Raw genomic sequence first — 144,179 nt, forward strand, 5'->3', positions numbered from 1 at the left:
CAGATTTCTCTGCAAGACCGAGCCCCTCGCGGTATATTACCCAGATTCAGGCTGTCACTCTTCACGGGGTTCATGGCTCCCTGCCTTTTCTCTCGTGGCCTCTCTCCCCTCGATGATGGAGCAGATAAGCATGTTGCATGCCGAATCACTGAGCTATGACAAAAAAAAAAAAGCCTTTCTGCTCAATAAGACAGATGTAAATAATTGTTGAAAGCAATATAGGGCCCTGCGTCGTGGAGTCCGCTTGATGTTTTGTTTGGCTGCGAGTGAGGTGGCTCAGTTTCGTTCAGGTCCTGAATTGCCTTTTCAAATGTTTAGTTGAGACTCTGCACAAATGAAAAACTGCACAGACTGAGGCAAAAATACATAACTTACCACCCGAATGATTTGGGAAGGGGTGTAATCTGAGCATGAAGGTGGCTATTTTTAAAAACTGCCAACGCATACATGCATCTAAATGAAAGGAGGGGAAAAAGAGAAACAAAGCACATTTAAATAAATACTTTTTTTATTCTGTTATTGGCTTTTTACAGGTACAAAGCATACAGCATGTTATAGTTTTATCAAAAGTGGAAAATACTGATGTTACATTTGTAACAAATGTAAAAAATAAGTCTTCAATCTTACTTTCCCCGAAAGTAAGAACATACATTTCAGCATATGAAAATATTCATAAAAACACAGCTTAAGTAATTTAAGTTAATAAACAGTACAAAAATGTAGAAACCATACATGTCAAAATAATGAACAGAGACGCCAACATCAAGACAAATGACTCCATGATTGCTCATGAATTTAAAAAAAAAATGTACACAAGTTCATAGTGTTTTAGTTGGGGTCATGTTTACAGGATTCATACATCATCATCATCATCGTTGCCTGAAAACACTTGGCTTGTCTGACAATGTGGTTTTGTGACTAACGACACCCTCACCATCATCCCTCCTGAAAAATCTCCTCTCTTCCTGAACTTGGGCCCAAAAACCAGAATAGTTCTGTCCCGTACTGAAATCCTCAAATGTCTGTAAGGCAGGGGGCTTGATTAAATCTCACTTTTGGAGCGTTTAGCCAGTCGTCTCTAAGAAAACACACCAGGGCAGGCAGATGGACAGACAGAGGGATCATAACATCGGTGGGGTCTGCAATACCGTGTGAGCAAAGCAATGTTCATACTTTTACACTGAGGGCTGTGTCCCGTCACCTACAGGTGCAGTTGGATCAAACACACATGCTTCCTTTTAAGTAAATTAGAAAAATGACCCTAAAAAGACAGAAACTGGGAGATTTCTCTTCCTGTGAGTTTTTAAATTATCTACCCTCTTATCTCTCCGCTGCGAATGTGACAGAAGGTTCTGGAAAGGAGAAGCAGTATTGGTAATAAAGAACAGAAGTGTTTAATCAAGATAATGTGAATGGAGTTTTGCAGTCACCAAATTGAATTCAGACATGGACTTCTTTCTTCAGTGTCAGTGGATATGTTGTAATGAGGCCTCAGAGAGATGAATGCACGAATGTACAGTCTGAACCTAGAAAAGACTGGTAAACCATTCCAAGGTGGCTCATGATGAAATCTGTTCTTTTACAGGTGCCATTTTTCTGCCTTACTGCATTAAAAGTCGTCTTATTATTTTGAGTTATGCAAAAAACATGAAGTCCAATGTTCTCTGGAAATGTACAGTCTTCTTCTTCTTTTTTTTTAAATTGGAGAACGACACCATATTGTACAACATTGTAATAAATAGTCTCATACATATTGCTCAGCTTCTCCTTCATTAAGAATGGTCACTGAGCCATCTCCACTGTTCATTTCAATGTCTTTTGCTGCCGCATTCTCGGGAAGCAAGGCTAAGTCCTTGAACACATCTACATAATGCCCAAAGCCAGGGCCCCAGTTCAACAGATTGTCCCAGTTGAAGCCACCGGCTTGCTGACCCAGTTTGTGGGGTAGGGTGTAGTGCTGGTCAGTAGAGGGCATCTGGGCAACGCCAGGCCCTCCTTCTGCCCTCCGACTCGAGTAACGCCTCTGTTTAAGCCTCCCGCCGTAGTCCTCGTCGTCAGCGTCTGACTCGTTGACTTGCGAGAGCTTGGGGACCCGGGAGCTGTAGGACACAGGCTTCTCCCGGTCATACTCCATCTCTGAGCAGGTGAAGGAGTCATGTGAGTCACTTTCTGAAGAGGACTCTGGGGCAGGAATGCCATCAGCGGGGTTACGAACCCTTGACAGCGGCCTGCGGCAGTCCTCCTCTGAACTGGAGCGCCCGTGGTCAGCGCTACAGATGCTGGGGTTGCGTGGACGTGGAGTGTTAAGCCGCTCCACTTCCTCGATGGACAGCCCCACAGGAGGCCCCGTCTCCAACGGGATCTGCTCGATCGGCTGCTTCAGCCGACTGCCGGGCCTCGAGGTGTGGCCGTGGCCGGCCATGGTTTGTGGACTCTTGCTGCGCCTCCCCAACCGGGTGGCGTAGTTGAACATGGGTGGCGGTTGGCACATATCATTGTGCAGATCCAGCGGGCTGCCCTCACGACGAGCCAGGTTGAGTTCTCTGGTGGGAGTGTTTCGGTAGAAGGAGGAGGGCTTTGTGAACGGGGCTGGAGAGTGTCTGGAGAGAGGGTTTGGAGTAGGACAGGCTGAGTGGGAATGGCTGAGGGGGGTGGATCTCAGTGCTTGGGTGTACTGAGGCTGGTAGGTGTAGCTTGTTGCTCCGAGAGGTAAGGGAGATTGCCTGGCGAAGCCCAGCGGGCTGTGTCTCTGGATGGAAAACTTGGGCGTGTGACTGCGAAACTGCTTGTAGTGTTGGATGATGTCAGCATCCGAAGGAGCAATACTGCTGGCATTGTCTATATCATAATGTTCGATATCTGCCTCTGGGGCATTGCAGGGGGCACAAGGAGCACTGGGGACCGTCTCGTTGTTGTGAGGAATGTCTGTTTCATCATAGATCAGGTAAGGGTTTTCCCTCTCAATGATGTCTGGTTTGGGGTTCCCTTCCGGTTGCTTCCGTACAGTCATGTCATCTCCATATGGTGGGATGTTATCTGGGTCGTCGAATGCTACATTCTCGCTACCCTTCTTCTTTTTCTTCTTCTTCTTCTCCTTGGGTTTCTTTTCCTTGGGTTCCTTTGGCACTTTGGTCTTGTTGCGGTCCTTGCAATGGTTGCACAGGATCAGGCTGAGCACCACCAAGGCAAGGACAGTGGCACAGCTGCCAACAATAGCTGGCACCGCCCAGATGGGAAGGACCATTGTCTCTGATGTGGGACTGGGGCTGCAGACAAATCCACCATTATTCGCCGTGTTGCACACGGTACCCTGAGGGCACTCGACTCCCAGACAGGCCACCAGGGTCTCACAAGTCTTGCCTGTGTAGAGCTCGGAGCATACACAAGTGAAACCAGAGTGGGGGTCCGGCACGCAGCTGCCTTGGTTCTGGCAGGGATTAGAGGCACAGTCGCCAGGCGGGACACACTGGTATGTGTACCACTGGTTGACGCACATGAGGCCATCCCAGCATGGATTGCTCTCACACAGGTCGGGACCTCTGCAGCCTATTTTGACGGATGAACTGGTCTTGGTTAAAGTGACGAGGCTGTGCTCTCCCATAAATGGCAGGTTCTCTCTGTTGTACTTCACGTAGGCCAAGCAGCCGTCAAAACCTGTGGACAAAAAGAAGAAAAGAAAGAGCTCAGATAACAAGAAACAGCCAACAGCAGCTAACAGGGACATTACAGTGGCCTGAAGGGGAATTGCTTCTGACTGCCACCAGACCGAATGCTTTTTTTCAAAACGTCTGCTGAAGCTGGATTGCTTCCTCATAAATACCAGGAACTGGCAACTATAATAAGAGCTGAAGGAATTTTGTTTAGATGGGTAATTGGTTCAAGCTTAGGATAAAAAGATTTTCATCATGGAAAGCACCTCCTCCAATGAAAAAATAGAAAAATCATATTCTAAAAACTGGCAGAATAAATCACTGGTCAATTTAAGAGAAGAAATATGAAATATTTTCTAACAGAAAATCCATCGTCAGAGGCATTAAAGCTTCAAGACATCCATCTGGGTTGGATGAACGTCTCTGTGTCTAATTTAATCTCTTGCTTTGTGTGTTGCCTAACAGTGCTGCCTCACCGGTGCAATTACATTTTTATTGAATTTATCCCAGTGCAGATTAAATCCATTTGTGTCTTTTCATTAGGCCTCAGAAAGCGAGTACACAGCGCTACACAAATGCTCAGATACACACTGAGTTAGGGGGTGGGTTCACAAACAGTCTGCCACAGATCTGCGTGCTGAGGATATGTTTGTTTTGAAATATGCCCCAGTCTTTGTGTAAAAGAGGTTGACAAATCATCCAAATTGCTCATTTTTACCATATTAGTCCATAGTATTAGGTTAGTTTTTCCCTCCCCTGAAACCCTGAAATTTACTGTGCTGCATTACCTCCTCCTGGAAACCCTCTCTTTCACCTTTTCCAAACTGTTCTTAACTCATGCTCGAGGACATCTGATCTGTGATTTAAATCTAAACTAAGAAAAGAGTCCATGAGGCTTCACAGACAGACGCTCCAAGGCGAAGTCAGATTAAATTATAATTAGTTATTTTGTCCATAAATGATACTCTGATAAAGAAACATTTATTTAACTACCGTAAATTCATAACTTTAAATCTTCGCAGTGTCAAATAGAAATAGATTTCAGGCCAGTTACTCAGAGTCTTGTTGGATCGCCACCAAATATGGTCAGCAATTGAAAGAGCAGACTATTAATTCATATGCAGGAGAAAAAAAAATGAGTACTGAATTCATAAAGATTCACGAGCTCACGTGTGCTGTTGCATACTTGTGCTATATGTCCATGCACACACCTTTAGTCTGCAGAAAAGCTTTCCATAACATGTAAAAACACTGCTAGATGTGTAACTTACGCTGGGTAAAGAGTGAATGAGTTTTTCAAAATCATTAACATGTGTGTGAAACTATTGTTAATTGTATCCCACTTGGACTGTCATGTATCTAAAATTTGATTTTCTTGACTAAATGTGATGAGTTTTTTTTAGAAAAGCCTTTTTAATGAGAAGGAGGAGGAGGAGGAAGAGGAGGAAGAGGAGGCACAGGAGCTGTTCTGACTAAATGCGATTTCTTTAGACACACCAACAGTCTTGTGTCAGGATCTGTAGTGGAATTAAGGAAGGGCAAACTCCCCTCTCTAACTTTTCCCATTCAAATTTGTCCTGTAATTTGGGGGTTCAACTCTGCAACACTACAGTCACAGTACATTAAAGTGAGCTCTTAGCAGCCAGTAACAAGCAAATCTGGCAAACGGATGGTGTGTTTCACCGTCCCACTCTGCCACCAGTTCTGCAGCGTCAAGTCATAGCAACAGTGTGTAGTGTAGTTTTCTGACAGTGGCAGCAGTATGTGTTGTTTAACTAGTGATTATAGGCAGCAAACCCTGTATACTGATAAATAAAACTTATATGGAAGAAAACTTATTGTATGTCTTCCATTTTTAACCTTTAACTATTTATTCTATATAGATTATATATATGTTACATATAGCCTCTCTACTTCTTAGTCCACTAACTTTGGCTAGTTAAGCTATATTGATTGTTCCAACATGTAGAGAGCAAAAGATACTATGTGTGAGTGACTACTGTTAACCAAAACCTTCTGTTACAAGGAACAACATGCTTTCTCTCGATCAGCTTCTGGCAATCATCTTGGTCCTTTTCAAACCCTGGAATTCTGAAGTTATTTTAGGTGTCTGGTCGCAGACAGGGTATGTCATTGTGAAGAAAAGGTTTTATTTTGCATGGAGCTTTTTTCCAAAAGTTTCAGTTTTCCTGCCAATTCCAACTAAATTCTGGAATTAAATAGTGGAAAATCACAGCAACAGTTGTTTTGAGGCACTTTATATTGTAAGGTAAAGACCCCACAAGAATAGAGAGAAAGCCCCTTGGCGACAGTGGGAAGGAAAAACTCCCTTTTATGAGGAAAAAACCTCAGACAAAACCAAGCTCAGGGGTGGGTGGCCATCTGCTGAGACTTGGTTGTGGGTGAGGGGAGGGAGACAGGACAAAAAGCATACTGTGGAAAAGGGCCAGAGATGAATAATAACTAATGATTAAATGCAAAGTGGCATAAGTAAGTGAAGAAGAAATACTCAGTGCATCATGGGAAGCCCCCAGCATCCTAAGTCTATTGCAGCATAACTAAGGAACTAAGGAAGGCCTCTTCCAGCCTTAACTATAAGCTTTACCAAAAGGAAAATGTTTTAAGCTTAATCTTAATCTTAGAGAGTGTCTGTCTCCCAATTCCAAACTGAAAGCTGGTAAAGATTAGATGCAGGAAAATGTACACCCCAAATGCCGATATGTCCACATGTCCATCATTTTTACTCTTCCCCCCAATCAATGACAGGTAACAGCTACACTGTCCAGGCTTACCTGCTCCAGTTTTCTGCTGAGCTGGCCCCGGCCCAATCCCACCAAGCGAAAAGGTTAAAACGCTGAGACCTCCAAAATCCTGTGTGGGATGTTGGATGACCCTAGGTTGGCCGTTGTCCACCTGGAGCACAGTGGCTGAGCCGTTCTTGACCAGCTGTAGCGTGTGCCACTGGCCGTCTGAAACCACTGCGTCTACCACGGTGCGCTCCACCTTCCCCGCAACGCCGGCGTCTGAGATGTAGTGGATGTTGCCGTTCCTCAGCTGAGAGAAGCAAATTTTAGATTTTAGTTATTCGCTCACAGCTCAGAGTGATCAGAGTAAACTGGATCTAGCTGGCTTTGGTAAAAACATGCATATAAACAGTATATAAAAGACATTAACAATCATGTGAATCTGCAAACTGCCATTATTTCTGATGTCAAGCATAAAATAAAAATAGTCTTTGAAGAAAGTCGAGATAAACAGTGGTTAAAACTGCAGTTTTTTAGATTAATGCAATAAGTTATCGTGTCAGTATCAATCATGACCGATGAGAGGAAGTCTTGTCTCAGTCCCCACAAAACTACCACAGCAGTGCTTTCAGACTATGGTCGGAGATCGAAAACAAAAATGCAGCTGGATGCTCATACTATAAATCTTTCTCCCACTGGGACACACTGCAGTCAATCATGTTCTCACAACTTGTGTGTGTAGCTACAGTCACTCAGCCAGAAGATGATCAGAAGCTCAAGCACGACAAATTTAGGGAAAGCGCATATATTCCAACGGCCACAAGAGAAGGCTCTTTACTGAAGAGGGACGACGATTGTGCTTTAAAAAGAAATTAATCAAGCTCGCTTTGGCACGCACAGCAAATTTGTGGCTTACACTGTGTATGGTAATCGCATGTGTTCTCCCGACTTCGATGGAAAAGTAATCCTACCCACCTCCCCCAAAATCAGCAGTGATAAGTCGCTTCCGGAAGAATTGATGTAAAAAGGGAAAAGTGGAAGTCTCCCCAGCCAAAGAATACTAAGAGCTCTCAAGCTGGAAAACCAATCAAGGAGTTTATCTATTAAACATCTTGTTTTTCATTTCTCAGTTTATATAGTTCTCTCTCAACATATGTACACCCACAGTATGTATTCCCCCACTGCTCTTTTGTTTTTAGGTTTCAAAGCACTTATAATACTTTTCTGGACTATTTAGGAAGCCGCAGTGGTGATTTGATGAGCACCAGAAGCCGTTCAGTGGCGGAAAACAAAATCATAAGAGACAAAGCCCGATGCTGAAGTGGGAACGGGTTGATGGTGCTGAGACTGCAGGGTGTCTACATGGAAACTGAAGAGGATGAATGAACGCTCAGGCCTCTTTGGGCAGCTGCCCAGGGTCAGGCAAAGGGAGGAGGGTGTACTGAACAGGACGAGAAGAGAGAAAAGACAGACTGGAGTAAAAGAAAGTGGGCGAGAAAGACGGGGTAGATTTCCTAGAATGAAAGTGGAACGTAGCACACACAGAAATATATATTACCTAGACATGTTTAGGGTACAAATGTTCAAGGTGTCTTAACAGTGTATCAGGAGCTGTGGCGTAAATACTGTTAGTGATGCAAGATACTGCCTGGTCTACAGCTCTGTCATACCAAAAGAAGCTGGTACGTAGGTGCTTAAAATATCATCTACATAGTAACTTCATAGATAATCTATGAAACATCAAAGACAGAAGCTTCATTTTACTAGACCTGAGTTGATCTGGGGCTTTAAAATTTAGTGAATAGCCTCCCTTTTCTAAGCATAGCTACTTATTTACTGTTCACAAGCATGATTTGGAAAGCTTTTATTGTGAAATTTACTCTTCATTGCCAACTCATTAAACTCACACACAAGGCAACCTTCCTCACCTTAACAGTAGTGTAGTTGCTGCTCTCTTGCACATGCAGCAGAGTGCCGGTCTTGCTGCGTGTCCTGAACTTGACCTTCAAGTTGCTGGGACCCATGGGGTCAGAGGTCGTTCCCTGCAGAGACCGTCTCAGCAAGATGTCACGTTTTGGGCCCTGCTTCAGGGTGTAGTCCAGGCGGCCAGTGCCATCCAGAGACAGAGCGGTGTCGGCTGTCATGTCTGTGTGAGAAAGACAGAAAATATCTTGTGACTTCACACGAGTTTCGCAGGCGGCTTTTAAACTTCCATTTCCACTCTGCTCCTGGCGGACGGTCAGGTGCAAATGATTTTCCTAATCCGACTGCCATAACCACAAATCGGTCCTTCCATTCTTACCAGCGATTACTGATATCTTCCCATAACATCATCGAGTCAGTTTTCAGAACAGCCCGTGTATCGCTGAGCAAGATAATGATTTCTAATAGAGATTAAGTAGGAAAATAACTGAAATGAAAACTGCAAGCCATCTCATTATTACTTAGTGGGATGGCACGTGAATTTTGTGTGCATGTTAACTATAAACCTGAGGCATTGCTAATTGCATCATTTCATTTCAAGAAGCAACAAGCCTTTTGGCATATTTCATTATTACTATAATGAAAATGAGCCCTCTTGCTAATACACTATTAAAAGATTAGTATGTTATCCAGGATAAATAGCCATATGAATGTTAATAAAATACTGATGTGATTATTTCATGAAAGCAGTGTATTTATGAGGATATTTGTATATTTTGGAAAAAGGAAAAAAGGCTCAAAAGTCACTTTTAAGTTTTCTATTTAAAATGTGCTTAGAAATAAGAGCACAGATGAAAATGAAACAGAATTTTAACAAATTATAAGATTTATCAACAGTCACTGAGACTCAGAAAAATTGGTGTTGGTGAGTTTTCTTACTGTCAGAGACTGACTGCAAGTAGTTGCAGTGACCAGTTCCTGCCGAGAGATTGAGCCTGCAACACATTCAACCTCTGCACGAGCACGGCTGGACAGGTGTGGGAGGCAACCTGTGTCTAGACAACTGTAGTCTGACTTGAACTACATTCCATCTGAGACAACTGCCGTCTAATTTACTGATCCAGACAGATTCCCAACATGTTGCAATCAGTCTCAGTCAGTCTGTGCTAATGGGTGCAACTTCTCTGCAATGGGTCTCTTTGCAACAGGGGACTCAACTCGGCTGGTTGTATTCTGGTTCTATTCCCAAATAAGAGCAATGTTGCTGAGCACCTATGTCATTTTGTAGCAAAGTCACCGTTCTGCAGTAACTATCACTATTTGTAAGATTTTGACCCTGAATGTAAGCAGTTATTGTGAAAGTAGATGGGATTTTTCTTGCTAATTTATCACAGTTAATTGACATATTATCTCCAAAAAATTTCCACAAAGTTGCAAAATTGCATGTTCAATGCACCAAATCACAATAATTTTGGTTGTGCCGCAAACTCCAACCACTGTTTTCTCTAATAGGACTGTAGCACAAGTCTGTCGTGCCACTTATTATCTGAGGATGAATGTTTCTGTCCCACATTCACAGGGTTCAAAAATGTAAATCTTTACACAATCTGTTCTTTAAATTAAATTAACCAGGGCCCTAGAGTCTACATGACATATTTTATTCATGGCATTTCTTGTTGTTGTTTATTTTTTTTCTTTTCTCTTTCCAGCAAACAATACATATGGCACTAAGAAAGCCTGCTCTGCTCCATGTGTGCTAGAAGAAAATGTCTCTCATCCTTTTTTTCGTGCCAGTAAGCAAACCAGCAGATTTCCCACAAAATCAAACCTGATGGCAAACAGGGAAAAGCTCGCAGTAATGATCTTGTTTGTTTCCAGTAACAATATCAAAGTCTTTGAAAAAAATCTGGTAATAATTACCGGTAACACCGCAAAACACAATGTTGCACCTTACACAGTAGCTATAAGTTTCTGTCAGTTCTCATGTGTCTCAAAGGGTTTTCTGCATTTTTTTAGGTCTCTGATGCAAGTCGAATTTATCTCCTATAAAGTACACAAATGCTTTGAAATGAAGCTCAGAACCCACCGATGTGGTCTATATTAAGCTACATGGTGCAGTATGATGACTCAGGAGGGATAATTCATAAATAATCATGGCAGAATATTCCTAAGTAAGTGCAAACTCAGCAAAAAGAGAGACTTCAAAGACATATACTTACATTTCTCACAGAATTTGCCAGTGAAGCCATCCACACACTGGCATTGTTGCCAAGACCAGTGGTCCACACAGGTGCCCCCATGTCTGCAGGAGCTGGTGGTGCAGGCTCCTTCCAGTCTCGGACATCTATGGACACAATAACACACAAACTGACAATCAGACAGTGAATTTGACAAGTCAGCCACACAGGCGGGGGGTCCGCGGAAAAAGGAAACTCCAAAAACAGGAGCAGATGAGCTGTGATTTCTCTTCCCGTGCGGCAATACAAAAAACCCCATAAAGAACCTCAGAGAATTAGCATATTAAAAGATCTGTCCTTGCTTCGCTATTCACGAGGAAGACAGTGAGGAAAAAAATTCTCTGGAATTCTGCAATTGGTTTCCCCCGTCAAAAATCTTCCATTTGTACTTCAAAAAAAAAAAGAAGACATCTTTTTAAAAACTCCCGAGAGGGTTTGAAAGTGTGAACAGATGTCCCACAGCGAGAGTCAAGGAGGTTAGAGAAGACGGACAGATGGGAAGAAGAAAAAGGAGATGGAGAGAGGCTGGGAGCGGGAGTAAAGGGGGAGAGGTTGGGATGCGGACCTGTCAAGGATGCCATGCGATGCCAGCGCCTGACTGGGCTCCAGCGGGCGGCCGTTGACGGCAAACTCCATGATGCAGCCGACAAAGTCGTGGGTGGCGACCTGACCGCGCCGATGAAGGATGGGTTCTATTGACCTGACGCCTCCCACAGAGAGCCTGTTGGGCTGCACATCGAGGATCCTACAAACACGCACACAGATAGATGAACAGGAGTGCACAAAGACTTAAAATGGATCACGACAGAAAGGAACATATGAGCAGAAACCCAAACGCTAAAAAATGCATTCAAGTATTCAAAGCACACACACACACAGACACGCACATTTTCACAAGCTTACACAGAAAAACAACGTGGGTCAGCGAGTTTCACAACAATATGGTCCCAAGACCCTTGCAAAATAAACCTTTGCTGATCTCTGTGGCCTTTCCTCATCTGCCAAATCTGTCTCTCACGCATACACACATATAAAATACGCACACACACACACAGCGAAAAACACACAGGAAAACATGCACAGTCTCAAGTTTTCGCCCCACAGGGCCTGGCTCTGTGCAGCAGCACTGGTCATCCAGTAATTTAATGACGGTTTACATCATATATCACATATTTGCAACAGATGACTTCATTCTGACTTTGAGTTATTTGTGTAGAAATATGTAAGAGAAAGGCATTTTAAGCAATTTGCATACAACGGAAGACTTAGACAGTAACACAGGAGTAAAGGTCACAATGCTTTGTCTACAGCATTAAGGAATTTTCACTATAATAAAAAGAATTAAAGGTCAACACTTTAACCAGAATAGCCATAAAAATTTAGAAAAAAATATAGAAATATTTGTTTGAACAAAAGTAAAGTTTCATTCTTTGCTCTCTACTTTAGAGATTAGCACTTAATAGAACTGGAAGCATCACTGTGAAACTAAAGGTTGAACCTCTGCAATTCATCTCTAAAGTACTGCTTAAAGAAAAACAGTTAAGGCAAGACAAAAATATAAATTGCTGCTTACTGTTATGAAGCTTCCTAACAAAGTTCACTTTGTTCTTATGAATCATCTTGTGGGTCCTTTAACTCACAAAATGTCTAAATTAAGCAAAGGGAAATAAACCATGCTAAGTTTATCCTGAGAAATGGCAGCTGAAACGTAAGCTGTTTTCTCATTTTCAGATGTAAACTTTGACAAGTGTATTGAGAATGTCAGAGGAATACAGTCGAGACCTTGGATGTTGCGTTAGATGTCTTCTCAGTCCTCGAAATACACAGTTTGGTTTACACGAGTGCCTGAGTAGAGCCTCAAGGACACACTTGGACATTAAATGGAATTTGTACTAAGGAGGTGGCAGAGTAATGAGTCTTCTAAGGTAACCTCTAGAAAAGTTGAAAAGTTCAAGGATACAGAACATCTGTGCAAGCTGCTGCACATACAGCAACATTTTAAAGCCATAAAATGTTGGAAAACACGGATCGTCATCCATTGACGAGAAGGACAATATGTGGTTAATTAAACCTCTTGATTATGTAGTGTTGATTCACTGCAGAGCGCAACGCAACAGCTGTAAAATATTAGACAAGTATGCTCACACCAGGTATACAAAACCTTTTGGTTATGTATGACTTTCCATTATTTTTACAGTTGTGAAAAATTATTCATCAAGTTTTCCAGTCCTCAGAAGTGAAACTGTCAACAGCGCTTTCCCATTCACAGTTTCTACGGATCATAGAAACAGCTGTTCAGCGTACTGGGCAATACATGCATATATGTGTTTTTGTGTGTGTGTGCTGCTTTCTTACCAGTCAGTGTGCACTGCCACGTTGCTCACAGCACAGTAGCCTGGTTCCTGGTCATCACCACACAGGTCCACGGTCAGGGATGCAGCCTGCATGATGACAAGAACACACATACTGCTGTCACGTGTGATTCTCTTTAAGAGAAACAGCTGTGAAGCTACACTGACTCACACAATTATTGTTCAGGGAGGAAATTACATTTAAGTAAAAAAATGTTTCTGGAAGAGTGTGGTTGACATAAACACCAACAACATGTGTCACTCACTGTTATTTGTGGTGGGGGTGGGCCATAAAACACTCAGTCAATATCAGTCTATCAGTCACTTTTTCTTTGTTAAGAGTGTTTTTCCAGAATGGCGAAACCCCCCCCCCACACCCCCCCGCTTTTCATTTGGGGCTTAAACACAGGATGCATTTCAAATTGTTTTTTAGCAAATGTATCTATACTCCTTTTGTTAGTGGTCAGTTTAAAGACAGTCCCATGTAAAAAAGGGACACATGCTAAAAATATGCTCAAAATAGGGCACCAGTGCTAAACCATTTTCTTTGCAGGTTAAATAAAATATTTGAGTAACTAAACTAATTTTATGTTATTAATGGAGCAATTCAATATATTTTGGACTATATCTTCATTAAAATAAAACAAAACAAAAGTCTACAACCTGTGGAAAATTGAGCTAAATTCTTGCCTTCAGCATCCAACAACCACCGACAAGTGGTCAAGGAATACTCATATTCACCTCATAACCAGTGGTTGCCAGGTGGTTGCAGACCAGTCTTTAGGCTTCTGTCACTTGATCCTAAATTGTCGCCATGACTGGCTTCACGTGTCAGCACGACCTCTATAGCCGTAAGCTGTTTAGCTTAGCACAAAACCTGGTACAGACTTATTCTGTCAGAGGGTTATAATATCCAGCTAGCATCATCTTTGAAGTTCAGTACTCAAAAGATTTTCCATTTTGTGCTAAGCTAAGCTGTGTGCTGGTAAAATCATATCCAACTTATATATGAAAGCGGTATTAATTTTCTCTCTGTTATACCAGATGGTGAATAAGTATTTCCAAAAATGTTAAGCTTTTTCTTTCTTCTAAAGATGGCAACAGCTGTTTAATTAAACCCCATATTGTGACAGTGAACGACAGAGGGACAGAGCAACCTGATGGGTGCTATATGCTTATTGTTCAAAGTTTATTGTCACAAGAGAACAAAATCCTCAAACCAATTGTATTTCCTTCCCGATTCCCTGCCTGAAGTATTTAAAGGCAAATTTCTAAACCCTAAAACCCATCAGAATGTGTGAATATAAATAAATATTTTCTCAAGCACCGTTGGCATATCTTTTACTCATGAGTTCTGGCACCATAAGCTGAGGGTTACTTCACTCAGATGAGTTACAGTATATGTTCCTGAACATTTGTGTTCCTAAGTCTTGTTCAGTGGTTAATGTGAGCTTTGTTCACCACAAGCCATACAGTCACATTATTTTTCTTTATTTCATGAGTGTTCGATGGGAGAGGGGCACAGAAATGCCATACATTACAGCAAGCGTTTCCCATTTCCCGTTAATGGGACAAAAGCTTTTGGCCAGATGTGGATTATTCTCTTTTCTCCCTCTGTGCTCAGAGAAGAAACGACCCTGCTAGAAAAAAAAATAAAAATGGGCTGGTGAGGAAACTGCCCCGGAAAAGTGTGTGAACGTGTTGAAAAACCAGGGCAATCAAGCTCCACCTCTCGTGGAGCTTAAGTAAATACGGACCACACTGGCTTGCATCTCTGACACAAATCATCCACAACCCACCGGGCACACACACACACACACACAGAGTTCATTTAGTACACTCGTGTCACACCCGAGTCAGACACACGAACACACATAATCAAATGAGAAAAAACTACAGAGACAAGAACGAGTCGAAGAACAACAGAACGCATTTGTGACTCCGAGGCGCCATAAAGAACATCAGAACCACATAAACATTTTATTAATGTTTTTCCTGTGATCAAAGGCACTGCAGTCATGCTTCTGCATTCACTGTCAACTGTCACAAGCTGTGCAGGAGGAATAATTTCTCAAAAGAAACCTTCGAAATGAAGAGCAAATGCATCCCCCAAAAAATGAGGAGTGTATTTTTCAGCTTGGCTAGCACTGGAGGAAATTTGAAGAAAGCACCACAGGAGATCATTGTTTTCCCCATGACTAATACAATGGGGTGGGGGGTGGGGGGGGGTGGGACCACAACCTTACTCTCTGTTGTGGTACATGAGCTGAGTAACATTTGTTTTGTGCTTGTTTCTAGGACAAATAACTCACCTAATCCAAAACTTAATGATTTGCTGCTGGTGTTAATCAGCGGCAGTCCTAAACTGTCAAACTGAATTTGAAACATCATTGTCAGAAGATTTGAGTTTGTTCTCACACAATATCACTGTAATTGGTATTAATGTATAATTTAATCTAAATAATGCTTATTATTCTTCTACTCACCACCAAAATGTGATCTAAGAGTACAGAAACACTGCATCTTTGACAAGAATGACTCATCCGAGGTTTTTCCTTTTTTGTATTCTCAAATCTCCATGGAGATTTCTGTTTATAGTTTCAACCACTACTCCTCTTTTTTTCATGCCCTCAAAGATTACTACAAACTCTGCAAAATGAAATTGATCAGCTTTTCAGACTGCAGAGCAGATGGTCCGGCACGGCAACACGAGGACAAGTATGTTGTAGTTGGAGCTGCCAGGCAGGAGGAAGGCAGAAAGACCACAGAGACGTTTAATGGATGTAGAGAAGGAGGACGTGCACAAGGCTGTTGTGACACAAAGATATGCCAGGGATAGGGTGAGATGGAGGCAAATCACCCACTGTGGCAACGCCTAAAGGGAGCAGCCGAAAGAAGTAGTTGTTCTCAAAAACAGCTTTAATCCAGTTGGCCTTCATTAGGTTAAAAAAATAAGCTAAATCTGACACGGATATGGTTCTGTTTGGGAGCTAATGAGTAACAGTTGAGAAATTTCACATTTTACATTAGAAATGACTTTTTCTTTGTTTATGGCACTTGGACCAATAGCTGCAGTGTTAACCACGAATACAGAAGCAAAGAGAAACATGTCAAACTTTATGAAATGCACTTTGATGTTGCATTCAAATGCTTTTGCTAAATACAGTTAATGGTACTGTAGATTATATATTAAAGGACGCGACATTAAGATAAACTCACTTGGAACAAGGCAATATGGCTGTTTGAATTTTGACACCGATGCTTTGGATGCTTTAAAGCTGGAAACAGTTACATCCTTCCTTAAACTCTCCACTGAACCTTTAACTATTAACATTTTCCATTACTGTGGTTTAAAACTGACGTCTTCGTACACTGTAACTCGTTGGACTGAGACAATTTGCCTAACATTTATGGTATTTGACAATTAAAACTAATTCCTGCAGAGATGACAGTAACTGAGATGGTTGCAGTATCTGTGAACTCTCTGCTCCCTCTGATTACTTGGAGCCTTCACGGTGAAGCAGTGCATGACCGTGTCCGTGGTTTGCGTCTGCTTTCGGGATTGGCTCAGAATTTAGGTGCAGGAACGCAGAACAGACCTCAAGCCTGGCCACCGAAATGACCCGTAGCACCTTTTGCAAACACGGTGATCAGGTTCACTTTACACCGCTCAAGGGAGCTGGCACTTCAGGCGTGACACACTCACATTTCTCTCTCATTCTTCAACAGCCCCAACACGACCACCTTCGCATAATATTCACCGGGTACCATTTGCAGACAGAATCACAGCTTTCAACGTGTGCTGTATTCCTTTACACCCGTCACTCTGCACCATCTCAAAACTGACAATTTAACGATTTTACCAGCTTCCTATGAAACTCCCAGTGCACGGTGGGAAATGACAGATTTGAAGTCCAGCAGGAGAGCTACATTATAGAAGGCTTGACAGGGCCTAGCTGGATTTTTTTTCCTCCTCCTGCCTTGCCACTGCATTGCTGGCAGGGAGAAGCCTCTCATTCAGAGCACAGGAGACAGGATTTCAACCTTCATGGCCATTTTGGATCCTGGTATTGTAAATCACAACTAGCAATAAAATATAATTACAAACCATGAAAACCATAAGCTGAGCTACCCGTGGTTTGGGGAAGTTTAATTATCATCTGATGGTGCAAAAAAGAATATAAGGCCAAATTTGGAGTCAGCTTCAGCTATAAAAGCTCAGGACATAAATGCTATTGAATGTGCAGTCCCTTTGCAACTATGCAGCATTTTCTGATTTTCCTAAATGTTTTTGCTGCTAGACCCATAAAAACTAATATGCCACTTAAAGCAAGAGCGAATGATGAGAAACATTTAGAGTATGAGATATTTTCTATCGTAAAAAAAAAAGGAATTCTTACCATCCCAGCTCTCCTGGCAATGACTGTGTGGAACTGCCCATCCGAAACTTTTATCATGGTCATCAATTTATAAGTTCCACTTCCCAAGTTAAAAGAGAAGCGCATCTGTCCCTCGAAGATCTCCAAAGCCAGGAACTCCGCCTTGTCTCCGGTCTGGTTATCGTGGTTGTATAAAAGCAGCGCGTTGCTCTTCAGGGTAGCAAACTTGATATATATGTAGTTATTGTTGGGATCCAGAGACGGAAACTCCATGTAGGAGAGCTCCTCAAAGCCATAGCTGTTCAACTCGCAGTGCTTGCCGAAAACCCCTGAGGAAAAAAACAGACCGAAAGTGGAATCATGGAGGAAGCCAATGAATGATTCACAGTGCTGCTGTGATAAAAATATCTACAGATAAAACAGAATCTTTATCAAGCAGCATTATCTGCTTTGTATATAGAAGTAACAAAGCAGATATCGTAGCTGTGCGATCACAGTCTTGCAAAAGACTCTTCAAAAAGTTGAAAACTTTTTTTTTCTTGCATCAACTGGAGACTACTACTGAGGACAGCAATACAACACATGAAAAATGGAGACAAAAAATGAAATGACAGTTTCCACATTTGTTTAAGAAATCAAAGGTTAAGAATGAAATAGCTGCTGGGAGAGTGCACATCTGAATTTGTCCATCTTGCTTTTCAATTTAGCAGGACTCTGTAATACCCTGAAAGTTTCCTACTATTACTTACCAAATGAACAATGACAGTAATATCCATCCACTCGATTCTGACAGGACCCGCCATTAAAACACGGGTTACACTCACAGTGATTGATGATGGAATCACACGTTTTGCCTGGGTTCACAGAACAACACAAATTAAAATGGATGGGGTGGCAGACAACACAGGAAAACCCCAAAGGGAACACAGTTCACTTTCCCCACAGGCCAAGTCATGCACGCCTTTCATCGCCTCACAGCTGAGAAATCCACTGCAAAAAAAGATCCATTTAACTACGTACTACACCTTTAAATCTCATTCAAGCTCAAACAACAATACGATAAAAATGAAAACTGTAAGTTCACCTGTTTCAGTGCAGTTTCACAAAGCTATTTTGGAAATAGCATTGCTTGCCCAAGATGATATCATTTGACCAAAAACAACATCTTGAAACTTTTATAGGAAAAAAACGAAATGATCTCATTCAACTGGCAGATTCCTCTCACTAGGAATAATCAGATTTTCAAACTCATTGCAAATTATGTTTGGACGAGGCTGTTTTTTTTTGGTTTTGGTTTTGTTTTGTTTGTGTGGGATTTTTTTTGCAGGGCAGAAAGGCAAATAGTTGGAATGTACACAAATGGCCACCATACATACAAGAAAACATATAAATGAAGTTTAAACATCACGATAAGGAATGCGACACTGATAATACAAATAATACACTGGCTCTGAGAGAACAAACGGTTCATGAGTGGTTAAATAGAAAAAGGTTGACAATGAACTTTTGAAAATGCATTTTATGCTGTAAATCTTGAGACAAGTTGCTTAATGGAGACAGATTCTGCTGCCAAACACCAGTTGTGGAAACAGGAAGTTGAGAGTTCACCAGGAGGGCATGCAAACTACTGTAAGTCAATAGGTGCCTTTCTGCAGGAGGGTCATTTATCTTGATGAAACCTAAAGAATTGTGCTCATTTTTTATCATCATAATAAAAAAGGACAGTAATGACTTGACTTGAGGCAAATTGCCTGCTACAGCCCACTTTGAAAATGCCTTTCAGATGCTACAGTCAGAGGCTGAACAACATACAGGTCCAAATGACCTTGAATGTAATTCCACTTAAAATCCACTCCCTTTTTATCAAGGGTAATAATGAAGCATATTCATTACATTTCCAAATTAAAAGGCCTGATTGGATCTGTTATAAAGCTGCTCATTTGTCATGCAGCTCAAACCCCTGCCAAATGAGAAATCCTTGATTAAGAAATCCCTGTGTATACAGTTGGATCAGAAATGTATCTGTGTGTGGCCAGAGTTGCATGCACATGAACACACACAATGAAATGCGATAGTGGTGAACTGCGTGTGGAGCCTAGACTCAAGTCCTGACTACGGTCAGCTTCGCATCATCCTCTTTATTAAAGCAAACATGGCGGGCTGATATGCATCACAGCTGATACCCCCCGCCCCCCAAACAGCAATCCAAAAATCAAACTGTTTTTGGCAGTGATGCTTGTATGCTATGGCTACAACACCTCCTGGAAACATTCAGAAGCAAATATTTTCATTGGACCTAAAGTCATCTGTGTGACTCCAGTATTGTGGGAGTTTTAATGCGCGCATGTGTGCGTGTCCCCATGTGCTTTTTTCCAAGCCTAACACGAGTGGCTTTAAGTTCAGACATAAAATGTGACTCCTGCGTGTGTAGTACCTGCAAAGCCGGATTTACAGAGACAGTTGAAACCGCCTGGGAAATTCTGGCACAGCGCCCCGTTCTTGCAGGGATTGGAAAGGCATTCATTGACATCCCTCTCACAGGCCTTGCCGGTGAAACCTTCTGGACAGGTGCAGGAGAAATCCCCCACCAGATTATGGCAGGTGCCGCCATTGTGGCAGGGCGATGGCTGGCACTCATCGATGTCCGTCTCACACAGAGCTCCTGTGTATCCTGGCCTGCAGCTGCAGGCGTAGGGCTGCAGGGGGTGGTTGGAAACAAGGATCACTGGGACGCTTTCTTCTGTCTTAATATCAGGCCCGACACTGAGACGCCTCTTGCAGCTGCCTCCATTCTGGCACGGGTTGCGTGTGCAAGGATCATGGTCCACCGCATCTATTTGCACCCCGCTCTGTCTATATAAAATGTCTTTGATACTCTGGAAGAATGTGGCCACGCCACTCGGGTTGACATATTGTCCGTGGCCACGTTTCACAGCTGCCATCACGAAAGTCTGATTGTTGAGCTCAAACGCTCCATAAATCAGCACCCCTGTGCCTAGTCCTGCTAGCTGAGAGTTGGCAATGCGTAGGAAGCTGAGGTAGTGGTTGGTGAGGAAGCTTTTGACTCCGTCAGAGTGGAGTCGGATGAGTATGCTGTTATCCACTGTAGCATTGTTGAAGCCCACGAAGAGGACTTTGGCTGTGTTACTAACTGAACCGTGGACACCGTCGCTGCTGCGGATGGTTAGGTCAAACGTTCCATCTGTTGAGCGAGCTTTAGAGTTGAGGTTGCACGTTCCAGTTGGGATACTAAACAGACCTGAAGATGGAGGTATAAGGGAACAGTGGAACCTGTCCTGAATATCCGGGTCTTGGGGTCTAACGTCTCCCAAAGAACCACCAGGAAACATGTTTCCAAAGTAGTGGACCAAGATTTCCATGGACCTGGGCTCTGAAGGGTTGTCATTCTGATCATTTATTTTCACGTGAACTGTTCCCGTGGAGGACATTTGCGGCACGCCAGAATCCTTGATCACAACAGAGAGGTAGAAATCACTAATCTGCTCTCTGTCAATCTCCCGACTTGTGGTTAAGACTCCAGCTGGACTGAGACTGAAGTAGCTTTTGGCAGAGCCAGAATTGAGGAGGCTATATAGAAAGGGGCCTTGGTTGGGTGGTAGATCTGGGTCAGAGGCTGTCAGTGTTGTGACTGCAGTGCCAGCTCTCTGGTTCTCCATGACCTCAGCGTAGGTTTTAGTTAAAGTCGGGCCGTTATCATTGATATCTTCAAGATTCACAATCACCGTGGTGCTTCCGGTTGCGGGAGGTGTGCCAGTATCCACAGCGAGAATCGTCAGATTATACACAGGAATTGTCTCTCTGTCTAGCTCTGCAGCCACAGACACTTGGCCAGTTTTTGCGTTGATTGTAAAAATATTTTTATCAGACTCAGGAGCTATGGAGTAGGAAAATCTGCTCCAGCTTGGGACAGAGTCCGAGTCTTCAGCACTCACAAAAGTCACCAGACCACCGGGTGAGAGACCTTCACTGACCTGGACATCATAAAGTTCATTAGTAAAAACAGGCGGATCGTTTGCATCAAGAATAGTGATATTCACAAACACCTCATCAATATCTGCCCCACGGATGCTTCCTGCGTTCTTGGCTAACACTTTCAGTGAAACCTTCTCCTCTTTCTCACGATCCAGAGTACCTGTGACATAAATCTGGCCCGTCCTCTTGTTGATGCCAAAGCCCTTCTTTCTGCTCCTACCAAAAATGAGGTAGTAAACTACTCCATCTTCTCCTTGGTCTCGATCACTGGCAAATACTTCCCCTACCACTGTTCCTTTTGGAGCAGCTTCTGAGATTTCAAAGTAGTACTGTTTGGAGACAAAGCGCGGCACGTATTCGTTGGCTCCCTTTAGCTGAATGTTGACGTTGGCGAAGCTGCAGCGCTCTTCGTCTGGGACATTGAAGGCCTTGACTGTTAAATGGTAGACCTGCTTAGCCTCATAATCCAAGAAGCCCTGGGTGGTGATGATGCCCGTGTTCGGGTCAATAACAAAGAGGTCACTGTCTGACGATTGAATCACATAAGCCATGACCGCGTTAGCTCCCGAATCAAGGTCTGTACCATTCAGTTTGATCACGGTGGTGCCACTGGGAACGTTCTCCTGCACAATGGGGAAGTACTCATCAGGATCAAACACAGGAGGGTTGTCGTTCACATCAGTCACGTGTACTGTGACTGAGACGTAGCTTGTTTTTGCAATCCAACCACCATCAGTGGCTGAAACCCTAAGCTCGTGCTGTTGCTTTTCTTCAAAGTCCAGAGGGTGAGCTAAGGATAACACTCCAGTTCTACTGTTAAGTGCAAACAGACCCTTGTCGTTGCCTGAAGTAATATTGTACGTGATAAGGCCATTCATCTCTTTGTCTTTGTCTCTTGCAGACAGGGTCCTTATTGCTGTTCCCACAGCAAGGCTTTCAGGTACAGTAGCTGAGATTTGGCTTTGCGAGAACTCGGGTGTGTGGTGGTTTTCCTCCGTAACTGCTATACTCACTGTCGTCTGTGCAGACAACGGAGGATTTCCTTTGTCGCTTGCAGTGATTTTAATCTGGAAAATTTTATTCATATCTGATGTTAGCGAAGAGGCAACAGTAATCCATCCACTTGTTTTATCTAGTTTGAATTTACTAGAGCTATTTCCACCTGTCATTAGGTACTCTACCTCGGAATTAAGGCCAAAATCTTTCTTGTCCTGAGCTACAACCCTGACCAGTCGGGTGCCAACTTTTACACTTTTAGTGACAGGTGTAAAGTAGCTGGGGGAATTAAACTCAGGGGGATTATCATTGCTGTCTACAATGTTCACAATAACTGTTGTCTCACTCATCAAAGGCTTGAGTGCTCGGTCCGAGGCTGTCACAATGAAGCTGTGGCGGTTTATATTTATACTGCTAGCACCTGTTGAGTTCTGATATTTTAACTGCTGCTTTACAAATATCTCTCCAGTGCTGGCATTAATTCTAAAATACTCTGACTGGGATCGGATGAAATAGAAAATTTTGCCATTGAAATCCTCGTCGGGATCAGTGGCGGACACCCGTGTGACCAGAGAGCCCACCTCTGTGAGCTCAGGATAGTCCAGATAGTAAGACGGTCGACTAAATCTGGGGGCATTATCATTAATATCAGTTATGAATACGGTGACATCTGTGCTTACTGTCCAGCCGCTGTCATGGGCAGACACTTTGACAATGTAGTGATTAGTGTCTTCTCTATTGAGTGGCCTGCTAATTGTTATGTCTCCTGTGTTTGGATTAATATTGAATGGAAGGCTGGTATCTGTAATTGAATATCGGCTAATGGCATTTGAACCGGCATCCTCGTCAGTGGTGGTGACTCTGGTGACAGTGTAACCCACAGGGGCATTTTCAGCCACTGTAGCACTGAAGATCTTGGAAAACCTGGGGGCATTGTCATTCACATCCAGTACGTTGATTAGTACTTTGACTATTGTGTTTTTGGGTGGCAAACCGCGGTCAGTGGCTTTGACTTTCAAAGTGTACAGAGCCACCTTCTCCCGGTCCAGTGGCCTGGTGGTTCGTATTTCACCGGTGGCTCGATTGATGCTGAAACTGTTCTCTTTGTTGCCCTCAATGATGGCATATTCCAGCTGTCCATTTGGCCCACTGTCCAGATCAACGGCAGAGACCATAAGCACCCCTTTGGGTGGAAGATTCTCCAGTATCTCAGCATGGAAGGGATCCTTATCAAATACAGGGTGATTGTCATTCACATCCAGCACAGCTATTTCCAATTTCTCATAAGAGGAGTAAGGTGGGAAGCCCTGATCTCTGGCCTCAATCCAGAGGACATACTTCTGTATGTTTTCATAATCCAGTGGATGTCTGATAGACAACTTGCCTGACAGCTGGTCGATATGAAAAGCATTATCCAGGTTCCCACTGGCAATGTAATATGACAGCGGCCCGCCTCTCATAGAAGACCCGGTCACAGTTGTAACAATGTGGTTGCTTGGCTGGCTTTCAGGGAATGTGAACGCACGCTCCCTCAACTTAATGACAGGGAAGTTTCCTCCAGTAACAAAGCGAACAGTCACGGTAGTCGTATCTGTTTTGGGATTAGCTCCGCCGTCTTTTACTCGAACTGTAAGTGTAACTTCTGAATTTCCAGTTAGCCTCTCATTGGCAGTGATGGCACCTCTGACTGGGTCGATCTTGAATTTCTCAGCATTGCGGCCCATCAGGGAGTAGTGTAGCTGGGCGTTTGAACCAGAGTCCTCATCAGTGACAGTAACGGCAAAGACCAAGGACCCTGAAGACATAAATGTGAATGAATGAGTCTTTGGCACAGTGATTTAGCAGACTAATTACTTATGTAGACATTAAAAAATAGAGTTTATTTTAGCATTTTCTGACATAGTTAAAATATTAAGCTATGCCTAATAACACAGTACAATGACAGAGCGAAAAGGTGCACACCACAACTTTTATTTAGCACCTTTTAATGCATGTGCTCACCTGCTGCAGTAGATGCGGGGATGTGGGTGACATAGGGGTGGTGGTGAAAACGTGGGGGGTTGTCATTAATGTCGGCCACTGTCACGGACACAGTAGCAGAGCTGGACAAGCCCTCGGGCTGGCCTCCATCTGTTGCCACTACCAGCAGCTGGTAATTGGCCCTGTCTTCTCGGTCCAGCAGGGAGCTGGTGATAATCTGTCCTGTAGCTGGGTTGATGGAGAACTGACCGTGTCCTCCGGTCAGGCTGTAGCTGTAGGATAAACACAGAAGGACATGTTTTAGTGAAAAACAAAAACAAAGACTGCATACCAATTTTAATGATGATAATGATGCTGTATCAGGAATTTTTGCAGTCATCTTTAATACAAATCAATATTATTCATTTGGTGTTATTGAATATCTTTTATTATTCTTTATTGAAACAGCAATTTTGAATTCATCCACACATAATTTCCTGGGCATTATTAAAGTATTCTGATTCTAACATCAAATACTTGCATATATATAGACTGTAGTTATGTAGTCTGCTACTCTGCACTGACTGAAGCACCTTGTTCAGTGCGACAAAGTTGCCTATAGAGGGCACTGTTTCAAGGTTCACATTAGCACAGTGAGGGGGGAACATGGTCAGAGATGGTCCCCACACTACACTGCGGTCACATCAAATCAGTGACATATTTAACTAAAGTGTCCATTTGCTTTAATGCTCTGTGGGGTCTAGGCTGCATTCTCCAGAATCATGCATTTGATTTATCTTCTTCATTGTTATATTTATTATTGTGTAATCCAAAAATGACAAGAATTTTAATAGTTATAAAAATACATGGTATAGAAAGCAAACAAAACATACATAATATCAAGTCAACACTCAGGGGGCTAAAATCTTTTGCTTTCAAACAAATATCAGGTTTCCCCCTGTATCTCCCGAGTCTCCAGCAGGACCCAGACATAAATGTAAGCTGACACATACATGTACACACCAGTGCATATTTTGAAAAGGTTTCTTGAAAAAGCATCCCCCTCCAGAGATGGGATGACAAATTGCAGAACAATGTGTGAATGCAGTGCTGGTGCAAAGCTTATTTGGACATTGAAAACAATGTAAACTGTCCACAGATGCTTGTGGTCAGAACATAGTCCAGAGACAAGTCCAAGCTCGGGACTTACATTTAACGGGCTGTGAAAATCAAAACTAATAACTATTTGTAACCAGTTCTGGGCCCCGAACCCCTGATGGGTACATCTCGTTCTGTCATAGACAATTAACATCCTCATTACTATGTTTTGGGAAACTGGAGCACGCTGCGGTACCCCCAAATGTGTACTCAGTGGGGCTGCCGAAGAAAGAGAGGGGGCTGGACTTGAGTCAGTGTCCGGCCTGAGAGAGACTGGCCAGAAACTCTTACAAGCTTCCCCCTGGAGGGGCTTGTGAGTGTGAAAAAGCTTGAAAATCGCACCCCAAAACAATGACTTTGGGTTTTGACTATGACGCTACACTCCGTGACTAAATTTCTATCATCCATTGCAACATTGGTCTGGAATTTTACAGAGCTGGAAGTGAGTTAAAGAGTTTTACTGTATGGCCCCAAAAGGGTATTTTCACACCAGGGTGTAAAATCAGAGCATGAAATCAAACTGAAGCTGGCCTGACTGTGGAACTCAGTAGTTCCTGGGACCATATAGAGTGACATCTTATAAGAAGTGGCTTCAGTGATGTGTGGACACTAATGTTTTTATTTTACTCTATTTGATATTTCATGTTCTTTAGAAAAAGATCTTTGGGAAAACTCGGATTTTCCAAGTCAGTTCAGGGAATTTCAAACTTCAACTATCTGAATATGTTTGAGTGGTTTCATTTTATGAATCCTGTTCAAAAGAGCCATTTCCCACTTTGAATGATCAGAATATCTACAGCATACCAGGGGTCCCACTGACTGCAATAAGTTGGAGTCTGGTTGGAATAAACAACTGAAAATGAAAAAGAATACCTTATAACACCATTAACTCCCACGTCTGCATCAGAGCTGTTGACCAAAAGCACATCTGTCCCAGTTGGGGCATCCTCCATGATGGTGGTGTGAAAGATAGAAGAAGTGAAAACGGGGACATTATCGTTAACGTCATCCACCATAACCGTTACCGTCCCTGTCCCACTCAGTGATGGAGTGCCTGGAGATGGAAGAAAGAAAAAAAGTAACATGAGTGACAGTAGCAATTTACTTCTCCTTGAGTGATCACCTTAAAGAGAAGTGAAGGAGAAACTGACTCACTTGTTGGGACAGAAACAACTCATTAACCTTTCAGCAAACCGAATATGGAGATTATTCCAAGTGACAGAATTACAAACTCTGTTTTTGTGGGGACACGTGAGTGCCATTAAGTCCCCTTCTGACTTTGGACACATGATTTATTGTACACGACTTGTCATTTGCAGCAAGATCCACACTGAAGCAATTCACATTCCTGCAAAGGCTCGACCACACTGTTCCTGCTGCATTTAATTCAAGAAAATGTCTTTAGTCGTGGGTATGCACTTTCCACGGGTTGTACTGTCACATCAACGCACATCAGCGAAAAACACATCAAAAGGGCTCAATGTCTCTGAAACCAAATCTTTCAGGCGTCCTTCCTGGGGTCTTGGACGCTCACCGATTTAATCTCCACAGAGAGGTATCTATTTTAAGGTGCGCGGCACTGTGCGAGATATTAGAGCGAGAAGAAGTGCTATTTTCAGCAAAAATCCGACCGTTTTTTTTTCCCAGAGCAGGTGACGAAACACGGTTTGCTGCGACCCGGGGGGATGGATTTAAATCAATAGCAGATGAAAACGAGCCGCAATGCAGAAAAACCTGAACAGAAAAAAGACATTCAGGCATCTGCCTTGCTTGAGCTGCCCTTTATAATCCATCCCTAAAAGGCACAGCGAACTGGCTAATCTATATTCCAAACATAAGCGCGAGTTTTCAGGCTTGTTACTGAAAGTCACAATATGGGATCTGGAGACATCCTTAAAAGCTTGATGCTATTTTGAGTTCTTAATGATTTCCATATGGTTTACAGTATGAATAATACAAGGACAGAGAGCACCTGAGGACTGAAAAAAGCTGAGATGTGAAAGCCGTAGGAGCTATTTTTCCCACCTCTTACATGTAGTTGTTCCCTCCTGAAGCTCTCTTCAGGAATCTGTGTGAATATGTCAACTATAATACAACCAAATAAAAACATACACGATCCCGATCTTGTGTCTCATGTCCCTGTGTACTCAGCTGCTCAAAACATCAGATGCTTGAACTTGTGTACCGTGGAGGCCTGGATTAATAAGAGATAATAAAAAACATTTGGATGGTGGCCACCAAGATTCTCTCTTAATGCTCTTAAATAAAGAATCAGAGAAAAGTGGGTGCCGAGGGGTGGAGGGTCAGAAAGAAAGCTAGAGGGATTCTATGGCTTTATTGCGCAGCCAGCATGGATTAGTTATAAATATGAGGAAATCAGGCCAACATGCTGTTATATTTTGCACCAGTTCTTCTCATTTGGAAGTCAGATGAAACATCTTTGCTGCTGCAGTCTCCCGAGATTATACACGAGTGCTGTTGACACAATGATGTTTTTCAGTCATATTTATACGCCACTAAAAGGTTGTGTCAGAGGTTTATTCCTGTTAAAAGGGAGCTTTTCCCTTCCCACTGTCACCAAAGCGATTGCTCACAGGGTGTCATCTGATTGCTGGGGTTTCTCTGTTTTCTCTGTATTATTGTGGGTTTTTTAGTTTACAATATGAAGAGCCTTGAGGCAATTGTTGCTATATAAATAAAACTGAATATCAATTGCTACTACCTTATCAGTATTAAAAGCAATATAATTTAGAGACCTGTGTATTACATGCAAATCGGAGCTCCCTGCAAACTATGCTCAAACTACTTAAGAGTGTGTGTGTGTTTGTGTGTTTGAGCACAAAGAAAATCCTCCACAGGCTCTACAGCTGGGAATTGCTGACACTGAGTTCTGGGTCCTTGCGGGCAGAGAGCACAAAAGAGATCTTTCCCTGTGAACATCAACAAATTTGAACATTACTGTGGGGCTTGGATACCGCAGCCACTTCTTTCAGGAGGGCTGGGGATTCCTCAAAAAACGAGATTTGTGATAGTTTACCGTAACATCACTTCACTGCCTGGCTTTATGATAATAAACAGACATTTGGCCTGAGGCTTGTAATGCACCCAGGTTTTCTGGTCAGAACAGAAGTGGCTAACATTGGCATTCAGAATAAACAGAGCTGAATTCCAGAAGCAAAATAAATGACACAAAAAGAGGTGACAGTAAACACATTTCATCCCAAAAGAGACCCAGAAACCATACAACACTAATCTTTAGTGACTCATTACCAAAGCGAATCACTGAAGAGTCCTCTGCTGCTCTAGCTATACTGACTCCCGTGTTTATACCCATACATAGGCAATGTTGAATTTTGTATTTCCACCTTTACAAATATTTGTGATTATGAAAAATCCGCTTATAAACAACATTCTCTGCAGCTAGTTACACGGGACATCTGACCACAAATTTGGTGCCAAATACAAAGAATTAACAGTGGCGGAAACATAATCTGAGCATAAAATGTAAACCAATCCCCTCTATATAGCTTCATCGCAGACTTATTATGTAATAACCACAACATGTGTCAGCAAGATTATTTAATTAACATCATGCTTTACTGTAGCTTTCTAATCCGCCTATACTTGGACCCGAGGTATCGTTTGTCTCAGCAAGTTTCATTTGACATGAATCATCATTCAGGAGGTTGTTATAGCAATAGATTAGAGCAGCTTTCGCTCCTCCTCAGGTGATCCTCTTAATTGAGGAGCGATCCAAGTCAGCAAGGCGTCTGTATCACTTTAAATTAACCAGCAAGGAGCCGCAGGTGGTAAGTAAAGTGTGTTTGACAGTCAGCAACTCGCTAAGACTGCTGTTGATCAAAGATGTTCTGTACAGGCTGGAGCTGCTGATGGCTGATAAGAGGCTCTGAGAGCTAAGTGGCTTTGTCTACCAGATCCATTAGCTCACACCAAGAGACTTGAGTCAATGCAGGAATGATTTGTTTTTGAATATCAAGCGCGCTGCAGTATTTTTCTGAACTTAACTGATACCGACCGAGCGCAGCAGTCGCATTTCAATAGCATTGTTCCCCTCACTAAGAGAGGAAGCCAGCCAAGCTAAAACGCTAGCGCCGACTGTGTGCATCTATGTGTATGTGGAGCACACCACCCTCCTTTTAGGCATTTCATTTTTGCACAGGATGTGATGTCACAACCTGTTTACTGCCTGTGAACGGTCAGCCTTCTCTGTTGGGGCCTTCAAAGACTCTGTCACCCAACACATCAAGGACTCTGGGGCCCAGGGCACTGTTGCACCAGCTAATCCTTAGCAAGCACAGAACAGAGACACCCCACCCCCTCTAACGCTCCTCTGTCCAAAGCTGAACCTGCGTTGACCCAGCAGATGATAGGCATGGGCTCAAATTGAGGATTTTTCACATCTTTCTTGGTGTATCACTTCTCACAGCATCATGCAACTCCATGCAGTTTCTGAACGTGCCTTCTTGGCCTCATGGGGCTAACTGATATCACATAACCCCCTGGCAGCTGTTACCCCCTCCAAGCCTCCTGTTCGATGTGTAAATAGTTCAGATCTATCTTGTTACATTGCGTGGGATGACAGATTTAGTAAAGGAACACTATATCTTGGCAGGTATGCAAATGTATGTAGATGACAGTTGTTTCAAATAGTTATGGCTGGTGTGAGACATTGTTGAGATTCATATGACGGCAGACTAAATAACAGGGTCAGCGCTGCAGTCGAGTAAGTCATCATCTGTTTCCGATTCTTAAATTTCCTCTGCATCCTGTACCTGTAATAGTAAGAAATCAATCCCAGAGCATTTTTTTTAAACGTACAAAATAATCTCCGTCCAGTTCTTCTTTCTGTGGAGGGAGTGACTCAACAGGAGAGGAATGCTCTCCAAGAGTGCTGAGAAATGCCAGCATCTCCTCCAAACAGTCTTCGCTGGAATCTGGCAAAGCACAGGGAAGAGTGTCAGGGTCAATGATTTAGATTACTGCAGACAAGGCGGGTGTCACCTCGTGCACGGCAGGGATATGGTGAGGAAATTTGCCTGGATCTGGCAGAGCACAATTTGGCCCACCGCTGGACGACAAATGACATCATTTTACCATGGAAAGAGAACTGGTGGAAACTTGCAGCAGGAAGTCAGCTGCCTACCAGTGGCAGCCATGCACTGCGGTTAGACAAATATTTTTTCCATTGGCAAGTCCTGTCCCCAGACCCTTTCTTTTATGTGAGCAGTAGTTCTTAAGGTAAATTTTAAACTTTTATAGGGCTGCATTAACCACAGACATTAAAGACATTGTAAAGGTAATCTAATGCTATTAGCCTCCATGAAACAAAAACTATTCAAGACAATATTCAACAACATATGTACCAGCATATTTAGCATATTCAAGTTGATATTAGGAAAGCGTGATCAGTTTTGTTTGCATTCATAGCACCAGTATGCCTTAAGAGCCATAAGACAGATAAGGTAATCAAGGCACTACCTTACCTCTTGCCGATGTTTGTGCCATGAACGTAATCCTATTTCAGGGGTTAATCTCAAGTCATTTAGGAAAGCAAACCTGCCCCCCCCCCCCCCGCCACTCATCTTCCAGACTACATAAGACAATAGACGCCCAGGCTGAGATCTTCCTCCACCTCTCCTGTATCTCCCCCCCCCCGACACTACACTTCTGGTGAGTAAAACCTCGCATTATTACGCACTGTCTCATTAAAGTCTCATTCAAATGTCAAAGAAAATTGCTTTCAAAGCTACTGCCACTAGTATTATTTATTGTTGCACAGAAGGAATCGAGGTTTGAGCCGAGAGGAGTGTGCTGCCTCAATCAGTAAAGAAAATAGTGAACTCTCTGGCACCATGTTTCCATGAGGTGTTTTTGTACCAGAGCCACTAAGTTCTGATGTGATAACTCTGCCTTCTGTTCAAGGGTTTTCTCCAATGCAAAACATCAGACCGATGGTGTTCAGATAAAAGGTTTTTATCCGTGAGCAGCCATTACACTACAGCAGCGGTCCCCAACCTTTTTTGCGCCACGGACCGGTTTATCCCCGACAATATTTTCATGGACCGGCCTTTAAGGTGTCGCGGATAAATACAACAAAATAAAACTAGTACCGGTACTGAAAAAAAGAAGATTTATTCATAACACACGTGAAAAGACCCAGGAAAACAGAGTAAACGATAAAAACGATAACAAAATAACGCTGAAAACCGATAAAAACCCTGAAAACCAAACATTTCACACCTGAACCTCAACTCTCGTGGCCCGGTACCAAACGACTCACGGACCGGTCCGAGGCCCGGGGGTTGGGGACCGCTGCACTACAGGATAAAGGAAAAAGACACAGGCGTCAGTGCACACAAAGGGGCGCTCAAAGTGCTCGAGCCGATTCCTCCTTGCTTTAATTGAATCTAGATGCACCATTACCATTTAATTAAATGCAGCGCATCCCCTTCAGATCTAGGAATGACACAGCTGGATCAGTGACAACTAAAACAGAGTCCTCTGTTTGATATTTCACAATAACCCTAAAAGAACTTAAAGTGTTTGTTAAACTGGCAATGGGACTGACACTTAAACCTTCCCACTAATATTTCACTGCTGCATCTGAGATCACATCTAAGAGCTTTCTTTCAGTTCGAATCACAACTGGGGGAAACTGGAAAAGCCTAGAATAACCCCAAGGAAGGAGTGTCCAAAATAACAAGCTTTCTGACTAAAGTAGACCAACTGACCATCTGTTGTAGCCTCCACCATCGAAGAGATCCACAGAGAGGTTTCCCCATAAGCCTCTCAAGTCAGAAAGCATTGTCTAGCAAAAACATATGGCAGGGTCTAAGCACCTTATTAGTGTACATTACCGCTGGACAAATCACATTAACCTTTAAGAAGGTGCTGTGGCCATACTTTCTGAACTAGAGGGGGTACAAATACACGTGTTAATGATGATTAAGCTACGTGTTTTCTGACCGCCGCAGCTGCTATGAGGGTGCACGGCGCTGTGAGAGCCTCACGGGGGGTTTTGAAGGAGACAGCAGCGCTCACCTCCTGGGAAAAGCTGCGAGTCACCCCGAGTTGCTCAGCTTAAGCCGTGCTAAGAAGAAGGTTTGAGTGTCTGTGCTGGCACAAGAGATAATCTCTTCCTTTAATATATGACTGCCTGATGTTTTATCGAAAAAAGAAATGAGGAAGGACAAAGCTGGGATGTCCAAACAGCCAGGTTCATTAAAGTGGGAAGTTGAGGACAGGTTGACTTTGGGAAGACGAATGAATGTGTAAATTTATGAGACAGCCCATCTGTAGCCTGAAGCTTAAGGCTAAACGGTTAATTACGGTTTATGGACTGCGGCTAGATTGTGCTCTTAAGGGACAGCGTAAATAAAACACATCATTACTCAGGGGGGGTGAGAATTGGCTGCCAACAAGCCAAAATTGACATTTTTCTGCCTCTGAGAACCTGTTGCTTTGCGACAAAGCTTCTTTTAATGCAACCCTGTCCGGCACCCATGAAAGACCTCGTGGAGCCGAGAGCAGGGTGCAAGCTGTCCCACTGCACAGTTTGCCAAACATAACAGAGTAAACAGAGGTTTTCTCACAGTTAACAAGCAACAGAGTGAAAGGGATATCTCAGCAGAACACTCAAAGCTGCTACCCAGCATAAAGGGAGCTAGAATATTCCTAATAATATGGCAATGTCAGTGGCATCCATCAAATTAAACCTAGAATCTTATACAGCTCCCTGGTTATTTATGGAGTGCTGCGTCTGAATGCTTTTGCATAATTTCTTCCACATATGTTACAGATACGGGTTGGCGGTTTGCAAGCATGCAAAAAAAAAAAAAAAAAAACCCTATCGACAGACACAGAGCTGAGCTTTTTTTCATAGTTTAGGGCCCGTGGTGAAATTTAATGAAGTGATTTGCCTTTTGTGTTTTTATTACTGTGGTGCTTTTATTTGCTGTGTTGAAGAATATTTGGAAATCCCAATCTAGCACTGGGTCTGTGCACCATTCAGTGACTGCTTTCCATTTTATGGTGACACAGCAATACCAGCAGATCATAACATAGTGTGAGAGGTGGAAAACTTATACTGCCAGAATAACTTGCTCATAACACAACTCTATAATGTTCATACATGGGCCACATAAAGCTGAAATATGACTTTGGAAAAGTGTTTAAGAGCGAAAGCATGCACTTATATTCACATACATATTACACAGATTTTCAGTAAGCAAAAAAAAAAGTGCTTTAGCAATGGCCACATATAGTTCTGATGGGTTTATTTTTGTGAGAAAGTGATGTGGTAGCCAGGCTCCTCGGTGAATAAACATCATTAAAAAGTGGATCTTGCCAGGCCGAAGCACCAATCATTCAGCCCACACCACCTTTTTAATACACGCCTTCTCCCTCCTCCACAACTTACCAAAGCTATTTACACAAACATTCAGATCCTGCAAATGTTAGTGTGTACCAGAGAGTGGAAAAGAGAAAACAGGCGATAGGAAAAAACTCTGCAAGACCACATTGTTACTGCAGAGTTTTTTAAGAGCTGATCCAGAATGTTACTGCTCTGTTAAAGTTCATTTGAGGAACCTGATATTTTATTTGGCCAAGTCCTTTGTTGCCACTAGACTGCAGACTGGGTGAAACCATCAGAAATGGACCCTATTAAAGATTTTTTATGGCAAGTGTTGGACAGTGATCTAGCGATGTCTCGGCCACGTTTTAACGCCACGTTATCAGCGTACGCGCAGGACTTTGTTTGCTCCGTCCATGTTTGCCTAATATGACAAAGACTGATGGATATATGCTGGCATTAAATTTTCTCTGTTGTTTTTTGCTCAAAACCTGACGACAGGCTGGAGATTGACAGATCATTATTCAACCAAACAAGTCCAGGGGAAAGAAAACTCAAGAATACGGAAGGGTTTACACGCCAGATTCATGGGAGCCATTTAAGAGCATAAAGGATTCTGCTTTTAAATAGGCATGGTCATTAAAATTCTTTATCTGCTAAGCGGTCGTTTAGCCCCCCAAAACTCTCCCCTCACCCACCAGCCAAAAGACCATATACAAACAGCGCGGCACTATGGAGCGATGTGCTGGAAGGGATGTGAAAGACATGGGATTTCTATGCGCTCGTATCCGCCATAATAGGCATGGGCCAAGGGATTTACTGTGCCTTCTCTTTAATAAATGTGGTCAAACGCTCTGCATGTCAATGCGCCCCGAGGATGCTCTCACCACCACACGCAGACTTGCACAAACTCGAAGGCAACACACAAATGCACAAAAAAACATATGTATGAACAAATAATCATTGCGTGTCTACTAATCTGCAGACACAAGCATAAGTACGCAACAAATCAGTTAATCGCTAATGTAAATCAAATTAGGTCAGTTTTTATAACTTTTATTAGTTGAAAGGGTTTCCAAAAACATTGAAAAAGAGGAAGTTCAAGTGGGAATACCTACTTTTAAAAAGATCCAAGAGATTAACAAAGCAAGGCAGACAGCAAGAAACTCCTGTATGAAAAAAGAAGCTTCTGGCTATATTACTGTCTCAAAAATTCATGGATTCAGGAAAAACAATATAAGAAAATAGATTATATTAATCAAAAGCATTAGGGTTAACTTTAAAGCTGATCAGATCACCTCAAACCCGACAAACTGCCGTGTGCATGAAAATATGTTCTCCACAACCACAGATGCCTACTTAAAGCCATAACAGCAACATTGTTTTGCAAAAGCATTTGCGACTCTGTGGGAGATCTCACTGTTGTGCATTCTTCCGAGCAGGCAAAACTTGTACATTACTAAGCAGTGGCTTGAAAATCTGACTTGCCTGCAGCTGATCCCAGATGTTGGCTGAGTAAAAACAACAGTCCGGGTCTGCGTACTCCAAACCCCAAATATCTTCATGTATCTGCACAACTAGTAAACTCAAAAATGCAGAAACAAAACAAATTCCCATAAACAAGGAAGGGAGACTTAAAAAAAGGAGAAGAAATATTCTGTGTCAGATTTCCTCTCTACATGATGCCTTGTAAAACACCTTTACGCAGCTTGTATGGATGCCACAAGTTGTGGGGGCTGAGCACAGACTTTCAAATAATTGCAGAAGTTTACCAAATTGTGTTCTTCTCACGAGCCAGAACACATTATGAGAAGCACCCAGTGGGCGCCTTTGTTTCCAACCATTTCATGACAGATTTCGCCGTTAGCACAACAGAGGGAGAATACAGGAGTTCTCTTAACGAGTTCACATGAAAAGGGACCACTAAAGCAAAAATGCACAGGGACACAGCTCTAGAAATAAGTGTGGAAAAAGACTAGGATCTATAGAATGTATAAAGAAAAAAGCTGAGTTAGAAAGAAAGAAGAAGTTTGGGATGTAGCAGTTTCTCTTAGTCATAATCAAGTTTTTAGGGCACAATGGCTGCAGGGAGATTTTCCCTTGGATTTTACATAACAACCATGACACCAGTTTTTCAGCAAACAGACAGTCGAGACGTTTTCTGAAAGAATAGGACGCCTTTGCATAAGAAATCCTCTGGATTCATTTTTCTCTATGTTCTTTATGTTACGACAGACAAAAGCGGGCTTTAACATGTAAAGATGAATGCGTGCGGTTGCAAATGGGTCACGTTAGATGGCAGACTTGGAGACATGTCTGCCCCATCCACCTTCAAACATTTCCTGACAGATAGCGCCTGGGAGAAACATTTCCCTCCACTGACTGAGGCCTCAAAAATGTGAGAAAATGCTGCTGGGTAATTTGGACTGTACTATGATTATGGTGTTTTTGATATTTAGATATTCTACCCCAAATCCCTCTTTCTGCCTTGGCATTGTACTGAGATGTCCTGTCAAAATATTTTGGAATTGTTGTCAGGGTTTTAAATATGGACGCAGCGTGAAGGGTACAAATGAGATCAAATCTTAATTAGCATGTTCGCTTTGTTAAGCAACTTTCTCCATGTGGCACAGATCTCACAACAGCTTACTTTGACAAAACAAAAAAAAAACAAACAAACAAAAAAAGATGTTTGAGCAGGGACTTGATTTTACTTGATTTATAGACAATTTTATAATAAATATTCTAATATTCCAATGATTAAATGATGAGGTAATGAATATACCGCTTAAGTGTTTTTCAAAACAAGATACTCCAGGCAACACCGAGCCAATTCTCACCAAAGTCTCTGCATAAAGTCAAAAATACACAGCATTATGAACGGTCACATGGTCAATCCAGGAATGAAACGGAACCACCCTGAGACCATGACGGCCGCACCAGAGGAGCTCAGGGAAACATATATTTAACTGGGATACCATGTGATTTGGCTGCAACGGGGATATGCATGTACTCCTTTAACTGCACATTAACTGGCCTCTATGCAATAACAAGTTAACCTTTTATCTGGCTATAACAAGCTCTACCGCGGTATCCAAATAAACAGAGGATGCTATTCAATTGAACCCGCTGAAAAGACTTCTGTGGATTAGGTCAAAAAAAAAAAAAAACACCCACTAGTTTGCAAGCTAAAAACTCCAGATTGTTTGGGTTATTGTGCCACACAAAAAGACCTCGGAGCAGACTATGAAATCAAAATGCTGTTTGTTGACATTGCTGTTACTTCATGACAATATTCTTTTTCAGCTGTGTTTTGCAGGCTGATTACAAAATATTGCCTGTGCTTTGCTTAAATTCAACAATGTCCATATAGGGACATATGCAATACTTAGAGCTCACTAGATAAACCAGATCATGGATGATAACTTGAACACGTTACACGTGGAATGAGTTCAGATGTAAACAATTGATTCTGGAATACTGAAACATAAGGCGGCTGAGCCTGCATAAAATAATCTTTTGCTTAAAAAGCGCCAAACATTTCAAGATGCTATCGGCTGCCTTCGCAGCTCGAAACCTTTAATGCAGTCATACCTGAGTCGGTGGCTGTGATCAGAAGGATGTATTTCTCTTGCACTTCCCGGTCAAGCGTCTCGGTCAGGCTCAGCTGACCGCTGGAGGACAGGGTGAACGCGCCTTCATCGTTCCCGCCGCTGAGCATGTAGCTTAGCTGACCATTTGCACCTTGGTCATCGTCTCTAGCAATAACCTGGAAATCATGAAAAAATATGTTTATTTACAACAAACAGAAAAAAATGTTAAAAAAAATACAAAAAGCAAAAGGTGAAAAGTACAAAATGGATCATTCTAAAGTAATTTAAGTTTGTGTTCGTTTTTTTATACAAATTCCAGCCATAATTCCAATTACGGTGAGAAATCGCATGATGCTTTTTACTACATTTATTTTTTAGATTTGATTTGCTGTTACTACTATCATGAGAACATTAGATAAAATTGAACTAAGTAAGAACTGAGACAAAACAGACATGAAATTGATAGGGTGGGTTGTGAAGTAGCTTTCAGAGACAGTGGTCTGTGGGCAGGCTGAAACATCTTAAATGTAGGATTTATATAAGATATGTAAACGTGAGGTGCAGAAGGGGAAAAAGATGAGCCATATGCTAACAGATTAGTCAGTATATGGCAGTCAATGAATTTAAAATAAGTCTGTAATTGCATTTGGATCATTAAACTTACTCTATTAGTAATGATGCAACACACAGAGAGCCTCATTAGTCAGTATTTTGAACTAAACTTTACTAATAATACTCTTTTACTTCAGTAAACACACTTTTTTTATTTTGTAACATTTTTATTTTAATTTGATATTTCTTCTTTTATGTAAGAAAAGATTGTAATTATTGTTAATTTTTCATTATGTGTTTATTATGTGTTTTATTATGTGTTAACTTTTCAATTTTGCAGCTTTATGAGACGAGTTCATTTTAACCACATAATTAAATCTATTAAATAACTTCTTATTCCAGGCTTTGGGCACATTATCAGAATGCAAATGAAAGAAAAATACAACTGTAAAATATAAATACTTAAAGTAAAACAGTGTCCCTTTTAAAAGAAGATACAACACCTTCTATGAACGAAAAGCAATAAAACATGTTGACTGAGATTTATATGCAGCTAAAATAACTGAATGAGGTTAGTGATGAATAATTCCTCTCAACCTATATGTCTTGTACAGGATAATGGTAAAAGTTATCTATTTCTGTAAGTTCTGTAAAATTAGGTTCAGGTACAGGTTTTGTGTGTGCGCACTTCCATCAGTGAAGATAAAAGTTTCTTGGTCTGTATAAATAATCTTGACATTTCAGTGTGTTGAGCAAATAGACCAGTTTACATGGTTTACAAGATCTTATATTTTTAAAATAAAAAAAAAAAAAGCTGTTAACAAACTTCAATTTTCCTTTTTTTCTAATCCCAGGGAGCTTGATTTACAAAGCTGCATCAATTCAACCCTGTCTGCAAGTAACCCAGCATAACCACGGACCTCACTGAATCTCACAGTTGAGGCTTAATTACCTTCACGGTGTTCAGCGGCACCATGAAGGTAATTGCTGAGGGAAGGAAGATCATTACTTATTCACTTTGTCGAATCAGACTTTCAAAGGGAATCCACCAAGAAGAAAACCAGAGTCACACACTGTGGGCTGCTGTGGGAATTGCAGACAGACATCTATTTAATGGTTTCTAAAGTATAAAACTATTTGCCAATCGTACTTTGCTGCAACTACTCACTGGTGTGCCCAGATGCATTGTGGGCTTTCCTGTGCATGTATCAGTTAGGTATAGCTACATTTTGTGGGTAAACCCACTGCGCCTGGGCCCATAACTGTATCCTCATTTCCTCACTGGGTACACGAGTGAAAGTGCAATTTACTCTGTCACCGGAAATCTGCGTTTCCAGTCCATTTTTTATGTATGGCTCATTTAGTCATCAGGGTGGTTAGAATGTTAATCGTCTCGTCATGCAATTTAGCTGAGTTTCATATTTCGCTGAAATCCTATAAAGCCCTAATTGAGCAGAACAAATGATAGTTGTATATCATTTCTTTATCATTTCACCCAAGTATTTGCTGCAGCATTTAGCAAAATAAGATCACCAAACTTAGTGGTTTAGTGCCCTAATAGCACTCACACACCTGCACTTATTAAGTTAGTTTAACTACTACAAATTTGGTTGAGGCATTAAGCTTGTTAGAACCTTTTTTCACCCTGGAAGACCTTTCTGTGAATTTCACTTAATGTCTTGGCATATGAAAATAAATAAAGCCCAAAAACTAACCTGAAGAATGTTTTTCGGTAGGTTCTCAAGGTTCTCTTGAACATTGACAGTGTAAGGAGAGAGCTCAAAAACAGGTGAGCAGTCATTAACATCCAGTAAAACAATGTTGACTGTTGCTCGGTCCACCCTGGGGCTGCTGCTACGGTCTGCAGCTTGGACCACCAATGAATAGGATGAACGCGCCTCTCGGTCCAGCTGTTTGGCCACTGAGATCACCCCCGTGACAGAATCGATCCGGAAATCAGAGTTGGTGTTTCCCCCAGAGATAGAGAAACGGATCTGCCCATTGGTGCCTTCGTCAGCATCGCTAGCAAACACCTGGATGACATCGGTCCCCGTCAAGATGTTCTCCTCGATCTCGATGTCATAGATATTCTGCGAGAAGCTCGGGGTATTGTCGTTGACGTCCAAAACCACCATAGTCACATCCATTGTCGAAGAGAGAGGCGGTTCGCCCTTATCTGTAGCTACGACTGTGAGCGTGTAGTTGGAAAGCTCCTCTCTATCAAGTTCCCCAATCAACCGGACATCTCCGTCTATTGTACCAATGCTGAACTTGTTACCGAACGGGCCTCTGAGGGAGTACTCCACGTAGCTGTTGGGCCCACTGTCAGCATCTGTGGCTTGGGTCGTGAACACGACTGTGTCCACTGGAGTGTTCTCCTGGATGTAAGTCATCTTCTGAGAAGTGAAGGTCGGTGGGCAGTCATTGACATCCAGAAGAATGATCGACACTTGGGCAGTGCTGGTGAAGCGGGTAATGGGAGGTGGGGCTAGGTCATTTACTGTGACTACCAGGTTATAGAAAGACTGGGTTTCCCTGTCCAAAGACTTCTTAGTTTGGAGGACCCCATCTTTGGTGATGACAAAGTGGCCCTGGGGATCCCCAGATGCGATTTTGTAGAGGAGCTGTGCATTCTGGCCTGAAAAACATGGCAAGATGCAGGTCTTTAGAAGATAAAAACAATATCAGGAAGGTGAAAGTTAGATTAATCTGTTAGATTTTCTGCACCAAACCAATATGATAACTGAAAATACCTAAATATCATCTTCCATGCAGTTACTTCTTTCAAATTAAAAGACCTCATTTTACACTCTGGTTTTTTAAATTGAGTTTAAATGAAATTATTTGATGTGGCCTTGAACAGAAAGGACAGCATGATGGAGGTCAAATACTGATAACTCTGACTGACATCCATTGTTCTAGATATAACTGTTAGATATTCTCCATGTTTTTGAATTAGGCACTTATATATATTATCAACTTCCATTTCCACAAATTGTGCATGTGCAACAGCTCTGTGCTACTCTTATCATCCGAGTAGACAATCTATTCATGTAAAATGACAGATTGCTATCAGAAAGAAATACCACTGTAACCACTTCCTCAACTGATAGTTTTGGAAAATCCCTCTGAACTGAAATATTTATTTTAAGCGACATAACTACAATGTCTGTGAATGAATGGATGGATGCACTAAACTATCCAACCTTGAAATCTGGCCTAATCTGTACAACCGCCCTGGAAGTGGGGGTTAAAACAAGCTTAAATTGAGCATCTGTAATTCAACTCAACGGGGTATTCATGTGGAAAACACCGCCACCTTCCCACACTCTTGTGTGCATTTACAGTTTACAAGTAATCTCTTATCAAAAGCTTGAGTGCTACTTCTATCTGAGTTTTGGCTACGCTGTCTAGAGCCAAAGTCTGGGGGTCAGGGGTCAGGGCTTAGGAAGTGCTAACAATAGCGGTGTTTTGTTTTGACAGTGCAGAGCGGCAGCTATATATCTGAGAGGACGACGTGGTCAGATTATGTGGACAGTGGAGAAAGAAGCCAGACTTTGGTTGAGAACTAGGCAGCATATTTCCCAGGAATGTAGGTCACAATAACCACATTAGGCCCGGGTGAAGCGATAATTACAGCAGAGGAGAGTAGCGGTGGCCGTTCAAATACCACACGCTTCTTCACAGACATGAAACCCACCACCTGAAACGCAGAAATAACTCCAGCCGCTTAATCACATGGTGAAGATGTTGTATTTCATCAAATCAATTATGTGCGACTCAAAATAAAAACGAAAAATAAAATGTAGGCTTGAGAGCTTCTGTGTAACCAGCTGTCATAACAAAGTGACAGGCCTCTGTTAAATTAATCTACTAAGGCTAGCTCACACTTGATTTATACGATGAGAGTACATTACTGCTTTAAACATGCCCACTGAGCAGCGTTTTTAAGTACACTGACATCACCGGAATACTTCCAGGACTTAACTTGACGACTGTGTTTTCAAGTACAGTTAAAAAATGCTCATCTTCAGACATATTTATCTTCAACAAGTGCCAAATAGTTCCAAATGTAGCAAAACATTTAGTGGTATATTAGTTTTAAGTCATCTGAACTGTTGCATAGAGTGAAATCAGTGCCACAGCTGCACTAGTATTTCTCATTTTGTCTGATAAGTGATGTTTAATACGAAACTAAGCTTACAAGAAATGAAAAAAATATATATAATTATAAACACTATATATCAAAGCATGGGAAAATTCCACATTGCTTATTTTAGAAGGGGACCACCACTCTACCTACTGAGGTATCCCTGCCCTTTTGTCATATTTAATATGGTTACACACAAATGACGTGAGCAGCGTATGTGTTTATATATACACTACACTATATATACAAGTATATGTAAAATTAATACTTAATAAATCACACCTTGATTTGACAAACGAAAGAATCTTTACTGATGTAAATCTTATCATTTTTTTCCAAATATTGAACGACATACCAACAATCAGGGGAGAAAAAAATCATCAACCCTTTGAGACCTAGACTCAAAATCACAGCCAAAGTCAAGGTTAAATATTGAAATCGCAGGTTCATCCAAGTTCTGTCATAATGTTGCTCAGTAATGTGTCCTCAGGTGCTTGTTGGATTCAGGTCTGGGGAACGTGAGGGCCAGTCACTGGGATCAATGCCTTCATCATCCTTCACCACTGCCTAGATACTCTGGCCACCAGATATTATCCTGCACCAGGAGGAACCCACTGCACCAGTATAATGTCTGACACTGGGACTTTGTCCTACTACCTAACAAAAGTCAGGGTACTGTTGGCTAGCATGTGGAGGTCTGAAGTGCACCTTCACTGACCCACTACCAAACCAGTCATGCTGGCAACATACTGCAGTGCTCATCATAACATCTCCAGACTCATTCACATTTGTGCTCATGTGAACCTGCTCAGACTGATATGCTGGTCTGAGCAGCATATCAGTCTGCTGCTCAGACCAGCATTTTTTGAGGTCTGAGCAGCAGACCTCAAAAAATGAGGTCTGCTTTGAGGTCTGCTTTGAGCTCATCCTGTGGTTGGATGAGCTCAAAAGTACTAGTCAGGTGTTAGCACATTACCATATCCTATGTAAATTCTTATATATACACATACCATCATCAGCATCAGTGGCTCCCACGGTGATGATACTGGATCCAGGCGGCAAAATCTCAGAGACAGACGTGCTGTACGCGGTAGTGTTAAAAACAGGCGCGTTGTCATTTACATCCAACACATTGAAGTACACTCTGACTGTGCTGGCCTGCCCCCCACCATCCTGAGCCTTCGCTGTCAGAATATAGTACTGCTGAGTCTCGTAGTCTAGCAGACGTGTCACGTTGAAAAATCCCGTCACGGGGTTCAGGAGAAACGTCTCGTCCTCGTCGTCTTCCTCCAGCGAGTAGGTGACCTCTCCATTCACCCCTGAGTCAGAGTCGCTGGCCAGGATTGCTGCCACGATGGAGCCTGTGAGACACGGGTTGTAACACAGAGGCGAGAAGTTCTTTATGGCCCTTTCGAAAAAAACTAACTGCAGGGGGTTAGAGAGAGGTTTATTAATACCAGTGACTCAGTTATTGCTGCGCCAGTTGCTAAAATAACTGATGATTTTTTAATGTCTTGGCCTGTTCTGCTTTGGACTAAAAGCAGTCGCTGATGTTTTCAGCTTACAGCTGAGGCTGAGCACACAGCTAATCATTAAGTGTTTTATTAGAGCTTTACATGAAACATTTCTAAATGACACCCTCATTAATCTTTGATTACCAAAGTTATGCATCTTTTTCTTGAGAGTTAACTGGAGAAAGGAGTGAGGACGCGAGGCCAGAGAACTGTCAGTACTGTAGTAAATCCTGCTTGTTGCTGATAGATTTCCATATAAATCAAATATCAGTTACTGTCACTTTGACCCATTAAACTCATGATTTCCCCCTGAAGGAAGATGCACAGGAAAAAAAAATACTACAAAGAATTTACCCCCAATAATTTGTAACTGATGAGCTTAACAGAGAAGTCTAGTCTGAAGGGCTTTTGAATGAGATCAAACATTGCTTGTCTGCCTTTGCAATCTTGAATCTTTAAAGACATCTTACCGGGCACCATGTCTTCAGGGATATCAAATGAGTACGTTGCACGGGAGAACTTTGGCGTGTGGTCGTTCACGTCCTTGACGGTGATGTTCAGCGTCATGTCAGATGACTGCTTTCCATCGTCTGCACGCACCAGGAGGGAATATTTTGAACGTCTCTCCCGGTCTAGTTTCTTGGTGGCGATGAGATCTCCGGATTCAGGGTCGATACGGAAGCTGTCATCTGCCCCACTGATGATCGTGTACGTCACAAGAGCATTGGGACCCTGAGGTTAAAAAGAATGCGATACCACCAAACAACAAGTTAGGATAGAGTCATCTATTTCACTCCAATATGATTTTTCCTTGTTGGGTTCCTAGTAAACCCAAACTCATTACTTGCAAGTGAGGATTTATAAAAACAGTTTGATTTGTTGTGCTGAACCATGATTGAAATTTAAGTTCTTCAGATACAGGAGGAAGACCATCAGGCATCAAAGCAAATCTATCTACTAGGAAATTAGATTGTTTATTACATGTTAGCATGCCATGTCTCTAGGACAAAATATCTACTTGTCTAGCATGAATGAAACCCCTAACATGGCCTTTTTCCACAGAGACCGTCCATAAAGTGGAGTCTTGTGATTTCAAAAAGGCCATGAAGAAGATCACAGATCAAGATAGTGACACCAAATAAAGCACAAGTGGGAAAACACTGAATTGAAGGGATTACATCTCACTGACCTTCACAAACAAACAAGCTTTGAGCATGCTAATGAGAAATCCACCCATCTTATCAGGACCTTAATGTTGTTGCTTTACCACTAAGATTTTATGTTAAGAGAAAATGTCTAGCAGTGTAGAGAGAAGGAACAGGTTTTCTTGGACGAAGACAACATTGCTGAACAACACAGAGGACCCCTTTATAAGCATAAATGACACGGAATAATAGATTTTTGGAAAGCTGATAAACCTAAATGGCCTTTTTTACGATTAAAGGTCAAACGAGTCAGAAAAAAATACGAAGAAACACAAGAGCTGAGTGGTGATATTCACGAGAGACTTGCGCTTCCTCTTTGAACTTTTGGGGGGTATAGTGTTCGTCTATAAATGCAACTAATAGATCATCTATTACATCGGACAAGTACAAGCGCCATAACACATGCGATCACTATAGCGAGAGGCTTTGGAATCAGAGACGGGGACTGAATGCACTATGACATGTGAATGAGGCTGACGACAGAGCTTGACGTTTACATTTGTGCTGGGGACAATAGGAGATCAGACAACTGTCTCACTCTGTGTCTTCTGCCAAAAAAGCAAAAGCAACATCAAAAAGCTACTGCTGCTCAGCGAGATGAAGCGAGGGCTCCGGTTACAGTTGGTTAAGAGCTAAGCTAAAAGAGACTCTTTCAGCTATGCCTGATGTTTGTGTGATGCTTTTTGATCCCCTTGGAACAATGGAAAGGCTTATAGGGTAGAAGTGCTGCATTAAGCTGGTTTTTATATGCGTATTGACACATTTACTGCCTAAGTGAATAAGCTGTGTTGAAATAAACTGTATGTACGCAGCGGTGCTTCATGGTAAAATCAGCTGGAGAATGATGTGTTAGTTGGCCGTTGTGGTATAAAGCTCCTCCATGTTTTACAGATTCAACCTCTCTTTGGCAGTAAAGCAGTCTTCAGACAAATATTTTTGTAAAAATAAAGAATTTCAAGTCGATCAGATCACTGTTTTGGTTTTTAACGTTTCCAAATCTATTGAACACATAGTGAACTTGCATTTGTTAATATGAACGATATTTATTTATAACTGTTTATTTCATTAACTCAGTGGTTTCAATTACAGTATTATAATGCATATAATTGCATGTGTAAGAAAATAGCTGCTCCCTTATTTCTCAAGGGGAAACCACAGGGAATGGATCTGCATGCTTAATTTGGCACAGATTTTATGCCAGATGCACTCCCTGAGGCAACCCTCCCATTTATCCAGGGTTTGGGACTGGCACTAGGAATACATGAGTCCATCTCTCCTCCTGGAATCAAACCGGATTTGATGTGTGTGTTCCCCTCTACACCACAGAGCCACATCTTATTGATTGTATCCCTCAATTGATTTAAGAATTCTGGAACTTTTGAAAGGTAATCACAGTTTAAATGGCTCACTGTTAAAATGCATGTGGGATTGAACAAACTATTTATACATATAGTACATAGTCAAATGCAAATGTAATGTTTTACTGTAGGATTCTTTAAAGTGATCCTGTCATTAAATCAGTGAACTTTGAAAGGTTAAAAACTTTAAGTGAATGTAGAGGAGATTTTACTGTTTGGCCATGTCTGACAGAAGAAAAACACAAGAAACTATAAAATATTCCCTTCCCTTGTCTAACTTTTTATTTTTTAACTGTCTGCTTTTAGGCCTTGTGCCTAAAAGCAGACATTTAACACACAGAGTCAATATAATCACAGGGCTAACTTCTCTTACTTGCTCTTATCTCTTTCCCATGGCCTGTTTTTTATGATAGATAAAAACTCTTATTGACGTCTTATTGACCTCGTCTCTCATTGCATTACCAGACTTGGTCTGAGATCCAGGCCCAATAAAAAAATGGGGGAGATGAGGAGGACGGAGTGAGGTTCTGCTCATCGAAGGACCCTGCTGTCATCAATCAGTGGCTCCAGATCTGGCAATCTCATTAGCCACCTGGGCCGCAGTCCGGAACCCAACACCATGGTTTGCCAATTAATTTTCTGATAGGGTTCAAAGGCAGAGCAAGGAAGGTGGGAGAGGCCGAGATGGGGGTCCATCTAGGCTTCAGTCCAACTCACACACATACCAACAAAAACTATAAACACATGCGTTTAAAAATAGGTTTATTCTCTTTTAAAACTGTTTGATTCTCCTGAACAATCCCATGTCTTTCTCTTTTCGTAAAATCTTTACACGCACTCAAACACACTCACATCGACACTGTTCGCCCTCTTGACCTCCACTCAAGAGTCTGACTACTTTACGGCTCTCCAAAGACACGGAGGGTTGTTCGGAGGAAAAGGAAAAAAAAAAAAAAACGAAGGCTGGCCAATTAAACAGCAGCATTCCAGGGAGCAAAGCGCACCAGGCAGGGGCAGAAGGAAACTCATTTAGTAGATGAGTGGCTTTTGGGAGCACGCAGTTCCTATGAGAAGCGAGAGGTGCGAAGCAGACAGCGCCGGTGGGGATAGCAAGCTTCCTGTATGCAACAGCACCAAGACAGCAAGCCAATCATAACATAGACTCTTGGAAAACAAGCAATGTGTTGTCACTAACAGCTACAGATACAGAGAGGTAAGGATGATCCAACAGTCTGTGCTGCTGGTGTGTAAATCCATTCTACAAGTGTGCAAAATAGCCAGAAATCTCCTTGTTGTGGGTTTTCAGGCCTCTGGAATGCATTACTGTTCACTTGGAGCCTGTGCTTCCTTGCAGGGATCTCTCCTAAAACCCCCATTGTTGCATTTTTTTTCATTAATAAAGTTTTTTTCTTTTTTTTTTTTTTACCTGTGACATATTTTCCACATAAGGTCAGAATTCTAATAAAATGCTCACAGTCTCTCCAAAAGCACAAATGGCTGCATATTTCTTTTAAATGAGGTGAGAAACATTCTCAGAGAGGCCTAACTTGCATTACACAAAAGAGCAGCGTTTTATATTGATTTTCTTTCAACCCCACTGCAATCCCCTCCTCCTTTTTTGGGGTGGAAATGGGCACAGTGAAAAGCGGATGGGTAGAAACAGCATTTTAATACCCTCACACATGAATCCCACATGTAGTGCTGTTAAATTGGATGGGATCATTATGATGTCTGAATTCAGCCCGTCAGCTGGCCAACAGCTTGCACTCTTGGCTACTCTGCGCTGGCTCACACATGTGGCTTTCTCAACAAGAGCTCCAATGCGTTCCGTACGCTTAGTGTCAGCGCAACTTAAGTTTCCTGCGTAAGGATGTGGGCAAAAGCTTGGCTGGCCTCATATCTGGCTCTGAGTGAGAGCTGGAATGAAGCACAGGCTTCTATTTAGCAGCCTATTCATGGCAGCGCTGAAGTTTGGAGTAAACATCACTAGAATCTGTAATTCCTAAAAAGGCTCCTCTACATTCTCTTTAAGTGCTTCTTTTTTTCATTTGAATCCCTGCTTGGAAGCGAAATGTGACTTCTCTTGAATTCAAGTTCTTTAGGTGGGTAATTCAAGCACGGCTCATATGCATATGCGTGCTTGTAAGAATGAACTCTTAATTTTCTACAAATTACCGAAAAGCCTTCGATTTCAGCCTAAGCACCACAGGTCAGGCTTCTCTTAACTTCAGATATGTGGAAAAAGTGAACAACTGCACAATTTGATTTCAATACCATATGCTAAGCCTTTCAAGATCAAAACTGTGAATAGTTTGGAACTGAAAAAAGAAAATAATCAAATAACGTCCTTAAATCCCCCTACTGAAAAGACTGACTTGCCTCCAGGTCCGAGATTTACAGTCAATATAGTGTTCTGACAAAAGAGAAATGGCATAAAGTGGGACTTTGTATGACTTTTCTCACATTCAGAGCAAAGAGATGGGAGCGAGGTAACAGCTGTGCAATAAAAACGTGTGGCCTCATAAGTTAACATTAAATCTGAGTCCATATTCCTGCGTTCTAATCTCTCGCCCCTCTATGGCCCGAGTCTTTCCACTCACTTCAACTGTGTCCTTTGGCTTTGGCGAGGGACCGCAGACCTTTGAGATGCCGGCAGGGCCTGCTTTTTGCTCGCGGCAGGATTTAATGTCCGTATCCTGCCGAAAGCAGCCAAAGATGGAGCCTTTGACTAATTCAGAGTGATACTGCTGATGTAATGTGAACTACGGGGACCGCGGAGGGACTATCAGGATGACAGGACGAAGAATCAATCGATGTTTCTGCGACACCAGCGGACTCAAGACATCTCAGATAACATCAACATTTAAGGGTGAAAATGAGCAGACTCTAAATGTGCGTGTGTCTTAGGGGAAAGCACATTAATTGCTACAAAGCGGTGATTTATGCTTTTGTGGTAGTGCGTAAGAGTTGAGGCAGGCAAGGATGGTGCTTTCCCAAACTGTCTTGGCTGCTTTGTGTCACTGTGTGGAGTCGCGAGCACGTACACATCTGACCTTGAACTCAACTAACGGTGTACTCTACATAAGTCAATTCCCTATTTTTATGAAATTTAATCAAATAATTAGCAATATCTATAGATGATAGTAAAAAATACAATTTCCCACAGCTAAAGGCAACATCTTTAAATCACAGCAAAAACCCAGAAAATTGACAATAATGTTTTTTTAATCCTGAGGTAATATACTGCTGAGATTTTCCATATACCAGGTTATGACTTTTATTGCCAATGACAGCGACTGTAAATTAAGAACTGCTGTAAAAATAAATACTACCCTTATCAGAATAATAATGAACTCACAATCATAATCAATCAGGGACATGCAGTCTAGACTGTTTCCATTTCTTTTTGCCTTGAATATTTGCCATTTTAGTATGAAAATGGTCAACTGACAACGATGTTAAAAAAACATTTGAATTTTTAGTGGTTTTGACACTGTAGGAACAAAAATTTAGAGCACGTTTTTAATTCAAATCGCTTCCAGGATATCTATTCCGAAAGCGGTGAAGTGGAAAACGGGCAAAGAAAAGCACAAAGACACTGAGCCATTACCTCGTCCGCATCCGTGGCTGTTAGCTGCATTATCTTGAAGCCATCTCCAACGTTTTCCTCGATGGTCACGTCAAGAATGTCATTAGGGAAAACGGGCGGGTTGTCGTTGACATCCTGCAGCGTGATCTCCACCTGTGGAGGAAGAATAAACAGCACACTTTCCATTAAAGTACTGCCAACCTGCTACAGTCTGTCTGCAACAGCTGTTGAGATCGCTGTAAAGAAAAAAACCCCGTCTGAGTCGTCTCGGGTTTCAGAAGATGAAGAAGCTGCACTAGCAGGGAAATTTATCATTTTCTGGCTCCACGGGGTATAGAGAGGAAAAAGTGTGAAATTATCAGCTGCGAGTCTTGCCGTGAAAGCTTGCAAACAAGAAAGCCTGAATTTTTCTCCCATCCAAAGTTCGTGTATTTTTCGATCTACTAACAGAACAAGTCACATCTTAAACAGACAGAACTATATAACTGCTCGAGAGTGAATGCTCTATAAAAATGTGATGATAAATATAGTTCAAAGAAAAAGTGAATTTCTGAAAGTTGGTGCTGCTTTAGGTGCGACACCAACCCACGATAAGCTTCTGTAAACCAACATATCTAGAGAAGTGCATTGTGGGTCTATGGTAGACCTCATATACCCCACTGTCACTGGAGCTCATGGAAACTGTATCATTTACAAATTGACTTGAGGCTCTTTTCCGCAGAGACACGCAGCAAATGTAACAGTAGAGCAAACTAACTGCAGCGCAGGGATTTTCACTTTCAAGTCTTACAAACCAAAATAAACACACATTACAGTAGACCACGGACCCCCCATGTGGAAAAACTTTGCCCCCCCACACTGAAATACTTGTTCTAATAAATTAAATCTAATACAGATGCGACAGTGGGAAGAGTGAAACCTATGATTAGATCAGTTGTTTATAGAAATTATACGATTTCAAGTGAATCAAAGCGTCCGTTGGCTTTTGCTCATTCACTCAAGACCATGTGGAGCACAAACGTTCTGTGACCACACGTGGAGAACCCTCCGCCACCATCCCGGCTTGCAGCTAATACTCCATGTGTGGACGTCCCTTTCAAGAATGTTTGTTGTTGTGCTTTTGATTGGACAAGTTGTTTGTTCATAGTAAAGGAACTCTTGAATTGATGATCTTTTATGCTCAACTTAGCCAGCACGCGCACTGATAAAGCTTAACGCAGATGATAAAGAAGCAATCGGTACTCCATCGATAATTTAGAATGCTAACCGTGAGCCAGGTCTTCTTACAAAAAAAACTGAATGAAATCCAACAAGGTAGAAGCAACAGACATGCACATTATGGATTTTCAGTGGTTTGTGCATCTAAATAAGTTTACTGCTTTGCTTTCAACCATCTATGGTATAGGAGCACAGTATGAGCAGTCACATGACCCCGTTTGTCCGTCTGAGGGGGAAAGTGGAAACCCTGGAGACAGTGAGAGTGACACATTTATGGCTTCAGATGTTCTGCGTCTAGCGTGGTGATATTACATTTCCACTCGCATCCCACAACTTAAACTGCTATCCCTTCCACCTCATCTACTAACCCAAATATGCATTTCAAAGCCAGTAAACATGGCTCGCTTTTGAATCATAACAGACATTTTGCTGCGCATTCTCTGTTTATTGCTTCTATAAATATGGAAAAGCCGTGTTTAAATTCTCCAGTGATAGGATCTCCATTAATGTTGACAGTGATTATGGTAATTCTTGTGCCAGGCATCACTGTAACACACACGCGCACGCAGCGAGGCATTACTGAGATGATATAAAGAAATGGGAAAAGAACAGTTGTTAAAAGTCTACAGTGGGTGCCGCATTTTTTTTTTTTTTTGAGGTAACAAGAGTTTCCCAGTGGGCATTTATAGAGCAGACAACAGGCCTCAAGGCCGTATGACCACAGAGGTGGGGGGCTTAAACACAGCGGTCTATTCATACTGGGCTATTTACAGGAAAAGCGGCCTTCACATGTCCCACAAATCTGCTTTGCAACCAACAGAAACAGGAAGCGCTTCATAACAGCTGCCACTGACGCCGTTTGGGAAAAGTTTAATTAAAGTTGACCCAGAACAAAAAGCCTGATGGGGGATATGGCTGAAATAGTGTCACAGCCTGACTGAATAAAATACTCTTCTGCTGTTCACTAATGTGACACCGTGAGGGCAAGTCTGAGCAAGGTCACAATTAGAATGAATCCAGTCGCTTAACACTGCCTGGATGCCAGGATGCTGTCCACTTATTAAACCCACTCTGAGTTGGTGTCTGTCTGTCTGCATGAGTGGAGATAATTACAGAAGAACAAGACAGATTATGTCCCGGGCACCGGCAATACAGAAGTCTCATAAACAACCACAATGACAGCGGCTCTCGACTCAACTTGCGCCCGAGCCGAGGGACCGGGGCAAAGTCAACAAACAATGAATATTTATCTCCAACCCTGTGTGTCCCCTTGATGTGTAAATAATGCAAGGCCCACTTCTGAGGAGTGAACTAATTAGGGTAGAAGTGCAGTTTTGAGAAATAATTACGCCTTATGCTTCCAGTTTGCATTACCCGGGCTCCCACGGGACAGCAACATATCAAAGCGCTCTGGTGAAAAATTCATCGGAGGAAGAGGAAGCGAGGTCAGGAGAGGGAGGCTGAGAGAGGCAGGAAGAGAGGTTTTGTTCCCTCTACCTGTCTGCTGCTCATGGCGAGCAGGCGGTTAACCCAGACGCTGTGGCCCAGGCAGGTGAAACACATTAGTTTACAAGGCAAAGATTGTGTTTCACGAACTACTGTTTCAAGTTGCAGGTGCTGCTAACTGGCTGCCAGAGTTTTATTATTTATGGAGAAGTATGAATGATTCAGGTGTCAAGCGGTTCCTGAGCGCTGTCGATTATAAGACCGTAAGTGATGGAAAGTATTTGTCCGAGAGCCTGAGACCAGAGCTCAGGAGTGATAAATTCATCTAAAATTCCCAGAGCTTGTATGATGCATGCAGAAATGACAGGTGGAAAAATTTAGATGTCTGAGCTCATGTTATGTAATCAAATCTCTTTTCTTGTGCATAAAGTTGAAATTTAAAGAGTAAGTTCACCTTAAACCACAAGAGACGTTTTTCTCACCGACCTCTGTTTTGATTGCGAGTCCAACACAGATCGAGTGAATGAACTGTCAAATTTGCTTTTCTTAGAGCTTTAAAATGATATATTTCAGTATTTCAAAAGCAATGTGTATTTCTAGTACAAATGTCCCTGTTACAATATAACATTACTCTTTCTACCAATACAGAACACTGGGGACGATTAAAGATGATGAACTGAAACTTTAAAAATCATCACAAATAAAATCTGCACAGTATTGTACAAAAATCTTGAGCCACACCTCATTTCTTTACATTTTGCTAGGAAAATGGGGAAAAGGTGCAGAGATTTATTGAAGCATGTGGGAACATACATGGAAACAGAGTTTGTACAATTCTGATGAGCTTTAAAGTCAATATTTGGAGTGACCACCTTTATTCTTCAACACAGCCTAAACTTTCTTGTAATTTCTTTAAGTAGTCCTTAAGTAGGATATTCAAAGCCTTTTTTTGGGTGTTTTTTGTCCTGTTCTCTGTCAACATGATAGCACACTGCTTCAATAATGTTGAGGTCCGCACTGTGGCGAGGCAAATCCATGACTGGCAGTGTTCCACTGCAAGTGTTTCCTTTCAGAAAAGTCTAGAAAACTATTGCTCATGACCACTTTACACTAAATCTAAAAACTATTGCAAAGCAATATATCAAAAATGCATAAAATCAACAACTTGGATGGCTTGTAAGTGAATCTTACTGTATAGCTGCCTAATAGGTGAAGCCTAACAAACACCCAGCAGCTAAAAAGGCCCTAACTTTGGGTCTTAATAAATTCTAATCAGTCATTTATAAGAAAAAAACTTCAACCCTTATACAGTTACTATAAAGAGATAAAACAGCCATAGAAACCCAAACTGCTTTTGGCATAAGGTTGTAGACATGCTTATTTCTGCTGTACATTTGGGAATTTTAACATAGTGGGGGTCGATTGACTTTTGGAGTGTGACATAAAGTGGAAATACAAGGAACTGCAGCTTCTGGCTGCAGTTCCATATTGCTTCAGTTTCTCAACACGAGAGGCTGCCTCCAGGTACCAACACTCCACATTTATCCATCTTTAGAAATACTTGCTCATAGATTAAAAGCAATATCAAAGTAAAGGAATTCAGTTCAAGCGTAACAGCATATACCAGAACACGTCTTCGACTCCACCACATTTTATTTTCCACAATGAGAAGGAATCAGTTGTGGTTACAGCTGGAAAAAAATATATATCTATCACCTGCGTCCTTGAATGCCATTTTCACCACATCTAAAAAGTGGAAGTTGCACAGGTTTTCATATGTTTCCCACTTAAAAAATCTCATACTTGCTCTCTTGCCAGGTCCACTGCAGACAGTCAGACACAGGCAGGGGGGAGATTTAATGTAGAAGCAAAAGATGTATTATTTGAGTCCGGTCCCATGTACACTGCACACACATTTTGTCAGTTAGCGACTCAGTTGTTTTTAATAACTAGTAGAGAGTCTGATAATTAAGTGAGCAATGGTGTGCATTAAAAATGAGTAATGCAGTGCATGCTTGCTCCACTGAACGCCACGAACCTCTGAGTGAAAAGGGTGAACTTCACATCATTAGCACAAACGTTTCTTCCAACCTCGCTGAAAAAAATGTGACCTCTGAGTGCAACTGATGCAACAGTTGGCCTGTAAATGTTGAGATCATCTGATCGTTAAAAAAAGTAGAAAAAATTGCTGGAGCTGGGTGCGCCTCCTGCTGGAAATAATCATTTCAAAATGATTAAATGTCTCATTAGATGCTGTTGACGACTTGGGGTCAAGGGTTGGGGGAAGCACCGACTTCCCGTGCTCATTATACTCGGCCTCTGAGATTGAACGATTCCACTTTGCATCATCCGCTTTTCACTGATGTGCACGAAGATCAACTTGGGCCTAATGTGTTAAAAACTGGGATCACAAAACAATCCAAAATACTCCACTTCATCACAGAGTCTGAGCCAGAATCATACGCTGTTAAAGTTATTCAGGCTGTTTTGGCCGAGTCGAAACTGTTAAATTGGACAAAGAGATTTTTGCAAAGCCATAAAAGAGTTGACACTAAAAGCCTTTGATTATGATGACGTGTAAGAAATAAATAACCAAAATGAATTCCATCGATGTTTGTCTCTTTAGAGCGACGTGATGGACGTCTAAGGTTCTGTTTATCTAACACTTCAGCTGGTGTAATGCAAGGACTATAAAGAGTTGAAGGTTGGTACAGCTCGTGGCGGTTAGCTGAGTATTTCAACAGAAGCTGAAAAATACTTCAAGTGCTGCGTTTCCAAAAAGGAGCAGAAGAGTCATCAGTGAGCCTTCTCATATTCTGAGAGGTTACATCCCTTCCAACCACTAACTGGGAAACCTTTGAGGAACCACACCCAGGCAGGTCAGTAAGGACATCTGAAACAATTCCCACAACTGATTCGACAAAGCATCAAACTTCCAGGAACTTCGAACTAACTCGCAACATACTGGAAAATCATGGAGTCTCCACACTTCCTGCACTATAGAAGGGGCACTGTATTGTATGAAGGAATCTGTCATCTCTGAACTGAAATGGATTACCGACCGTCTAGAAAAAGCCCAGGCCCGTGTCTGTGTTTGCCTTACTTAATCTGAAAACCGTATGGCATGATCCATGTGCATCTGATGAATTCCCTGCTATGTATAAAGAGAAACTGTAAAGAGGACCTGAATGATAGAAGGCCACATTCAACATGATACATTTCCCGCAGCTCTAGAGACACAAAGACAAAGACCATCATTATTTCACTTCATCTTCACTTCCTCCTCTAGCTCTTCTTGTGGTTATTTCAGCTGTTTAGAACGAACATCGTAGACTCTTGGCTCCAGATTTATGGAGCTAAAGAAGTCACGAGTTCTGTGGGTCAAGGATATTGGTAAAAGTGGTTCAGTCTTCTAACAACAAAAGGAAACACAACTAAATAATTAAGACAAGGTCAAATGGAGCTCTTCTGTACGGCTTCTTTAACACGTGTACAATCGCAACTGGCTCCATCTGTCAAACAAAGGCCTGCAGAGTAATTCATCTTCCAACCGCAGTCATCAGGCTCGGCAAAGTGCATGCGCGCCCTGGAGACAGGAATTTGCTGGAGATGGGAACGTGCCCGGGAAAAAGCAGACAAAGCTGGATGTCAGCCAAACCTCAACGCACAGTGTAAGGGAAAAGTCAGGATACGATCATATCCCCCTCAAGTCCCCCCTAAAATTTTCTGCAGTCCCATGAAAAAAAGAAAAAAGAGCAACACTAAGGAATAAAATGAGAGACAAAACAACACAAAAAAAACCCAGGAGAGTCTGCAAATGATCAGAGAGCACCTCGGCCATAAGCAACCAACAAGGGGAGAGACGATGTTGGACAAGTGGTTTTAATAAAAGGGATCACTCTGCTCTCGGTGGACCACTTCACCAACTGTTAAAAGATTGTTTGTCTACAGCAGGCCTCTTCAAGCCCCCTGCGAACTCTTGCCAAATGAGGTTCCCTACAAGTGTTTCGAGCGGAAGATACTGTATAATCCAACAGAACAAATAACCTTCCAGGTCATGTGGGCCAGCGTATTGTTTCACCCAGGCTCTGGGCCATCTTTGCACACAGCAGAGTGAAAAAAAATTGTGATGGATTGCTATTTTTAATGGTCTTGTATCCGGCTGCGAGCAGCGCATACAGGGGTTCTTCTTCACTATAAACAGCCATAACTCTTTCTCCATTATTCCTACCTGGGAGAGTTAGATGGAAAGTTTAATTAGACCTTGCGCAAGATCAGAGTAGAGACAAGATTTCGCTCTCCTTGAAGCTGGAGTACAATTCAAAGCCATCGCTGAAATTACCATAGCCTATTAACTGCAGCGCGTTCTGTATCCATGGATTAAAAGGTTAGAAGAACATCAAAACAAGCATTTTCTCCTTCTGGTGAGATGAAAGTTAAAAAACAAAATAATTAGCCTATTTGTGAGAAGTATGCTTTGAAGATATAAGAGAAGAAATGTATTTTGTTTTTATCAGTTGTCTGTCTTTTTGAAGGAGTTCTTAAAAATGGAAGGAGACCATAACGGCCGCCTGTCTCGGTGTTGGTGCCACTGACTCTGCGTGAGTCTATGGCCTTATCACTCTCACTCGCTCTCGCTACAATTACTTCCAATCACGGCATTCAAGCCGTGCAGACCATGGAAAGCAGAGCAAATGAGAAACACAGCACTTTGTTACCCCTAAAATAGATCAAAAACACAACTATGTTCAGATTTTTAACCATTTCTGGGACTGATTTCTGTAAAAAAAGCCATTAATTATTGTAGAAATGGCTCAACGTGCCTAAAGCTTAATAGAAAACGACTTGTGACCAGTGACTTTTTCATCAGCCTCAGTATCATTTCTGGATACTTTGCACTATGTTTCAGAGCAAAATAATGCATCTAGTCCTACTGTTTACTTCTTAAGGGTTAACATACTGCTTTGTTTAAAAATGCTCCTAATGACAGCACATTGTTGCAAAGGGTAAGAGATTTGAGAATATTTCCTAGCCTGTGGATGAGCTTGTAATCCATAAACTGATTTAAAATAATGGAAAAACAAAGCTTCATGTTTCATCCCGTACTGTAGCTGCAGTAAAGTCAGATGCTTTGCCACAGATTACATTCTTTAACAGTAATGAAGACAGAGTGTGTGCCAAATGGATCACTTAGAACATCAAAAACAGGGCCTACAAACTACTACATAAACTACTTAACACACCTAATGGGAAGGTTCTTCAGTAAAGGCTCTTGTACATTTTTTACTTTAGATGAACAAACTATTATTTCAATGCGGTGCTCAAAAAAAGGACCAAGTAATATTTTTCTCTAATAACGCAAATTTGCTTCAATATGTCTGCAGCCGTTGGAAAATTGTTCCAAGTAATGCACGTAATCACAGACCTCACAGTAGTGGGATTTTTACAGATAAATGCTCAATCTGAGTGACATACAGTAGATATCAGGCATCTTTCTCTAAAGCCAGCGTTGGTTTCCAAGACTTCTGGAAGGTCTGTGCGAGGCTTTAAAGACCATTATGGCATCAGTTTCATTGTTACTGTCACCCACTGATAAATGCATAAGATTTACAGGAGCTGAGGGAATGAAAAAACACATTAACGAAGGATCTCTGTTTGGATTTGACCTAATTATTAATAAATCAAATCTGCGATGACACTCTCCCCCTTCATCCCCAATGCAGTCTGCTACTTCTGAGGATAATTAAACAATTAGCCTACGCTAATGATGTTTAGGACTGATCAGATTATCTGTCCATTAGATCTGACTTCCATCATGGTGACGTGTTGGAAGAAGATGAAAGGAAATTTCCCTCCCAGACGTTTCATCTACCTGTTTGTTAGTAACAGAGCATGTATCCCTCCACTGACTTAGAGGGTCTATATTTAATAGTATTATAACTGCTTTGCAAGTAAAGTTACAAAAGATAAAAAAAAATCAACTGAACGAAACACAAAAAAGTGCATGAGTGGAAGGGTCAGGAATATAAGTACACATATGGTTTTGTGCGTGTCTATGTGAGCGGTGGTGTAGAAACCGGCTTTAATCCAAAACAGGACTTGGATTGTTGTGTGAAAAGCTGCAGGCACCCCCTGCAGCCCCTGTTTATGTGAAAAAGCCCTGAAAACATTAGTGCAGAGGAGCAGCAGAGTGGGGGTAGGTAGAGTGGATATATTTGTGTGTGTGTCTGAATGTGGGGGAGCTCTAGTAGTCAACTTGTGGCTGACCTGTGCTCCAGGAGGAAGCCTGACTGCCACCCAAGGTCCTGCTGATTAAATGAAAAATAACATGGTAGCTTAAGTGATAATTTGGAACAATGGGCGGACGTTTAGGTTTCACATTTTGATGGTCTTAGATGTTTCTATTCTTGTGTGATGCTTAAATGTAACGCCATTTAGTACGTTGAAGATAAATAAGGGGAATTTTCAGTGTATAACGCTCCGGGAAATCTGATTTTCCTTCTTACCGAGCATTGGATAAGATACACACCGCTCTCACGTCTGTGTGTTACGCATGGAGCCTGAACCGGGCAGCGGTTAGCTGAGCTGACCATAAAATGGAAACACAAACTGAAATGTAAAAACGGCAATTTGTGGTTTTATGGGGAGTTACGTATTGTAACTACAAGCAAGTTTATCCATCCACCTAGGACTTCTGTTAGCTGCATAACATCTGCATTCTATCAAAAAATACCAAAAAACGGGAAACGACCTAAAAAAAACAAACACCTTTCTTAATGTATATACGTTGATTATATCAGTGTTTCCACCTGCTCTCGGTCTTAAAGCTAAAGTACGCAAATTCCTGGAAAAGTAATCTGTATACCAAATTAAGCTAAATGTATCATGTCCTGTCGATTATTGTAAAAAAGGCACAATTTCAACACAAAAATATCACACAGTAACCCCATCCCACTTAAGCCTCAGCCTCACTGTAAAATCGACTGCTAAAAGCCATAACAATGGCCCCTTTGCCCTCTATTCTGATTCTACTGACCAGATCATGTAATAACATTAAAAAAATAGTGACCACCAGTTGCCCAGTGACCACACTAATAAAGCTCTTAAAATCACAGCTCCACGTCACATATTCGACCGTGTTATTCCTGATCCTATAAATACCTTATTCCTATTCCTGCTTCACTGCCATGAAATATAATTTTGGTGTATTATACATCTGCCTCGGTCATTTAGGCCTCAGCAGGAAACAGCTTGGCAAGAAAACCTGATCTGAAGACATTCTGAGGGGCAAAAGGAAAAAAAATTGACGGAGAAATGTTGATGAATTTAACATGAGGTGGTGTAAAAAAAGGTTTCTGCCAAATAACTTGACAATGAGGGACAGTTTCCCCTGCTGAAGCCATTCATGGAAACGGGCTGGAGGGCCTGGAGACAGCTCTGCCTCTCTTTTCTTCTTCTCACTCACAGATACAAACACGGATGAAAATGCAGACTCTGCACCGATCACACAGGAGGCCGTGACATGCTCATTCATACATGCGTGATGGCCACCCTTCCCCCCTTTATTCCGGACACATACCTCCGCTTCCACACTACACAGAGGTCTTACAAGGCCTCACATGTTTAACTCCCTATTATTATGATGAAGATGGGCCTTTTAGAAGTACCATCCATCTTAATTAACAAGCCATTTGTATGCGCTTCAGCCCCCACGACAAAGCAGCATGGGAAGAAATCCTGTGGCCAAAGACGAATTCTAGAGCTCTAAGACATCATTAGTGGATTAAAAAACATTAAAAAAAAGAAAGCCTTTAACGGCCTTCCCATGTTGCCTGCATATTTCATTATCTCCCACTGTTTGTGGCAATTCCCAGTTTCATCCTCTGGGTTTTTGGGGCTTTTTTAACCAATGAGCTCCAAAACTTTCTCCATGCAGCGAGAGCCTTGCTTCTCATTCCTTTAAAGTTCAACATAATTTGAGGCACTCTCCTCTTGATTTACAGCCCGGCCTTAACATCACTGCCTTCGCCGTCTGTAAAGTTAAAGCAACTGACGTATAGCATGTCGCTCTGCGGCTACCGAAACGAGTGAATATAATTTCTGCCTTTAGACGTCAGGCACGAACAAACAAACGTCAGCCTCGATATGATCTGTTTTCTCTCACCAGTTCTGAAGCTACAGGCTCGCAATAAGAAGAGCCGCTGAAAGATCACTATGTTAAAGTGGCGCCTTTTTAGCAGATGCCTGGCTTTCGAAATGGTCACTTTTCTGGGTGGTGTGTGCGTCTGAGTGCATGGGGTCTTCCCATAGGGCCTATGTCTGGAAAACAAAAAGGAAATGTCTCAAAAACAGCCTTATGGGTAATCTGCCTTCACAGCCATTGCTTTCTTCTTTTCTTTTTCTTTCTTTTTCTTTGTCTGGCGGCACGCTTGAACGCAGCTGAATAGCCAAGAGACAATTCGTCTCAATTCTGCTTTCAGGACGCCTACAGAGGCTATTAATTGTCAACTCATAATGGCCCCATACACGCCCCATGTGAGAGGAAGCACCTCATACTCTGGGACTCTTTTTCTCACTCTCCTCGTCAGTTTTAGCTGTCTCTACTATTATCCATAACACCTTTAGGTTTTCTCTAGGGTTTAGAGGGTCAGAGCACGAGGTCAGGAGGTTATTATTAATTCCTCTGAGAAGTTGCATTGTGGGAGCTCTTGGTTACTCTGGGGTCAAAAGCTCAGTTTAGTACAAGGGTGTCATTTGTTAGTTGACCTTTCTTGCGGCTCTGACAAGCATTTTGTCGATCGGGGGAAAGACAAAAAGGATAGGGAGAGCGCATGACTTCTGTTGTTCATTTCTATCACTTGCTGCTTTAAATAAATCTTCCAGACTTTTACCTCAAAAAAGAGACAGACTGCCCAGACAACAGGACTTGTGGGTATTTGGGAATTTGACAGAAATAAATACTCAGACAACAAAAGAGCAATGCTGTTCTTCTCTTCTTTTTACTTGGGAAGTGAAACCAGCAATCAGCAAGCATTCAAACAAAGGACTTCATACAACGGTGAACAAGAAAAAAAACGTTGATGTTTACTAGTGGGGAAATTGTTTAGTCTAGCAAAGACAGCAACAACAAAATTCAAATGTCATTATCAATATCTGTGGCAAGCAATGTGGAGATGAAACATAACATATACAGCGTGTCCAGAACTCACTCCTCACCCAGGCAAGCACACAAACAGAGCCTGAGAAGTGGCATATTAATTCAACATTTATACAACATTTTAAACAAAGCGAAAGGCGGATTGCCCTCGGAACCATAATCTTTATGAGATATGTTTAGACTGAGTGGCTTTGGAAAACACAAATACACAGTGGGCAAGATTTGATCCTGGGCATGTACAATGTTATACATCAGATATGGGGTTTTTTTTGTTTGGGAAACTCGAACAGGATGTCACAGATGAGCCCATAACGAAGCCAGAGTTTACCCACAAACTGTCAGTACCCCTTTCATGACTTCATTGCGGATTTGGGCAAAGCGTGTGATCGGAAACTGCGCCAGTATCACTACCATGCAACAGGCGGTGCATGTCAAAAAGTCGAAATGCCGGACTGACAGTTGCACGTCATGAAACGCAGAAGGGAAAAGAGCTCCTAACGTCTAAGCCGGAGAACGTCTGGTTGTTGTCACTCAGCGCAGAGAAGAGGATTTAAGAAGGGCCGAGGCGGGGTAAAAAGGCTTACCGTGTCACATATGATCTAGTCACCGACAGTTGCAGTCACCACCTCCACCTCCACCTCCACCCATCCAACCCCCTCCATAGCCGTGGCATGGCATGCATGGATGAAATCAGCCACTTGGCTTGACGGGACTGAGAGAAAAGGGGGGGCTTAGAAAGTGGAAAAAGAGAATGAGGGCAGCAATTGAGAAGGCAGAAAAAGACAAGTGAGGCCCTAAAGTCAATCGGGCCTCTTGTTTCCCCTCTCTGCGCCTTTTTTCCCTTTACGCTCCCCTCCTCTTAGCCTCTTCTTCACACACACACACACACACACACACATACGCACTTTATTTCAGTCTGTCTCTCAGCTGTCCTGCAGGGTTTGTTCTACAGCGTAGTGTTATACCAATAAGCTGAGGCGATGCACTAAATATTCGATGCGGATATGGGGGATGTTCTTCCTCAAAAAAAGTTGCAGACATTATTAGAGTACAAACCGTTCTGTAATAACACTGCTATGACCTTTCGGCGCCTCGAATAAAAGTAACCACTTACTCTATAGCGGTGATCTCATCCTCCACTTCTAGACATACGCTAAAACATCATAACCTCCCATTTTAGACTGTTTTGGACTCAAGATTGATCCTTCATTGTGCTATATCCTGCCTGCGCATCCTGTTTGAACAGGAAAAAGACCAAATTGAGGAAGTAATACCTTCTCATGCGACCTTTAAATTGGCTAATCTTGATTATTTTGTCCATCTAATTAGGGTAGGCTCAATAACAGAAACATCCATTTGTATACAAGAGTGGGTGTATGCAAACAACAGCATTTATAAAGACATTAAGGGTAAATCAGCACCTCTAAACTATATATGCTTAATTTATTGGAGGAGTCTTTTCCTAAACAGCGTAGACTTTAAGCCAAGTTTCCCTAATAAAAGTTAATTTTTTAAGTACATGTCCTGTTACAGATGTGCAAATAATTCTTAAGCTGATGATTTTGGCATTTGAAAAATAATTTAATTGTAAACTAAACCATAAATAGGATCTGACATCCAAAGTAAGGCAGAAAATCTCAGCTGTTGTAAGCTATTGTGAAAAAGCCAGAAGATATATTAACCACGTCCACTATCAGTCAAACTAAGTCTTACTGTGTATCTCCAAACCATCCACTATGCTCACATGCACATCACTCTATTCTTGATTCCACTTTCTATTTTTTCACAGCACACGAGAGCTCCTCTTGCATTTGAGGTTCCTCTGACACGCAGCTAAGGTTTCAAGTAAATCCAGCTCTGGACCCCAACTGTTTATTCCTACCTGACAGAACAATAGCTCAAAAGTTGAGAACAATACTTCTAAGAATACTTCTAAGACAATAAACACTACTGTATGGCTTCACTGTGTGAAATTCAGCACACCAGACTGTCACACAGCGAGAGGTTTATTTTCTATTAGCGTGATATAATTTCCATCTGACACCAAGCTTGGTTCATCAGTGGACCATTGAATTCTCATCTTTCTACCCAGGGAGGCTTTGCTGTGCAGACGTTGAAGTACAGTCTGCTTCACGCTCATAAATCTACACACATTCAGCTGCTCAGTGCTAACACAGCCATCTACTGTTGGTACCTAGGAAGTTTTATTGAAGTTGATGTAGCTTGAATGAGTTGATTTCTCAAGGACACTTAAAAGCTTGACATTGAGCAAGTGTTTCTTATTCAAGCCTTACCATAAATGTCCTAGCTGTGGGAGGAAGTTAGAAAACCTACACAACCACAGGAAGAACATGCAAACTCTACACAGTGTTCTGTAGGCTAACATGGTTTGGTTGAACCTAAAGCTTGCTAAAAAAAAAGAAGTCTTTGTCCATAATGGTTCAACTCAAGCAAGAATACTTCTAAGGTATGTTCTCATTAACTCCCTTTCTAACTAGTCCTTCTAAGTCTTTAGCTACTGCTGCTCTGTATGTCTCCACGTTGTCTAGGAATGCCTTTACATAGCACTGCATCCCTTAGACTTGGTAGACCAAAAAAACCTCTCCAAGCCAGATGGTTTGGCCGGACAGTGGAGGTCTGGATTCCCACGGAGGAAACACTGAGCTTGGAGCTTTTTCAGTTACGCTTAAAGCTCCCTGCAGCACTGTGTAAAGCCATGATTCAAACTCATTGGGCTGCGTGATGTTTAATTGAACCACAAGCTGTTAATCCAAGGAAAGAAAATCAACTAATCCAGATTAAGGTCAGCCAGGCGGGGAATGGAATTGTCAAAGGCACTCCCCGGCCTGCTGAGTACCTTTAAAGATCGGACTCATTACTTGAAAGCCAAACATGCTCACGTGAAACAAACACCAAATGGACTCAGGGTTTTGTCGCACCGTGAGAAGATTTTGACATAATCTCACACCAACAACTTACTGGTTTGTTTGTTTTCTGCTAAACTAAGGCTCCAAACCGCACAAAGATCAATGTGAGAAATGTCTGTTTGGACTGATCCAGGAATGGAAATTTAACGAGAGAATTGTTAGGTGTGAGCAGCGAGCAGACGAAGGGTTATTTGATAGCATTAGCAGATGCGAAGTGCACGCCTATCGGTTTCATAGCAAAACTGTGTCTAATTCACCCTCTACTTATCTGCTGACCGTAGACAAACAGACTTTCTCACTCAGTATGTTTCTTTTACAGACACATTTCTCCCAGTTTTATCTGCATTTCACCATCCATCCCGTCTTCACTCAATAGATAAATGTAAGAGCCACAACATCTCTTCGTGAGTGTACTGTTGACAGGCAAAATCCTAAATAGTTTTCTGTTACTCCAGCAACAGCACCACCTACAGAATATATTGAATGTTTTTGTCTTTTTTTCACATCAATGAAACAGTGGGACATTCATCCACCCCTCACTGAATTCTGAATGTGTGAAAGTATAGAAGAGTGAAAGCTATAATATAGCTGGACTATTCTATACACTCAGTAGGATACCCACTCATGTGTAAAGCCAGCCTGTTCCTAACCCCAGGGCATTTGGGACTAAACAGATGCACACAAGATGTCCTTTGGTGTCAGTGACACGAAGCACTAAGTTTTTGGAGATAGTGAGATGGGTCTCGCTCCGAATATAAAGGACCCCTTTGCATTAGACTCAAAAGCACTTGCGAGCATCATTTTTCAACATGTTTATGGTGTAGGGTGGCATGATTTAACCCAAATCAGAATCTTTTTCCAAACACAACCAATGGATTGTATTGCCTTAATCTAATGAAGAACTTTTGGGTGCCTAAACCAAACCAAGCAGCGAAAAAGTACAATGAAAAAGAAACAAAACAGCGAATGAAAACAACGTGGTGAGAAAGCTTACAAAGAAGCCACAAACCACTTTCTGCTGGTTGACAAACTTGTGACTTACTCTACCACCAGTGATGTAGCATGGTTGCTTTTAAAAGGTTGCTTCTTGCCATCCAGTATTGCAGAGGCTGGTTGTCGAGGCTGGGACCACAGTCATGGAATATCATTACATCTTCTTGCTCCACCCTTCTGGATTATTTTCTGCTTTGGTTCCTATTTTGCCCACTACGCAATATTTCAGTGTGGAATGCCTGATGCCTGCCAGTGTTGATGAATAAGCATGGGTTCCAGCCTCACTGTATCACTCTGTAACTGTGGTCAGACATAACTGTGAGATTAGAGTATATCATGCACACTGCCAAGTTTATAAAGGTCTCGTGGCACTGTGAGGTGCTTGGGATTAACCTCTCAAACAATGACGAATGGCATCAAGTGCTGTGCTTTACACTCTGTGGCTATTACTGCATACCAGAGGGGACCAAGTATGTGGGAATTCAAGTACGAGGACAAAGAAACAAAGAGTCAAAGATCCCCAAATGTATGATTTTTCAACATACTTATACTTGCTATCCTGTATTTTCTCATCTTTTGTAAGTGTAGTGTTCAATAATTAAAAAAACAACAACAAAACAAGTCATTTTCTGACACATTTCTCCACATTTTCACATCTCTATTACAAAATAATTTTAGGGTTTCAGGGCATGTAAACTTCTTGATGAGTTATGGTTGAGAATGGTCAAACGGTCTTGCAGAGTCACACATGGATAATCCATCCCATACAGCGCTTGTGAGCAATTTCAGGTGTGCTGTATGGTAACATTTATAAAAACCTCTTCATTATTCTTGGGGCGTCAGCGCAAAAGGGGAAAAAACGGGCCCAAATTTGACTAGGCAGCTGTGTTTTTGAAAGGAAATGATTTATCAAAAATGGGGAGCGATATATGCTAACCCCGCATGCGTCGTCTCATTGCCGACCAATTTGATCTGCAACTGTTCTCAAAGATCCATCACAGCCTCTAAGATAGATACGCTGAGAGCTGAGGCCTCTGCAATTAGTGTATCAACAGCTGGAGAGACCATTAGACACTCCTGGGTGTTTGCTTCAATTCCTTTGTTTAGAGAAGGCTGAACAGCATGGACAAATATGGGCGACTAATGAATGGTGTCTGTCACTGAGAGTGGGAACGCCTGCTTCTTAAAGGAACTGTGAATTTCGAGGTAAAAACGGGATGAAAACGAGGTGAAGTGACGTCAAACAAACCATGGAGAACTGTTTGGAAAATCTTATTAAGATGTGTAATTTTTGCAGATGTTCATTATACTTTGGCTAGGGTTAAGAAAATAAGTGGTATACAGTTTTGCCATTTGTCTTTGGAGAATAGATCATTGGCTGGAGCCCTGACTAGGAGCCATTTGAGGCCAATGTAGCATATGCATGGGAATCAAACCCAAATGTGAACGTAATTCTTGCCTGATGAGTGCTGCGTAATATGTGAGCTTTCTGGCTCAATCTGGAAAATTTAATTGATTGAACGGATCAAGTTGCTGTCCAAATGTTGCTGCTTTCTGAGCCCAATTATCTGCATAAATGGCAAATTCCCATTGCTCCCATTAATTTGCATTACAGGTAGGATCCAAGGCAGCGAGGACAGTGGAGCAGCGAGAGTGTGGGAGTCTGAGAACTGTCCACATTATCTTAAAGAATTAAGATAACCCAGAAGTGAATCATTCAACATGCTCTAAACTTAATCTAAGCCCCAGCTGATGTATGCCGCATTATCTCACCTACACTCACACACCAGCAGGCACGCACACACACGCATGAAAACAAAAAGCGATTACAGACGTCATATATCCCCAATAAGTCAAACCAAGGCAAAAGTAAAGCGAATGCACAGAGGGTAAAACGTACCCCCAAACACTCTAAATGTGGTATCGCTGCTTTCAGGAGCAGATAAAAGCAGAGTGTTTGCAACATGCTGCCATAGCTTCCAAAAGACTGACAGTGGTTATATTTTTCCTTTCTTCTTTCTTACAACATTGGTTGTAAATGTAATCTATCCCAAAAGGAGTGCACTCTTTTTGCAACAGACTCCCCTCAATGTTGTTATTGGCAAATGCTCTGTAGCTGGCAATCCTATCGAGTGATGCTATTTTCTGTTAAACACTCTTTCGTTTTATTTTTATTGTGTGTGTGTGTGTTTGCTCTCTCTTCTCATCTATTCCTGAAATGCTATACAGTAAATATGTTGATTCTTTGGGCAAATGTGGGTTAGAAATCGAAGGCCTGTAATCAGTTTTCCAAACCTCCCCGCCTTCACTCGGCCAGGCTGTTTATTTCTATCTTGATGACATTGTCCAAAGTTGGTTCATGCTTAAGGATGAAACATCAAGACTCTCAAACCCATACTCTTACATTATGATTAAAAACTCTGGCAGGAAAGGCCTGTTTTTTGTTCAAATGAAATACAAAGCAGGATAAATACGGAGTAAATAATGATTAGCTTTTCTGAGGATGATCAGGCTCTATTTGGTGAGTAAGGGGGGATGTCAAATTTATGGGTACTACATCAAGATCATTTTTCATGTGTTCCACAAGAGTGACACAAATGTATATATGCTGCCCATGACATAAGACATGAGAACAAATGGAATAATTAAACCACTATTGACAGTAATTAAAGGTTCTCCAGCATCCAGATTTAGAAGATAAACAGGGCTGAGCCAGATTTAATTCAAAATGTAACCAACTGTGGCTCCTATATCTCTTAATCAGCTTGACTACAAGTATGTGGGATTTACAACCTAGCCCACTGTATTCGCCACTGGAAGCTATATGCTCAAATACGACATACTATACGTGTGAAGATTAACAGCGCAGAATAACAGCTTAAATGCTGCACTTGCTTTCTAAGAAAATATTATTTGAAAGTTTTGGGACAACAGCTGGCTCAGTTATCAATCACAGGGCTGTTTATAGTAGACAGAGTAACCACTAACTCATCCATTTACTGTGATCTCAGGAGTAATTTAATCAGAGGAAATGTGACAGTTTTCAAATGGCGTCTTTATCCATTTCAGAACATGAGCTTCAAAGGCAGAAAAGCTTTTAGTGGACTACTTTTACAAATTACTTGGAGGAACACTACATGGGGGGAAAAAAAGTTGCCTCAAGTGAGCGAGATCTAAGATGGAAGTGAGCATATCCAAGTTAAACTCTACTTCTGCAGTTAGAATAAATACAGCATAGTAGAGGAAAACGATACCCTGACGAAGAGCAGCTGAGCCCGAAACACACAAAGCTTGCAACAAGCCAGAGTTCAGATAGTTTCTCTCTTTTGTTTTGCTTTGTTTTTTTTTAAGCGCCATTTCTATGAAGAACAATGTATGTACACGTAAACACACTCCGTCCACTTCTTTTCCATTTTTGGTCATTGCTTCTAAATTATACTGTGACTGGACAAACAAACGGCCTCTGAGTCACAATGTGACTGAAACAATACCCAGTGCCACTGCCTAGTGTCAAACCACTCTGGGCCAGATTTGACCGAGGTGAAACGAGGCTGAAGGAGGTCATAAAGTTAAGTCAGCAGCAGAAGGGAAGGAACGAAACACAAGGGTGGGGATTGTTGGAATTCTCGGAGCACTGCCAGCGCCGCTTCCTGTTATTTGTTTTGTAGTAAACGCTGACTCTCTGGGGGGATATGAGTGACCGTAATGCTGGACACAAGTCGCCGTTTGTCTTCTGACCGCCACTGTTGTCTGCATAACTCCGTGTGAGTGGACATATGGTCGTATGTATGTGAATGCACGGGTAGAATTGAATGTGCCGTGACTCGCTGTTTCTGAGTCAGCTTATTGTTTTTGCTTCACATTTTTCAATGAATGTCAACTTGCATATGCATTATTAATGACTTTTATATGGTCATTTGCTTGTATGGAATTCAGAAAATTTTAGTGAAGAGCAGTGCTGCAAACGGATGCAGATCTACCAAAAACACATGCATACAATAGAAGTAATGATGGCACAGCAGCCAGGATGAACAATAAAATCTCTCATTAATCTCTCTTTTTTGCCTTTCAGAAATTCAAAAACAAACAAAATCCGTCGTATAATAGACATTAAAATATCCAAAAAAAATTCACATTTTCTGCGGTATTGAACCCATTCTGAAGAATTTGTGGATAAGTGCAGCGCTTTGAATTTGTTTCCACTCATCTGAAGCTCCCAACATCCTTGCTTTTCTTTCTTGTTTCCTTTACACTCAGAAGTAGCAATTTATCTGTATTTATTTCTCAGTGAAAGAAATTACTTGAAACTTTGTTTAAAAATATGCAGCCAGCACTGCACAATTGCTGGTAATATATACACAGGGGTACAGAGAAGTAAACACATGCCGAGTATTTGCGGTGCAGATATGTTCTGACGTGTCTACGGTTACATGAGTCAGCATATCAATATGTTTACTTCTGAGCGATTTGACTCAAGTGATTCGACTCCATAAAAACATGAGAGGCATACAAATCTGATGCTATCCTCCATCGGAAACTAATGGGCCGGGACCCTTCCTCGCCTCATTATCTGGTTCTGCTTCTTCTCAGAAAAATAGGAGAGAACAAAGAAAAAGAATTAAAAATAGCAAAATGTAGATGGAGAGAGGAAAGAGTAAAAAAGAAAGTAGCAGAAAAACAGAACCAATCAGAGATGATAAAGGGGGTGTGAACAGTTGAGAAAACTATGAGAAAGGGTAAAAAAATAAAATGACAAAGTACTTCACAGCAAGCCATTGAGGACTGAGCAGACTCTGTGGCGTAATTTTTATTGTCTAACTACTTAATTGTAAATAACAGGCCTCGGCGATGTGAACGGCCATTCATTCACCCAGACAGAGTGATTAATCCATGCTGGGCTTTGGGAGAGTGGGCAGTGTGTGTGAGAAAAGAGAGAGGGAGCAAAAGAGAAGGTTCTTTCTTTCTCTTTTCTTGTCTCTATCTCACTACCCTGCAGGTCCTAATTGGTTAATTTCATAAACTTCTCAAAGGGGTGCACACAGAGGCCCTAATTGAAAAAACAGGAGCCAGTTCAGCATCGCTACCTGCAGATCCTCGCGTCTTTGTGGCGGTGGGGGATGAGAGTCAGACAGCGACTGCAGGGGGTTCCTTCACAGGGAACTACAGCACGGAGATAATGGGCACGTTGCGCGGACCAGACGGGGAGACCTTTGAGCCCAGAGCGAAGCTGGTCACTTCTCAGTGTTTTGTCAGTGGTAAAAAGTCTATGACCTGCTCATTATTTCAACCTGGGGTGCTGTCGTGATATCATAGCTAACAAGCCGGTCAGGGAATTGAGCACATTTGGTGTCGTGCCTGGCAAGGTTTATTTGAACAGAACACTGCCTGCGTTTTGTTTTATAGGAATAGAATTTAGGAAGCCTGGTGCATTAGTGCTTCAAAACTACTTAACTCAAATGTTACATTTAAATTGGTTGTAGAGAAAGTTTTTGAGATAAATTATTGGAAAATAGTCACACCCAGTACTTGTCACCTTACATAGTTAAAGAAGCTTAACTAACACGCTAATGTTAGCTTGACACATGACTGCTACAGTAAGAGAAACTTTCAAAAAGAGATGCTAATATATTTATGCTAATAAATATAGGCTAACTACTACTAGGCTCACTTAAATCTGATATTTTAGCACTACATATCTACCAAGTACAACTAAAAACTATTTCTTCTGTGTATAAAACAATCCAAGTAGTTAAACTGAATACACTGCCAGCTCTTTTTTAAGTCTATTCTGAATTTTAATGGCTACATTTAAAAGCTACCTAAACTAGCCGGTAAAGCTAACTAGCACTAGTACTAAAGCTCCTTCATATCCTAAAACTTTGGACTTATAAATAAGTAGTGGAGTCCAGTCCAGGGAATTATATTCATGGCTATGTGTTCATGCACCAGTGTTGCCAGAACAAATTTCTCTTGTGCTTATTTCATTTAGTAAGTGAAGTGACTCAGATTCTAATTTTGGCCGAACTGCATTTTGTTCACACAAGAGAGTCATTTGGCTTTGTGCACAAGAGTGTTAATGTTTATTTGCCAACCATGGAAGTTGTTTCTTCTACATGAAGCTGAAAATAGACTGAATACGCTTGAAATAACATTCAATGAATTAACAATAATTGTGTATTACCAAAACAGCCAACTATAATCACTCAATAATAACAACACTAAATGGCCGCCTTCGAAATTGGTGCAGCCAGACATGTCTACATCAGTTACTCTGCCTGCAGCAGCTGCCGTCCCAAAGTGGTGCTCACTTGGAAGAAAGGTATTGTGGAAAACTCCCTATCAAAGCTCAGGATCACAGTTTTTAAAGTATTTTGCCCCTAAAATGGAAACAAACCAAGGCTCTGAGGCCGTGGACCCTCCGTAAATGTCTGGGCAGAGGAGGAGATATCATCGCACATTGAAGCCCCTTCAAAATGTGAACAATAGGCATCCATCTACCTTTCCACCCACCTTGACGAATGAGCCCTTTCATTTTTTTATTCACATGATTTGCGCTGTGGTACCAAGCATTTATGAGAGGAATTCCAGCCTTTGTATGGCAGAGCACTCTTAACAGCAGATAAAAACTCAAAGTATAAACATGCTCCCATTAGGGAACTGGCGGCCAACCAACCTTTACCTCAAAGTGATCTGTGTTATCTGCAAAGCAGCCTCGGCCTGAGTCCGAGTGATTCACTGGGGACTGCCGGAGAGAACTTTGAGACGAGCCAGGTCTCAGTGCAGCCGTGGCCTAAAGGCCAATCTATCTCCATAAAATTGACTCTCAAAATGAAAGAACAAGAGATGTCCGCGTGTTTGGATCCATGTGTGTCGCCTCTCAAAGCAATCCTACACTTGCTCTGTGTGAACCTTTACATTTCAAGTGTGCATTAAATCAACAAGTATGAGCCTCACGGACCATTAAGAATAACAGTCTCATCTAGAACAGCCTGACGCATATCTAAAAAGGTGGGATTTTTCTTTGGAGTTTTCTACTTAAGAGTTGATAAATATTGTTCTGAATCTGTAATTGTAGGGGATTTTGCCCCTGTGGTCATGCACAACACTAAAGGCACTGTAGTACTGCTATTCATCAGCATCACCAGAGCAGTTTACAGTTCTATAAAAGTGTTACTCTGTCTTTGCCTGTCTGTAAATCAGGTGTGTAGAAACTGACATCACAAGTAACACAAGGCTAATAAACCAGAAACTAAGTCTGAGAAACTTTCATAAATTACATATATTAAGAAGGCAGGCTGGCAATAAAAATAGAGACCGGTGCTCCATGGGAATGGTGTCCTGCTGCTGAGGCAATTTCTATTCTTTGCAGTCTTATGAAAGGATATTTAAAGAAGCGCAGTTGGTGTGAGAAGAGACAAAGTTTGAGACAAAGTTGGAACATGAACTGTAAAATGAGCTACAAGAAAAAATAGTTGCAGGATGCGTTTCAGTGAGGGAGTTAAAAAAAAAGAAGAAGCAGAAACACAAACATTCACATCTGCAACTTTCTTTCATCTCGACTTTCCGTGCCGTTAGCCATGACCACTGTTCACATTTGCATTTACATATACGACTCTGCAAAAGCCATTTTATTTTTTGCTTATTGAAGCCGCTTATCAGTTGCTGTTACCAACCCGGAATAAATCTCGAGGATTAAAGGACTTCAAAAAAAACAAAACTTTTTGAGGGTGTAGAAGGGTGGGGTGGGGGTGAGGGTTTTGGGGAGGAAAAAAGCCGACAGGATGAAAAGAAGTTGGGGGCCCATAGAAATGCTAAGGAAGTGGCCCTCTTTTTTTCCCCAAGTCGCTCAGGGGTAGGAAGTTCCCAGCTCTGCCACTTCATTAATTCATGCTATTTAACAAGTGGGATTGTGGTGGGGCTTCTTCGGCCCCCTTCACACTGGAACCAACAACAGTGCCATCAGTAACTGACAACCCCCCGGGTGGAGGGGCTATGGCCTCCGGGGTCCACGCTGCAAACAGAGCCACGGGAAGCAGAACCTTGCCATTCAAGAGTTCAGCCTTTATTTGTCATCCCTGGTTTCTCCCCACCATACACATCCCCAATCATGGGCCTCCGAGGGTGGACAGCAGATTGGAGGATGAATCTCCCCTGTTTCCTATTAGGACAGAATAGAGGAAGGATGGGGGTGGGGGTGGGGGGGTAGTGTTGCTCATCAGCAGAATCAGTATGCTTATCCATAACTTCTTAACGTTCGCTGACCACAGGGTTTCAGAAACGCTGTGCGGTAAGAGGAGGCAAATCGAGGTAGCAAATGCCAGAAAAAAGAATTAATAAAAACCAAAAAAGAATTGCTTACACAGAAACTTATTTAAACTTTGATGGCAAATTTAGCTTTTTTTGTCAGCAAATAATTCACAGCATCTATTCTCTTCAAGGCGCTATGATACAACCTGAGCTCTACACACAAGCTCTTTAGTTCTTCACACAGAAATGGTTGTGACTCACACGGATCCATCAGCTGAGAAATGTGCTTACTTATTATTGTTGGCCATTTTGCAATTAAAATTAAAGTCATAGTATTGATTTAGGAATATAAAACACACATATTTTATCTAGATGGACTGAAAGATAAAGGAAGGAAAGAAATTTAATACGATAAAATGCCATAAATAATCAACTCAAAACTGTTTCCAAGCCTTAGGGTCTGGACCCGATCAGTAAATCTCAGAGCATGCAAAATGTAGAATAACTTCTCGTTAGATAAAATTATGTTTGTATTTTTTTGAGTTTTTCCTTTGTTGTTTTACAAGATAACTCTTTTTCAAATACAGTACAACAATTCTGTTTGAGGCAATGTATATACTGGTAAGTACTGCAGTTTATGGATTATTTATAGTTTGCCACAATTATGAAGTTGAGTCAGTAGTTTGGACAGAAAAATGCTTGAGCTTGTCTTGTAGTTTCCCTTAGATTAACAAAACCTGCAAGAAAAGACACTACCATCAAAATGAACCTAAATGTAAAAAAAAACAAAGTATGTAACAATATTTAAAGCCTCATTTCTGTGGTGGATGGGTAACATAATGAAGTACCAAAATATTACGTACAGATGTACATCGACCCAAAAATAAACGGTAGTGACAAGCACAATTTTGGAAACTAAACCAAAGACTAAAAAATTAGCTAAATAACACAAACCAGTAAGGTAATAGTGGGGCATAAATCACTGGTCTCTCACATAAGACATATAATACAGATTTATTAGGAAACATTTGTAACATTTTAAGGCTTGCTCAAATTTTAAGTATGCACTGAATATGATAGCGCCCAGTTATGTATCTTACACGTGGGCTTCATCCAACAACAGCTCTATGCAAACATGCTATGAACCCTCAGGGGAGATTCATAAAGAGGTAAGCTGACAGATCACTGGGCTGTGAGGGGAGGTTTGCAAATCATCCCCAAGAAATGTGCACATGTGAGGTTTACTATGATTATGGAATGAAAGCTGGGTTATCCTCTTGGTGAATTAGGTAAAATTACATTACATTACATTAATGCCTGTCTAGAAGAATGCTACCCAGAATCCGTCATGAGATCCTGCCTGGGCCCCACATCACTCACCCTCCTTGAAGGTGTTGAAATCAGGGGAGAAATTCCCATATCTATAACCTCAAACTCTAAATTTAAGTCACCCTCAGCTGCTCTACAATCTGCTCATTTATAATGTTGAGCAACCGTCGAGGGACGGCAACTGAAAATAAACACCGCATATAGTGTTATATCGTCAAGTGACATTATCTTAAGTCTGTTATCTATTATGGTGAGACCATAATGGATGAGGGTTAAAGAGTACATGGATGATGTCTTCTCACAGCCCATTAAGCCTTGCCACAGCCGACCGAGATGAGGGAAAACGGGACAATCTATAGGCTCCGAGTGCGGCTCAGCGTCCTCTCTTAATTGCTAATATAGTTATTAAGGGATGCCAGTGGGAAGACCACCGGGATAGGATTGTCCCTGAATTATCACAGTTGCCTTTCAGGCCTGTGGAAATCCTCAAAGGCCGGTGATTCAGTGCCCACAAGGCTTTTATCATTTTCCCATGGGGCCCGAGAGGATCCCCACTAAGACCCACAAAGCCCCTCGCCAATACACATTCACAAATACTTACACATTCATAGAAATTCAATTATTACCAATTAATCACCAATTTTACTGCAAAATTTCAGAATGTCTTTTACTTACAGCTTTGAAATTGTTACAGTTTATTGCTTTTCTTAATGTTAGGTGAAAATAAAGTAGATATCTTTGGATTTTTAATTTCTTAGCATTTTCTACTACAAAGAAAATGCTTTGTAGTAGTGATCCATGACATGGCTATCTCCTTATAGACCCAGAAATTATCAAATACTGTAAGAATTAATTAAATTACACACCATAATGCAACCCAGAAGAAAACGAGGATGTGATTTACTACTACAGGAAAATCTGGCCAGAACAAATCTTTGGAAATCAGGCTTTTTTGTCCTTCTTTGTCACTTTTGTTGTCCCGATAGCTCAATTTGTTTGCTTTGAAACTGCCACACACACGTTGCATCATCAAAAATGAGTATGTATAGTGCATGCTGAAAAAAAAAAAGAATAGAGATATGAGATATGAGTATCATGGACATGAACCCAATGAGACATACTGAACTTTCCATTATGCCAAACTGTCAAAGCTTTATGTAAACCAAACTTGAAGACGGCTTCATTTAAGGAAGTTCACGTTTTAGCAGAATTAAAAGTACTGCTTCTTTTTCAGACATATGCAGAGTTAAATGGAAATCCTGGCAACTGACATCTAATATTTGAGTAAACTTTGTTCCATTATTGAAAGCTAAATGCATTGAGACAAATGTAGAAAATGTACCCTAACTTGACAAGCCACTTCTCTCCTTTTTTCTTAACGTCTCCATTTTTAAAACATTTCCCAAGATGTGACAAATCTTTTCTGAATGAAGTAATGAGCATTAAGGACACTCTTGCACACATCAACCTCAATTCTTCTCTATTTTTTCCCTCTCCCGATGGCTAATGACTTTTACATACATGGATGGGTAGTACGGGTGGATGCTCCTTTTTTTCCTTTAGCCAAACAAGGGGAAATGTCTGGGAATTACCTGTTGGACCCAAGCAATCCTGGCAAGTCCAATGCAAGGGTGAGAGGACTGCAGTGAAAACGTTCATTTTAACAAACAAAGACAATGGCAGCTCAGGTCTCCAGGGTAAAATTCGCTCATTAATTCCACTTAGCTCAATTTTGCACGGTCTTCACTGAGCACTGACTGACAGAGTTTGCTACAAAGACAGCATTGAGACATCTTCACTTCTGTGGGAGAGCTGTTAAAGTTCGATAAGGCTACTGTCACGCTGCTGAAGCAGAGAAACTGTGACTTTGACCACCGATTTGGCATAGAAAGTTTCCGATCCGCCCTCCCTTTAAGGCAACTTAGGCTCAAAGAAAAGATTCCTTAACACACTTTTTCCAAATTAAACGCAATATGCAGTTACATCTGATTGCTGGAGCGAGCTTTGCTCAGCTGGGTTAAGTTAACCATCAAAACGGGTCAGAGCATTTTAATGTAAATCCGTTGCCAGGAAGGACATCAGCCCTCAATTATTTGTCAAAGTGAAAAGCGGAAATCCTGCAATAAAAACTTCTAGGATAGTCAATAGACTGTATAATGGGATGGAAAAAGAAAGACTAGAAATGCTGGCTGATGAGATGTGTCACAGTTCACGACTTCTTTCCCCTGTTTTTGCCCTTTTTTGTTTTCATTTGAATCAGTGTGATAACTAACGAGGGGAAAGATTGACCAGGCGTCTCTTTGAAGGCAACAAATACCCCCTGGGTTTGTGACATCTCTGCCTGGTAACAGATAATCTCTGCGGTCCCAGGCTGTGCCACTATTAGCATGGCAGCAGTGGTGCGCGGAGAGCCGGCCGGCCTCTGTGCTTGCTCAAACCTCGGCTAAATCTGTCTGATTCTCATCAAACACAGAAAGGGGAGAGGCAGAGGGAGAAGAAAAAAAACTCAAGCCTAGACTCAATACAGACACTGCACCACACAACTCGCCTGGCAGGCAAAGCTGTCACCATTCAGTTTACTCCGGTCCTCCAAAGAGACAAGCCAGCTACAAAAACAGTCTGGTGGTGCCTTGAATCGTGAAAAGGAGTGAGGCTACAGAGAGGGGAGAGACAAGAGTGAGGTAATGTCAAGTTAATGGAACATGATAAGGAAAATGTGTCCTTACCAAAACAAGTCACTGTGACAATAGAAAGGTTAGTTTTAATGGCATTATCTCAAATTCTTTAAGGGTGTAGGCACTGGGAGTAGCGAGTGAAAAGAATCCTTGACCTTAGTTCCTGCAAAGTTTCACTTCTTGAGTGGTATAGTTGGAACTGGGATAATTTTTCCATCTTTTACCACCTCTTTCCACCCACTATGCCCACTCCAACTCGTCTTTTGTATTCTCACCCCCAGCCCCCCTTCCACTCAAAGGGTTTAACCTCGGGTCACTGCTAACTTCTTAATCAGTTCAGCACATGACCATTCCTTTCAATCTCCACATACCAGGAGAGAAGCACTCCCTGATACAGTAAATTACGATAAAGAGCTCACGACCCAAAATCGAAGGACCATATCCCCATATGAAAGCTGGGGCCCTCATACTTCAATAGACAGATTTGGGTGTGGGGTGGTGGGGAGGGGCTTTGAAGCACTTCTCCAGAAAATCCTCACTTCAAAAGAAGCCAGTATTAGATTGAGGGGGAAAAGGAGCAGGAGGGTGTGTGGGATGTGTGGAAGATAGAGTCCCCCTACAAAGTCTACCATGCCGATCCACTGCGGTAACCAAAAGAAAGGAAAAATCTGAAGGGAGCCAAGATGTGTGTGTTCTCGAAATTCATTGAAGGATACAGGCCTAATGGTTACCAGTTGGCTTATCATCATTTTGATGTCTTAAACCAAAAATTCATGGGCTGTGATCTCCAACTGTCACCACAGCATGATTTTACTCTCCATTGTGTTCCCATTATACTCTTTTCAACAAACATCGGAAAGATGGTACTTACTCGCTGTCAAAGGGAGTCGGGACAATTTCCTGGGTTAGCCCAAAGGTTAGAGGTCAGAAAGTGCTCTAAAGGTTGGATGCCAAGTCGGGAAGGGTTAAAGTGCAATCGTATTTCATTTCCCTGCTCATGAAACCCTGGTAAAAGCTAGCTTCTGACCCACATCTTTTTCTGTAATCGCATAACTCCTTCTGTTGAGTGTGTTCTTTTAATTGGTGTGAAAGATTACAGATTTAGCTGTGAAAAAGCATGAGATAAGTAAGCATGAGTGACAAGGACGAAACCTAGGATTATATCAGACTGATGGAAAATAAAAACTGTTTTGATTAGCTTGAGTTCTGCATCTGTAGAAACAACTCAGAGGAGCTCAAATGTGTTTTCACCCAACAACTGCGTTCTTAAGCTCCAAGTCAGGTTTAAAATTATATCTGGCAAACCTTGGTAATATATTAGCTGGGGCTTTGGAACACTTCTAAGTAAGCAGTACCAGCAAATATTCCATCCTTCACACATGCTGGACGCCTGCCCAGACAAAGCCCACATACAGTATTTATCAGAAGGGAAGCAGAGCCAGGGATTACTTCAAAGAGAGGGCTCGATAAGACTGACCCGATAACCTTAAACCTAGACCAATGTACTACACTCTGATGGCTGGCCAAGGCTCTCTGGTTGACACAAACTTGTTAATACAAGAGCAAGGGCTTGAGAGCAGGATTTGAAGTGAATACAAATGACAACAGCTGGACAACTGCTGCCAACACCCACTGACTGCATACATTATTTAGAAAAGAAATAGGTTAATGAAAGGTAAGAAGCAAGAAGGAGTGACACAAAACCTCTGCATGTATTTGTGTTCTTTGCTATATCGACAATCATTCCTCTGGTGCACCACAAACTTGGTGCAGTGCTGAGGATCTGAGAAAGTGCAGTACAACATTTGAAGTAATAAGGGTGAGATATGGTCTCGTTTTTTTGGGCCTACACCTGTGACCAGTTACAGCAAAAGCCCCACTTGAGAACCCTAGTAATGCTCCTAGCACGGTCGGCAACAAATAGATCTGAAGAGTACTCTTCGTCCAATGAAGATGACAAACAACCTCTGCACCCAGAGACGATACGACTCAGAGGGAGGGTGTCAAGGGTCAGAGGATAAAACGGCAACACCTCTGCAGCCACTTGACAGGATGAAAAAAGAGCGGGAGAAGTGGGTGGCGGGGTGTTTGAGAGAGGGTGGGAGTAGCACTTGAGGCCAGAATGGAAGACACAAGCCTCCCAGCAGCAGCAGTCAGAAGCAAGGGGACACAGGGGCTACTGTTCCCATTGAGGTCTTTGTCTCCCAGGCGTTCTCTTGTTTTTCCTCAGCAAACCGTGGGTACAATGAAGGCGGCATGCTCCCCTCCCCTCGCGCAAAGGGCTGTCAATACTGGACCTATCAGACCCTGAATGGCCGAATCAGCCTTCCCATGAAAATCAAGTCAATGACCTGCTTCCCCTTAGCTCTCCTCCTTGTGAAATGGGTGACAGCTATAATTTCAATAAGTAAAACAGAGAGAGAGAGAGAGAGCGTTTTCTCACATGTTGCTGAGGGGACTTCACCTCAGACTCGGCATCCTCATATAAAATGCATTAATTCCTTCGTTGTGAGCTCACCGTAAATGATTTGATTGTGGCCGATTCGACATAGTATTCCGAGCTTCCCCAAGCGCCATTAAAAAAGAGGAAAGAAAAAACATGACGCTGGGAATGCTAAGACAATTTTGAACCAAACATTTAACCTCAGCCTTCTGACCCAATCAAGTGGAAGAGAAGACAGGCTTTGTCTACCTTGGCCCATCCACGAAAAGTTAGAAAAGAGAGAGCGAGGGAGAGAGGGGGGAGAGAGGAGGAAAAGAAATGTAAAGATTTTGCCAAGCTTTTGTCACGCCTTAAGGACTGGCTTAGTCAATTGCTGTCAGATCAAGAAGACAGAAAGAAAAACAGCCGTGGTTGCCTTATATAAAAAGAACACTTTCTCTCACAGCCAAGTTGGGAGAGTCCCCATAGACAGAATTACACAGTTACTTTTAAAGGATTTGCATTTAAAAGATTGCGTACAGGCCTGAATGCAGGTCGTTTCCCTGTGACCATAGAAACACTAGAAAAGGTGGAAAATTCAGTCCGCTGAACTTTAAACGACTTTATTAAAGTGTCACTAATCAGACGTGAAAGACACAAGGTTTTAGTGTTTGGGCAAACTTACAGAAAAACTCAAAAAAAGCTTAATGACCTGTTAAGAGCATTACTTTGAAAAGCCTTGTTGATGTCCCATCCCATATTGAAGAAAGGACAATTCCCTAACGTCAGGAAAAAAATTAATACCCAAAATATTTCAAGAATTTGACTTCAGCATTGTGCAGAGAGGAACTTTAAAAACAACCTGACCGTTGTCCCGTTTTACAGTATTTCTGTAAGACAATATAAGGTTTCAGCTAAACTAAAAGAAAATGCTGAAATGCAAGATATCAGGATATCAGTGTAAACAAATATTTCCCCAATAAATCTAGCAGAGAACTCAGAGTTGTCTAAAATGTCACTCTTTGTGGAAATACAATTTAACAGGTTTTACAAATTGCACATGATAAATGCTTGATTTAAAAACATTCTGGCATGTATTTCCCCCTAGAAAAAGCCAAATTCCTAAGCAGAAAATTGCTACCATTACAGCATAATGGGATAACAACCCAAAGAATAATCCCTCGCTAACAATGGTGAGATTTGAAAAGACTCCTGTGAGTCCTGCTTGGTGTCTGCCAGCAGAGTGCTGCATTTTGCAGCCACCAACCAACGATGTAATCTCATCTCAATGGAGACCTGGAGAGACAGCTTGCACACTAGCTTCTCTACCCTCCACCCCCATCCATTGATCTACCCATCCCTAAAGAAATGGACAGACCTCATTTCCATCCAACACAAACAGCGCAGTGGAATTGGGGCTCTTATGATCGGAAAGAATAAAACCTCAACACGACAGGAAAGGATTGCGAGAAGGAGGAGACTTGTGGGGGTTTTGGTAAATGAATTAGCATCAATGCCACAGAATAAAAAGAACCTCTGATCTTTGAGGTCGGTCCTAATCATATACACCCTAAATGAATCACCCCGGGACTGCTCCCATGTTCATTTCTGTGCAAGAATTAATTAAAACCAGAGCGAACTGATGTATGCAGAGCAGCGGAAAAATAACAATGTAAACAACACAACAATAGGGTAATCATTGTAGGGGGCTAATTTGTGTCATAATGATATGAATTTAATTTTGCGAGACGAGGAAGATTAATGAGGGAGACACAAATACTTTTTTGAAGAAGATTTTAAATGGCGCAGAAGGGATGCTGGTCCTTCTTTTGCCTTTTTTTTTAGCATAAATTTAGGATACTGCACTCAAGATTGTGCAAATTTAACGGATTTCACCACTGTGAACTCTAAAATTTATTTCATTCCGAAGATTATCCCGAGCAATGTGCAGTGAGTTTAAGGTTTAAAAAAATTAAAATGATCATGTTATCACTCTCAAATGCACCCCATACATCATTAAGGTAAGCTGGATACAATCTTAACTCTCGTGAGAAACTGACGTCGTTGTTTTGTTAATGCCAAACAGCACCATGTCCATGCATCCTCTATATGAAGTTATATGCTGGGGGAAACGCAGAGAATTTGACAGTTAGAGAATCAAACTGGTTCCATATGACCACAGCTGGCAGTTCTCCAGGCCCGGGGCAACCACGGTTTCCTCACAGCCTAAGTAGAGAGCTCGTGCAACTCAGCAGCAGGGGTTATGTATGCAGCCTGTGAATAAATCTTGAGTTTCAAAGACAATTTGAAATCCGATGCCCATCCCCTTTTACTGATTGCATTCCACGGTGAGAGTATAATTCCCAAAAGAGAATACCCCGAATTCAAGCGAGACAAAGAAAACACTGTAAAAACTATAAAGCCATTAAATATAAAAAAATGTGTCATTACAATCTTCTTTGAACATTTCTTAAGGCATGAATATGTTGTCATAAGAATAACAAGATAATCCTAGCTTCAGTGAATAAGTTGCTCTAGTTGCACTCAGCTCTTGAAGCTGTCCTCCATAGTGTATCCCTTGATATGACCACATGTAAGTCAATTTAACAATACGCCTAATTTCCACCAGTGGTGGTGCCAGCTCTACCTTAGACAAGCCCACATTTTGTCCGATTTAAGCACCTAATGTTAGGTAGTGTTATACGGGAGAAATTGGAATAGTTTTTGTGGGAATAAAGTCACAGAAGATGGATATCTGGGGTCTGCATCTATGAATTACTGTTTAAATTCTTGCAGTAGTCCCTCCCAGAGCCACTAATGTAAGTGGTTACAACTTTGGGCCCAGTAATTGCTGTGGTGGCATGCCGAGTGCTAGTTTTCTGGCACTGGCACCAGTCTTTTGTTTTTTGTCAAAACCTGTGGAAAAGTTTCAAGATTGGGCAGGAGCACTACGCAGGTGGAAAAAAGGTAACGGAAGCCCTGAAAATTAGACTTTTCCTGTGATAGTTCTCTTTCTCATTATTGATTATGGATTTATAAAACTGAGGGACATAAGTGAGGAAAAATGCAAAATCAGTTGACAGTTCTTTGTCGGGTGTCTGTTCCCTATTATAAGCAACCATTTATATTATATATTTGTTAGCAAATAGCCTTTGAAGACTGCATTGCCATTTGACTTTAGACAACACATCAACAAAATATTCAAACTTTTCATATGTGAAATGTATCTTTTTTATTATTAATGTAGAATATCTCCCAGCTATCAAATTTTAAAAATACTGTCTCAAAGACATGACAAAAGCAAATAAAATTATAATTGTATCTTTTACACAACATGATGATATCACATTGAAGAGCAGTTTGGTGAACGAGGTCCCATGAGTGTATCCCTAAGTGGAAAACGCTTCATAAAACAGCCACAAAGTGCTGGCCACAGTAGGCAGTCGGTGAGGGACACAGTGAATATATCGCACTGTTTTACGGCCCGGCCTGCAGTGAGGCATGATGGGAAGTAATAACCACATCATTACCAACAGCGCCTCAGCCTTGTCAGACGTCAGAGACATAAAGAAAGCATGCAGAGTTCACGCTCAGGCTGCCAGTCTACCACGCTGCAGGACTCTGTCACATGTTAACATGCTCTCACACACATACGCACAAGTGTTTTTTTGGCCTGATGAAACACAATCGCACTTTCTATAAGAGTATATCCACTCACACAGACACTGTGACAGACACATAGCTGGCTCTTTAGCTGCCAAGAGATGTTGCTGTGCTTCCGTTCCAGTTCTGCCAAGTGAGGTCAAAGGTCACAAGAGTGACTGGGAAGGATCCTGAGAGTGTCGCATTTCATCGGATCACTGAGTGTTTATCAAATAGCTGCATCGAATGGCACGAAACCTGTGCAGGATCATGTGTAAATCTGCAGGAGGACGGATTAGCACTGAGCTAGCTGGCGCGCCTGAGGAATGCAGACATCACTTGTATATTGCATTTCAATAAACTTTAATATCTGACAAGAGACATATTTCAATAAAATGCAAACTAATGTAAGTGTCTTTAATAGTAGATATCTCTAAAAAAGCACTGCACCTTTGAACAGCTCAGTTATGTGATTTCAGAGTCCATTAAGTAAGCCGTCAGGCACACACTGGATATATTGATGCTCTCAGAAATGTCAGTTTCCTTGATTCAATTATACTTTTACATTAATTCCATCAATCTGTTTTCTTAACAGCTTATCCAACCAGGGCCCCGGAGCCAATGTCAGCTGACACTGGGTGTGAAGCAGGGTGCTGGGCAGGTCGTTGATGGTATTTCCAGGTGAGACGCTGGTACTCTAGTATGACTGATCATTAAACAAACACTCCAGGAGTCAAGTCCAAGCTTATTCATAGCCTTGATAATTTGATAATTCATCAGTTAGATGCATGAAAACGTGCGCCAAAATGCTAACGTGCAAAAAAGGTGCAGTTCTTTTTAAAGTCCTTCATCTAGTGAAACGAAACTGACAACGCAGAGAGCAAGCTGGCACTGTTTTCAGCTCACTTCAGTTGCTTCACATTTTCCTAGAATAAATATTTGTTTTGATTACCTCAGTATGGCATTTACAATGATTACAAAGCGACTCAAATATTTAAAAAAAAAGACTCAATGAGAAGAATAATAGATCTTTTTGGCTATTTAAGAAGAACGTGAGCAGATTTCGATTGACTTGAATTGTAAGTGTTGAGTTGTTGCTATTTTGCTCTCATACACCCACAGGCATCTGCGCTCAGTCTGCACGCCTCACTGTAAGTGAAGCGCTCAATAGCAGAAGCCCCCTGGAGCAGATAGAAACATAATGTAATATCTGATCACCCTCTATGTAATACCGTTAGATCTTAGTGTCGTGGGAGGGAAACTTCATTACGATCTGTCTGTCAACAGCCGGCCAGCCAAGTTTAGACAATGTTTCGGATGATTCATTGTTCAGTGGGCTGTTTAGGGTTTTTTTCCCATCTCAGTGAACTACGTGTCAGTGCCAGCGAGCAGGATAACTTCAGAAAAATTTGGTAAAAAGTACGCAAGAACAGTAGGTTAAAGGCATGCATACGGAGGCATGCATGTGAGCAATCAGGCACGTATCTGCACTTTAACACACATATAACTAAGAAATGTATACAAAGTCAACAACAGTGTTTGAAAGGAAAGACCATAAAGTCAACTTTGAGAGCAGCAGTTTGTTAAATTACACCTCGACACAAAAGAACCTGCTGAAATTAGGCCACTTCATCCATTTGCATAGGAAAATCACAGAGTGGGCAAAAAAAAAAAAAAAAAAAAAAAAAAGCGAAAATAGCACAATGTCAACGAATGTAATCGAAACCAGAACCACAGCTTTTTCCCTCTCGTTTAGGAGCTGAAAACAGTCAGACTTTCCTTTAGTCTGCTGCATGAGATATCACAAACTTAAAACATAACTTTTGTCTGACAACAAAGCAAAAGGGGGGCAGCTCAGGTAAAAGCCTGACTCACGCTGAGTCGACCCCGCGCATCGCTACCCAGAACCCTCACCAGCTGGTTTCAATTAAACTGACCCAACCAAGGAGGGGAGAGCAGGGCCGCGCTCACCAAAATGGTTAGCTATTTCAAGCCAGGAGTTCTTGCTGCTCTGTTTCTGACAGCAGATCAGTTGTTCGAAATTTGTGTAAACACTGTGTTTTGTTTGCTATCGAGGGCCAGCATTTGCTAGCTGCCATGCAGAGCCACACAGTATGCCGTGCAAGATGGAAACGTTTGAAGGCGAAGCGTGCACCCAGCATACTCTGTGAGATTTCACCATCAAAGATGCTTTAAGATTATTGCTTTGGAAATACAGCGCACCAGCGCCAGCACGGAGACAACTCGGATCCAAGAATCTCCATCAATGAGATAATAATCCTACAAAGTGAAGCTCATACTCTCCAGTTATTGTCCTGGTGACCACGAGCAATTTTCCCGGGACGTTCCACTCAACTACGTGCTTAAACAACCACATCGTTTGAGCAAAACAACCCAAGGGAGGAGGATGTATACGGGGAATTTAAGCAGCTTGAGTTTTCTGACTGTTTGTAAGGTGGTTCAGAAGCAATCAATCTGCCCAGAAACACCCGATAAGAGGCACCTGTCAGTTAAGTAGAACCTTAAACATAAATATCTTTTTAATCTCTCTCTAGGCTTATTTTAACTTGTTCATCAAATAACGATAACATTTCTGTTTTTTAGGTGAACCAACCCTTTAAACACTCAGCCGTAGGCTGTTCTTTCGGTTCCTCAGCTGAAGCTATTAAAGAAAATATATATTGTACACATTTCTATCAAATTAAGGCTGATATATTGATTTATGATGTGGTTTTAAACAATGTCTGGCTGCACAGCGTGAGTCTGTAATGACCTCAATAGCACTCCATAATATTCACAGTACACAATTCTAAGAGGAGAAAAAGAAAGGATTAGAAAACAAAAAGAAACAAAACATTAAAATCAGCTATAATATGGGGGGAAAACCCATTAGATCACATTAGATAGGTCAGCGGATTTTCAAAGTCCAAGAAACGTCCAAAAAGCTGTCAAATGAAGAGCACGAACAGAATTACGACTAACACTCCATTGCATGATTCTAAAAATCTAACAACTTGCACAGAAATTGAGTGCCGGAAAAGTCATGCAGGGACATTTTGAGAGCTGAAATATTTCAATTCTAAAATTGAAAACAGCTGCAAATCAACCGCAGCTTGGCTTATTTTTTGAGTTAAGACCTGCACAGCAGACTGAGCAAGACAAAGCTTGCAAAGATTTTGCAAGCTTGAAAAGTAATATTATCACAACAACACAGCTACAAAACATAAAAAAATAAGTTCTGCTTAGACTCTAAATCACGGTATGGTTAACCTCTTAATAAAGTTAAAAGTGTGGCGCACGCAGAGCATGAGCTACAGTGACTCTCTTGATGGAAAACTCGTAAAATAAGATGGGAGATAACAATAACACAAGCTCTTGCTCTCTGGTGCCAGTCTATCTTTTGCTTGTCTCCTTCTCCTGACACTAAAGTCCTACTCCACTCCTCCCTCCCTTTCTCCCAGCTCCAACCTTAACTCCCCTTACCCCTCCTCCTTTCACCTCCCTCCATCTCTAGATCCTAAATTATCTGCCCAGGCTGTGGGAGATACCCCTTCCTGCCTGCGGGTCACTCATCTTACCGCAAGCAGGGGAGATGAGGGCTATGCATTTCTGCTGTGCACGTGAGAACTCTGCATGCACAGCAGAAGTCTTCTCTGTGTCCTTTTTGTTTGATGTCCCTGAAGATGTGAGGATCTGTGAGTGAGCCAAAAGCACCAAATGTCACTCAAGGGGTGCCACTGATGGACGTGAGGGAGAGGGAAGTGAGATGAGCAAAAAGAGCAGCAAGTAGCTCTTTTTTGTTTTTTCTGGGACACAAAGCAGACGAACAGGTCAACCAGGCACCACAGTCAAGTCTGAGCTCTGAAAACAATGGAAATTTGCTGTGTGTATTTCTGCATGTGGAGTGTTTGTTGATGCTAGAGAGCTTGGTAAGTCACGTGGAAGAACAAATCATTCTGTAGCTGGGATCCATTATTACCACTGAGAATATGTGCCAAAATCAACCCACCACTCTGCCTCTCTCTCTCTCTCTCTCTCTCAAACTCCATTCGTTTTACAAGTGAAAGTAGTGGAACATTTTTTTTTTCAGCTGGAGAGACTTGGGTATATTTTATGGTCCCTTCACAGTCAGAGCAGAGCAGAGAGGAGTGATGAAGAAATCACAGGGATGTAGTCATACTCTCAAAGATTTATATCCTTATGTAGCACTTGCTCAGGCAAAATGTACAAACCAAATCATAGCTCTACCTGATCATTCCCACTTCAGCTACTCCCAATCTAACTTTTTTGCGGTTGAGTGACTGGAAAGGTTGGAAACTTTAGATCACAGCTTCACATCGACCTTTCTGATTGCACTTGAAGAAATCCCACCTGCTACAGTACCAAACAATAAAGGTCTCCCTTTTGATCACGCCAGATCCTGCAGACCAAAGGAGAAAGGCATTCCCAGCGGAGATTAATACTATTTCAGTCGCACATTTGGTCCGAGCATGTGTGCTTAAGACAGAGGAATGACCCCCTCCCAAATGAGGCATGACAATCAAAGTCACACAACAAGAGAAATGAATCTCTGAAGTGAAAATAAACGCAATGATGCAAAACTCTGCAGAGCATGCACAGCTCTGGCCGCATTCATTTATTATTCTAACCGAAGGTCCTGCATTGACTTTTCATGAGGCAGAGCAGGGGGAAAAACTTATTTTGTTTTTTTTTTAAAGTTGCGGACAGTCAACTGCAGAGTTAAAGATTTTTCTTTTAATACACACGTACATTCCTTTCACGAACATAATTTAGCGGTTAGCCATTTTTTCTTTTAAATAGAATATGTAAATAATTTTTGTTTTAACCTGTTTAGAGTAGAACAGGGCAGGGTTACCACACCAGCACAATTCAGTTTCCCGCAGAAGACAATACAATGAGTGTTAGAAAGTCCAGACAATGCCAGTGAAATCTTAACAGTGATGTCGTTTACTTGGATGTCAGTTTATTTTACTGGATTCGACATGTGTCCAAAGCACCATTGCAAATTCCCAAATACCAAAAGACTGAGTTGAACTGCAGGTCAGATACATAATATGACTCTGTTCCTGACTTCTTGATTGAACTTTATTTTAATTATCTGTTTTTGCACAATATTTAACATTTAAGAACTTTTATGAACTAGGAAAAGCACTTTATATTCCAAGGAAAACCTTAAAGTATTAGAGACAATCAAACATTCCCCTATGTGAAAGCACTTGGCATGGTAGGGACGAAAAACTCCCTTTTAACAGGAAGAGATCACAACCCTGTTCAGGGAGTGGCAGCCATCTCCTCTTAATGGTTGGAAGGTGAGGGGAAGGACAAAGTGAAAAAAAAAAACAAGCATAGAGAGACAAGGACAAAACACAACTATTAATTTTTTTTAAAAAAGGTAATGACATGCAGTAGTGCAGCGGTCCCCAACCTTTTTTGCGCCACGGACCAGTTTATGCCCGACAATATTTTTACGGACCGGCCTTTAAGGTGTCGCGGAAAAATACAACAAAATAAAACTAGTACTGGTACTGAAAAAAAGAAGAGTTATTCATAACAGACGTGAAAAGACCCAGGAAAACCGAGTTAACGATAAAAACGATAACAAAATAACGCTGAAAACCGATAAAAACCCTGAAAACCACACATTTCACACCTGAGCCTCAACTCTCGCGGCCCGGTACCAAACGACTCACGGACCGGTACCGGTCCGAGGCCCGGGGGTTGGGGACCATACACATACATACACATCGTGAGTGAAAAGACAAAGTGGAGAATAAATGCTCAGTGCATCATGGGACGTCCCCCAGGAGCCTGAACCCACAGCCGCCTTTCTAATGGATGGTTCAGAGTTACCTGATCCAGCTCTAACTCTAACTATTCAACTATAACATAAAGGAAGGTTTCAAGCCTAACTGCTACACAACACATGGAGATTCATTTATGATTATACCACGATTAAAGAATTTGACTCCTTATTCATTTTAGTAGGTGAAAAACTGAAAGTGAGTTGTGGGATTTACCAGTTTCTGTGCCAAAAAAAGGGTTACTTTAGCCGTTTCATTTCTAATGCAATGGTTGGCTTAACTTTATAGAACATGGCACAGCAGAACAATGTGATCCAGGTCTTAACCTTTCAGGCCCGAGTTTCATAAGTGTGTGTTATGAGCTGTGTTATGAGAAAAAAGTCATATGTTGAGGAGGCCTGCTGTAGCAACTACTCTATAGCGTACGAGAGCTCTTCAGAAAAAACGTATAGCACAGTATTTTTGATCTTCATCACTAATACAAGCATCTGTAAGAACGTAAAACAAGCAAAATTTCAGCAAAGCACAAAATAAAAGGCAAACGCAAACAGACAGTTCAATACAATAAAAGGCCGACATGAGTTTGACTTTGAATCCGCAGAAAAGAGCTCTCAATGATCTTATTTGACAGTAACATAATCATACTAATTAAAATTAAACAATTATTTTGACTGTTGCTACCATTTCATATTTCTGCTCATGAGTCTGTGTGAGATTGTGGTCAGTGTGTGTGTGTGTGTGTGTGTGTGTGTTTCTGGCAGCATTTGCTTGCAGGCGTCTACGCATGAGTGAATGTTTATTCAGCTTTTATAGCGATTGCGTCTCGTTAAAACGAATAGACGCTCTGAGACAACCGGCACTCCCCAACACCGGTTCACTCACAGGTTCACCCAAAACCCGAAGAGACCACCTACCAGGAGAGCTGAGCAGATGCGTCACCTCTTCGGTCACCATTTTAAATCGCTTGTCCGGATTACGGGGTGAATTACAACCCGGGTAATGGCTAGAATAGTGTATTACCACCCTCTCTCAAGCACATGTGCACAAGCAAAATATCGCAATTAAAGCATGAATTACAATACACAAGGATGCAGTTTGTTCTGCATCATTTTTCATCCAGTTCTTGTAAAATGTGCCTTCTGAGAAACATGAAATTTTCATACTAAACTTGCATATGACTCAAATCTAATGAAAGCATTTTTTCCTATTTTTTTTGATGCAGGAAATTTAAATGCACAGCTGGAGTTATCGGTAATAATATTCCCTCTTTTCTGTGGAAACTGTAGTCATCAATATTTCAGCCTTTATTACGCTCACAAAACGACACGAATGCACAAAGAAGAACCAGCATGCATATCACATCATCATGTACGTGACCTTGTTCTCCTGCCTCGCTGACCTGGATGGCTTTACAGGTTTTGTATTTCAGGGAGGCTTTTTTTGTCTTCTCTACAACCCCAACGATGCTTCTGATCACATTTCCCTCAGAATTCACATTAGAGGAGCTTCAGCATCATGAAATATGGAGAAAGCGAAAGGACTTTGACATTTTGCTACCATTGAGATTTATGAATCTGACAGTGAGACTACAAGCAGTTTCTCAGAGACACAAAACAGGCACGCAGATACAAATGAGATGTAAAGACATGAAGATATACAGCTTTAACGAGAAGGGGATGATGAATCTACAGTAATGGAGTTCAAACTATCCATAACAATAGACCAACACTAATTTGAGCCTAGTATCTGACTGCATTCCCCGACTATGATGTCCAAAACCTGCTAGCAGACTGATCCCTCTTTCTTGAACCTGCTTGGAACATGATCCTGGACCACAACTGTGCCTCTCACTTCCCATGTCCTTGCAAGGGTCCCTGTGTCTGGCACTTCGAACACCCTCCTAATAACGCTTCCCGTCACCCCACCTCTTCCTTTATTCCCACAACTCCCAATAATACCGTCTGACATGTCCACAACCCTCCCAAAACACTCTTTTCTTTCCTCAGTTTCATGAGCCCAAACAGATTGACTGTGCGTCGCTCAGTGGTGCAGACAGGGGAGGAAAGCTGGCTGACAGGGGCATCCATACACATGCCTAAATCTGCCAAGGAAAGACGCTGGCACAGACAAAAAAAATAATAAAAGCCTCTCGAATCGCGGCCGGGGCAGCGCAACACTTTATCCGCGAAAGTAAAACAAAGGAAGGCCTGTTCAACACTGCGACTGTGTTTACTTTTAAGGGGGGAACAATGCCTTTAGGAGGAGGGGGCAAGGCCTGACGTGGCACTTGAGGGTCTGTCCAAAAAACAGCACTTCATTTTGATTCACAGTGAGTTAAGAAAACAGTTGTAGCACTACATTGTATAGGGGCTGATGCATCTGAATGTGAGGAGGAGGCTGATGAAGGGAGAGTGTGCAGAGAGGATAAGAAACAGAGACCAGTAAGACCTCTGGTTTCTACAACAGCATTCACTCCTTTATGCAAAGGAATGCTCCAACCAAATATGCAACTTGAAAAAGAAGAAAAAATAGATTTTGAAAGGTGGCAATGAAAAGTCTGCAAAAACTGCCAACACAAATGGAAGCTGTGTGACATGTCTAGGATGCTTAAGTTCATTTAAAGGGTACAAAGACATATTTTACCCAGAAAGTGCAATACAGACAGTGGAGATAGACAGAGTTGCTTTTGCAACTACAGTTTCATTTCTCCTCTAAGAACCAGCAAACTATTCAGTCACTTAGCGTTTACTGATCAAAGGCTATGACTCTGAGTAATGCCGAAACATGATTTTAATATACAAGACACAGAGACTGGGTCATTTTGATGGATGCTTTTGCCATTCTAAAGAACAATAATAAACAATAGTCTGCTGCAGCCCCACTGTCACATGGCAGGTGACATTTGCATGTAATGGCCATTTTACTTTTGGCAGTTAACATATAAACCCTAATCGCAGGTGTTTCGTCTAGCTTATAAACACCTTCTGTCATGTTGCCGATGGCCCAAAGTGGAACCAACATATTTCTTCGCCTGTAAACACGTACATTCCAGGATGTGATGAATCAAAACTTTGACTCAAATGAAAAACATCCTTCTAAACACTCAATGAATTCATCAACAATAGATAAAGCTTCCGCCAAGACATGTTTTCCCCAGCATATTTACCCAAAGTAGGAAACAGGAGAAAGAAACTCAGATCTCTGGGTATTGAAGTCATAGGAAAAACATTTCCAAATGCAAAATGACAACAGCAAAAATACGATTAACAAACTTTAAGTAGAATCGCTGTTTGGTTAAATGAAGACCTCACTGGATATTACATATGACCCAGATGTTTGCCAGAAGGCACCAACCAACAATTACTGACAAACATCCCGAGCTGTTTGAGATTGCAGCCACTGATAAAGCATGTCCAACTAGATTCTCTGTGTTTAAGTGTTTCCAAAACATCACACGTGGTGCACAGTGCAGGAGAAAATGCCAGCTTTCTCTCATGCATCCAATCAATGGGGAAAATGGGAAATGGAGAATGTGAAAGGGTCATAACCTCTTGGATGGAAATACTCCCCAAGTTGCTACCGGGTATCTGGTGTATAAACACTGCACTGGAAAAACATTAGTCTAAGTCAGAAGGTTTACATTGTTGTACCACACTGTGCATTGAGGTCCCATTGACAGAGGAGACCCAAACAGTATGAACAGAACCTGTTCATCTGTGCTGTTAAAAAAAATGTGGTCATAAAACCGACTGCTTATTGCCTTGCAGCACAAAAACCAGCCCGTGTATCCAAATGTGGACGGTCATTTGAATTCCACTACGTTATTAGATCTCACGCTTCTCAAACGGGAGAGATTGACTACTCGGCCAGGTGGTATGGTAAAGTCATCTCTCCAAGGGGTGAGAAAGTTCAAACTTAGCATGAAACCAATCTAGAGTTTAACGTTTGGGAATGAAGCAGTGAAGCACTATATTCTCTCATTAGCCCGACAGCAGAGTCTACAGGAAAGTAGATTGCCATCTTTGCTGCAGGCAAAGTGAGAGAACATTTGATATTCCCATTTGGCCTGGGCAAACTTTTAAGTTAACTCTGCTAACACGATTTTGCCAAGTAATCCTTGATTTCAATAATATGTGAGTTTGTCTCCAAATAACAGATTGCTGTATTGGATTTCAGTTTCAATATGCGTCTTGGTTGAAAAGGCATCAATCTTGAACTGCTAATCCTAAACTCCTAAATCATTTTGCATCAGGCATCCTCAGATATGCACTAACACGAAACACATTTTTTCTTTAAATATATGAGGTATGTGTGTCATCGAGTCTGTAACAACATGGTATTTTAAGCCCTGGCTAAAATTTCAAAAACATATATAGAATCACATTTGCTTTTAATTTGACTAGTGGCTAGGTATTAGTCACCCAAACTGGCCTTAGGGTTTCCACATGACACTTGAGAGAATTAACTCCATCTCCTTCAGAGAAAACCTAAAAGCAGTGCATCGCATAATGCAAAGAAACTCAATGGACAGCTTAAATTTCATTCTCTCTGTCCTGATCCTTTTACAAAGTCTTAAGAGGTCAACTAATTTTAATGGTCACTTATTGCCTGTGGAGCAGTTCCTGGTGGTATAAAGGCACCCAAAGACCACCCCAGTGCCAAAACAGCCTTAGGCCCAAAGGCTCAAAGTAATACCAGCGCTGATGATGCATACCTGTACTGGAACACCGTATGAATGGCTCTCCTTTTCATTTCTGCTTCACACACAAAAGAAACCATTGTGGGTCTTGAAATTGAGCAGCCTTGAATGAATTATGTCAACTGTAGGGAAATTAAAAAGTGGTCTTTCTTTGATTTGTGCAGTTCATAACCTGCTGATAAGAATATTTCAGTTCAGGAAAGCGCTAGAGGAGCTTCCGCAGAAGACATGCAATGCTCATTTCCTTTCCGAGACTCAAATATTAGAGGAGCCACACTCAAGATGAATTGTTATGGCTAGAATGCTTTGGAAACGAGAACAATAAAGTTATCACACCAAAGAACAAGGTTTTCTTAGTCGTGTCCAACAAAATTATGATTTAATATAATGCAAAGTGTGTGTGTAAAAAAAGAAAAAATGAATGCACACCCAAATGCAATTGGTGGCTCTGTTTTATGTGTGACTTGGACAGTCACCCACCCTCCAACTTTGCTTATTACATTTATTTAATCCAAATGTCTCTAACAAGTGCCAGTGGGTGAGTTCATGCCCTTTTCCTGCCAAACAGATCAAGTAGACCAATAGTGCAAAATATAAGGTGGCTTTCCAGTACCTGCAGAGAATAGAAAAGTCAGCAGTATCCTTACCTCAGCACGCTGTGTTCTCGGCTGGCTGGCGTCTGCCTCAATGGCGTACACATCCACCAGGTAGAGGTCAGACCCCTGTTCTCGATCCAGCTCTGCAGCTGTCTGTATCACTCCTGTGTGTCGGCCGATGGTGAAAAGGCGACCCACAGCTTTTCCGCCGCTGCGCACCGCCACAATGAAATACTCCACTTTGGTTGCAGAGCCTCTAGGACTCGAGGCATCCAGGGAGATGACGTTGGTGCCCGGTGGCTGGCCCTCTTTGAGGATGGTGATGTATTTGGGCTGGGAGAAAACAGGTCCATCCACTCCTTGAAGGATGATGGTCAGCTCAGTTCTGGAGGTCTTGCGGTCAGTGCCGTGGTCCGTGGCTGACACTGTGAGGGTGTACATGAGTCGGGATGGAACCAGCTGGGACGCCAGGCGAATATCCCCACTGTACCTGTCCATGATGAAAGTGTCCGAGTCACCTTCCACAAGCTCATACTCCACCTCCCCATTCGCACCATCGTCCGGGTCAAAGGCCACCACTGTGGTCAAGATGGAGCCGATGACTATGTTAGGCTCAGCCACAAGTGCATTCTGGGACACAAAAGTGGGAACATTATCATTAAGGTCCGTGACCCATATTGTTACATTTTTCAGGGCATAGCGACGAAATTCAACTGGAACTGCTTGGTCAGTGGCTTTGATTGTCAACTCAAAGAGATTTGAGAACTCTCTGTCAATTTCCTTGCTGGTGTATATAAGCCCAGTGCTTGGGTCAATGCTAAAGTGGTTTCCCCGTGGAATCTGCTGAATAATCGAGTACTGCAGCTGGCCGTTTATGTCTGCATCTGTGTCCTGAGCTGTAATGGTCATAACTGAGGCAGAGATAGGAAGATTTTCAGGGATGGATTTGAAAATGTCTCCAGGGGTAAATATGGGAGGGTTGTCATTAAAGTCCCTGACACGAATAACCACAGGAATGGATGAGGAGCGGGGAGGTCTGCCATTGTCCTTTGCAGTGATGTTGAGTTTGTAAAATGACTGCGTTTCAAAATCCAGCTTTTTTACCAAAAAAATGCTGCCAGTGTTAGGGCTGATGCTGAAAGTGCCATGGTTGTTTGTGGCTGTGATGCTGTACGTTATGTCTGCATTCTGACCCGAATCTGCATCGGTGCCGGTCACAGAGGCCACCAGTTCCCCTAGCCTCATGTTCTCCAGGACGTCAACCGACAGTGAGGATTTAGGGAAGATGGGGGAGTTATCATTTTCATCCAAGATGCTAATGCTAAGCATACAAGAGGAGGATAAGGGCACAGCCCCAGCATCGACAGCTATGATTTTTAGTGAATATGAAGATGTGGATTCATAGTCAAGTTTTCCAACCAAAGTCACCTGTCCAGAGCTACTATCGATTGTGAACTGGCCTTCCTCGTTGCCTTCAGCGATGTGATAGCGGACCAGTCCATTTTTGTTCTCATCCACATCTGAGGCAGAGACCCGTAGCAGCTGTGTCATGTTTTGAGCTGATTCAGAGATGGAGGCCTGGAATATGTCTTTGGTGAACTTGGGCGGGTTGTCGTTGATGTCTTGTATGTAAACTTGCACTTTGGCCTGGTCTCTAAGGGGTTTGGGGAGACCCTGGTCTGACGAGACAACCACAAAACTGAACACAGCGGCGCCTCTTTGTCTCATGAGTGACTCCCGGTCCAACTGCAAAGTGCTCGTCAACTCCCCTGTGATGGCATTCAGCTCAAAGTTGGGCTGTGGAGTCTCAAATGTGTATCTGACCTCACTGTTTGGGCCAAAGTCCTTATCCTCAGCAAAAACCTGCCCAACAAGCGACCCTCTCTTCTGTTCTTCCTCAAAATGAAACACATAATTGGTGCTGTTAAAGAGAGGACGATTATCATTTACATCATCTAGAATCACTGTTACATTTACAGTGGCACTCAGCGGCTCCACAGCCCTGTCTTTGGCTGTAACCACCAAGTTATATCTGTCCTGGATTTCTCTGTCCAGCTCCGCTTTGATGTACAACTGCCCGTCTGGAAAAATGCCAAACACATCACCTGTGTTCCCACCAGCGATGTCATACATAATCTCGCCATTGAGACCGGAGTCTCTGTCAGTGGCCTCCACTTTAAAAAAACGGCTGTTGACAGGCTCAGATTCCAGGATGATGACCTCGTATGAGAGCTGGTCAAATACAGGTGAGTTGTCGTTGACGTCGTATACGCTGACGATGAGGATGAGGCTGGAGGTGTGCTGAGGGACTCCCATGTCTGATGCAATGACTTCAATCTCATAGGAACTTGTCGTGATCTCCAGCGGCCCGGTCAGCGTGATGAGGCCATGCTTCTCATGAATATGAAACAGTCCTTTGGGGTTTTGTTTGAGGCTGTAGACCACCATGCCATTTGCACCTTCATCAGGATCTGAAGCTTTGGCCTGGAATATTACATGACCTGTGCTCCAGTTTTCCACTGCGCTCACATGCTCCACAGCGTGAATAAAATGAGGAGCATTATCATTTAAGTCCTTTACAGTTATGTTAACAAAGGCCTCTCCTGTGATCTCCCCAGCTCTGGCTACAACTTTGAGTTGATAAAAGCCCTGCTCCTCTCTGTCTATCTGGCTCGATGCTGTGATCTGACCTGCACTGTTGACAGCAAAAAGCCCTCTCTGGTCTCCTGAGGTGATCAGATATGAAATGTTTGTATTTAAATCAACTGTGGTTGCTGACACTGTCCCTATAACTGTCCCAACACCTACATTTTCAAACATGACAAAGCTGTACACTTTCTGGCTGAACACTGGTGGATTATCCTGTGTGTCTATTACAGTTACAGTCACAATGGCCGGTGTGTGTGAGCGCAGGCCACTACCATCTGCTGCTGTCACCTGCAACTGGTAAGCAGTTTTCTCCTCTCTATCCAGGGGCACCAGTGTGGTAATTTTGCCTGTATTGCTATTAATGCGGAATTTGGAAGAGTCTCCAGCTGTAATTATATATTTGACTGTGCCGTTCCTACCCAAATCGGGGTCTGTGGCTGAAACCGTGGTTACATAAGAACCAGAGGGCTCGTTCTCTTTCACATTTGCAAAATACTGTACAGGATAGAAAACTGGCCTATTGTCATTGATATCCCAAAGGGTGATATTGACTTTTCCTACAGAGTGCAAAGGGGGGCTGCCTGCATCTGCTGCCTGGATGTGGAGTAAGTAGGAGGCCTGATCCTCCCTGTCAAGCTCCACGCCTGTGCTTAATCGCCCTGACACGACATCCAGGCGAAACAGCTCCTGGACGCTGGCTGGCGTCTCTGCATCAAATGAAAACCGGATAGTTCCATTGGCCCCAAGGTCGTCATCTGAGGCAGACAGCACCACCAGTTCTGTGCCGGCCGGAGCGTGCTCCACCAGTGAAACATGATAGGTGCTCTGTGTAAATGTAGGCACTTGGTCACTTGGTCATTCACATCTGTGATGTTGACTATCAATTTAGTGTAAGACATTTTGGGCTGCAGCCCCTGGTCTTTGGCACTAATATTGAGCACAATTTCAGATGCTATTTCTCTATCCAGCAAAGCAGCACTGGTTACCAGACCACTGTTTTCACTGATGGAGAACCAGCCCAAAGCATTTCCAGACACAAGGGAGTAGCGCAGGTTGGCATTCTGCCCAGAGTCACCATCTGTTGCAGAAACCCCTTTAATGTAGCTGCCTTTTGGTATATCTTCACTGATATCTACTCTGTACACCGTCTCCTGAAATATGGGTGGGTGATCATTGATATCATTCACAAAAATAACCAGACTAGCAAAAGAAGACCTAGCCATAGGTTTACCATTGTCTGACACAGACACAGTCAAGTTGTATGAGGAAATTCTCTCTCTGTCTAACACACTGGCCACTTTGATCAGACTTAAATTGGGCACAGGAGATTTGTGCACTTCAAAGTGCCTCTGCTCGTTGCCTCCTAAGATTGAAACAGATATGTTACCATTAGCTGTAGAGGAGTCTGCATCTGAAACGGTAAGCAAAGCCACAACTGTGCCAATCTGTGCGTTTTCATCTACAGAGGCAAATTTAGAAGTAGTGGGAAAATAACGGAATTTCACGACAGGGTCATTATCATTCACATCTAAAAGTTTGATAGTGGCTTCTGTTCTGCCTGACAGAGAGGGCACCCCATTATCTACAGCATGAATAGTCAGAGAATATTCTTTTTTACTCTCATAATCCAAACCTTCTTTTATTATAATAGTACCTGCTTTGGGGTCAATTTGGAAAGGTGTCCCATCATCTAAAAAGTACCTGATCTCGGCATTTGCTCCCTCATCCTGATCTGATGCTGTAATCTGCAGGATGCTTGAACCTACAGCTGCATCCTCAAAAACACTGGTTTGATACTGGTCCTGCTCAAAAATCGGGGGGTTGTCATTTATGTCTTGAATAGTGACGTTTACTTGCATGTAGCCAAACTTTTTCGGCTCTCCTTTGTCCTCGACTTCAATCAGGAGCTGGTAGAAGGGAGTAACTTCCCTGTCCAAGCCTCCGGTTGAAACAAGGTGCAAGAATGCCCCCTCTCCACTAGGATTGACTGTAATATCCAAGCGGAATTTCCTCTGCTCGTTGCCTTTCACTATTCTGTACGTGGTGTGATCGACTCCGTTACTTCCTATGTCGGAATCTGTAGCAGTGTCCAGGATCACTTGCCTGCCGCTGCTGGCGTCCTCCTTAAAAGACACGACAATTGACGCGTCTGGAAACACCGGGGAGTTATCGTTAATATCCAAAACTACTATCCTGACCTCAGTAGGGTAGGTGGGATGGCTGGACAGCACCACAACGTTGATGACATCACTTTGCAAAACCTCTCTGTCAATCACAGATGAAGTGGAAATGACTCCCGTGGTGGCGTTAATTGCAAAAAGTTTGTGATTTTCGCTGAAGCGGTACGTGAAGCTGGGCTTGGTCCCTATCGTGCCCACATAGGTGCCAATGGGCTGTTCCTCTAGGACTTGAAACTCTTGACGGACTTGGCTGGATGCTGAGTACCGCGACAGAGTCCATAACATCAGTAGAATCAAATGAAGCCGGCCTGAGCCCATACCTGTGAGCGCCATGGTCAGTTAGCCAGTCCACCTTTCTCAGACAGAGTTCATGCCTATGATGCATCAACTTTACTGAGTTTGGACGAGTCACTAAATCATTGTATTCCAGAAAATGTGCAGACAAAACTCAACGAGAAACTCTTTCCACGCTTAGTCAGTGTACCAAAGTGCTCCAGAAGTGTTATTTTATCCTGCGCACCGCGCCGTTTAATTGCAACAAGATCCTCTAAACGGAGAGAATGATTCCTGCAGCTCAGGAAAGTCTCATTTCAACTCTTTAAATAGCATTTTCAAGAAGAAATCAGACAATCCCATGAAAGACAAAAGAAAATAAAAGTTCCCGACTCCTTGGAGATGCGTAAAAAAAAGTTTATCCAAAGTTGGAGCGCAAGTCAGCGGTGTTAAGTGTATGCAGGCGAGCGAGCCTACGCACCGTCCCGTAGAATAACGGTGCAGACGCTTCAGTCATATTGTGCTGGAGTCCCAGTAAGTTAGAACAAAGCCGGAGTTCGCCAAACTCCCTCCCATCCCCAGTCCCATTGGATAGCGGTGCTCCTGCCTGCCCACCCACAGCCTTTCCTCCTCTATTGTGGAGTACAGCTCGCTATCCCCGCTTGTGGAAGAGGACGTCAATCAAACACGACAGGTAAGGATGCCCCAAGAGATCTTAATTGTCAAATAATATGAGACATATTATCTTTTCTGCAGAAAAAAGGAGACAGTGATCACCACAGAAACTATTTATATAGAATATAAATGTATACAGTAAAGGCATAGTTTAACAAATTCTTTGCATAAAACGAGGTGAAATTCTTCAAAATAATCATTTTAAAACCATTCAGGGCGCTGTAAAGTCCTCTTTGACATGCCAGACCACATTTTCAGAATGTATAAACGATTTCAAATATAAAGATGGTGAACAAAACACAATAAAGTCTGCACGAACTTAAAGAAATGTCGAAATTTCACAAGCTGCTTTGGAAGTAGCTGCTTGAATTAAAATGACAATTCAGATGAATCATTATTAAATAACATATTGCGTTTGAACTGCAGAAGAACTATTAACATACAAAAAATAATTCTTATTTATATTATATATATTAAGGCCACGTTCTTTCGAAAGATGTTATAATTAAGAGTTTATTAGAGCTTTATTAGTAAGTTTTTTTTCTTCACTGAATCATACGATCAAGTAAGATATTTGCATATAATGTAAGGTACAGCGAGCGTCCAAGTCATAGGTGAGTCGCTCCATCTAGTGGCCAGATTATGGTACTTCCGAAGAAACTGTAACACTATAGTGAATACGGGACAAAGCCACTCCTGAAAAATATATAAAATAAGTACACAAATTGATTTTAATATTTAAGAAAGAGGGTTGCAACACTTGAATTAATTCACTGTGGAAACCAATACATCAAAAATGCTCCAAAAATAAGAATATTAAAGCAAAATGTTCCATCTTCAATGACTCTGTTTAGAGAAATATAATTCAGATATTATAGACTGGTAATAATTATAGAATGGTTAAACAGCATTTGGATAAATTAAAGGTTACAAATAAGTAAATTAATGACAACATGAACAGCATATTATTTTACATTCATGAACCAGAACATTAATACTTATTTTGTAATTACTGGCAGATACATGACTGGAAATGTGGTCATTCAGGAGGCAGGCTGTTGCTGTTTGTATAAAAACTGCACAAATAGAGTTTTTGCTGTGTAAGTTTATGTTACATTACATTCAGTCACGCCATAATTGCTCCATCAGTCTGGTGGGTGTCAAACATACGGCCCACGGGTCAGAACCAGCTCGCCAAAGGCGCCAGTGAGCCATCCTGTCTGGCTCAGTGGTTTGCTTTTCAAAGTGTGAAAACTGCAGAGAAGGAGAGCACAATTTTTGAAGTTTTTAAGAATGAATTGTGTCATGAGAGTGGTTTTCCAAACCATTAATGTCAGCACACAAAAGTAACATGGTTACACCAAGGAGACAAGCCCTTGTGTTTTCCTGGTTAGAGGGAGCAGAGTTGACAGACTGAATGGAGAAACAGTGAGGCAAAATATTGAAATTGCATTTCTTATTTTTATTTCTTATTTTTATGGTCTATTTCCCTTCAGACCAAACTCGCATGTATGTCTCCCTGTACTGGGACTGGCTGTAACTCAGGAGTCAGAGCAGATCATCTATTAATTGGAAGGCTGGTGGTTTGATTCCTGGCTGCTCCAGTCTGTATTGTAAAGCATCCCTGGGGAAGATCCTGAACCCCTAGTTCTTCTCCGATGTTAGAAAGCACTTAGTGTTTGTATGACTGGATGAATGAGACATGTAATTTAAAGCCTTTTGAGTGCTCAGTTAAAGTAGAAAAGCACTATATAAAAATCAGTCAATTTATGTGGCCCGTATGCATAGTTTAAGAGAAGAAGATTGCCACCAATGTATATACACTGAGCAATCTCAACATTAAAAGCAACCATTACTGTGAACAAGTACACCAGTTGCTACCAAAATGGCTCACAAGCATGGAAACAGCACCTGTGTAAGTGGGGACTTTGCCGTGGGTTGTGGGGTGGGGCCTACGGATGGGAATCGGGAACTGATTAAGTTCTCTTGGAATAGTTAGTCTGCTTGCCTTTGCTCTGCAATCAGCTTGTCCAGTCCCTGTGCCAGAGGAGGAAATAGTGTAACAGTCTACAGCGGGGACATAGACGCTAGTGTTACTTTATTTTTATTGCACAAAAAGATGAGAGCCCGATTATGAAGTGCAAACTGCATCCTGGATAGAAACAATTGCATTATGCTGCTAACGCAACTTCAATTCTTTGCAAGCATCTGCACCGGCAGCTAGCCAAGAACCCAGAGTGATGTTGAAGCCGAGTGAATCCTTTAACATTAGTAGTAACAGTTAGCAGTTTAACAATTACTGTTATAGAAAAAGGGAGCACACACGTGTACAAAGACTATTGCTTAAGACAATCAAAAAAAGTCTAACCTCCACTAATACTAATTGCAGTTATTTAGGGAACAATTAAGAAAAAAATATTCTGATGGAATAAAGCATGATTGATCTGTCTAAATAGTTTGTGTGTGTTTACCTGTCATCATAAGGAATTTCCCATATTCTTCCACAAAAAGATACTCTGCTCTACATTTAGTTTGTTGGGGTTTGGTCGCTCCAGCTTTGGTGGGATTGCGCTGATAAACTGATTAAATTAAATGATTTCCTATACTTCAGTTAGTGGTTCTAATATTGTGGCTAACTTGCATACATCACATGTGCTGTGCTGTATATAAAAGTTTTATGGTCACTTCGGATATCTATCGGTGTTCACACTGTACATTCAGTAACTGCATGACATAGATGGTAGAAAATGTCAGTTGAAATTGAAAAAAAAAATCCAGCTTATTCCAGATACTTTAAAAAAAAATACAAAATAATTTTTGTAACCAATCCTACAAACAAACACTGTGTTTGCAGGGATTGATGTTGTTCTATTTCCTAAATGTTTATAGCTTCTGGGAAGAGTTCAGGGTCCAATGAGTTCACTGAGAATTGGAACTGCAGCAGCTGTTCAAATTTCCATGCAGATGATCTGAGAAATGAAGTTTGTTGCTGAACTCTTGCACCACACTTCATATGTCCTCTGAAATAACGTTACAGAGCATAATTACAACCCTCCTGGTTTTGAGAGACATAAATGTTTATTCAGGTTTGGTATTTGACAATTTGTGGCTTCCGTAATCAGGCCGTTGACTGCCTGGACGCTAAGTAGGACATGAGTCAACATATGTAATTGAATTACAGAGTGGGCTGGACTGGCGGTTGCTGCTCAGACTGTATAGCCTGACAGAAATTTAATGTTTCGGTAGCAGACGGGCAGCATCAAAGTAGATTACTTCCTCACAGGAGATGTTTAGCTAACCTGATTACACCAGCTAAGCCAGGAGCTTGCAGGATGCTTTTGATAGAAATATCAAGTTGTTGTTATGTTTGAGCTAATTCCCTTATACTGACTGATGGGTTTCTTATGCACCGTCACTGATCCGAGGCCTAATTTTGACGTTAAAGTGAACCACATGCAAATACAGTAGCAAAGTGAAAGCTGAGGTGACTTCTGTAGTGGCCTGTTCAACATTCTCTAAAGCTGGCTGCTTAACTTTGTATCCTGCCATCATATCATGTTAAGATTAAAAAGAAGATATGACTGGGTTCTTTTGAAGATATTCTCCGAATTTTCTTTATGGCAGCACACTCATCTGCTTATGTTATTTATCTTAAGGTTTTTGCCTTGTGGCTGTCGGCTGCTTTGGTCAAATGAAAGATCCATTTGCATGAATTTATCAGACATGGTTAAACTGCAGTATGTATTAATATTTTAACCAAAACAAGTGAGCTAGTCTTCTCAAGTGTCAGTCTTAAGTCATCATAAATGGGGACAGTTGTGTCAGGAAGAGCATTGGGCTCTAATATGCAGATTAATCTGATGTGGTGGCGCCATAAGGGGGAAAAAAAGGGCAGCAGAAATTAATTACATACTTTTTTTTATCCAAAACCAACACATACATGTGCCTAGTTTTAATAAATCTGACCATTTTTCATCTATCCATCCATTGATCCATCCGTCCAGTTTAAAGCAAGAAAGTCCTGGGTTTGAATCCAACATCTGGGGTACGCCACCTAGGGTTTTTCCAATGCTTACAATGGGCCAACTGGAATATTAAAGGCAATGAGTATATATTACCTTATATGAGATAAATCTATCCCTCTTCCAATATTGGAATTTTTAGTCAATGATATGTGAAATGTTAATTATGCTTGAGTAAAGTAAGCCATAACAAAACTGGTTAGGCATAATTGATTTGAAAGGTGATGATTATTCCATATGGCTTATCCAGATTTTTTTTTCCAATTTAATGAACTCTGTGGTAAGGTCTACATGGATTAAGTAGATTTTTTCTGAATGTACTGAATCCAAAGAGAAACAATCAAGACAAAGCTGAATCAAACAATTGATCAGACTTGGAAAAATATTGGCATTCCAAAAAATAAAAATCTTCAGGATCTCCTTTAGCTCCCTCAGTCAAACAGCAAATTGTGTCTTTGTGCTCAACATTTGTACTATGGTGACATTAAAGGAAAGAAATAGACAAGACACAACACATGAATACAGGTCGCTCTTCGTCATATCTTAATGAAATCCAGCTATACTGTTTAGTAAGCAGTTCTCTCCTGAATGTTTTCCAACATAAAGTAGAGCCTTATAAACTATTTGAGGGCCAATGCTCTGCTTGGGGAAATCACCACATGCGCGGGGCAAGTTAAGCCATGCAGGGATCTAACCACCAGTTCTACTAGTTCATTAATGCAAAAATCTGGCATCTGCACTTTTGTGATCATAATTAGACATAAAATGGTGAGCGCTTATGGAGTGTTTAATTTTTTTTCTGATGCCTTGTAGATAGCTGCATGCAAAATAAGTCTGGGAGAAAGATAAAATAAAAGTGAAATGAAATTATACTTGGCGCTGTTGTTAGCCAAACATTTAGCTCAGGCAGGCAGATGTCAGAAAAGTGAAATCCCCTCAATAAGATTACTTCAGACGTTCAAAGGCTGTTTCCTTCACTCTTAAAAAAGCTCAGTGCAACTACAGTGCCTACTCTCATAAAATCTATCAACATATTGTAAAGTCAAAGCCCGGTCATAAAGATCAAACGCAGGCATCAGTGAGAAGATGAAGGGCTGCTGTAATCCAAAGCAGCCATTCACGCACTGCGTCGTGTCTCCCTTGAAGGGTACAGAAACGGGATGTGACCTGGATGAACTGACGCAAAAAGCGCAATCGAGTTTGAACATGAGTTAAATTAAAAATTAGGACAGATAATGGAATGTTAATCATCATCTTTTCATTCACCGACACTTGATTGCAGTCCTTAGGGTCAGTCGTGTCTCATCCTTGCTAAAATGTAGAGAAACCAGGTTGAAGAGGGAAGTAGAATAGTACTTTTTTTTTAAACAAGCAAATCATTGCTTTCGGTTGCAGGCAACAGGGGCTGGAGTTGAATAGGCTTTTAAAAAGCAAGCTACAAAAAGGTTATTGTATGCCTCGGGGAAGCCAGAGCCAGCAAAACAACACTGCCTTCTTTTCTAATAACAAGTGTGTGAAACGGCCAAGCATTAATGCTGACAGCCGATCTATTGCATGTCTGTAGTTGTTTAACTTGCTTCTGGGTTTTAAATTGTCGTCCTGGTTTTCTGCTAGTTTTCCCAGTAACTCCGTGTTGCTGAGTCTAATGTGAGGGCCTGCTGTTTCCTCGCATGCTCACTTCATCCCATTTTCCATTTCCCTCATTTGCTTGTCAAGAAGAAATATCAGGAAGAGGAAATAAATGGGTAGTGAGAAATGAGATGTCATTTTCACCAGCATTTGCCAAATAAACCAAAATGTGTCGTTGTGGGGTGAAGGACTGTAAACTGCAGTGTACCTCACCGATGAAGTATGCAGGAGGTTTTTTCAATATTTTCATACCAGATTTAGTCAGATGGGGAAAGCGTGGGTTAATGATATATGCTGGAGTTTAAGAAAATGTATATTTATATTGCATGTGTGGTTTTCACCGTGCTAAATAACTATAGGAAATTTACCTAAGATAGAGTGACCAGCTGTCCTCTTTTTTGCAATTGTTGACTTGTAAAAGCCTATATGACATTTTTTATTTTACCATTCATTATCCGCACATAGAAGGCATCGTTCAAATATGTTAAAATTTTCTTTAAGCAAACAGTATTATTAAAGTTCTTCATGACTGGGCCAAGTGTTCTTTTTTTTTGAAATGAAAATATGGTCAGCCTACCTAAGAGCTAAACTTTATCACATAACATCAGTGGCAGACCTCAGTAATGCACCTTTTTGTTAGTCTTTTCATGAAACAAAAGAAGCTACCACCACTCCACTTACCTCTTGCTCTTCACTCATACTCTTAGGTTGCGCCTTATGCTGGAAACCAACTACAAATCCTTATTTTGTCTTTTTAACCTATAAGAGAAAAAAAAATTGCCACTTGGGGGTCATAAAAATCAAAACTATGAACGAAACTTGGAAAACAGTAGCTTATTCATGCATCTAGTTGTTATGGAGCAATATATTGGCTCAGTTTTAGTTACGTTTCTGGCAAACTGGTGAATGCAAGTCTAACATCCACACTCTTTTAGCTCTGTTTTTGCCCTCTATCAACTAGATCTTTAGCTGCTAAGATAGAACCACTTTGTCGGTACTTGACTGATGCAGATCTGCTTTAGTGCTTCTTGAGGACCAATCTAATAACAGAAGTTTGGATAAGTTCTGTGGGAAGAAAACCATAGCAGACAGAATCTAATGACTGCATCTCAGGATGAAATCTGTGAATGTCATGCAGTAGCCATTGACGTCAAAGGCTGCAACCTAATTTCAAGCTGGTGCCAGGTTTTTGGGAAAAGCACCAATCTTTCTGGTGGAAATGCATGGGGGTGGTTGAAGCTCGGGTAATACTAGAAAAACAGTAGCTGGTGCCTGTGACACAATCAAAATTCATATTAATTGCTTACGTCCAGACTCCAACCAGAACCTAAATTATGTGAAACGACAACTCTAAATGTTGTTGCTGTGGGAAAATGATTTAACTAGATTTAGGTGCTTGGCAACCTTGCTTTTGCTTTCTTTTGTATCCATCACAGTACGAGTGAATGCGAATGCTAGATGGAAAGCACCTATATAGAGAAAAAGCGCTTGTATGAAGGGGTGTGAACAGATGAGTGAGGCAAGTTGTATAGAGTACTTTGAGTGGTCCGGTAGAGTAGAAAAGGGTTATATAAGAGCCAGTCCATTTACCCTTTACTTATATATAACTTAAAAATTGCCATCGCAAATACTTGCAATTGGTTGCAGAATGAAAAAAATGTCATACAATCACCAAACAACCATGATTTTTTCCTAGTTGCAAGGAGGTTGCCATCCTATTTTTACTCTAGTGGGACCCAGCCATTAGGCACGGACAAGTATATGTTTACAGCAATATGAGTTAGGTAAAAATGAATAAAAATAATGAACCTATTCTAAATTCTACATCTGTATTTGAATTCTGCTATAGGAATAGTAACTTTGGGTTACTACTTGGACTTCCTCTTCATATCATTAGTGTTAGACAGATGAAACATTATTGGGGTTTACATAAGCTTTTTATAAAGTGTTACCTCTAGTGGATTTTAGCTTTTTACAGTGGCTTGCAAAAGTATTCGGCCCCCTTGAAATTTTCCACATTTTGTCACATTACAGCCACAAACATGAATCAATTTTATTGGAATTCCACGTGAAAGACCAACACAAAGTGGTGCACACGTGAGAAGTGGAATGAAAATCATACATGATTCCAAACATTTGGCACAACTGTAAACCTACCAAGACAAGACTGCCCACCTAAACTCACAGGCCGAACAAGGAGAGCGCTGATCAGAAATGTAGCCAAGAGGCCCACGGTGACTCTGGACGAGCTGCAGAGATCTACAGCTCAGATGGGGGAATCTGTCCATAGGACAACTATTAGTCGTGCACTGCACAAAGTTGGCCTTTATGGAAGAGTGGCAAGAAGAAAGCAATTGTTAACAGAAAACCATAAGAAGTCCTGTTTTTACTTTGCCACAAGCCATGTGGGGAACACAGCAAACATGTGGAAGAAGGTGCTCTGGTCAGATGAGACCAAAATGGAACTTTTTGGCCAAAATGCAAAACACTATGTGTGGCAGAAAACTAACACTGCACATCTCTCTGAACACACCATCCCCACTGTCAAATATGGTGGTGGCAGCATCATGCTCTGGGGGTGCTTCTCTTCAGCAGGGAAGCTGGTCAGAGTTGATGGGAAGATGGATGGAGCCAAATACAGGGCAATCTTGGAAGAAAACCTCTTGGAGTCTGCAAAAGACTTGAGACTGGGGCAGAGGTTCACCTTCCAGCAGGACAACGACCCTAAACATAAAGCCAGGGCAACAATGGAATGGTTTAAAACAAAACATATCCATGTGTTAGAATGGCCCAGTCAAAGTCCAGATCTGGCTGTAATGTGACAAAATGTGGAAAAGTTCAAGGGGGCCGAATACTTTTGCAAGCCATTGTATATGTACATTTTAAATTTAGCATCTGTAAACCATCACTCTTAAAGTTTTTGCATATTAGTGTAACTTTGGATCTCGTAATGAATTTTTCACTCAACAGCAGTTGGAATCCACTCCACATCTTTCATTTGTTAAATTTTTATTGAGTATGACCTCAACTGGCCAAGAAACTGCTTATTGGTCAATAGCCCAATTACATATGGGACACTGAAAATGGGAGACTGTGTAAAAAATGGCTGCAATACCTAGACAGTTGATAGAGTACGTTTGTCTAACACCTTGAAATAAAGCTGAAAGTCTGCACGCCAATCCTAATTGCCCGATTTAAAATGCACCATGGTAGCATACAGAGGCAAAAAATGTAACCAGTGTCCACAACCTCATGTCCCTAACTGTAAAATGAAAATGTCAACTGTCATTTTTTGGGCCTAATGTTTTTGTATTGGTTTGTATTTGACAACACCACAAACAAACAGGACAATGTCACTTCATTCCTTTCTCATTTAGAGATCCGCACTGCTTTAAACTATAATTACCATGATGCAAGATTGCTAGTATATGTACAATGATGCTTTTACACAATTATAGACAAATGTCCAGGATAGCACTATAAGAGTCTTTTTGCATTCTGTTTTTGATTCTTAGTAAAAACAGCAACATACAGACGTTCATGTGACAATTAAAATCTGCCACAAATCTACACAGCCGATACCTCTCAGCCAAATAAAGCAAGACCACTTAAAGACAATAAATATTGCAGGGAATATCTACCATTCTACATGCAATACCACAGCTGACCTACAGGGGTCAATGCTGCATCATTAAAAAGTCTTTGATCAGTACCCCCGAGCTCCAGTGAGACAGTGCAAGTTTTTAACCCCCACCCCCATCAAGAAATAAGCAGGGAAACTAAAAACTGTTTATTCCTCAGGACACAGGCCTGTTTATAGTCGAGTTATGTTAATGGAAATATGGAAAAACCAGAATATTTTTATGGGAGTCCAGAGGGGAATTGGCCAGTTCTCTGCCTTTTCATCTCACAAAACGCAAATAGGAATGCCAAAATAACACAGCACTGGCACAGAAGCCATAAATTTCATTCATTAATTGCTTCGGTTATTTGTAAGACAACAAAGGGATTGCATGTGTGTGTGTAATGCAAAAAATGGCAAGATAATCAGACATTTATATGCTTAATGAACTATCACATATTTTTTTGCACTAGAGGGGTCACTGATATTTGACTGGTTTTGAGAAAATGCTGAAACCAACACAAAGCCATGAGAAGTACCAATTCAAATGCATTTTAGTTGACTTCTGTAGTCTGTAGCTAAAATCTGTGTGATTTATTTAAAACTTCAAATACCTTGCCACCTTGGCTGTGCCTGTTATTATGCAGTATTTCCAGGGAGCAGATGGAGGTTACAAAAAGCAACCAATTTAAATTAACTGAAGTCATTTAAATAACAATCTGACCTTTGATAGGTTCAGATGGGGATCATGCAGTGAGGTGGCTTTCCTATACAAACACTGCAAATTGCTTTGCTGTGCAGATGATCCTGAGTGGAGATAAGAAAAATGAAGACGACTGCTCCTTGATTCCTTTGAAACTGATATGAAACTGTACTCTGACTGAGGCTGCAGAGGAGTGAGGCGGACAGTGACAAATCACAGCGAGTGGAGTGTGCTGCTGTTCATTAGACCCCTTATTCCATTTCACACTCGCACTGGGCCCTGTTTTCTTGGACGTCCTTTAGAAGTGCTGGGTTAGAGATTTTGCATTTGCCCTGAACATGGTTGAAGGACAACTTTAAACATGACAAAGATTTAAATGTGCTGCTCCCTTTTTTTGGTTAAGAGTTTAAGATCTGTCCGTGTGCTTCACTTAATATTATTAAATGTAAGTGTGAAGGATTAACGATGATGCTGTATAGGATAGCTGGCACTTAAAGCACATCATTGGCAGAGTCTTACAGGTTGACTTATCCAACATACTTTACTAGGATATTAAAAAGAAGCTCCTGTCAATGGTTATGAAACACTGTTCAATGGAAAGCTACACCTCCTGGATGGGAAAACTAGCTAATGCTAATCTGCAAACAAGACCTAACCAAGATACTGACATAACTACTCAGGATTGTGGTAAATGTTGGGTGTGAAGACAGTTGATTTAATGTTTTCTGTGTGTTTTTTTTTATTTTTTATATATGAATGTAGATGACCCCAAATCCTCCCTCAGTGATGCTGCAATAGGTCTAGGCTGCTGGGGGATTCCCATGATGCATTGAGTATTTCTTCTTCAGTCAGTTTTCTCACTCACTATGTGTTAATAGACCTCTCTGCACTGAATCATACTTGTTATTAATCTCTGGCTCTCTTCCACAGCATGTCTTTTATTCTGTCTTCCTTCTCTCACCCCAACCGGTCGCAGCAGATGGCCGCCGTTCCCTGAGCCTGGTTCTGCTGGAGGCTTCTTCCTGTTAAAAGGGAGTTTTTCCTTCCAACTGTCGCCAAAGCTATATAGATAAAAATTTAATTGAACTGAATGTTGCATAAGCTATAGCTTCAACCTACACCCTTTCAGTTTGTCATTTGTTTTCTTTTTTATCATTTAATTTCTTGTAATATAAATGAACTGAATAAAGATACCGATAAAGGATAAAATTGTCATGTATACATTTAGCAAAACTACGTTTTTTCCTCCATCAAAACTCTCCACTGGTATCTGTAAAACCAAACCCTGCTTTGTTTTTACTTAAAAGAAAATCATTTAAGTAGACATTTCTAATTTCTGCAGAAACTGTTTTTTCCAGTTTGAAAGTTCCAGGATTAAAATCCTCAAATCTACAATAATGTGAAGTAATAATTAGTATCTATTTGTGCTTCTTGCTAAGATTTGAGATTTTCAATCTATAACTGCTATAAAGCTTTTTTTTTTAAAACATCTTACAGATGTTTATATGTAGAGTGTAGCTGTTCTGGTTTTCTGATGCCAACACAGTCTCATCGTTATGAGAAGTAACATTTTAATTCTTGTGTAGAAGTTTGGTCATGTTAGTGAGCAGAAGTGCTTCTTCATAGACCTGTTAAAACAGCATAAAACTTGAACATATCTTCCACGTTGAAAAAATTTAATGAAATATAAAATATCATAAATGTTGGTTTCAAAATCTCATTGACTAACAAAAAATGAAGATTTATGTCTATGTACACATAATTTTAAGTCACTATTTCATGAAAAGTTCAGCATAGGGTAACACTGAGCCACACGGTAAACATAGTAATCTGTTTGCCACATCAGAACATCCCATGTCCACTATTCTCATTTATCACCTCACCGTGTGTTCATCCTGTCTGAATTACCAAATATAAATACTGCCACGTTTTCCACTTCTTGCTGTTTTTAATCTTTCTTCTAATTTTCTGAGGTTTTAAAGATATACCTCACATTACAAGAAATAGCTCCCTTGTCACAATTCAAAACCTGAAATGATGGTACTATGTATGTCCTCAGCAGAGTGCCGTTTTCTAAAGCCATGGAAATATGTTAGTTGCAGGAAACCATACTTAGAAAGGTTTATGGTGTGGGCTTAATGAATGGCACAGTTGTTCACAGACTGGTGGCATCTTGGGTTAAGCACTAGTTGATAATCCTTCCAAATGTTCAGGTAATTCACTTGAGTCTGGCCCGACTGCTTTGTCAGCTGAGCTCATATTTGAATTATCCCTGCTGCTCAGCAAGAATCAATGACTAGTATGTGAGCTAGATTTCAGATTACACTGTTGCACTGGGCTTACATACTAAAAGGAGTTTTATTATGAAAGTATCCAGACTGTAAGACACAAAAGCAATTTCGCTAATTAGATTTTAACACTAGACTTGATGACTCGATTGCATCATAGAAGCTTACATGAGGATTACAGCTAAACCTTTTCCTACTGTTACATCATCAAAGACTAATTGTTACACGAGAATGTGCTGTCAGTAGTGATACTGTGCATGAGTTTAAGTCGTGTTTGGATTTTACTTTCATAATTCTGATTTGTGTTTTTAACCTTTGAAGAATAGGATCAGTATACAGAACTTAATCGTCTTTGAATGGAAAAGAAAACTGCCCGACAGCATATAAAATAATGAACATTACCTCAGTCAATGTTACAATTTTGTCTACATGTGAATAAAAATCATAATAAAACATGTTGCTGCTGGAGTTGATTACGAAGATGTTGTGGTCCATTAAAAGAAAATAATGAGGGAAAAGGATTAAATCCATAAACCAGAGGGGAACATGTTAGTTAGTAACACAGCCTGTATGGATGTGGCCACAATGCCATTACTCTTTGCTTTATAGACTCATTTTGAGGCCTCAAATTTGCAAATTACCTTCTTGTTGTTTTAGCCTTTTTTAAACCAAATGCAATGACCAAGTGGGAGATCTGACTGAGAAACTGAGGACAGTGAACGCTATGATATCCCAATAGCAACAAATTACTCTTATAAAATGAGCATCATGCTGTATTAAAGACTGAAATAGCAATTGTTTTCTGAAGTCACAGATCCAGACCTTTATATGCTGCGACTTTAGTTATTTCATTATTTTTTACAACTCCTGCTTATCATGAAAGAAAGCAAAAATGCAGGTTTAAAAATGTATTCACTGGCTTTACTTCCTAGATCCAGATAATCAGATTAAGATTATCCTCTGTAACTTGGATCCATGTGTTACTTTTCACCTGAAGACTCTAATTTCAATATGCCGAGCATAATGTCTGGATGAGCAACAAACTTCAAAAGGGGGACGTGTCACTTGCCTCACTTTGTCTGTTTAATTAGAAAAAAAAGGTAACCAATGTGCACACTTACAATTGCATGCACACATTATGTCTACAAAACAGAGGGTATAAACTAAGATGCACAGCAGGAAACACAATGAAGTGAATTTACATTTAAAAGAGTGCTGCAAGAGAAAAGCTCACATATAATTAATACATTTTCACACTGGGTCGCCAAAAAGGATACACACAAAAAAAAAAAATCAAGGATAAAAAAACCTTCTTTAAACTATGTCAGGAACTGGCATGCATCATTACAACAATTGTTGTGGTTATGAAGAAATTAAAAAAGTTCAAACAATACATCTTAGCATGTCTTAGCACCGTATTCAAGGCAGGAGAGATACTTTTTCAAAGTGCACAAGCAGAATAATGAATTCACCACACATGGGGACAGATGAAGTTGCAACCCTGTGAGTCTGGAATTTCTCAACATGTCCATTTGTTTTGCAATTTTCCACTGAGATCATTCACAACCTGATAAACGACCTCTTTTTTAGCTCCAAAGAAATGTGTGGGGTATTTCCCAAGCTCTGGCTCGCAACTGCTTAGGAATTAAAGCCATTTTTATATAGAGGCCCCATTTTCAGAGGCTCAAGGTAAATAGACAACTGACTAACAAGTAGTTTCAAATGTGTGGAACTAATTGTCACTGGAAAACTCAATATGATGTCCAAAGAGATGTTACAAGTGGAGGAGGCCACTGTTAGGCTGAAAAACCAAAACAAACTCATCAAGATGAAGAAAAACTTTACAGCTGATAAAATCAACAATCTGGTGCATTTTGATTGGTAATGTCACAAATATCATAAAGTGGATGATCACAGATTGTTTCCTTGGTTATGAAAAACTCTTCACAACATCTAGACAAGTCAAGAAAACTCTTGAGGAGGTTTACAAATGTCATCAATGGAAATACAGAGGATTTACAAACCACTGGTTATACTCAAAAACTGGAAAGTCAGGGTTTGCCATAAAATATTTAAAAGAGCCTTAAAAACTGTTAATTTGTAACAAGGTAAAATTGTATCAAAATGATGGGAAGAGAAAAAGAGAAAACCATGATGATGAAGGAAAAAGCTCATGATCTGAAGCACATCGGTCATCTTTGGTCCAACAGTGTAGAAGCAGTGTTTATGGCACAGACGTGGAACCAGGCCAGTACTGCTGATGTGACTGCCAACAGAAGTAGCATGATTATTTCTGTGAAATACAGGATTATATAGAGACCCAGAAATAAACAGCAACTGAAGGTGGCTCCAAAAATTACCTAGCAGAACATTCCAGAGAAGAAACGGAGCTTTTGGTGATACTCATGGCTTCTCAACAGTCATTGACCACAAACGACTTTCATCCAACTATTAAAAACAATCCTTTCATTTAAAATGTCAGGTTGTCCAATTACTTTGTCTGTCTGACAATTGGTGACTTTATATAGAAAAATGACAACACAGTTAACAGAAAACTTTTGTTAAACCCTCTGAATAAAACCTGTAACCTTCTTTAAAATGCTAAATCGTGAGACTTCACTTGTAAAGGTACACCAGTATAGCATTGTGAGCTCTACATTCTGAACGGGGAAAGTGATCTTATTCAATTAATATCAACTACTAATGCCCATTCTGCGAATACCCATCACCTTGTATCTCTGTTTTGGTCACCACCACCAACCCCTAAGGAAACACTTGGTTCTTTAATAATTAAATGCTCCAATGTCTTCACAACTACACAGTGTACAATGAGATTTTAAGATGATATGATTTTCTGCTTTTTGCAGAAAACAGATGTTTCAGGAAAGCAGCTGAGAAACCCAAATTTAGTAGATCAGTGAAAATCTCAAAAATTAAATTAAAGAGGCTAAAACTGTGCAGATGGGTATTAATGCAATAATGTTTGTTTACAGCTTTAAGGAGGCTGAAAACACTTCTTTACCATTACATACTTTACATGGTTAGAGAGTTGCTTTAGAAATTATGCACCCATTATCTATTTATTCAGATGTGAAGCATGGATCTCTGTATAGTAAGTGTGTTATCCTTTGTGGCCATGTGGGAGCTGTGTATCACACTCACATGAAAGCCCGAGGCTGTCCCAGGAGAAGTGTGTAAATCTCTTACTGTACATTCAGCCACCTTTTTATAATGACTTCTGCAGTTCTATTATTACCAAGGCATAGATTTCATGTTTGTCAAGGCAGAAAATAATAGCTCTGAAAGTGTTACATTCCTCTATGAAAAATGTGAAAAAGAAAAGCTCAGCTAAAATGTGCTGACTGTGGGCGAGTGCACACTGTACCTCCCACGAAGAAGAGGGGATACCGTGATTTGTATGCCTCCAACCACTGATCACATATCGTGAATGGTGTCGCGATGGGGTAAAAGGGAGCAGGGGTACAGATGGATCCCTGAGGCACCTCCATTAAGCAAAGTTTAACAAGGTAAGCATTTCTTGTGTTACACTGGTGTCAAATGCACTGCTGCCTGTAAAGTGCCTAGGGATACATTTTTCAAGTGTGAACACAAAAGGTACAATAAGACTTTGGCCTTCAGCCATATGGGAAAATAGTTGAATGAGAAGAAAATCTATTTATAACATCACATTTGCCATGCTCAGTAGAAACCAAAATAAACATCTGTGTGTATGATAAGCTAAAAACAACTTTGGAAAGAAAGGTCTATTTAGCCAGCTTGAAAAGGAAATTGGGGACTCATTAGCCATCAGGAAGCTGGTCCTGAACATTGGCAAGCTCCTGCAGAGAGTTCCACTGAGGCTAGGAGATGTTCTGTAATTTCCAACCCGGAGCTAATCTGTACAGCATGCTGTGTGGTGAGATTGCGATTTCTACTTGGGGCGGATGGCGTGGTGGCGGTGGTGTTGGTGGTGCTGGGAGGGGGGGGATGATGGATTTGTTGCATTTGAACTCCCTCATGTCTTCCTTGTCATGTCTGTAATTAAATATGTGCTCCCTGGGAGACAGAGGGGTACCGAGTAATAAAAAGCAAGCTTTGTAAGAGTCCCTCTCCCTCTCTCTCTCTCTTTTGATGCTTTAGTTTGTGTTTGTTGGCATAGTGACAACCCCCAAGACATGCCTTACATGCAGTTTTAATGCTTTTAAAAGAAAATCTCAATATCAGCCAAGAACCATATCTGCTCATACCTCGCTATGAGCTTGCAGTCAGCAAAGAATGTGGTATAATGTTAATTAAATGGCTGTAATGCACATTTCCTTTCATATAGCCTAAGAGGAAAAAAATAAATGGAGGTATTTTCTGTATTTACAGCAATTTTGAAAGACTACTGTATGTCCTAATTACATTTTTTCCACTTTTTTTCTCTTGTGGTAAATATGAGGTTTGAAACTGCAGAGCAGAGACTGCTCAGGGGTCATTAAAGCATAGTACTGAAAAACAACAACAACAAAAACTGGCAGTCACTATCTGTCTGTTATATTTTATAGCCACTATTTAAATTTTCTTTGTTAGTCTGTTTTGTGATTCACCATTGGATTTGTTTTTGTCCAACTGGAAGTTCAAAGAGTTCAAAATTTCGGACTTTCAACTGTCAACGGATCAAGTTTGATAAAGTTGGTATTTACTTTAATTTCCTGCTCTGAATAATCAAAAAAGGTATCAGTTTTAACTGGTGTTCTTGAAATCTTATTCTGGCAAGAACATTCGGATAGAAAGAAAATGTTCTATGTGAATCATATCCCCAGAACACAAGCTTGATTTATTGAAAGTTATTGATCTAACTCTTTTTTTTTTTTTTTTAGGGAGGATAATTTGTTTTAAAGGGAAGGTGTAGAGCCAAAGATATTGTGTGAGATGAGAGGTACATGGAAAAAAGAGAAGAAAAAAGCATGTAGGAAGTTAGTTGTTGTTTGGTCCACTTATCAGCACAATCAGCTGTTTCAACAGCAGCTGCAACCTGTAGTACATGGAGCAATCAAGGCAGGCTAACCCCCCTAGTGCATAATTGCTGCAATTTGTGTCAGAAGTCAGACTCATAATTTAGTATCAAAAATCTGAACACATGTATGTGATACTAGCCTAGTCTAACAGCTGTTTGTGAGGTCATTACAAAAATCAGTTTACTGTTTAGTGTGGACGCGTTATCACTGCCTTTTTCATGTCACTGAGCACGAGTTATTATTAAATGTAGTTCAATAGCAAGTATATATTTCATGTCAGGAACATGTGAAATATACCATGTGTATATCACCATGACAAAAGAAAAAAAAACTTCATGCTTCAATCATATCAGGACAAAAAGAGGTTGGATCAAAATTATCGCAACCATGTGCAATGAACTTGCAATCTCATTGGACCAAATCTGCAACCACTCACGGTTGTTGTGGTCGTTCAAAATGGTGATAAAAACAGACGCTTTAATTTGGGAAGGAATTGAGTTGCAGAGTCATTACAATGTGTTAGCAATCACAGCATGATCACAGAAAGGATTCCCTCTGCCACAAACCCTCTAACCTCTTTTTGGACTTTTTAAAAGTGGAAAATATGAATTTTATGAAGAATAAAGAATAAAAAAAAAGAATGCCATTATTTGAAAATCTCATAAACTCATATTGTAGTCACAATGGAACATAGAAAATACATTACATGTTTAAATGGAGAAATCTGTTCTAAGTGTCATATCTCAGAAAAGCTGGAACTTTTCTTTGGAAAGTTGAAAAATGTTTGCCTTGTTTATCTCTGTGTAACATCCCCACTTCTTTTAATAACATTCCTGGCAACTGAGGAGAACAGCTGCTGGACTTTTGGGAGAGAAATGTTATCCTATTTTTGTCTGATGTAGGCTTCTAGCTGCTCAGCAGTCCTGGGTCTTTGTTGTGTTTTTCATTTTCATTTCACGATGTGTCAAATGTTTCCAGCTGGTGAAAGGTCTTGACTGCAGACCTCCAAAGCTATGCTGTTCTAATTGCTGCAGGATGCAATAGTATGCAGCTTAAAATATTCAAGACTTTTCCTCAAAAAGATGTCATCGGATAGGAGCATATGTTGGAAAAGGGTAATTAGACATAGTTTAAAACAAACAAACAAACAAACAAAAAACTTTGTTGGATACCCCAAATAAATAAATGTTCTTGGGAAGAAAAATGCAGTTTTTGCAGGACTCACTCAAGATTCAATTTTGGGGGTTTGCTCAGTATCACGGGCATTTGCTTTTAATTAGAAAAGTAATTCAATACAAAAGAGTTGTTTCTTTTTTATGTAAATAGGTTCATTTTATGGGTCATTTTGCATTAAAAGTCCCTCGGATTACCATTGTCAGTTGCACTGTAGCCGTGTAAGTAATGTGCAATTTATTATAGAGCAGCACGTTGGTCATCGTGTGTTAGTACCTCAGCAAGTTTAATAGTTTCATAACACCCCATAATAAATCCCTTCAGACCAATCTGATTCCGTTGTTTGCACTCCTTATTTGTTTTCCCAGCATACAGAACTGGCTGTTAGAGCCGGAAGAGCTGATTTATTTATTTAAATAAGACACTGCATGAAAAGTGCACACAGCTGCCTAAGCCTGAGTACATGAACCTTACTAAAACTGTAAGTTTGAAGATTTAGATGCAATGTTGAAGCTATTTAAATAAAGTTTTTAGAGGGCAACTCCAGTACAGATTAAGTGTGTATTAGAAAATAAACATTAATCAGTGGTTGACATTACATAGGCTGCTAATGTGTGCTGGCTAGCTGGTTAAAACCGTAGTTGTTTGTACAATGCAGTATTTGCTATTTGTTCCGCGTCCAAATTTCCTCACCAATTCTTTTATTCAAAGTCTCAAGTCACAAGTTGTGTTTTTAGGTCCATTCTTGCCTGTGTCTAGCTGAAAGACTATAATTTTTGTGACATGAGTCTAAAAGTCCAGGACTCAACTCTGCTTAATTACTGTATTCGTTCGCTACACTGAACACAGGAAGCTGCTCGCGATGGCTCCTGAACAGTTCAGATTACAAAAATAGCTTTCTGTGATAAAATCTCAAAGTTACTTGAATGTTAACAGTTTGGTTGTTTGTCCGCAAATGCGTAACAATATGTGAAATAGTGTACCTGTGATGTGTTTCGACAACAAAAGCAAATTAAGTCCCAACAATGTGGGCCCTGCACTGCCCGCCAGCATATATTACTGGCCATAAATCCAGTTTTATCGCTCCTGCATTCTTGAGGATAAATGTCCTCTCTACAAAGTGATATTAGGTATCACTGTGCAAACACAAAACCGATGATATCTCCTCTATCTCATGCATTGCTCATACAGAATCTTTGTGATCAGGGTTGAGGGGTCGTTTAGCGCTCAGCTTTTATCTCATATTTCAACAGAACAAGGAGCCAATTTGCCTCTGTGCTTCACTGATGCAGGTTTATTGTGATTGTCTCGTCAGCAGTTTCATATAATCATAATAATTATGTGACACTTTGCATCATGAAGTGCTTTCTAGAATATACATGTTATACACTATTGAACACGTTGAAATAAATCTTCATTTTCACCAGACTGGAAAGTCAGAGCTGGATCTGATATTGCCATTTTGACAGCCTTTCCAAGATCATATTTCAGGTCTAACATGTTCATTCCTTCTGCATATAAATGACTGTACAGTTTGTACAAGGGAGTGGAATACATTCCTCCCACAAACTGCCCATGCCTATACCCTATCTCAGCAGCCATCAGACTAGATAATGCACACCGGTTCCACTCTGCTGCTGTAGAGATTGCAGTTTCAACAAAATAAAAAATAGTCGGGAAAAAATGCAGTGTTTGTCATATCTGCCCCGATGCTCACTGTGTGAGAGCGTGGCTCCTGTGTTTCTCTGTACACAGGTTGTTGAGCAAACTTGTTATGATGGACTTGGGTTTGTGTTGTCAACTCTGCAAATGATCTGTGACTGAGGCTGTCTGCCAGCCCTGATCATGCAGATACTGCCATAAAGTCATGTTTATCAGTTTTGTTTTATATTTTGTTTGTCCTCAGACTTGGAATATTCATAATTGTATTCAGGAATATGCAGTAAATCAGAGAAATTATACTATTCCTTTCCAAGAAGGATCTTGTGTTTTTCTCAGACGTAGACATAGTAGCTTTAAGTTAGCATGAGCAGCCTAGCCATGGCAGTTTTACCAATAAGTAGTAAAAAATGTTCTCTGTCAAAAGTTTTCTTCCTCTACAACAAAAAGTGTTGGATGATGTTTGAGGTTTCAGTGTCACGGACCTGCCCTGAGTTGTTTTAACGCTCTAGAAGCCCAGGATGGCTTAGCACGCATTCTCTGTCCTGAGTTTTCCTTCTCTATAGCGAGACCATCACGCTCATTAGCCACATATATAAAAAGGAGCAGCTCTTGCTCTTTGTCCTTATGTCAACTTCCTAAGTGTGGTAAAGAGGGTATAAATTTGTTGACTTTTAACTGTATTTTACAGCTTTTCCTGCTGATAAAGACGCCCCCACACAGCCATTTATACTACACCAAGGTTAAATGATTTTTAATTGGAGATTATGTATCGGAATTTCAGGAGTGGGACCACGCCTCCAAACACGCTCCTTCCGGTTGTCATCTATATAGGTTCCCCCAGTTCTGCAAGCTTTTCATTCTCGTTTACGTGCTCCACCCTCCCTCCCTCTTTGTTCTCAATTCTTAAACTTCTTCACTCCTATTTAGTACACGAGGATCTACCAGGCCCAGGAGCTGTCGCCACTCCCCTTCGAGGCCTTCCTGTGTGTGAACTGTCTACTATAGAAGTTTGGACTAAAAAAAAACAACCTATCACTAAAGCTCTTATTGTGGAAATACAGGTGCTATGATATAGTCAACTACTAAAGCTTTTTCTGTAATTTCATATAGAAAACTGAGATTTACTATCAAATTGCACATCTGTATCTTGTATTAAAGCATTCAGGGATCAAATGTGCAGTTAAGCATCTTCCCACTGACAGAAAGTAGAATTTCACTCATCTGACCTAGTTAAGTGGGCTGTATATGCCCTGTGATGTAAAGTGAGTACGACATCCCATGTCAAGATAATATCACAAAATAACCAGGATTTATTCAATTCTCTTGATTCATGGAATTAAATTATGCATGGTGTGGCCTCTGTTGGAGGTATGCAGTCTTAGACTGCTCTTGTATTATCTGCTTGGGATGTTTGCACTATTGGTGAGAACCATAATTTCTCAATAATTGAAAACTGAAAAAGTCTCAAATAATAAACACTTAAAAAAAATCTTTATTAACCAGGAACTAAAACACTCGAGATTAAAGGGTTGAATCACTGAGTGTTGGTTGTGAGCTGGCATTCCAGGCTCTGGTTGCCCAGGTAATAGCCCTGTTACGTTTGCTGTGCTACCTGTGTAGTGGGCGCTGCATGACAAATTTAACATGACATCTTGTGTCTTGTGCCGCAAACTTTGTGGCACTTCTGCCGGCCATGAACTTCTCGATTTCTGTAACCTGGCACGCTGAGTCTGCCACACCTGGGTTAAAAACACCTGTGTGCGATTGTGTTGGTTTTTACCAATGCCATGGACTGATATTCCAGTACAGAAGCTCAGGGACATACAAATATGTCTGTCCATGGCTCAAGGAAGCATTAGCCTAGCTTGATTTTCAGTAGCAACATTGTAGCTTCCAGAGAAAACCTGTGCAAGGATGAGAACAACATACACAATCCCGAGACAAATAATGTGTCTAGGTATTTACTCAGCAAACAATTCTGTCACTTCATATGCAATTCACCTTAAATTAATCCTTTATGTGCGCCCAAAATGCTACATTTGACCTTAGTTCCTATAGAGGAAGACAGAAATTGGAGGAGCAACTTTTAAGAAGTATGGAAATTATACTGTAATAATATTAATAATAATAATGACTTAGGTGTGTATAGCACCTTTCAAGAAACCCATGGATGCTTTACACAAGAGTAGCTAGACGTTAAAGAGGCTAGAGGTTGAGGGTTTTGTTGAAGAGGTGAGTTTTGAGAAGTTTCTTGAAGGACTCCAGTGATGGGGCACTGCGAGTTCCAGAGGTGCCACAAAGGTATTCCCCAAAGGTATTGAGGTTGGTGCAAGGGACAGAAAGGAGACCGAGGGCTAAGGGCTGTAGCAGACTGTGTGTATGTTTCCAGCAGGTCAGAGAGATACCGAGGTGCCAGGGCATTGAGGGATTTGTAAGTAAGAAGAAGGATCTTGTAAGTAATGAAAGCCTTGACCGGGAGCCAGTGGACACTTATGAGGGCGGGGGTGATATGTTCCAAGAACCTACTGCCTGTTATAAGCCTGGCAGCTGAGTTCTGGACATACTGGAGCCTATCCAGGGCTTTAATGGAAATCCCAAATAGGACCTCTTTGCAGTAGTCCAACTGGGTCGTGACAAAAGCATGGATGAGAGTCTCTGCTACAGAGTCAGTGAGTGGTGGCTGAAGTCGAGAGATGATCTTTAGGTGGAACAAAAGCTGTTTTGGTAACAAATTTGACATGAGTAAGGAATGAAAGAGTGAAGTCCAAAATGACACCCAGATTGCAAACCTCAGAGGAAGGTAAGATGAGGCAGCCTGTGTCAATCGTCTGTAGTAGGGTTTGGGGCCACAACCAAGAGCTCTTTTTTATTACTGTTAAGCTTGAGCAGGTTGGTTGACATCCATATTTTGATTTCATTCAGGCAGTTGACAAGTGACTGTGGGGGGAGCAAGGTGGAGGGTTCGGTACTGAGATAAAGTTGTTTATTATTAGCACAAGAATGGAAGCAAGGACCATGGCGATGGATGATCTGACTAAGGGGGAGCATTATGATGGTGACCGTGGGGAACACCATGGTTAACTGGAGCAGAGGTGGATTGGGAGTGTCCCATGGTGTCAAACTATGTTCTGTTGGAGTGGTATGACTGAAACCAGGAGAGTACTGTATCGGTGAGACCAAGATAGCTGGTTAGGCTGCAGAGAAACATGGTGTGAGAAATGGTGACGAAGGCTGCAGAGAGGTCCGGGGCGATGAGGATGCAGATGTGGCCAAAGTCAGCTACTTGACCATATATATTTTAAGAAGGACAAACTATGCTCAGGCCAGGAAAAGCTATCCAATTCCAGAAACAGACCATTGACTCTTTCCAAGCATCTACAAAGGTGACAAGCTAACACAAAGCCACCAGCAAAGAACCCAGAATGATGTTAAACTAAATGTATACTAACCCCAGCCAAGCAGCCAGACCAAGCCTTCAACAGATAACAGAAGCAGTCAGACTTCTGGCATATGAACCTTCATTTCTATCCGTGACTGTTTCTACAGTAGAATTGCCACGTTGATCTCTGTGAAGCGCTCTTTGGACTGGTTTTCAGCTTTGCTCTTGGCGATGCTGTCATACTTAAACATTGAAAGAAAAATTTTGTGGGATCGTGTCAGTGTGTGGGCAAGTAACCTAAGGTTTATATCTTTAACTGCTAATTATCTGACAGTGTATTTCAGCCCATGATGTAGAAGTGATATTTATGAATTATAGAGTAGTTCATTACTTGCTGCAGGATGCAATCAAGTGATGTAATACATGTCCTTTCTTTAAAAGTAACAAGTAATGTATTTCTTTACTTTTTGTTTGCTCTTTTCTATGGCACTGTCTGATGTTGAAGTGTGCTTTACTTTGTGTATGCTATCTCAAGGCCACAGAAATGAAATAAAAATACATTTGTTCTGTTGCTTTTATTCTTAAAAAGTGCCTGCGATTACATTATTCATAGAACTTCAGGTCAGTCTCTTAAAATGTTGTAATCATTAACACATTTCTAATCTAATAAAGCTTTAATATTCCCACTCAAACAAACAATTTTGAGTTTGACAGATTCAGTAGATTCAGGTTTTCCTTTTCTTTACAGTGTAAGAGAATGCTGTTATTCTTTGAGACCAATATCACTGCCAGATTATTCCTCCATTAGTAAAACCAGTTCAGAGCGCCTTTTAATGGACATACTTGGGGCACAAGCCAAAGTAGTCATTTACAGCACTTCTGTTCTGAGAAATGACTCACAATTAGCTCCATTGAGGTAACTGTCAGCGCACTAATCTCTGGCTTTTTTCCATATAATTAAAGGAGCTGCTTTCAGGGTGTTTACACAAAAACACGATCAGATTCTTGGGAACAATGGCCTTGTTGATGAGTGGGAGATTTTTATTGGATCTCCCTGAGGCTTCTGCATGTGGGAAGACAGGTCACCTGCATCATTCAACCAAATCCCCCCACTCCACCTCCACCTCATCTCTCCCTCAGGATAATGCGGGTGGTGGACAGATGAGTGTTGACTAAGTGATGCTGACTTGCGAGTCCTCGCCTCCCTCAGCTTGTGTGTGACTAAAAATCCTCGGGTTGTGTTCTCGTGTAAGTGCATAACTAACTCAGAATGCAGTGTTTTCACATCGTGACAGTGGTATGTTTACTGAAGTAGCCTAAAGGATTCGCCTCCACTAAGAACACCCCAAAGGACTCTGTGTATATTACACTTATTACTGGCTATTTTCTTCGGTGATGTTTCTTCTGCAACAACATCGTAAGCCACTTTATGGCATTTGTTATCTTGTCTTCACACATCAAACTAGCAGCAGCTGAAAAAGAAGCAATTTGATAATTGGTCATAATCAGGTGTGTGGCTAAACTGGGCCACATGTTCCTCCTTCAAACACACCAACCATCTGAGATTCATTACTTCAGCATGGCTAAAAATTAAATAAAAGTCATGTTTTGAAATGGGCTAGTCAAAGTCTGGACCTGTTCCTGCTCGAAAATGACCTGCCCAAAATGAGTATGTCCCTGCAATTACAAACTCTATATAAACAACCTTGGGTTTAAAATAACACTAAAACTTTTGAGACTTCGTCAATATAAATATTACTGCAATAAATGTTACAGAAGATGCTACTTTTTCAAAGTATCCGAGGATGGAACATGGAAATAAGATTTTTTTCCTTGGCTAACTTTTTTTTTGTATTTCATAGCATATAACCCAATGAAATTTCTTAGGTATAGAGCAACATAAAAGATTTAATTTTATTTACATGTCTAAAAATGCTTGTTTTTGAATAGTTGTTTTGAAAAACTACCCACATGGATGCATAATGGGTCTTGTTTTTGCACAGTGAAATCAATCTCTGTGACTTTAAATTCTAAAGGGGCATTAACTTCAGCTTCTATTGGCCGATTTGCATTAATCATTTGAGCCAATAGAATCACGGTAACATGACCACGTTAACATCAGTCCCACCGATCACAAATTAAAATATACATGGCCCAAAATGCACGCTTTCTTTCCAAGCTCCTTAGACTTACACATGCTCAGACAACCTCCAATGTGGCTGAATTAAAACAATTCTACACAGAAGAGTGGGCTAAAATGAATCCACAGCAATCTGAAACACTCATTGCCAGTTATCAAAAATGCCTGATTGCAGGTCCTGTGACCAAGGGTGGCACAACAAAAGTTACTGGGTTTATTTACTTTTTCACATTGTAGGCTTTCATTGTTTTTTTCATGATCATTTAAAATCTGTATTTTGTATTTTCTTAGCTTACCCATGACTAATGTTATTTCTTAATGAGCTACAAAAAGTGTGCATTACCTGCAAAAATGGCAAGCACCATCCTATTTCAACTTTTTGAATTGCAGTTAAGCATCAGTCTGCTCTATGCAGCGTCCTTCACTTGGAAAGCCTCACTATGAAGAGATTTCTGAAGAAATTACGTGCATGGTTTGTTGGCTTTACAGATGATGATGGAGCCGCCTCACTCTTGTGTGAACACATCAACCCTCAAATGACCGTCACTCACTGCATCATTCACAGTTAGAACTTACAGTCCATCATTCAGTCCGCAGCATTTTCTGCTTTTCATTCTGACATTATTTCACATTAAATATTGAAGTTAAATGGCACAGCTGAGAAAGTGGTGCTAAGCAGAACAGGGATTTAATTTTAACATGCTAAACTGTTTGTATTACTATAAATGATTAATTGTCCGAAGAGGAAAATGAGAGACTGGGAATATTATGCATGTTCTTTTTATTTTTCTTAACAAAATATTATTGTAAACTCTGTGTTTGTAGTTTATAAATGGCAGCAGTACAGGCTTTCAGGTCATGGCTTTTACCCTATTTGAATTCAAGCCTCAGCAAAAAGTTATTTTGGTGAATCAGTACTAACATCTGTGCTTTTCCAGCTATGACGAATGATTTAGAAAATGCTATTAATACCTGCTGACCTCGAACTTTGAAAACTCAGTGAGTTTTTCTATGTTTGCAACGATAGGAAAAGAGTGAAAAACTCTTTCAAATGGGGAGGAAGTCCAACGAAGAGATAATGAAGGTGAAGTAAGGAAGGAACAAAGATCGATGGGAGGAATGGGAGGCTGAATAGTTAGATGTCGGATAAACTTACTGCCTTCAGAATCTGTCTTTGTGAGTGCGGCTGGCTGCTGATAGCTGGTGGGTATTTGGGAAGGGTTGAGACTGGGCCTGTACCCGTGACTCACTGGCCACAGGTGTCAGTCAAACTCGACCTGGCTGCCAGAGGAATGTGGTAAACAAGCCAGTGTGGTCCCAGAGACCCGAAGCAAGGAGCATCTAACAGAGCAGCAACGTGACCGCTGAATCAGACTTTCAGCTGCTCCCTGAAGTGCAGTGAACACCTGGAGGTGAAGGAAGACAGAAAAAACACCCCTATCTCTGCCTCTACTATGACTTTTTTTAGGAGTTGTATGCCAGGTCTTTATGCCCAGAGGCGATGTGAGCCAAGGTTATTGTTCAGCCATCTAACAGTGCACTTTTCTTCCTTCTCGGGTTCCACTCGACTTCTTTCATTTGTCAAATGTGAGAGATTCCCCCCAAGTTCACAAACTAACAGATCTAAAACATACCTGCATTAAATGCAAACTTCATCTTTCATTATTTTCATCAGTAGATTTCTAATAATTACTCAGGTACTTGGGTATTTGGACGATGGTACGTTTTTTGTTTTTTTTTAAACTTTTAACAAAAGTATTGTATTTTCTGTTTAAGAATGCTGTTTTATATGTTGCTCCACTTTTTCAGATACCAAATAAATGAAAAATGTAACTGTAACCGTCCAAGTACTCAGGGACCCTCATTCATCTTTCTTGATCTAAAGTAATATTTCAGAAAGCGTGCTCAAAAACCTTTTCGCTGTGTCATTTCTCATTATTACACATAATTTATGGATGTCTATGGTTTAAGAATTTCATGTTAATAGCACCTTTATAAATATATTTACTTAGAAAACGGTGTTCAATACTTATTTTACCCGCTGTAAATATTTGCATGAATATAAAAATACAAAAAAAAAAAAAAAAAAATCCAGTAAATGTGTTTAAATCAGCACCTTAGCCTTAAATAATCTAAGACAGGAAGTGCTGACATCCACTGTGTGAAACTCTCATTAACTACTGCCACACCAGTTTCCCTTTTAGTTCTGCTTTTGGAATGACTGTTTTGAGCTGTAGCAACTATTCTAGTACAGGAAATAATGGGGAACTTTGTGTACACGCGAGGTGTCATAGTTTATTATATTGTTTTTACACACTTTCATGTAAATTTTTAGAATATTAGCTGCATTTTTCAGTCATGTTTGTGACACCTTAGCACAGGAATTCAATAAATCCAGGCTTAAAGGGAAAGACAAAACACGGAGACCGCACATAACAATAAATGAAGTTATCTAAGAGTCAAAAGCTAAATGTGTAACCAGTTTAAATGTCATGTGTGTAACATTTAGATGTGTGGACGTGTGCTCTTTAAGTAAATTAAAAAATTAAGTTCAGTCAAAGTGACCTGAAAGAGACAAAGAGAGAGGCTGACTGTTGATGCCTATATTTGTGGGTGAGCAGTCAACCCAAACTTTATTCTAAATAAAAAACTCTGATATAAAAAGGCACAAAATGTGGATCTAGAGGCCAATGGACGATCACACCTCTCCTTGAGAGCGGAGACCCACCTCATAACCCAGAACATAAAGATACAAAGCAAATCATTTTTCAATCTGAACACAGTCCAATTTTTGTAATCAACATTCTCAACCCAATATTATTTATAAATATCACATTTACATTTACAACAAATATCCTTTGTATCATAAAATACACATCCCAGTACTTCCCTACTTCCCAGTCTCAATGATCCGGCAACGTTGGATCCTGTGGATGCATTTTTTAAACCTTTATTATACTCTGTTTTGGGCATGAACAGCTGGAGACCCATTGGCTGATGTTATACTTTGAAGTGTGTTTAAAGTTTGCCGGTTAGACCAGTATTTGGTGAGAGTTCTTTGCTGACAAGTCCAGTTGGACACAAAACAACAGGCAGGTCTGCACGGACCTTCCAGTCAGCAAATGATAACAAACTTTACATCACTAAGACACCGTCGGACCCCAGTGGACTATTTGGAAAGCATAATATAGGCTTCAAAAATACAAAAAGCAGAAATATTGGAATATAATAGATGTGCAACTGTAGCTAGGCATAACTTATATACAAGGGCCACGTGTCAATGTATCTGCCACTATGTTTTTCTTTCTCTTAATGAGACAACCCCCAAGTTAAAGGATTGGAAGAACAAAGCCCATCTCATTAACTTCTGACTCAGATATTGAAGTAACTGAAAAACAGTTAGAGGTGTTTGACTGGAGGGTACAGTGACTGCTGTCGACAACATTAAAGTTCTTTCGCCTTTTACTGGTTATGCTTTAAAGCACAATGATTGGTCCCTACTACGTACTATGTAGTCCATCAGGGTTCAGGACAAAAGTTACCCGATTGAAACGTCGAATAAAAGGAAGTCGAAATTAAGCAAGTTCACATGAGAAAAATCAAACATGTAAACTTGATTAAACCAAATCATACATGTGACACTACAGATGAGGCTACCCAAGGTTGACAGAGTTTATCTGCACACAGCTGCATAACACAAGAAAATATTACATAAAACAGATAAAGATGTTTTTCACAGTATTGATCACATCTAAATTCTTAGTGATGTCTTGACTTCAAAAAAGGCACAATCTTACAGTATCCTTGGCTGATCATTCATAAAAATCTTTATGCAAAGCTTTTGCACGATGTTTTACATGAGCCTTTAAGAAAGATAAGATGAAAGAAATATTTCTATCTCTAAAAAAAGAATTCCGTGTAGGGAAAAAAGGCTGGGAAGAATCATAGGCGTATTTCACATCCCTTTTCTGTTTTATTACTTTCATTTCATTTTTTACAGCTTTTCCTGGAGCCAAGCACAACCACAACTATTTTAAAAATCAATTAATCATTTAAGTTATATTTTTAAAAATATGTTTCTCTTTTCGTTGCTAAGGTTTAATCTAACTTTCCCAAATGCATATGTTCTATTTTTGCTTTGTGATTTACCTGCTAAATCATATAAAGCACATTTTTAAAAATGATGGATGATTAACAACTGCTACAATAGCCGCATATTCATCCCCATCAATCACGGCTGAGTGTTTGCTGTTAAACATTAATGCTACTGGTCAGTGTATATTAGAACCTGTCCTTGAGTATAAACTATAACATAAGAAAAGCTCTCCAAAAGTTGAATCTGTTCATCTGGACGTAGCGTTTCTTGTGGGAGAAACGTTTAGTCACTCATCCAAGTGACTTCTTCAATAAGAAAAGCTCTGCTTTTGATTTATTTTTTGCAATGTTCTGCAATGATCTGACACGAGGCTATAGTTCATTGAGGCTGTTAAAATATTTCAATTTGTAGAGTAAATGATATGATTAAGAATTATGATCATGAAGGACTGTAAAGCACACTCAATGGGGAACAGTTAATTTGTCAGTTTGCCAAGATCTATATGGTCTTGGCTGCCTACTCTTTCAGACTGCTGCACTGCTGCTGTTTGCAAGCATATAGGCCTCGAGCTTTTATGTGGCAGTGTTTTATGGGTGTTTTGGTACATGGTGGTGTTTTTGATTTGTTTGTAATCTAAATGCATCAACGATTTTGCTGTCTTAGCCAAAATTCTTTACAAGGAGTTTAAATATGAGCGTAGTTTGACCAGGTAAAAATTTATCGCTGAAGTAATGAATCTTTTTTTTCTTGAGTTGGTTCATAGTGCAGCATGGATTAAAGGCATGGATTTCTGATTTTGTGTTAGTTGATATATCTTGATATGTTGATGGTCCTCCAAACACCATAGAAATATCTAAACATTTATAAACAGTCATGATTTTGAACAAATTCAATTAATATTTTTGTTATTGACTACAGAATCTACAGACCGCAGTAGATGCAGAGCAGTACAACTGCCTTCATATAGCATCACTTCAAAGCAACAGTCATTCCCTATGAAAATCACTTGATCACTCTCGTTGAGAGTGAAAACTTTTTCTTAACAGGAAGAAACTTCTGACAGAATCAGGCTCAGGGTAATTAATTGTTGAGTTCACAAAGGAAAGAGCCACCAAATCCAGCAGCCGGTTTTAATTGGATTTTGGAGATTGGAAATAATAGATTCTGGAAGATTAAACATAACTAATTTTGCCAACCTTCCTGTGCCTTCATTCATCTTTTAACTTCCCAGATTTGTCTTGGGATTGCATGTGGGGTGGGAGCTGATGGCATATTGGGACATTTCCTCATGAGATCCATCTGGTTATCAGAATTCCAAATAAAATCAGTGTAGATTAATGCAAACTTGGGCAGCTTACCAAACAATTTAAAGAATATAAATGGAATAAGAAAAATAGTTTAAAAAATAAATAAAAGCTTCTTTTATGGGATAAAACAGGAAAAAACTACATATAATCCATCTGATAATTATAAAAGAAGCATTTAAGTTATTATATGAATATTATGATTATAATATACATATAATTTTGTTATTGCAAGTGATGTATCCGCAATCTACTGAATGTACCTACAGTCCTGAAGTTAACCTCAGCAAAGTATTAATTCAGCACTCAGTGCTTTTCAGCGAAGGAGTTCAATCAGTTCAGTCTGAGCCAGAGAAATACTCAGCACTCTGTTTACAACAGTAAAGAGACGGAGCTAAGTGTTCCACATGGAGAGAGGGATCAATACATAAAAACAGCACAGCTGGCCTGACAGCCTGTCTTTTCCCGACAATGTCTAATGCAGCAGTGAGAAAAATCAAAACATCAGCTGCTGGGACTCCTGGCACATGTCAGCTTGACAGCCGTCTCTGTCATTTTAAAAATTTTGACAAATGGCACTTTTTATTTTTGTGGTCACGTTTCTCCAAATCTTTTTTTCTAGCAGTTTGTAACAGCTGCCACTGGAGCTGTATCTGGGCTGAAGCTGCACAAAATTTTGAGGAATGCAGATCGCCTGCAAATGGCTTGTTTTTAATGAAGCATTGACATTGTTCTCAGATTAAACTTGGGACTTGTTCAGTAAGAACTTGTGCATCAGGGTCTTTGAATGAGAAATGTGCTGTGATAATGAAAGAAATTCAAAACTCTAGGAGGTCAAAAAGCATGCAAATTAAGTCTAATTTCAAAGTATTGCTTGTGAATTTTATAAGAACACAAAGTCAAAAAAGTCACAAAGAAAAAGTTTTGTTCCTGTTTAATTACCAGTATGCATTTTAATACAAATATCTTTTTTTTGCTAAAGTGCTCAAGTTGGTGTAGGAGGAAGTCACTCACTTTAGATTGATTGTAGTTAAATTTTGTGCTGGCATTTATGATCCTACATCAAAAAAAGGCTCCAGTACCACACAGTGACTATAAATAAACAATGGATGTTGTCATTGTTCTCGCTATGTGAACCTGCAATTTCTCTGTACTCTCTGCCTCGTCCCTCACCTATCCTGCGTGTGTATATACAGTATGCTTTACCTGTGGATGATCATGCATGCGTCAGTCTTTTCTGCATTGCATTTCTCCACTTACCTTTGAAGAAACCTTATCTTTTTCTCTTTGTGCTCAGATCTTTTGGAGAAAGATTGTGTAAGTTATCAGACATACAAACATTAAGTTCAAGTTTATTGTAGTCACTTTGACACCACTGAATTTGGGATAGCAGGAAGCAGCAGAATCGGACACCATAAATCCCTCACTACCTGAGAGACCTGAGCCAGAGGAGTTCCATCTCCTTTGTTGCCAGTCTTCAGAGAGGGTCCTGCCTCCACTACAGTTGTCATCCCCCCGTCAAGCCACCAGAAGTGTCCAGTCACCTGCCCCGATGCCAGCCTTTAGCCAAACCAGAGGTGTCCTGTGGCTTTAGCCAACGTTAGCCCACTAAGAGTCAGCCTCCTTTGCAACCTCCAGAGGGTCTCATTCACTTCCATCACTCTCCTTCAAGCTTCCTAAGGTGCCCAGTCAGTCATCACTGGCTGCCTCCTTGGCCTCATGAGTGAATCCATCACTGGCCTTCAAGCTAGTCCCTTGTGAGGCTGAGCCACTGGCTGTTCATTTTGCATCCGAGGGAGTCTCATTTCCTCAGCCATCAATTTCTTATCGGAGCTGCTGTGTCTCGATCACTGGCCACCCGGTCAGGACCCAGCGTTGCTCCATCTCTGCCATTGATCATCCGACCAGATCCAACTCTGTGTCTACTGTTGAGTTGTTTCCCCTTTGCTGCCCCCCTGAACTGCCATGTTCCCTTTCTGACCTGATGGCTGGACTCAAGAGAGGCAGGGTACACCCTCAACAGGTCACCAGTCTGACACAAGACTAAAAACAGAGAGACAGACAACCATTCAGATTCAAATCTATGGGCAATTTATAATCACTAGTTCTAACCACAACAATTGCATGTGTCTTGATTGCAGAAGGAAGCCAGAGTACACAGAGAACACATGCAAAAACAGGGAGAACATACAAACTCCACAGCGAAGAGCCCTGGTCCCAAACTCAGGACCTTCTACAATGGCTAATTGCCATGCCCTCTTTCTCCCACTGTTAAATGTGTCAATTTTTATATAAGTCTTAGTAAATATATCAACTGGACTTCTATTTGTGCAACTCTAACAGCTGTTTGTCAGTGGATTACTGGACAGGTGTCAAAGGCAAAATGCCTGGACTGGCCTCACTGACACTCTTACAGTGGTCAATGGGACCCAGTCACCATTTGAATTGAAAAAGTTTAAATTTTGTATTTGTTTGTATTTTGTACAAATACAAACAAAAAGGTTCTCATGTCATCACCGCTGCTATAACTTTACAGATTTCCTAAATATAATAGAATGTAATTTACAGAACTTGTCTTTACTGTTCCATATGATTTTTTCTTTTTTCAATTCTTTATTAACATAAAATTAACCATGATTCATCCTAAACTAAAACTGCTTGAAGGTGGAAAATAAGGACACAAAGGATCAGTCTTATATTTTGATGATAGAGACCCTGTGTAAAACTAAACTGCCTAAATCTATTTAATATTGATCCAAAAATTCAGCAACAGGAAATCTTGTTGAACCAGATCTAGAAGTGATTGAATACACTTTCAAATTCAGAGCTTACACAACTGCATCCACAGAGACTTTCACTGCATTAAAATTCATGTCCTGTTTGATGCATTTAAAAACATGCAGAGGTGGTGATGGGGGCGGATGATAGCAGAACTCGTAGTGTTTCTACTATTGCAAATAAAGCTTAAATGAAAAAAGACAAACCAAAAGTTACAAAACCAATCAGAGGTCAGAAGGTTTTCTTAAAGAGGACAAGATGGTTTCTTTCTTACCTTGTTGATCAGGCACTGGTACAGCCTGGACAGCCCAATGAATTCCAAAACCAATATGTTTCATCTGATGTGGAATCATGGAATGATCTGTCTTCACCTGCCAATTCTCACCAATGTTGCCAAAAATGTGACAGATTTAGAATGAAATTCACATTTTTCAACCTTCACGGACAGTTAATTCCCCCAAATTCTTAACAGTATCTGCCGTGCATTTATGGAGTGCTCCTTGAGGTCCTTAGAGAAGAATAAAAAATAGAGAACGAGACAGGCAGGGAAAGCTCTTAAGACATTGTTTATGACACCTTTAAACAGCGTTTGCTATGAATGGCATAACCAGATATTAGGGGTGCAACGATACACAAAATTCACGGTTCGGTTCGATACTTTGGTGTCACGGTTCGATATTTTTTCGATACAAAAAAAATGTTCATGCCTTTTTAATTTGTCATTTATTAAAATTATAAATATATATTTTAACTCAAAAGTACAGTTTTTAAATTTAACCCTAACCCTTGTGCGTGTTTTTTATTTTGACAGCGAATGCGCACCTGCGGACCACTTATGTGCAGCCCTGGTTATTTAGCTCGTCATATTGCAGCCACAGAAATTCTTTTGTCCATGAAACCATAAAGCTGCACTTTCTTTTTGCCTTATAGTCTGATTTGTCATAACTTCTCCGTTTTGTGGTAAGCTTTTCTTTGGCTGTCACTTCTTCACCCTGACCTGTCTTATTTGGCTCAGCAGAACTAAAATATATATCTGCGTCTTCTCCAGCTCTCCAGTAGCTCGTAGTCAAATATAAATCCTGCTGCTTTTACACACGCACTCACATAAGCTCAGCGATTCTCTGCGCGATCAACCTCTCACATGTTTAAGCTTGCTGCGGGAGATTTCACTTGTCATGTTTGCATAGTAAGCTAACGATTAATAAGACGATGTCAGAGGAATTGGTGCACAAATTATCATCACTCACAGATCAGTGCTGTCGCTCTCTATACACAGTTCGCACGATTGCAAAGTGAAAGCAAAAAAACAAGCGCAAATTCAAACGCGATTTCAATATGTCACATATTGACAGTGGCTCACCGATGCCAATGACATAATTACCCAGCTACATTTCCGAAAGAATGCAAAAGCATTGACATATATTTTTCCTTCCTACAATAGCCCGACGGGCAGGGAAGAGATAGATTTTGGTAGCCCGACTGAAAAAATCGCTAGCCCCGGGACGTCGGGCTAGCGATATTGCGAGCCCTGTATCTGATTGAGGAATCACTCATCTTTGGAAAAGAGAGTTTATTACAGAGAAATGTCTCTTTCCAAAATAAAAGCTATACTATCCGCTTCTTCTGGGCTATATTCTCAGCAGCATAAGGAGAATCATGTGCTAACAGCTGTCTAAATGACTCGGCTAAAGTTAGTAGCATGCTTGCTTGTTTTTTTTCTGCTTCCACTTGTCTTTGCACTAGGATGATGTCGGCGTAAATGTGCAGTCATATTCGTTGTGTTCCCACTAGTGCTTTCAGGTTAATCTCGTTGAAATGACCTTAACGCCACAACACGGCAAATCTCCGTTAACGAGCTACCGCCGATCGCCCGTGCATGGGGCTAGACGGCCAACACGTTAACGAGCTAACTGCGCTAACACACTAGTTCCCACCCATGTAATTGAGCATTGCATGGCACATCCAACATACTGTTTTACTTTAGTCCATGACTCGCTTACCTTCAGGGTCATACGTCACATGAAAACCAAAATAATTCCAAACGCCAGATCTGAATGAGGGTGGGGGAGGTCCATGTTGCAAGGAGAGCTTAACTTCTGTCTCGCTAGCTTGCCCTGCGCTCTTCCTTCTGACGATGCTGTCTGTGTTGAGCGCTCAGTGAATCTGCGTTCGACTACTCCGCCTAGTGCACTGTCGAGCCTAGGCGGAGTAGTCGAACGCAGATTCACTGAGCGCTCAACACAGACAGCATCGTCAGAAGGAAAGTTGATAAAATAAATTACAAATTTTGTATTGTTCGATACATATGCGTACCGAACTGAAAGCACTGTATCGAACGGTTCAATATCGATACGAATATCGTTGCACCCCTACCAGATATTAGTAGTGCCTGAGTGGTGTGTTGAAGGCTGTTTTTCATTCATCTGCTTTTCTGATTCTGACAAGCTGTTAGGTTAGCTTGGAGGTAGTGGTGACGGGCAGCTAAGAAACCTAAGTGAGGTGTTTACCAGAGTCAGGCTGCTGACCGTACGGACAAGCAGAATTTAGTCTGGCTGTGAACGGTGATCTCCATGGAGCAAAGCAGGCAAATCTTGCAGGTGAGTAAACAGAATCTTGCAAGTCCAGAATCAGCAGTTCCACCCAGGCAAGCCACAAATACATTACAAAGATAGGATGATGGAAAGCAACATCAGGAAGAAGGAGTAATGGAAAATAGTGCAGATGTGGAAAGTAAAGTCCAAAGGAGTCCCAGTGGTAATAGGACCATTAGGCATTAGGAGCTGTAATCCTGAAACTAGAAGAGTGGCTGCAGCAGATTCCAGGCACAGCATCAGTGGTCTTTGTCCAGAACATAGACCACCCAATGTAAGGTTTGTGCTGCCACTGCTGCTGAGTACAGGTAATTACAATAATATTTTTAAAAATTTCTGTAAAGGTAATCAACACTTTTGCAAAGCTCTCTGACTAAAATGACATTTTTAAAATGTGAATTTATTAAAACAATGGTTTTTGATTTAATTCTGTGCTTGATAGAATTAAACCAGCACAAATTTGATTTAAAAATGTGTTTTTAAATTTGTAAACCAACTTAACTTTTAGGTGTAATTAGCCACTGTACTAATGTTAAACTAGGAAAGGGAAAATACTATGTATATATAATAAAATATCTACTTATTACTGTAATACTAGCAAGCTAGCTAAAAAACCTAGCAAGCTAATCCAGAATTTACCATAGTTTTCTTTGATCCCTTACTTATAAATATGTACAACTTTGCCCTGAGTTCCTGTATATATGTCTCTGTCACATAATATTGATGGGAAATGTGGACAGAATATGTGAGCAGTTTTCCATTTCTATTTATTTCTTGTTTCTCAGCACATTCACACTCTCAGTTATTTAACCTCTGTGAGAACTTAATCTGTGGGAAAAGGGAACAGAAATCACAGAAGGTGGAAGTCTGAAAACGATCAGGTCATTCAAAGAGAAAAAATCCAAGTCACTACTTCGTGGTATTTAACCTTAGCTATTATATTAAGTCTGAGTGGGAAGTACCTTGAATGTGGGAATGTAGACATCCAGTGGATTTTGCATAGTTTCGTTTTCAACCAATCAGTTTATGTCAAGTGCTTGATGACGTGGGACATCCTTTTTTCACTACAATATATAATACTGAGTTAACATTCATTTTTTATTGGTCAGTGGCAGAATCTTTTTTGAATTCACTGTTATTGTGCGTATTTAGCTAAGTGCGAGGTAAGTGCAGGTTTAAAAACTATTTAATGTTTAGATAATTAAATGTGAACTTTCTCTAGAACATTAAAAATGTTTATGAATGTTAGTATAGTTTAGTGTAAAATCAGCACTTCTGGAAAACTTAAGGACTGTCTCTTTTTAATGAAAACCTACAAAGGTCTTACCTGAACAGAAAAAAAAATCCAGAACATTAATGGATACAATGGAAATTGATGACACCTTATTATATATGGACGGCAATCTCATTACTCAAGGTACAGTATCACCCCCAAAACACGCAGACAGAACTAGTGGGTAAACAAAATAAAATGCAAACCTGTTTTTCAGCTTAAATTTCAAACTGAATAATGTCACACTTTTGTGTGTGTGTATTTCATTGCTTAAGACGCCTTTGGTTTGAGAACACTTTATTGAATAATAAATTTCTTGTTTAATTCATAAAAGGACCAATATCATGCTGGTCTATGCGCAGTAATACATAATTACACAGTAAAGCAGGTTTTAAAGATTTTTAAATGGATTCAAAAATTCTAAAACTTAAGTTAAAGTCTCTAAAGACTTTTTTAACCAATCGTACTTGTCTAATGATATATTTGTTTGTAGTTTAATTTGAAAAATGTCTGTTTTCTTATTTACAAAACAGTGAATTTTCGCAGAAGAAACCAGATCCTCAGATGTGTCACTGTGAGCCTCGGATTACTGTGTGCTGTCCTGTTGTGCAGTAACATAAGTCAATTTATATTCTGTAAGTTGTTTAGTTTTATTCAATAAAAATAAACCCCTTTTTTGTTGCTTTTACATCTAGTTCATGATAATCAATTGAATCCGGAAAAATATTATTTTTATTTTTTAAATTTCACAGATGAGATCATCCATCCTAAATCAGAAGACCAAACACAGCCATATCACAATACACTCACTCAAAATAAGGAGAAACTCCAAAATGATAATGACAACCTGACTGCAGAGAGGGACAGACTGGAGATCAGTTATGATGCTTTGAGTAAGGAGACTAGACAGTTAAAGATCATACTGAGCAACCTCACAAAAGACAAAGATGAGCTGCAGCACTATTACAGTTATTTGATTACTAAACGAGATGAGCTGGAGGCCAATTTCAGCAATGTGAAAAATGAGAAGGACCGGCTACAAACAAATTTCATCAACTTAAAACAAGAGAGAGATCAATTCGAGACAAACTACACTCACATGCAGAGGAAGCTTGAGGGCTTACAGACTAATCACAATAATCTGACAGCAACTGCAGAGCAGCTACAAACCAGCTACAATAACCTCCAAAGAGAAAAGGATGCATTAAGCGTTCTTTTTACTGCACTGAGAGTAAAAGAAGTCCAGCTAGAAGGTAATTACACTGTGTTAAAGACGGAGAAAGACCAGTTACAAAGAAGCTACAATAGTCTGAATAGAAACAAACATCAAACTGACCAGAGCTATAACACCCTGCGGAAAGACAAAGAGCAACTTCAAACCAGGTATAATACTTTGAGGAAGGAAAAGGAACAGTTACAAACCAACTGCAGTCGCTTGACTACAGCTAGAGAAGAGTTACAATCGAAAGTCAAAAGGATGACCACTAAACTAAGCGGTATGCTTCCTATGTTACAGCTTAAATTTACTAAAATTATCTCCATTGTGGTATTCTTCATCTTTTGGATATTTTTTCCATGTGATGAATTTGCAGGCATTCCTTGTCAGGCCCACTGGAGAAGGTTTGACATAAGCTGTTATTTTGTCTCAACCTTGAAGAAAAACTGGACAGAAAGCAGAAAAGCCTGCATCGCTGAAGGTGCAGATCTACTTGTCATAGACAGCGCTGAGGAACAGGTAATAAACAAAGGCAGAATTAGAATCGCTAAACGTTGCCAATGATTGCAAGAATTTTTTCCATCTTTGTACTGGGTTGCTAAGGTTTGCATGTACAGTTAAAGATGACTGCAGTGTTGCAAGAACTCCATTAGGTGATGGAACTAAAACAAAAAATTAAAGGATAATTAATGCTGTTATAATCCATCTTGTTGGAGACATGAGTCTCTATCCCAAAGACAAATGACTGTCATTGTGGCTCTACGGGTCATTCAAATTTATTTTACAAAACTGAAATGTGTAGAAATTGTCTGTACCAGTCCATTTATTATATATTCCAATTTAGATCAAGATCACCCCCTAACAGTAATGTCATCAGTCTTTTGTTTGTGCGACTCTAACAGCTTTTTGTCAACGAATTACTGGACAAGAGCGAGAGGCAAAATGCTTGGATTGGCCTCACTGACACACTTACAGAGGGGGTTTGGACCTGGGTGGATGGGACCCCTATTACCATAGAGTGAGTTTAAATACACAAACCTGAACAAAAAGGATCTAACGTTACACATTTTCTAAATGTAAGGTTCATTTATCAAACTTTTATGTACAACTTGACTGTACAAAGATCAGTCTTGTATTCTGTTGTTGAACTGAACTCTGCCAAAAACTTTAATATCTATCCAACAATTCAGCAACAGGAAATTTAAGGAAAGGATGAATGCAGAAGTGCACAGTATTATTTCTACTTTTGCAAATGAGAGTTAAATTAAAAAGACAGACTGAGGCGCCAAACAATCACAATGTAGGAGTGAATTTGTTTCTTATAGCGACAAAGTGGAGAAAATGATCTCTCTCTCTTACCTTATTCATCAGATACTGGCAGCCTGGGCAGCCTAATGACTTCAAAAGCCAGGACTGTGGAGAATATGTTTCAACTGATAAAGGATCATGGAATGACGATGGCTGTTTCGCAGCACAAAATTATATTTGTGAGAAATAAGATCAACATGACTTACAGTGTTAACTAAAGGTTTGGACTGGGGTTCTTAAGTTTATTAATAGACAATATTCCAGATTTTTGGCTCTGTCATCATAAAAAACACCCACACAAGTTCATTTCAATTCAGTTTTATTTATATGGCACCAAATCACAATGACAGTAGCCTCTATGTCCTTTATTTTGTAGGGTAAAGAAAAATAGCAATAATCCAGCCTGGAAGTAACAAATCCATGGAATAGTTTTTCAGCATCACTCTGACACAAAATGCTTCTAATATTGGAGAAAATGAGCAATTAATTACCCTAAGTACTGTCTTTGAAGCCAAATCCTGATGATTTTAACCTACCATATTCATCTGTTCCAAAGAGTTTTGTTTTTGCCCAGAACTGATTAAAAAAAGAGTTTTGGACTGGTTAACATGAAAAAAACACATTCTTGTTTATTTTGGCTAAATCCTGCATATTTTCTGTGTCACATCTTAGTCAAAATGTAATTTAAAATGTAAATTAATAGCATTTAAGATAATTGAAATTTTCAGACTATTATCATTATTGTTTTAAAATTTTCAAAATGAATAAATTACAAATTAATTACAATTTAATTTACAAATGGAAGTCAAGAGTTTTGGACTTGAGGGCCACAAAAGAAGTCAGTGGTGAGAGGTATTTTTACATTTCGTCCACTGCATTTTATTTTCCATCAGCCAAATCTTCCATCTGTCCACATATTTGCTTTCCTGACTCAGGTCATTGGGGCCCTACAAGCTATCACAGTTGACAAGCTGGCAGAATATCGTAGCGCTAACAGGGAGACAGACAACCATGTAGACTTACGGCCAATTTACAGTCATCAGTTAACTGAACTTTTAACTGTGGAAGGACACATACAAGCAATGTTTAAACTGCATGGTGCATGGTTTTTTAAGAAGTAAACTCTGATCATCAATTTCACTTCGTTTTTTATTTATCTAGAGCCAACATCACAAATAATTAGAACTGTGACATATAATAAGATAGATGATTTTAGGACTTTATCTATTTAGCTGGGAAGTAAAAATTACTTAATTTTTTTTCTTCTCTGTTTCGGCATAGCTGTTGTTCTGTGTGATTAAATTACATACACCTGGTATTAGAATAACTTTTATTTTCTTGAATTGTTGTTAAACATTTACATATTAAGTGAACTTGGAGTTCAGGGCCAGAAAAGAAGTCATACACTATTTTACATTGTTGATTTTTTACTTAATTTACATAAAAATCATCATTAAAAGCAGACTTACATGTTGTTGCGATACATGTTATGTGTTTAATGTTATAAATAATGATTAAATGTTTTCCCATTACAGACATCACTATGTTGTATAAGAGGTAAATGACTGGCAATAAAAATGTGGAAAAAATGATTTGTTTTTGCCATCATCTATCTTTTGAATGCTTACAGTACATTCACTAACAAAATTAGTCTTCATATAACATAAGTAACAACATAAAAGAAAGTTTTTGTGTGTTGCGTAAAAAAAATACATCACTGAGGTTCAGATACAATAATTAATAAGCAGGTTAAAGATGACATGGAAATGGCTTTGCATGGTTAACTATGTGTACAATATGTCCACATTGTGAGGGAAACATTATGGTCGAAACCTAGAACCAAGAATGCTTTACATAAATTTTAGACTTATATTTCCTTGTTCAAGAACAGTCAGACCACTGAGATGATGCTTATAAACTCCAGTGAATATTTAAACTGTCAAACTGTAAAACTCCTAAAACAAATGTGGCTTTTTTGGTCTTTGTTTTGTTGTAATTTCATGGAAAAGTAGAAAACTTTGGTGGTTTGTCATTGTTTTAAATAGTTAGGTTCCATTTTTTTAAGAAATACACCCCCCACCCTACTCCATTTTCAAATGTTCAAGAAACTTCAGTTAAAAAAAAAAGACCTCACAAGACATCTGGCATAAATTTTAAATTAAACATTGTTGGGGGGAGGGAGGGTAGCACTTCATGGAACTCAAATAAATGCCTTACATTCTAAAAAGTGAAACAAAAATAAATTAGTGTAACAGAAACAAAACACTGTGGAGGAAAGGGTAGCTGTTATTGCTGTGCTGTAGCTTTTACTGTGTCCACCCCCGTATGTTGCCCTGGTGTAACCTGAACAGATGACGATTCACTGACACATAATGATGCCAAATGCTGACAATGCTCTCTACAGCTACAGGCTACTTGTTGCATAACACAACATCAGAGAAAAGAGTATATTAATACGAACAGCACAATTTGCAGATATATTTAGCACGCTGAGACACCACACTTTGGCATGTGGCTCATTTTGGGTGTGGTGGTGGCTACATGTAGTGCAGCTGCTCTTGAAGGGGAGCATCTCAACCATTAATTGGACTAAGCCTTTTCATTCCCCCCCAGAGATGAGTCTGATCCAAACCGTCTGTGGTGGAGTGGTGAGATCTGGCTCCCCCCCGGGATGTAGCCGAGTGGTGCGGTTACGCTTTTGGCCATGTGACTAAAAATAAAGATCAAAGAAGCCTCTTCCAGACATGTTGGTCTGGTTAAACTCACAGAAAAAAAGGGCTTCTAAATAGTTAAGAGGGTGATGCGTGTGCATTAGTCTAAAGATCTAATGTATTTAGAAGGATGAGGCTACTTTTCCAAGTGCGTCTGACAACATTATAAAGTGAGCCCACTTTTGTGCACTTCATACTTTTAACCACTAGCCTGTAAAACGGGTAACATTCTACCAAATGTTACATACAGCCTATATAGTGTGGTAGTGTCTGGGAAAAACTAGCAACATATTGCTGACTAAGTTGGAGACTTTCACTCTGGTGCATTATCTGCACTACTTAACACTTACCATAAAACGTCAGGCCTCTATGGCAGCAAATTAGCGAGTCATGTTAGCTACTACACCTGTTTGTATACGGCTCTCCACTCTACCTTTGCTGTATAAAAAATGGATGTAGCTACAGTCATGTCACCTGTTGTTTCTTACATTTTATTTCAAAACCTCAAGATTAGCATTTAAAAGATTTTTGTTAGGTTTATAAAAACCCTAGATGCAACATGAGGAGCGGGTCTGAGTGCGAAACTGCTTCCTCATTGGCTATGACAAA

The 144,179-nt window shown here is 40.8% G+C and overlaps 2 protein-coding genes across 2 annotated transcripts; one reads left to right on the forward strand and one right to left on the reverse strand.

Moving 5' to 3' along the window:
• Nucleotides 1-490: 490 nt before the first annotated feature.
• On the reverse strand, nucleotides 491-100,549 carry LOC102305668 (protocadherin Fat 4). Its single transcript, XM_014334137.2, is given in 18 exon segments — nucleotides 491-3,654; nucleotides 6,443-6,704; nucleotides 8,323-8,540; nucleotides 10,537-10,661; nucleotides 11,120-11,299; nucleotides 12,910-12,995; nucleotides 17,306-17,613; nucleotides 18,034-18,138; nucleotides 19,719-24,068; nucleotides 24,275-24,525; nucleotides 26,264-26,444; nucleotides 37,359-37,533; nucleotides 39,625-40,547; nucleotides 43,070-43,420; nucleotides 44,044-44,305; nucleotides 49,747-49,878; nucleotides 94,950-98,396; nucleotides 98,399-100,549. Coding segments are annotated over 18 exon segments (14,928 nt in total). The 5' UTR covers nucleotides 100,061-100,549; the 3' UTR covers nucleotides 491-1,744.
• A 37,556-nt stretch (nucleotides 100,550-138,105) lies between these two features.
• Nucleotides 138,106-142,451, forward strand: LOC102305974 (C-type lectin domain family 10 member A-like). Its single transcript, XM_005924069.2, has 7 exons — nucleotides 138,106-138,225; nucleotides 138,383-138,479; nucleotides 138,869-138,970; nucleotides 139,088-139,831; nucleotides 139,928-140,070; nucleotides 140,454-140,569; nucleotides 140,923-142,451. Exons 2-7 carry the CDS (start codon nucleotides 138,419-138,421, stop codon nucleotides 141,047-141,049), a joined length of 1,293 nt encoding a protein of 430 aa, XP_005924131.1. The 5' UTR covers nucleotides 138,106-138,225; nucleotides 138,383-138,418; the 3' UTR covers nucleotides 141,050-142,451.
• The last annotated feature ends 1,728 nt before the right edge of the window (nucleotides 142,452-144,179 follow it).

The sequence above is a fragment of the Haplochromis burtoni genome, unplaced genomic scaffold (genome assembly GCF_018398535.1).
Source record: "Haplochromis burtoni strain Fernald_Lab_line unplaced genomic scaffold, NCSU_Asbu1 Contig_73, whole genome shotgun sequence".
NCBI classification, from domain to species: Eukaryota; Metazoa; Chordata; class Actinopteri; order Cichliformes; family Cichlidae; genus Haplochromis; species Haplochromis burtoni.

Excerpts from the sequence above, each read along its gene's own strand:
- LOC102305974 (XM_005924069.2), top strand. The coding sequence starts at position 138,419 with ATGGATACAATGGAAATTGATGACACCTTATTATATATGGACGGCAAT. Across the intron at positions 138,480-138,868 it reads CGGCAATCTCATTACTCAAG|TGAATTTTCGCAGAAGAAAC; the intron begins GTACAGTATCAC and ends TTTACAAAACAG. Across the intron at positions 140,570-140,922 it reads GGGACCCCTATTACCATAGA|ATACTGGCAGCCTGGGCAGC; the intron begins GTGAGTTTAAAT and ends CTTATTCATCAG.